Below are 116169 nucleotides of genomic sequence, written 5' to 3' on the forward strand. Positions count from 1 at the left end.
TCACATTACCACCACCCTATACCGAAAACCTACCGACCGCTATGCCTACCTTCATGCCTCCAGCTTCCATCCCGGGCACATCACACGATCCATTGTCTATAGCCAAGCACTGAGGTATAACCGCATCTGCTCTAACCTCTCAGACAGAGACCAACACCTACAAAATCTCCACCAAGCATTCTCAAAACTACAATACCCGCACGAGGAAATAAGGAAACAGATCAACAGAGCCAGATGTGTACCCAGAAGCCTCCTACTGCAAGACAAACCCAAGAAAGAAACCAACAGGACTCCACTGGCCATCACATACAGTCCCCAGCTAAAACCCCTCCAACGCATCATCAGGGATCTACAACCCATCCTGGACAGTGATCCCACACTTTCACAGGCCTTGGGTGGCAGGCCAGTCCTTGCCCACAGACAACCTGCCAACCTGAAACATATTCTCACCAGTAACTGCACACCGCACCGTAATAACTCTAGCTCAGGAACCAATCCATGCAACAAACCTCGATGCCAACTCTGCGCACATATCTACACCAGCAACACCATCACAGGACCTAACCAGATCAGCCACACCATCACCGGTTCATTCACCTGCACGTCCACCAATATAATATATGCCATCATATGCCAGCGATGCCCCTCTGCTATGTACATCGGCCGAACTGGACAGTCGCTATGGAAAAGGATAAACGGACGCAAATCAGATATTAGGAATGGCAATATACAAAAACCTGTAGGAGAACACTTCAACCTCCCTGGCCACACTATAGCAGACCTTAAGGTGGCCATCCTGCAGCAAAAAAACTTCAGGACTCAGACTTCAAAGAGAAACTGCTGAGCTTCAGTTCATCTGCAAATTTGACACCATCAGCTCAGGATTAAACAAAGACTGTGAATGGCTTGCCAACTACAAAACCAGTTTCTCCTCCCTTGGTTTTCACACCTCAACTGCTAGACAGGGCCTCATCCTCCCTAATTGAACTACCTCATTATCTCTAGCTTGCCTGCATATATATATCTGCCCCTGGAAATTTCCACTACATGCATCTGACGAAGTGGGTATTCACCCACGAAAGCTCATGCTCCAAAACGTCTGTGAGTCTATAAGGTGCCACAGGATTCTTTGCTGACTAAACCCAGCTGAATTAAAGCTAGTCAGTGTAAGGAATCTAAGACAAAGCCCAGCTGAAGAAAGATGTGAAGCTGTTGCTTGAGCAGAAGTGGGGCTGGTCTGATGCATTTTCTAGCCCATCTTCCAGTTGGAAGCTGTGAGTTCAAACAGCTAGCCACAGGTTAAAACACTATTTGATTCTGATCAGTCATGTGGCTTTGTTTTAATAAGATAATGGAATTACTCACCTTTATGCAATGAATGTTGTTTTTAAGTTAGCCTGCCCTGCACAGAGCATTCTAATACTTCAGCATTCAAGACTATTTTGAAATAAATGTGCTAACTACCTATACTCTGTCTAAGCGGATCCCCAAGTTGCAAGCCCTCCCACCCGTTCAGGAAGATAGGGCAATGACTAGATATTTATTGTACTTATTTTTTAAATACAATACTTTGTTTTATAAAGAAAGATCAAACATTAACACATACGCCTTTTGCACTGGAAAGTGCAGGATTCCAGTGGAAGTCCTGCATAGCCAGTGGGTGTGCCACAGTTAGGCTAACATGTCATTGGGGATGCATCCTGAAGGTCATTTATGCTATTGCAGTGTTGCTGTAACTATCATATCCCACAAGGTGGCATGACACTATCACCATCTACACCAGGGGTCGGCAACCTTTCTGAAGTTGTGTGCTGAGCATTCATTTATTCACTCTAATTTAAGTTTTGCGTGCCGGTAATAACATTTCAACATTTTTAGATGGTCTCTCTCTCTCTCTATGTCTATAAACTATTGTTGTATGTAAAGTAAACAAGTTTTGTGTAAATGTTTAAGAAGCTTCATTTAAACTTAAAATAAAATGCAGATCTTATCAGTTTAGTGGAGTGGTTCTTGACCTGGGGTGCACGCACCCCCTGGGGCAGGGCAGGTGCAAGGATATTTTGCGCCCTAGGCAAAACTTCCACTTTGCCCCCAACCCCCAGCACATTGAGGGGCAAATCCCAACGAGCCTTTATAGACTCCAGGGACCAGCCTGCACAGGGGCCAGCCATGCCCAGGGGCTGCTCCCCAGACCAGGTTCTCCCCTCCCTGCCCCCTGAACTCCCTTAGAGGGTGTACAGCCCCCTCGCCCCACGAGCCCACTCACTGGCTTTGCCGCCTTCAGCAGCTCAACAGGGAGGAGCCACCTTCTGGAGGCAGTGGCGAACCAGAGTGTCCTGCTTGCGACGGCGGCAAGCCCCAGGCATGGAGAAGCTGGCACGGTGAAGGGGGCAGCAGCCCTGCAAAGGTGGCGGTGCTGCCACTAGCGGGGAACAGCTGCTCTCCCCCCTCCCCGCACCTCCTGCCTAGGCTGTGTCCTGGTGCCCCCGCCCCCCCAGAGGCTCCTGCAGGCTGCAGTGGATGTATGCGGGCACCAGCCCCCATGCGCCCCCCCTGTTCCCCCCTCGCCTAGAGTTACTATATTTCAACAATCAAAAAAGAGGGGAGAGCCCTGCCCTAGCCCCGCCCCCATCCACTCCCTCCCACTTCCCACCCCGATTGCCCCAGTCAGAACCCCCAACCCCCCCACTCCTTGTCCTGACTGCCCCCTCCTGAGACCTCTCCCCACCCTAACTGCCCCCCTAAGACTCTACCCCCTACCTGTCCCCTGACTGCTCCAACCCTTATCCACACCCCCACACCGGGGACTCCCATGCCCCATGCCAACCACTCCTTGCCCCTGACAAGACCCCCAGAACTCCCAACCCATCCAATCCTCTCCCTGACTGCCCCCCAATACTCCCCTTACCATGCCCATACTGGTCAGATGCTGGCTCCACGTCCAGAGCGCTGAGGCAGCCGGAGCGGGGGGAGCTGCGGGAGGGGCAGTGGCGGCTCACACTCCTGGGAGCCACAGAACCTGAGCGCGGTGAGGAGGGATCCGGGGGGCACACCAACAGTGCGCATCTCTCCACTGCTGCATGGCGCCTCCTTGACCATGGCACCCCTGACCTGGGTGACCCACCCCCTAAGGCCAGCCCTGGAGGAGAATATCTGACCTCTATGAACTGGAATTGGCTCAACAGTGCATTTCATAAAAGCAAAAACAGTGCAAAGTCAGTCCAGGTCAGTCTTGCTATTTGATGGCCCTCAGTTTTATATCAAGAGTTTTAAGGCTGCAGGAACCAGCAACCCAAGCCTCTTATTCTCCACGCCAGGAGAATTATCTTTTAGACACAGCACTTGGTGAGATTAATGGATGGTATCTGTTCATTGCACTCCAGCAAAAGGGTCTTCAATCTCCTAAATGAGCCAACCTCCTTTAACTCTTTGCCTCTGCAAACAGTAGAAGTGCCACAAGGCTTTCAATTGTAGCATTATGTACACAGGGCCCAGGGATGGCAGAGACCTCCAGACATGGAGTGAATTTCCATATACTTAGGTGCAACAGCACAAGGGACTGATGCGGTATGGTAGAACCTCAGAGTTACAGCAACCTTGGAAATGGAGGTTGTCTGTCACTCTGAAATGTTTGTAACTACACAAAAGGCAGTTCCGGCTCCAGCAGTTCACACTCTGGGCCAGGTTCCAGAGGCAGCTATGCAGCGGCCTTGCTAGCTGCTTCATTCCCTGCCCCAGGCAAGCCTGTGTTCACTTCCGGCCAGTGTGGAGGGGGTTGGAGGAGTGAAAACAGTTTGTCCCTCCTACCAGCAGAGGTGGGGTGTGTGAAAACAACACCCTCCGCTCCCCCAGCCAGGGGTCGGGTGGGGGTGGTGCAAATAGCACCCACAGCTTACAGGAAAGCAGTGCGGACACCAGTGCTGCTCCTGCTCCTGCTTGAGCTGCCTTGAGCTGGCAGCAGGACACAGCTTTGCCTGGGAATCTCAGCAGCTTCACTTCCTAGCTGTGAGTGGGTGCCCTGTGCGGAGGGGTAGGGCTAGGGGTGGGGACAGGCAGCCCAGCTGTGCCAACTTTCAGATGCAATATAGGCACCGTACAATACAATATTTACGTTTTTTGTCTCTGCTGCTGCCTGATTGGTTACTGCTGGTTTCGCATGGTGTCTGGCTGACCAGTCAATCCGTATCTTTGAGGCTCTATTGCACAGCCACATCTTTCGAGGTGTTTGTCACTCTGTGTCACATTTTCAGGCTGTTGCTGCTAATGTCTTGGGCTATTTATTCAATAACAAAGATGCAAGAAGGCAACTAAAATGGCTTTTAAATAAATTGTATGACAGTGACAAATGTTCAGTATCCATGACTGAAAGTAGCAGGAAAAAGCCCAGCAATACTTGCTAATGTTGTTTTCTTCTGACTATTCAAAAATTCTGGTGTTTCCACTGTCTTCAAACTGTGAAATGTTCCTGGATACCCACTCAATGCATCTGTGTAATGAATCTGTGCCGAACAAAAGCTGTTATGAGAGGTGGTTTCATTTAAAAAAAAAAATCTCTGTAATTCAAACTGCTCAACAGTAGCCAACAGCGTTGGCATTTTAACCATCCTTAACCCATTCACATTTAGGAACGTAGTGATTGCCAATCCGATAGGAAACTGACCTACATGGACCTCCTGGGCTTGTGTCTGATAATGCCAAGGTCAGAGGAAAGCGCAAGAAACTTCATCATGGACAATTAAGGACTAACCTCTTGATTAAGGTGGGTGTGGGGGGGGCATTTCTAACCCGTTAGTGGCTGGCTTGTGCCCTGAAGCGGAAGCAGTGGCTCTCAATCTTTCCAGATTACTGTACCTTTCAGGGGTCTGATTTGTCTTGTGTACCACCCCCACCCCAGTTTCACCTCACTTAAAAACAACTTGCTTAGCATGTAATTATAAAATAAACCAATTGGAATACAAATATTCTACTTACATTTCAGTGTATAGTATATAGAGCGGTATAAATCAGTGGCTCTCAACTTTTCCAGACTACTGTACCGCTTTCAGGAATCTGATACGTTTCACTTTAAAAACTACCTGCTTACAAAAGCAGACATAAAAATATGAAAGCATCCCAGCACGCTATTACTGAAAATTTACTGACTTTCTAATTTTTACCATATAGTTACAAAATAAATCAATTGGAATATAAATATTGTATGTACATTTCAATATATTGTATATAGAGTAGCATAAATAAGTTAGTCTGTATGAAATTTTAGTTTGTACTGACTTTGCTAGTGCTTTTTATGTAACATTGTAAAACTAGGCAAATATCTAGATAAGCTGATGTACCCCTGCGTACCCTGCAGGATGCATGTACCCGATTGCAAACCACTGCCCTGATGTACACATAACATTGCGTCCTTGTAGTCCATAGGCTTAAGGTATAAATAGCCCATGCCCTTTAACCATCTTATAGTTCTTCTCTAGTTCCAAAAGCAGCATTTGGAGCTGGACTCTAACCTAGATGGGTGAAGGGAGGGTCACTGTGGCTTTGTGGCAGTAATACTCTCAGCACACAACAGTTAACTGCTGGTAAGTAACTATATGGTGCCGAAGAGCTGATGGCTCCAGAGAAAATGTGTTGATTTTAATTTCTGCTTTACAATAGTCCAGATCTAGGAGTCTATTCCCATACTACAGTAATGCAGACGCTCTCACCATGAATTTAACTTTCATTCCCGATATTTTATTTACTTTGTCATTTTAAAGTGCTAGTGATGGTCTGGCAATGGCTTTCTTATGGGAAAAACTAAGCTGAAAAACCCAAATGCCTTTTATATTTAAAGTATTAGAGATTTAGTGAAAAAATGAAGGACGAACTATTTGTTGTGCTTCCAATTAATTCCACTGTTAATAAGAAATGCTTCTGCCCTTGCGACCATTTTCAATGGAATAGCAAATTGTATCAAGAATATTCAGTGGCATGAAAGGGGTATATTTGTTAAACATGGCTGATACGCTGTGTTCTGCACAGAGAGATCAAGAGTCTCACTACCCAACCATCTGAGTCTCCATGGTGCTAGATATTGTTTTTTTAAAGGTTACCCAATTTTACATAGAGACTAAGCACATCTGGCTCAGATACACTACTCATGTTTAGCTGATGTTTTAACCAATACTGGCATTATTATTTATGCAGGGAAGTAGCATGACAATAATTTAACCATAAATTCCTTTATTAAATCCGAAGACTGAATGCTATTTATAGAATTACAAATCAGACCCAAACCGGTAAGATGCAGCCTGACTGTCAGTGCTCATATTGATTTTTAGCCTCACTGGCATTCAGTAGTGTTGAGACTCACAGAGCTTGTCACAGGAAGCACAGCATGCTGGACGTGCTTCCCCTCCTTGCAGAAAAATCTCATTTTAAAATGTCAGTTTGACTTGTCTACACTTAGATTATTATTAATGTTTGGATCCCACAAAGATATTTCCCTCCACTGTTGGCCATTAAAAAAAAACTGGATTGGACACTAGCAGGAGTTAGGGTTAAGGACTACCTTCAGCACTGAATGCTGTACATCTCCAGAGAATCTCAACACAGACCCAAAGCTAACCCCTAAGAACAGCAAGTGTGGCCTTGCACAATTGTTAATCATTTGATTCCAGTGCATGCCCCTTACTGCCAAACAGAAACAAAGATAAACATTAAATGAGACACAACTATCTACAAGAATCTGACAGGTGTAAAACACCATAAGGGAGCAAAATTATTTAGGGTAGTGCAATGAGGTATAATTAGAAATAATTGTCCAGTGGTAAGCAAAAGAACAAGCATGTTGAGGCCAAGGAAGTATATGACTGCGCTCTATAACTATCTTGGGGGGTAAAGACATGGGAGAATCTGATCTAGGACTCTTTGTGCACATTGTTCAGAAACATTGCACAAAACATTTCTGACAAATTTTATTTTAACATTTTATTAACAAGTCACTCTGACTGAATAGCACACGTGAAAGGATCATTTAGCTGCAACCTTACAAATATGACAAGTGTAGGAGGTTCTTAGTTAGTTTTGCCATTGCTACTTTCACCAAGAGCAGCAACAAAAAGTGTGGGTTTTCGAGAACACTAGAATTACCATACAAGCATTGATTCTAAAAACCAAACTCTCAGCCTCAGCGAGAGACTTCAGCATTTGTAGAGCCTGCAGCTTTCTTGATTTTACTGAATTTGATCAGGTACATAGTTTGAGCATTAAACAAATATATTCCCTTTCTACTGTACAGAAGTTGTTTGAATTAATTTGTTTCTCATTTAAAAGCAAAAGATTATAAGGCAGACCTCTTTGGGGCAACCATTTCTACACAGCTCTGCCATTACATGTTGGACCTAGGGCCCTATTATGCATTCAGTTATATTAGTGTGTATCAGAAGCAATGTCCCTGGACTCAGGGAGTTACAGGCAGAATCAAGTCCCTAATCTACAAAACTCCTCCCCACACATGCTGTCACCAGGCTATGTGTTGCCACCTAGTTAAGGCAGACATTCAGTTGGGACTAGAACAGTAGCCAGCAAAGGTTTCTGATATAAGGAGGACTGAATCTCGCCAACAGTAGTGCAAGGTCTGAGCATTAACCCCCTTATTTTTATTCCTTTATTAATAAATATGATTTTAGCAGTTGTCACTATAAATGCAGCATTGTGATAAATTGGTCTGCAATAACTTTTTTTGTTTTTATAAAGAAAGTGAAGTCTCGGGCAGATGCAAACAGCATCCTAAACAAGCCACTATCTGAAAGAACTCAGGGATGCCATGAAAGAGAGATATTTCTGATTGTTGGTAGGTAACTGCTGTCTTTTACACATTTAAAAATAAATAAATAATAGTTCACATGGGGCCTGATTTAACTATGACTTCTTTATTTACTCAATATATTGTCAAAAATATAAAAATAAGTGGTGTTTTATTGTAAAAGTGCCCAACATGAGGATAAACAATTTAATCTGGCATTTATCAGGATGTCACAAGAACTGTGACACAAGAAAGATTTCACAAGAATGCCCACATTTCTAGGTTTAAATGTTTATGGAAATTAAGATCACAACATTACTAACCAAACTGGTAAGAGAAATTCTGGCATAGTTTCAAAAACGAAACAAAACACAAGCAGCAATCCACTTTTTAACAGATTTCCTTTCCTTTTTATTTAAGCAAGCAAACAAGCTTCAGAACCAGATGAACAAAAACTATTAAACAGATAACACTATTGTTTACATTCACAGATCTTTCTAGTGCAGAAGTTTCATTAGCTACCAGATCCATTTAAGTCAGCTTCTTTAAGAACAAAACCCATTGGCCTGTGTATTATTCCAGTTCCTAATGTAAGTGTGACTGCTAGTCACATCAATGTTGTGCTAAACGAGTTCACCTCACAGATCTATGTTCTGCATAAAATCTCTTTTTGGTTATTCTTAAGAAGAGAAACAAGAAACTTTCTATCTCAATTTGTGTTCTCCTCCTCTTTCCCTTCATCAAGAGATCTGTACTAATCTTTCAATATAAGAGGAGCCTTCACTTGATCAGCCACTTCCTTCCCCAGCAGTATTTCAACAATAGCCAGGCCAAACTCAAAGCTGGTGCCAGGACCACGGCTGGTGAGAAAGTTCCCATCCTTTTCCACACGGTTTTCAGAGTACTTGTAGTGTTCTTAAAGAGGAAAACAGAACACAGAAAATGTTCAGGTTGATGCAGCTCATGCACAACTCCAGTAGCAATTTGGCAAATTCTTCCAGACCCACTGTACTACTCAGTACTGTTAGCCCCAAGTGTTCAAAAATCAGTCGGGTCCACTAAAATCATGAGATTTTTTAAAAATACATTTTGTGTTCTAACTTCTGACTGTCAAATCTTTAAAGCTTTTCTTTATTATCATGAGGCTTAGGATTTTTTTTAAATAAAAGTTGAGAATCTCTCCCAATCACATGCTTATGGTCAGTGCTTTAAGAAAAAACAACGATAAAAACCTCACAGTAAACCCCTCTCCTTCTCCTCCGAGAGCTGATAACAATTGTACTGCTAATTAAGACAGTATGTGCTTCATTAATTAATGTCTGTGGCTTGCAAACCTATCAGCTTTTTGTAAAAGCTCTGACATATTACACTATGCTTTTAGACAGATTCTTGGAAATTCATCATATTACACAACAGAGTATGCTACAGTGATTTCCATTTAAATCTGCAATCCCTCACAAAGGTTCACGTATCCACTTCATACTGTCTGTGAAGGGAATGGCTTTGATGCTGCAAGACAATGAGGTGAAAGGGATGTATATCTTGTGTTCAAAGTCCATACTGAATGTTGGCAAAAAGCAGGCCATCTTTCCAGCATAAGCCATTATTCTTAAGAGTTTAGGAATTAGTGGCCATTACTGGGTCCAGGTGAAAATGTGCCACTAAGCCTCACCTTGGAAACGAATCCCAGGTTGGAGAAGCCAGCAGCTAGTGCCAAATGGAAGACTATGACCTTACCCGGACCCTATTCTAGGAGGAGGAAGGGACATGGTTCAAATTGACCATGACTGTAACTTACTGTACTTAGACAGGACACCAGGTAATATTTTAATCAGCGCGATAGTGATGTATGGATTTGCAACACTAGTTAATAAGGAAAACAAAACAAAAAAAAGACTATCTCAGAGTAACAAAGTCTAATAAAAGTATCAGAGGGGTAGCCGTATTAGTCTGGATCTGTAAAAAGCGACAAAGGGTCCTGTGGCACCTTATAGACTAACAGACGTATTGGAGCATGAGCTTTCATGGGTGAATACCCACTTCATCAGATGCATGTGACGAAGTGGGTATTCACCCACGAAAGCTCATGCTCCAATACGTCTGTTAGTCTATAAGGTGCCACAGGACTCTGTTGCTTTTTAATGTCTTATAAGTTTATACTTACCCCAAACCAACATATACCCTGATAACAAAAACCATCAACTCTGAGAAAGATTTAGTGTGCCTCTTAATTCTCAGGGTATGTACAGAAATCACAGAATGCCTCTATAAAAAGACGGTTACTCACCTTTGTAACTGTTGTTCTTCGAGATGTGTTGCTCACATCCATTCCAGTTAGGTGTGCGCGCCGCGCGTGCACGTTCGTCGGAAACTTTTTACCCTAGCAACTCCAGTGGGCCGGCAGGTCGCCCCCTGGAGTGGCGCCGCCATGGCGCTCGATATATACCCTTGCCGGCCCACCCGCTCCTCAGTTCCTTCTTGCCGGCTACTCCGACAGTGGGGAAGGAGGGCGGGTGTGGAATGGATGTGAGCAACACATCTCGAAGAACAACAGTTACAAAGGTGAGTAACCGTCTTTTCTTCTTCGAGTGATTGCTCACATCCATTCCAGTTAGGTGAATCCCAAGCCATACCTAGGCGGTGGGGTCGGAGTGAGAAGTAGCGGCATGGAGCGCTGCAGATCCGAAGGCCGCATCCTCTCTTGACTGCTGGACCAGGGCGTAGTGGGAAGCAAAGGTGTGGACCGATGACCAGGTCGCTGCCCGACAGATTTCCTGGATGGGCACACGGGCGAGGAAAGCCAGCGACGACGCCTGCGCCCTGGTAGAATGCGCAGTCACACGGCCCGTAGGGACGTGGGCCAAGTCATAGCAGGTCCTGATACAGGACGTTACCCATGAGGATAACCTCTGCGAGGAGATAGGAAGCCCCTTCATGCGGTCCGCTACTGCCACGAAAAGCTGGGGGGATTTGCGGAACGGTTTGGTCCTCTCCACATAGAACGCGAGAGCCCTACGGACATCAAGCGAGTGGAGCTGTTGCTCCCTGCCTGAAGAGTGAGGTTTCGGGAAAAAAACCGGGAGGAATATCTCTTGGTTGATGTGAAAAGTCGAGACTACCTTGGGGAGAAAGGCAGGGTGTGGCCTCAGCGGCACCTTATCTTTGTGGAAGACTGTATACGGGGGGTCTACCACAAGAGCCCGGAGTTCCGACACCCGCCTAGCTGAGGTGATAGCTACTAGAAAGGCAGTCTTCCAAGAGAGATAGAGTAGGGAGCAAGTAGCTAACGGCTCAAAGGGGGGCCCCATGAGCCGAGACAACACCAGGTTAAGATCCCAGGTTGGAGCAGGGAGTCTGACGTTAGGGTATAAACGTTCCAGCCCCTTCAGGAATCTAGACACCGTCGGGTGAGAAAAAACGGAGCGGCCATCCCCACCGGGGTGAAAGGTGGAGATAGCTGCCAGGTGGACCCGCAACGACGATATCGCCAGACCCTGTTGTTTGAGGGACCAAACATAGTCTAAGATATTGGCCACCGAAACTTTCATAGGGCGGAGACCTTTCTCCACGCACCAACAGGAGAAACGCTTCCACTTGGCCGAGTATGTCGCTCTAGTGGAAGGCTTCCTGCTGCCCAAGAGAACCTCCCGTACCGGGGTGGAGCAGCGCAGTTCAGAACCGGTCAGCCACGCAGGAACCACGCCGCTAGGTGCAGCGACTGCAGGTCCGGGTGACAGAGAGTCCCGTGTTCCTGGGTGATCAGGTCCGGGTGAAGGGGCAGGGGAACTGGGTCGGCTATGGCCAGGTCCAGCAGCATGGGGTACCAATGTTGCCTGGGCCACGCCGGGGCTACCATGATCACGCGAGCCCTGTCCCTGCGCACCTTCAGAAGGACCCTGTGGACCAGTGGGAACGGGGGAAACGCGTAGTACAAGTGGGTCGTCCACGGAATAAGGAAGGCATCCGCTATAGACCCGGGCTCCCTGCCCTGAAAGGAGCAGAACGCCTGGCACTTCTTGTTCCTCCCGGACGCGAAGAGGTCCACACGGGGATAACCCCACCTCTGGAAGATTGAGAGGGCGACGTCCGGGCGAAGGGACCACTCGTGTGATAGGAAGGATCTGCTCAGGCGATCTGCCAGCGTGTTCCGTACTCCAGGGAGGAAGGAAGCCGTGAGGCGAATGGAGTGGGCTACACAAAAGTCCCAGAGTCGCATCGCCTCGTGACATAGGGGAGAGGATCTGGTGCCGCCCTGCTTGTTGATATAGTACATGGTCGTCGTGTTGTCGGTAAACACCGCGACACAACGACCTTGAAGCTGGTGACAGAACGTTTGACAAGCAAGGCGGACCGCTCTCAACTCCCGCATGTTGATGTGCATCTTCACCTCCTGCGGGGACCACAGGCCCTGTGTTCTCAGGGTTCCCAGGTGGGCCCCCCAGCCGAGATCTGAGGCATCCGTTGTCAGGGACACCGAGGGCTGAGGTGGGTGGAAAGGGAGCCCCGCACACACTACGGACTGGTCTAGCCACCAGCTGAGAGAATCTAACACCCCCTGGGGGATTGTAATCAGCATGTCTAGCGGCTGCCTTGCCGGCTGGTAATGTTCGATGAGCCACAACTGGAGGGGCCTCATGCGGAGCCGAGCGTAACCGGTCACAAATGTGCATGCTGCCATGTGGCCTAACAGGGTTAGACATGTCCGTACTGATGTCAAGGGGGCTGCCCGCAATCGCTGAACGATCGCCGACAATGCCTGGAACCTCGGTAACGGCAGAAGAGCCCTGGCCACGGTGGAGTCCAGGACGGCCCCGATGAACTCCACCCTCTGCGTGGGGAGCAGGGTGGACTTGTCCATGTTGATCATGAGGCCCAAGGTAGCAAATAGGCCGGTGATCACGCGGACGTGGCTGCAAACCTGTAGTTCCGACGTGCCCCGAATTAACCAATCGTCTAGGTAAGGGAACACATGGATACGACTGCACCGAAGATGTGCCACAACGACTGCCATGCATTTTGTAAATACCCTCGGGGCCGTAGAAAGGCCAAATGGGAGGACTGCAAATTGGTAGTGAAGGGGGCCCACCACGAATCGAAGGAAACGTCTGTGGTGTGGCCAAATGGCGATGTGAAAATAAGCGTCCTGCATGTCGAGGGCGGCGTACCAGTCTCCCGGATCCAGGGATGGGATAATGGTCCCCAGGGATACCATGCGGAACTTCAACTTCACTAGGTATTTGTTGAGCTCTCGCAGGTCGAGGATAGGCCTGAGGCCTCCCTTGGCCTTGGGGATCAGAAAGTAGCGGGAATAAAACCCCTTGCCTTTCTCGTTTTCCGGAACCGCCTCTATAGCTCCTTTGTTGAGGAGCGTCTGTACCTCCTGTCGAAGGAATTGCTCGTGAGAGGGGTCCCTGAAGAGGGACGAGGAAGGGGGGCGGGAAGGAGGAAACGATATAAACTGCAGGCGGTATCCCGTCTGCACCGTGCACAAGACCCAGCGGTCCGATGTTATTTGGGTCCACGCCGGAAGGAAAAACGAAAGGCGGTTGGAAAACGGGGGGGAAGGATCCGTGGGGGAAACTGTTACTGCGCCCTCGGGCGCACCTTCAAAACGAAGGCTTGGGTCCAGGCGGGGGCTTAGAGGAGCTTTAATTCTGCCCCCCTTGGTTCCCCGAATGCCTACGCCTTCCATTCCTGCCACGGCGCCTATTGAGGTCCTGCCGTTGGCGGAACTGGGGGTATGGCCTGCGCTGCTGCTGCTGCTGTGGCCGGAAGGGTCTGCGCTGCGTTCCCGGCGTGTGCATCCCTAGGGAGCGCATAATGACCCGATTGTCTTTGAGACTCTTAAGTCTGGGGTCTGTCTTTTCCCAAAACAGGCCCTGGCCTTCGAACGGGAGGTCCTGGATGGTATATTGGAGCTCCGGTGGAAGGCCAGAGACCTGCAGCCAGGAGATACGGCGCACCGTTACCCCCGAGGCGAGGGTGCGGGCAGCCGAGTCTGCAGCGTCTAAAGAAGCTTGCAACGAGGTTCGTGCAACCTTCTTGCCCTCGTCCAGAATGGCCGCAAATTCTTGGCGGGCCTCTTGTGGCAGCAGCTCTTTGAATTTGTCCGCTGCCACCCACGAGTTAAACGCGTATCTGCTGAGCAGGGCTTGTTGGTTTGAAACCCTGAGCTGAAGGGCCCCAGCTGAGTAGACCTTGCGTCCAAGGAGGTCCATACGTCTGGCCTCCTTGGATTTGGGGGCTGGAGCTTCCTGCCCATGACGCTCCCTCTCGTTCACCGACTGCACCACCAGGGAACACGGTGTCGGGTGGACATGGAGGTACTCGTAGCCCTTGGAGGGGGCCATGTACTTCCTCTCGACGCCCCTCGCCGTAGGGGGGATGGAGGCCGGTGACTGCCAGATTGTATTGGCGTTGGCCTGGATCGTCCTAATGAAGGGTAGGGCGACCCTGGTGGGAGCATCAGACGAGAGGATGGTGACGATAGGGTCCTCGATCTCAGAGACCTCCTCAGCTTGCAGGCTCAGATTCTGAGCTACTCGCCTAAGGAGGTCTTGGTGCGCCCTGAGATCCAGCAGGGGAGGGCTACTGGAGGAGGTGCCAGCCACCGCTTCATCAGGGGAGGAGGATGAGGAGACCCCCGGCAAGAAAGTGTCCAATGGGGGGTCTCCCTCGGCCCTCGCCTCTGTCTCAGCAGCCAGAGCAGAGTCTTGCTGCTTGGATCCTTCCTCTCAATCCGGGGAGGGAGGGGGGCGAGACAATGAAGCTTCCGGCACCCTGTGCTCCGCCGTCGCAGGCCTAGCAGGAAGCTGTTGGGGGCCCTGGGCTTGATGGTATGCCCAGGGGGTCCAAAACCCCCACTGCTGCGGACCTTGGTCCTGTTGCGGAGGGTCTTGAAATAACGCCGCCTGCCTGTCGGTGCCCAGCGCATACACGCTGTCTGTGTGTGAAGACACCGACGGCTGCCTAGAAGGCCATGGCGGGGCCGACCCCGGCTGGTAAGGGTCTGCGCGGGTCGGCACCGAAGATCTTCTCGGTGCCGGGGATCGGTACCGGGAGTCATAGCGGTGCCGGGATCGGGACCGGGTTCTGTCTCGGTGCCGGGATCTGGACCGGTACCGGCCGCTGCTTCGGTGCCGGGATCGGGACCGGGACCTGCCACTGACGCGGTGCCGGGAGGTCGACCGGGACCGGGACCTGCCACCAGCTCGGTGCCGGGAGGTCGACCGGTGCGGTGAGTGACGGCGGGACTGGCTCCTGGAGTCACGGTGCCGGTATCGGCGTCTGGAGTCAGACCGCGACCGTCTGGAGGTCGATCAGTGCCGCGAGTGCGACCGGTACCGCCGAGGGGAGCGGTGCCGGGACTGCGAGCAGCGGTGGGATCTTGATCGACCGTGGCGTCGGGACCTGGATCGCGAGCGCGAGTCCCGAGACGGTGCCGACATCATGGGCTTGCCTCTAGACGCGACCCGCACCGGAGGTACCGGGGGTGGCAGCTGAGTAGACTCAGTTAAGGCGATAAGGTCCCGTGCCGAGGCGAAGGTCTCCGGCGTGGATGGGACCAATAGCTCAACCCCAGATCTTATGGGGGAGCTTGGCGGCACCGGACTCGATGGACCCACCGGGCCCGGAGTCGACGGTGCCGGTGGCGCCGCGGCCGATGTCGATGCCGGGCGCTCCAATCGGGTCTGCCTGGCTGGAGTAGCAGACGCTGACGGTCTCGCCTCTGCACCCGGTGCCGGAGAAGGTCGGTGCCAGGGAGTCTTCCCGGTGCCGGAGCGATCTGGTGCCGGCGCCGAGATCACGGCCTGTGAAGCTGCCGGGTCAAGTGCCGCCTCCATGAGGAGAGTCCTGAGTCTTTGGTCTCTCTCCTTCTTTGTCCTGGGCTTAAAAGCCTTGCAGATGCGGCACTTGTCCGACCTGTGCGATTCCCCCAGGCACTTCAGACACGCGTCGTGGGGGTCGCTGGTAGGCATAGGCTTCTTACAGGCCGCACACTGCTTAAAGCCCGGCGAACCAGGCATGAGCCCGGTGCCGGGTGCCGGGAAGGGCTACAGCCCCCAGCGAACAACTATCTACAATACTATTTACACCTAATTACTTAACTAACTACACTTAACGATCTAACTAACAACTGTAACAATAACGATAGTTAACAAGGAGAGCTAGGGACGTGGAGGACAGCTATGCCGCGCTCCACAGTTCCAACGACCGACACGGCGGTAAGAAGGAACTGAGGAGCGGGTGGGCCGGCAAGGGTATATATCGAGCGCCATGGCGGCGCCACTCCAGGGGGCGACCTGCCGGCCCACTGGAGTTGCTAGGGTAAAAAGTTTCCGACGAACGTGCACGCACGGCGCGCACACCTAACTGGAATGGATGTGAGCAATCACTTGAAGAAGAACTTGCTGTTAGGAGATTTTCAAGCTCCCTCTGGGAGGGAAGTGGTAGATACTCTTCCCACTTCCATATTTCCCCTTTTCTGCTACACTCTCTTCCACTCCTTCCATATAGTGGTGAGAAAGTGCAATGAGAAACGTGCATGACATGCTTTCCCCAAATCCCAGCACTTTGCTACATGAGAAAAATATCACCCTTTGACAGCTAGGGTTTCTGGAAGGTAAGAAGGGTACCATTTCAGTTTGGTTGCTGGGGTTTTTTTAGGTAAAGAATTCAGAAAGGGGAGAGCTGGCAGGCCTCAAGTAGGAGAGGAAAATGCTCCTAGAAGTATTCTGTCTCCTCCCCCACTGCCCTTCTTTCTGGCCAGCATTAATACTGAAGGGCATGGGTCTGTAGATCCATTTCCTCCACAGTATTCAGGATAGACAAACACTAAGTTTAACACCTTCATTTGCCTTTTAATAGTTATACCTACCTCCTTTCATCATTTTATCTTTGGCCAAAGGGTGTGTTGTAACTTTCCTCCCAAACCCTATTCCATGTGCCATCAGGGCAGTGGGACCTGCAAGTAATACAAAGTGAGCCTGTCACTAGTGTAAACTCAATTGGAGACAAGAACTTTTCAACAAACATTCAAAGAATGAGCCTCACAAAATCCCAGGAGAGGCCTAGCATGGATGCAAACACAGTCCAGGCCCACATGAGAACTACAAAAGAGCAAATGCAAGGCCCCAACAGAGATACAGGTACATGGTGTCCTACATTTCCTTTAAACAAAATCAATCTGCCATGGGAGAGAACCATAAAGTTATTTAGTTCTAAATCTTTGAATAAAAACTACTGTCTTGCAGATGAAGTGATCACTGTATTTGACTCCCATCTTCTACAAGAAGTCAGTCATACTGTTAGGATATCTGCTTAACTTGGGAAAAGAGACAGAATGTGACACTAAAGAGAGAGCTGCTTAATAAGGATTAATTACAAATATTCTGGGGAAAACCTCACAGTTGAGTCATCTGTGTGCCAAGTGTCCAAGGAAGGGTATTAACATACAATATCTTAGCCAAATCATGGGCTAGCAGCTGTAACTTTTTTATTTGTAATAACAGCATTTAGAAGAGGAGATAACACTTCCCATTTGAACTGAATTGAGGAAGGAATGTGGCAGAAAGTTATATAACAAATGACCTGGAAAAAACCATTATGGGAATTCCAGAAAATAATATTTGCCTAATTTACCAGTTTCTGTTTGTTGTTCAAGTTTGACTCATTCATGGGCCAGTTCCAGGAAAGAAACAACTTTTGTGTTATTCAGCTAGAAATTTGCTTTGCAAACAGTTATAATTAAATCAGTGACTCTTTTCAAGTGAACTTCCATTATCATGAAAGGTTTCCTTTAAAGAACTGTTGAAAATTCATATTGATTGTTTGTAGCAAAAGCAGGAGGATAAACAGAAAACCTCTATCCCTCAAGTGTGAGGAAATTCAAAACTCTGCAGATCCCTGGGCTAAGGCATCAGATAAATCTAGTGATAGCAAATTAAATGACATTCTATACTTCCACAGTACTCAAAAGAACAAAGGTGTATCATAAACAAAAGTGAAAGAAGCATTCCAAAAATGCATATGACTACACTAAATACATACATTTTATACATGTCAATGGGCAGAAGGAAATTACTTATCAAAGCCTTCTCCTGACCACCACTTCAGCTAGAGTCCAGCTAGTAGAACTGGCACTTGCTTATATTACTTTTCATACCCCAGACATCTCAAAACACTTTATAAAGCAATGAATAAGATACCTGGTCATGCAATCTGTCTAGGCAGCCATGCCAGGCCAGAATAATTCTCATTACCACTGCCATTGGATGAGGAATGGTGAACCTGTAATCTTATATTAACAATTTTTCTTCCAAAACTAAAGGGCAACAGAGGGCCACATTATTTTGTCTAAGCAATTTTTATTAACTGTGTACAGCCAGCAAATAGCTCCTAGCAGAGAGACTCCCAGCATAAGCACATATTTTATAGAACACCCTAATATATTGCCAGCAACTTACCAAATTCACGGTCCATTTTGGTCAATTTCATGGTCGTAGGATTTTTAAAAATCCTAAATTTCACAATTTCAGATATTTAAATCTGAAAGTTCATGGTGTTGTAAAAGACGGTTACTCACCGTTGTAACTGTTGTTCTTCGAGATGTGTTGCTCATATCCATTCCAGTTACGTGTGTGCGCCGCGCGTGCACATTCGTCGGAAAACTTTTACCCTAGCAACTCCAGTGGGCCGGCAGGTCGCCCCCTAGAGTGGCGCCACTATGGCACTAGATATATACCCCTGCCGGCCCACCCGCTCCTCAGTTCCTTCTTGCCGGCTACTCCGACAGTGGGGAAGAAGGGCGGGTGCGGAATGGATATGAGCAACACATCTCGAAGAACAACAGTTACAATGGTGAGTAACCGTCTTTTCTTCTTCGAGTGATTGCTCATATCCATTCCAGTTAGGTGAATCCCAAGCCTTACGTAGGCGGTGGGGTCGGAGTGAAATGTGGCAGAATGAAAACTGCTGAGCCAGAGGCTACAGCATCTCTTGACTGTTGAACCAGGGCATACTGTGAAGCAAAGGTATGGACCGAGGACCAATGGAGCTGCGCGACAGATCTCGTGGGTAGGAACACGAGCCAGCAAGGCGGCAGATGAAGCCTGAGCCCTGGTAGAATGCACGGTGATGTGGCTTGGGGAAATATGAGCCAAATCATAACAAGTGCGGAGGTACGCCATCACCCAAGATGAGATCCTCAGAGGAAAACAAGCAAGCCCTCTCTTTGGTCTGCTACCGTGACAGAGCTGGGGCACCTTACGAAATGGTTCTGTCAGCGCAATATAAATGCGAGCACTCCACAGATGTCCAGGGAGTGCAATTGTTGCGCCCATTGCGTTGAGCTGTGGGTAACATGAAAGGCTGAAACCATCTTAGGGAGGAAAGTCGGGTGCGGTCATAAATGCACCTTGTCTTTGTGAAACCTAGTGTACGGCGGAACCACCGTAAGAGCTCTGAGCTCGGAGACCTGTCTGGCCAATGTAACAGCTACGAGGAAAGTTGTCGTCCAAGACAGGTATAGCAGAGGGCCGGTCGCGAACGGCTCGAATGGGGGAGACATAAGTCTGATTAAAACTAGGTTGAGGTCCCAGGTTGGGGCTGGGCGGCGCACCCGAGGGTGCAAGCGCTCCAAGCCCTTGAGGGACCTCGAACCCATAGAGTGTGAGAACACGGAACGTCCACCTTAGCCTGGCTGGAAGGTAGAGATGGCTGCCGAGTGTACCCTCAGCGATGATACCGCCAGGTCCTGCCGCTGAAGGCCAGAGGCAGGCCAAATAGAGGGGATCGAGACCTCAGTAGGAGCAAGATCGAGCGTATTGCAGCTGTAGAAGAAACGCTTCCACTCGGCCCGGTACGTTGACCAGGTGGAAGGCTTCCTGTCACCCCGGCTCAGTTACGCAGCAGCTACACCGTGAGGCGAAGAGGCTGCAGGTCCGGGTGACGAAGCCAGTTGTTGCCCTGAGTGATGAGGTCTGGGTGGGGTGGCAGGGTAATTGGGTCGGTTATTGACAGGCCGAGCAACGTGGTATATCAGTGCTGCCTGGACCACTCTGGAGCGATCATGATGATGCGCGCTCCGCCCCTGCGGAGTTTGAGCAGAACCTAATGAACCAGTGGGAACAGTGGGAAAGCATAATGGAGTTGGCCTTTCCACGGCATCAGGAATGCGTCCAAGATCGATCCCGAGGAGAGACCTTGGAAGGAGCAGAACATCTAGCATTTTCTGCTCTCGCGGTGAGCGAACAGGTCTCCGTGAGGAAACATCTCCACTTCTGGAAAGTAGAACGCCTCACATGGGGCAGAGTGATCACTCGTAAGACAGGAAAGACCTGCTGAGTCAAAGCGCCAAGACGTTCCGAACGCCTGGGAGAAAGGACGTCACCAGCTCCATCGAGTGGGCCATGCAAAAGTTCCAGAAATGGATGGCCTCCTGACAAAAGGGGGGAGGACCATGTCCCTCCCTGGTTATTTATGAAGCACATGGCCGTTGTGTTGGCTGTAAACACCGAGATACCACGGCCTCGCAGCTGCCGCTGGAACCCCTGGCACGCCAGGCGGACTACTCTCATTTTTGGGGCATTGATGTGGAATGCTAGCTCCCGAGAAGACCAAAGGCTTCAAGCTCGGAGGTGACCATGAGCACTCGAGCAGAGAGATGACGCGTCCGTCGTCAGGGGCAGTGAGGGCTGGGGCGGATGGAACCGCATCCCTGCCCCCACCAGGGAGGGAGTTAGCCACCACTCTAGGGAGCCTAAGGTGCTCGAGGGAACGGTGACTACCATGACCATTGGCTCCCTGTCCGGGTGGTACGCCAAGGTGAGCCGGACTTGGAGAGGACGGAGGCGGAGCTTGGCGTGTTTGGTTACAAACTTACGGGCAGCCATGGACCCAGGAGACTGAGACAAGTACGAGCCGAGGTCGTTGGGAAAGCCTGCAGACCTCGGATGATTGTTGCCATCGCCTAAAACCGCAGTTGTGATAAGCAGGCTCCGGCTAGGTCGGAGACCAGGATAGCCCCTAGGAAGTCCAACCTCTGTGTGGGAACCAGAGTGGATTGCTCTATAGTAATCATCAGGCCTAGACCTGCGAATAAGACCGTGACGATGCCCACGTGCTGAGTGGTTTGTGTCTCGGAGTCTCCTCGGATAAGCGAATCGTCCAGATACGGAAAAACGCATATCCGACATCAGCGAAAGTAGACGGCGACTATAGCCGTAAACCAGAAGTACTGACGGTTGGCTAGAAAGCGGAGGTATCTCCTGTGCGGAGGGAAGATGGCGTTGCGAAAGTACGCGTCCTTCATATCGAGGGCGGCATAGTAGCCCCCAGGAGGCAAGGATGGAATAATGGTTCCCAGGGATACCATGCGGAACTTCAACCTTATCCTAAACTGGTTGAGTCCATGTAGGACTAGGAAGGTCTGAGACCTCCGTTAAAGTGGGGGACTAGGGCGTAACGGGAGTAAACCCCCTTGCCCCTTTCGTCAGTCGGCGTCTGCACCTCTTGTACGAGGAATTGCTCATGAGAGGGGTCCCTGAAGGGGGACAGGGCTGGAACAAATTAGAGGTGGTACCTATGGCTCCACCGTGCGCAGGACCCAGCGATCTGAAATTAACTGGGGCCACACCAGGAGAAAGCGGGACTGGGATCCCGGCCTGTGACACGGACACCGCCCTCAGGCGCACCTTGGAAGGTTCGTCTTTGGTCCCAGTGGTAATTGCGAGGGACCTTGACCTTGGCTCTTTAGGGGTCCTGACATTCGTCTGCGACCACCTTGGCCTCGCCGTTTGCCAAAGTCCTGTCTCTGGCTAGGCACAGAGTAAGGCGGCTGGGGACAGAAAGGCCTGCGTTTGGTCGCTGGCATATGCATGCTGAGAGAGCGCATTAGGACCCTATTGTCCATCAGGCTTCGCAGCCTGGGGCTGTCTTTGCTGCGAAGAGGCCTTTACCAACAAAGGGTAAATCCTGAATGGCATACTGCAGCTCCGGCCGGAGGTTTGAAACCTGAAGCCATGAGATGCACCTCATGGCGACACCAAAGGCCAGAGTCCTGGCTGCTGAGTCTGCTGCGTCCATCAAGGCCTGGAGGGACGCTCTGGGTACCTTTTTCCCCCGTCCTCCAAGACAGCAGCGAACTCTTGGCAAGAGTTTTGAGGGAGAAACTCCATAAACTAAACTACCTTCTCCCAGGTGCTATAATTATAGCAGCTAAGCAAGGCTTGTTGCTTTGCTACCCAGAGCTGCAGGGCCTCCGCAGAGTACACCTGGCGGCCAAGTAGGTTCATTCGCCAAGCCTCCTTCAGTTTCGGGGCTGGCGCCCGCTGGCCATGCCAATACCTCTCCTTAACCGACTGAGAGACTAGTGAGCAGAGAGGAGAGCGGACAGACGAGTAGTCGTACCCCTTAGAAGGCCCCATATCGGGTCCTCTACCTCTGGGACCTCCTCCACCTCAGGTTGTCAGGGGGCGTATCAGAATCGTAGTCCTGAGCATAAGATCTGCGCATGTGGGATGACACGGATGCGTGTCTGGGTGGCCACGGAGGTACTAAAAGAAGGCACGGGCAGAGTCTATGACTCTATCGGACCTTGCCCAACTCGGCACCGGGGACCGGCACCGGGAGGCATACCGGTACCTGGAACGAGATCCAGACCTGCAACCAGAACGGTGCCGGGAGGTCGACCGAGATCTCGAGGAGAGGCTACAGGAGTCACGGTACCTGTCGCGGTGCTGGGAGTCGAAACGGTGCCGATAGCAGGTCGGCGAACGGGATACTGACCGGTGCGGCGAGTGTGACCAGTACCGATGAGGAAAACAGCACCGGGACTGCAAGTGGTGTCGGGTGTGCCAATGGGACCTGGAGTGTCTGCGGGACCATGATCATGAACGGTGCCGCTCTGCTGTGCTGACAGAGGACGGTCATATGAAGAGACTGTATTACCCGCACCGGCGGTGCCAGGGTCAGGCAGCATCGACTCTGTCATGGCAATGAGATCCCTCGCCATTGGTAATGTCTCCGGCGTGGAAGGAACAGCAGGCTCAACCACAGTGCATACTGGGGAGCTGTCAGGCCCGGATTCGACGGCCCTCGTGGGACCGGGATCGATGGTACCGAGGTCGTCAGAGCATTGGTAGGTGTCGGTGCCGGGCAATCCGACTTAGACGAGCTCTCTGGCTGCGGTGCAGTTGGCACAAAGCAGCAGGAGCAGTAAGCTCAACCACGGCGCGTGCCGGGGAGCCGTCAGGCACCGGATTCGACAGCCCTTGTGAGGCCGGGATCGACGGTGCCGACGTCGTCGGTGCCTCAGCAGGTGTCGGTGCTGGGCGATCCGACTTAGACGAGCTCTCTGGCTGTGGTGCCATCGGCACAGAAGCAGCGGGAGCAGTAAGCTCTACCACGGCGCGTGCCGGGGAGCTGTCAGGCACTGGATTCAATGGCCCTGGGGGACTGGAATCGACGGTGCCGATGTCATCGGTGCCTCTGCAGGTGTCGGTGCCGGGCAATCCGACTTAGACGAGCTCTCTGGCTGCGATGCAGGTGGCACGGAAACAGCAGGAGCAGGGGGCTCAACCACGGCGCGTGCCGGGGAGCCGTCAGGCACCAGCAGGAATCGTAGGCTCTCTCGACCTCGGAGGAAGGGAGCGGTGCCGAGTCGACTTCGGTGCCGGCGATGGCCGGTGCCGAAAGGCCTTGGCAGTGCCAGCGGGGTCCGGTGCCGAGGAGGCGCTTCTGCCAGCCGCTTGATCATCACTTGGTGCCAAAGGTGGAGGGGTAAGTGAAAGTCCCGCTCCTTTTTGTTCTCGGCTTAAAAGCCTTGCAAATGGGGCACTTAGCTGTCAAGTGTGATTCCCGGAGGCACTTCAAACAGGAGTCGTGGATCTCCCTTCGGCATCGGCTTCTGGCAGGCCGAGCCCATTTTAAAACCCGGTGAGCCGTGCATGGGCTCTGGCACCGGGTTCATGGAAGGGGCTACTTCCTGAACCCCGCTAACAATTACTAAACTAACTATGTTAGCAAAGAAAAAACGTATAACTATACAAATATATATATAAAAGGATTATAACTGCATAACTATATACGAGAACTACGAGTAGCTAGGGAAGTGGAGGTCAGCTAAGCCGCGCTCCACTGTTCCAACGACCGACACGGGCGGTAAGAAGGAACTGAGGAGCGGGTGGGCCGGCAGGGGTATATATCTAGTGCCATAGTGGCGCCACTCTAGGGGGCGACCTGCCGGCCCACTGGAGTTGCTAGGGTAAAAGTTTTCCGACGAATGTGCACGCGCGGCGCACACACCTAACTGGAATGGATATGAGCAATCACTCGAAGAAGAACTGTAGAGGTCCCAAAAAGGTCCCAACACCCAAAATGGTGTTGTGGGGGGTTTATAAGGTTATTGTAGGGGGTGTCATGGTATTGCCATCCTTACTTCTGTGCTGCTGCTGGCAGCAGAGCTTTCTTCAGAGCTCGGCAGCTGGACAGCAGCTACTCCTGGCTGGGAGCCCAGCTCCGAAGGCAGAGCCACTGCCAGCAGCAGCGCAGAAGTAAGAATGGCATGGTATGGTATTGCCACCCTTACTTCTGTGCTTCTGCTGGCATGGCACAGCCTTCAGAGCTGGGTGCCTGGTCAAGAGCTGCTGCTCTCTGATAACCCAACTCTGAAGGCAGTGCAAGAGTAAGGCTGACAATACAATGACTGCCCTACAATAACCCTGCGACTCCCCAGTGACCCGCTTTTGGGTTGGGACCCCCAGTTTGGGAAACACTGGTTTCCCCCATGAAATCTGTATAGTATAGGGTAAAAAGTACACAAAGGACCAAAGACCAGATTTCATGGCTGTGATGTGTTTTTCCATGGCCGTGAATTTGGTAGAACCCTATATAGATTCATAGATTCATAGACTCTAGGACTGGAAGGGACCTCGAGAGATCATCGAGTCCAGTCCCCTGCCCTCATGGCAGGACCAAATATTGTCTAGACCATCCCTAATAGACATTTATCTAACCTACTCTTAAATATCTCCAGAGATGGAGATTCCACAACCTCCCTAGGCAATCTATTCCAGTGTTTAACTACCCTGACAGTTAGGAACTTTTTCCTAATGTCCAACCTAAATCTCCCTTGCTGCAGTTTAAGCCCATTGCTTCTTGTTCTATCATTGGAGGCTAAGGTGAACAAGTTTTCTCCCTCCTCCTGATGACACCCTTTTAGATACCTGAAAACTGCTATCATGTCCCCTCTCAGTCTTCTCTTTTCCAAACTAAACAAACCCAATTCCTTCAGCCTTCCTTCATAGGTCATGTTCTCAAGATCTTTAATCATTCTTGTTGCTCTTCTCTGGACCCTCTCCAATTTCTCCACATCTTGCTTGAAATGCAGTGCCCAGAACTGGACACAATGCTCCAGCTGAGGCTTGACCAGCGCAGAGTAAAGCGGAAGAATGACTTCTCGTGTCTTGTTTACAACACACCTGTTAATGCATCCCAGAATCACGTTTGCTTTTTTTGCAACAGTATCGCACTGTTGACTCATATTAAGCTTGTGGTCTACTATGACCCCTAGATCTCTTTCTGCCATACTCCTTCCTAGACAGTCTCTTCCCATTCTGTATGTGTGAAACTGATTGTTCCTTCCTAAGTGGAGCACTTTGCATTTATCTTTATTGAACTTCATCCTGTTTATCTCAGACCATTTCTCCAATTTGTCCAGATCATTTTGAATTTTGACCCTGTCCTCCAAAGCAGTTGCAATCCCTCCCAGTTTGGTATCGTCCGCAAACTTAATAAGCGTACTTTCTATGCCAACATCTAAATCGTTGATGAAGATATTGAACAGAACCGGTCCCAAAACAGACCCTTGCGGAACCCCACTTGTTATACCTTTCTAGCAGGATTGGGAGCCATTAACAACTACTCTCTGAGTACGGTTATCCAGCCAGTTATGCACCCACCTTATAGTAGTCCCATCTAAATTGTACTTTCCCAGTTTATCTATAAGAATATCATGCGAGACCGTATCAAATGCCTTACTAAAGTCTAGGTATATCACATCCACCGCTTCTCCCTTATCCACAAGGCTCGTTATCCTATCAAAGAACGCTATCAGATTAGTTTGACACGATTTGTTCTTTACAAATCCATGCTGGCTATTCCCTATCACCTTACCACCTTCCAAGTTTTTGCAGATGATTTCTTTAATTACCTGCTCCATTATCTTCCCTGGCACAGAAGTTAAACTAACTGGTCTGTAGTTTCCTGGGTTGTTTTTATTTCCCTTTTTATAGATGGGCACTATATTTGCCCCCTTCCAGTCTTCTGGAATATCCCCCGTCTCCCATGATTTCCCAAAGATAATAGCTAGAGTACAGGGCTCACTTTATATTATTACAGAATTTGTGCTGTAAAAAAAATAGTTTTTTTCAATTCGCCTCATACAAGTACTGTAGTGCAATCTCTTTATCATGAAAGTTGAATGTACAAATGTAGAATTATGTACAAAAAATAACTGCATTCAAAAATAAGTGCACTCAGTTCTACTTCTTGTTCAGCCAATCGCTCAGACAAACAAATATATTACATTTCACTTTGTATTTTACAGCAGCTAACCCCACACCAGTAACTTTGACAAGAGGCGGCATCAGGAGTGTTGGCAACTTGCAGTTAAGCTTCACGCTGTTTTACAGAGCGCCTCATGTTAGATTATAGCTCTTCTCCCCCCTCCATTTGAATTTTATGCATGTTACATTTACTCTTGCTACTGAGCTACTGTGACACAACAGCACTGAAAAAGAGTTTGCTAAAGGAGCTAGCTGCCCAGACAGTCCTTGAAAGCAGCCACGTAGGTGACAATACAACATAGTTCATTACTGTACCTGCACAAATAGCAGCAATTAGGCCTTTTCTGTTCTCCTGGTCCACTAAAATGTCTTTCACAGCAGGAGACTGCACAAAGAAATAATGTAACATTCAGTAATTATTTAAAAACAAAAAAGCCCACCCACAAATCATGCTGCAGTGTCTGTAATAAATACAGAAAATAGTTAATTATGTAGAGGAAGTAGATCAGGAATTTTTATTTTAGTGTTATGAGACAAGGAACAGTCAATCAAAAGGTGAAAAATCCAAAACCAATAAAAGGAAATACTTTTTCCCACAACATGTGATTGAACTTTTGCCACAGGAAGTAGCTGAAGCCAAGAACTCAACATGATTCAAAATGAGACTGGATATTAAGAGTTATCAACATAAGTAACATTTTGGAAGTTCTATTAAACTTCATGCTTCAGGGCTTAAGCCAATTGTTAACTATAAGAGACAACGAGATCAATTTGCTAGGTTAAATTATTCCACATCTACTTAATGAGGGTTTTTTATTAGGGCTGTCAAGTGATTAAAAAAATTAATTGCTATTAATTGTACTGTTAAACAATAATAGAATACCATGTAAATATTTTTGCATGTTTTCTACATGTTCAAATATATTGATTTCAATTACAACACAGAACACAAGAGTACAGGGCTCACTTTATATTTATTACAGATATTTGTGCTGTAAAAAAAAAATAGTGTTTTTCAATTCACCTCATACAAGTACTGTAGTGCAATCTCTTTATCATGAAAGTTGAATGTACAAATGTAGAATTATGTACAAAAAATAACTGCATTCAAAAATAAAACAATGTAGAACTTTAGAGCCTACAAGTGCACTCAGTTCTACTTCTTGTTCAGCCAATCGCTCAGACAAACAATAATGCTGCCTGCTTCTAGTTTACAATGTCACCTGAAAGTGAGAACAGGCATTCGCATGGCAGTGTTGTAGCCAGTGTTGCAAGACAGTTACATGCCAGATGCACTAAAGATTCATATGTCCCTTCATGCTTCAACCACCATTCCAGAGGACGTGTCCATGCTGACGATGAGTTCTGCTCAATAACGATCCAAAGCAGTGCAGATTGACACGTTCACTTTCATCATCTGATTCAGATACAAGTATTTGTAATAAAAATAATAATAGAAAGTGAGCACTCTACACTTTGTATTCTGTGTTGTAACTGAAATCAATATATTTGGAAACGTAGAAAAACATCCAACATATTTCAATTGGTATTCTATTATTTAACAGTGCAATTAAAACGATGATTAATCACAATTTTTTTTAAGTTAAATCGTGCAAGTTAACTGTGATTAATCAATAGCCCTAGTTTTTATACCTTCCACTAAAGGAGATGCTACTGGCCACTGCTAGACAGGATACCAGACTAGATGAACCTTAAATTGGATCCAGTATGACAATTCCTAACTTCTTATGGCATCAAAATACTTTATATCCTGTTCAATAATCATTTACAACAACACATTGCATCTCCGTACTACAAATGTATATAACAGAGTACTTCCCCATTCTTACACAGGATAACTCCGGTTAAGACTGCAGCTGCACCGCTTACCATGTTTTTGTTTGTTTTAAATGTTGGATTGAATTTGCTGCAGTAGCAGAATATAAGCAACACTGATAGATATATGGGCAGGCCTTTGAATTATCTTCAGGTTTTATGATTTTACCTCTGACAAATTTTGAGCTCCTAGGTTACCACCTGGCAGGACCACCACATCATAAGGCCCCTAAACAAAGAAAGAAATGCTTACTTAGCAGAATTCTACAGGAGAAGAGCATGCAAGTTCACACAGGAGTTTGTCTTTATGACTGTTAAAACATACTAAAATGAGAAGCAGAAGAATTCTAACTTTTCTGCTTCTGAAAGGCTCTTTACACAAAAGGAAATCTGATGAGCGACCAAAATATTTCACCTAATGGAGCTACTAGAAAAACACTGTTTCATTTTCTATACACCAGGCCAAGAATTGCTGGAGAAACTTGTTTTGAAGCAAACTTTGCCTACACAAATAAGTCTTTGTGGATGGGGGAGTTTAAGTGCTCCAGAGTGTGACTGGCAGCTCTACAATGTGATGATAGGTGCTATGCTGCAAAGCTCCCTAAGCAGCACTTCCTTCCTGAACAGAAACTTTCTGTTGTTCCAAATTATGCTATTTTGTCAGAGAGTCTGGATAACATTTACAGTAATTTTGGAGTTAAACATTTTACCAAGTCAAATACCTGGACAGAATGTTAAAAATTATGCAAAACTAAGATGCTGTGTTGGAGGACAACACTAGAAGGGAGAGAATTAAATTATGTGTCCCTGGGTTTGTGCAATGCTGCTGCAATCAGTCAAACTGGGCGTTACTAATAACCTTCCAACTCCACTGTGAACCTGTGAAGAAGGTCCTGTAAAGCGTTATGCTAAGTCAGTATGACAAACCTCTTTTCTGGCATCTTCTAGACTGGCATCAGGACAAATGAAGACATCTCGGCTACACTGCACTGGATCTTTTCCTGTTAAACCTGCAATAGTCACCTTGATCTGACAGAAAAACAGACACCATTACAACAGGAAAATGCACTGCTTTAAGGGGATGCAGATGACAATTCTGAAGTTGTATGCAGAGGTGTATTTTGTTTAAAAGATTATTTAAATCAAGCAATAGCAGAAGCTGTACAGAATCAGACTAAAACCAAAAGTTTCCTACCTCAAAAGTAAAATTAAATGAGAAGTACTTGCAGTAAGATTAGTTATTTGAATCTGGAAGGTCAACAGATGTATCACATAATCCAGCATTCCACAAATTTCTAGATTAAAGTAGTGTCCGATTAAGGAGGCTGCTAAATGATCCATTATCTCTTTGGTCCTGGTGCCCAGGACACTCTCTAAATCTGTTTATTCAGCTCCAGACTCCTTACTCTCAGCTACTTGGTCACAGTTCCATAGATGTGCACAGAAATCTGTAGGTATAAAATAAGGAAAGATCTGTGCCCAAGGAGCACCAGGACAAGGGAGTGAACAAATTAATGGGATGAAAAAGAAGGGGAAAGGTAGAATTTTATTTTGGCTGTTTCATGTGCACAGATTTGGGGTTCTGGTCATTAAAAACTGCAAAGTGAGAATTTAAATCTTATTTATCACTCTTGCACCTGATCAAGATCAGATTATTGCCTATACTTGCAGGTGCACAGGTGATAAATCGGGAGCACTCTATAAGTGACAGACTGCTAGATGAAAGCAGAGCTTCAAGGAGAGATTTGAGTGAGATGATCAAGGTCATTAGCTTGACGTGTAAAGGGGTCTAGTCTTCCCCCCAAAAGAGAAAACTCTCTCCACTAACACATGAGTTGCACATATTTTGAGGGGATGATAGACACCTAAATACCTGCCCTAGTCACTGCTAGGTTCACAACTTAAATGTCTTTATATTGTTTGGAACACATTCATTTTAATATGGCTAAATGTAAATGAACACATCTAGGAACAAAGAATGTGGCCATACTTACACAATGGGAGACTCCAACCTGGGAAGCAGCAACTCTGAAAAAGATATTGGGGCTGTAGTGGATAATCCCACCTAGTGCAACACTGTGGTCAAAAGGGTTAATGCAATCTTTGGATGCATAAACAGAGGAATCTTGAGCAAGAGTAGAGAGGTTATTTTACATCTGTATTTGGCACTGCTGTGACTATTGCTGGAATACTGTGTCCAGTTCTAGTGTCCACAAGTCAAGAGAATGTTGATAAATTGGAGAGGGCTCAGAGTAGACCCACAAGAACAATTAAAGGATTAGAAAAGATGCTTTATAGCGAAAAATAGATTGAGCTACTTGAATCTATCTTAACAAAGAGAAGGTTAAGGTGTGATTTGACTGCAATCTGAAAGTACGTACTTGGGGAAAAATATCTGATAATGGGCTCCTCAATCTATCAGAAAAAGATGTAACACAATCCAATATCTGGAAGGTGGAGCTAACCAGATTCAGATCGATATAAATTTATGCCTTACTTCCAATGAGAGTAATTCACCACAACCCTTGGTAAATTGTTCCAATGGTTGAATCTGCATCACTGATAATTTCTAAATCAAGATTGGATGCTTCTTCTAAAAGGTACATTTTATGGCCTATTGAATCTATGAACTCATATTCTGCAGCAATGAGTACTTGTGGATGAGTGAGCATTTGTCTTTCACGCCACAAATAAAAAGAGCCCAGATGCATGTTCATCCAGGAGGCCACTGAATAAAACAAACAATCTCTCCATCACTGAGGACTGATTCAAGGTGAGAATACTTTTGGTTTCAATAAATGGTCATAAAAAGTTCTAGTGGTTTTCATACTCACTCCAGCCCTTCTCATAACATCAGTGGGGATAACCGTTTCCATCTCCTCTGCTCCTTTAGCAAGAATCACTAAGGCTCTTTTTGAGGCCATGTTTTAACAGCTTTAAGGTGTACTTCTGATTTTCACTGGGCCCCACCGCTGCACTGAAGCTTCTAGAGTCCAAAGAGCAAATAGTCTGCTCAAGGAACAAAGAGAGACTGTTAGAGGGTGAATTCCCTAGACCAGAGGTTCTCAACCTTTTTCTCTCTGAGCCCTCCCGCATGCATAACACGCTATAAAAACTCCACAGCACATCTATGCCACAATAACTGATTTTCTGCATGTAAAAGCCAGGGCCAGTGTTAGGGGGTAACAAGCAGGGCACTTGCCTGAGCCCCATGTCACAGGGCCCCCCACAAAGCTACACCGTTCAGCTCCCACTCTGGGTGGCGGGGATCAGGGTCCTGGGCTTCAGCCTCATGCAGTGGGGCTTTGGCTTTCTCCCCTGGGTCCCAGCGAGTCTAATGCTGGCCCTGCTTGGAGGCCCCCTTGACACCTGCTCAAGGCCCTCCAGGGGGTCCCGGATCCCTGGTTGAGAACCACTGCCATAGATTTCATCACGAGGTGGTGATTGAGTTTTGTAAGAAGCCATTATTTCTACCATACTGCATAAGAAATTTATGAAGGACCTAGATCATTTTGTTTCAAACAGATTATTTACAATAAAAGCCTCTTCTTAGAGAGGCAATTCTTGTGCCTTATTCAAATGTTGCCCAATAGCAAAATGCCCCACAGAATAATACTGTTTTGCACTTCTGTACCATGTTTAATTGAAAGGATCTCAAGACAGTCACAATTCTGTGAATTATGCCACCATTATTTTACACAGAGAAACTACGGCACAAAGGGTTAAACAACTTGTCCAACAGGATACAGTGCATCAGTCCAGAGTTGGAAAGAGAAGCCTGGTCTAATCAAGAATGTTACATAATATATATTTGCCAGTATTAATGTTTAAAGTGAACATCAGATTTGCTTTCAGAGTGCACACCCACAGAGATGGGGAGAGAGATTATTGACTCCCACCTGAGGTCTTGTTTACAACTCTTATTAGAAGGGTTTAACCAAATTTTAAACCCATATTTGGTATTTAGTTTCTGGACAGCATGCTGCAGGAGGAGTTTCCTGTGATTTGTAACGATTCTACCCATGTCTTCACATGTCTGATTAATATGTTTTCTGGCATTTCCCAATCTCTGTGGGGAGGAGGGTGGGGAAACTGCCCTGAAGTGACTGAACATAACAAAGGAAGATTCTTTTAAAAAATTATGCTCCAAAATAGATATTTAAGACTAAATGGGCAGCCAGATTTTCAAGAGAATCTAAATGAAGAATATTAAGTGGCACATAAACATAAATTTAATATGTAGTTTATGGGACAAATCTTTTGTTAAACACAACTTTCTGATGACCCAAAAGTCACTTGTAAGATGGCAACACTGATGACCACTGGGAATGGAGGCATTTCACAACTCACCCACTCTGTTTAGTAAGGATTTTTTTCCAGTAAGGGGGTTTCCACCCAAAAAATGTACATATAGTCTGGGCATTCTTTATAAGAAAAAAGTGTTACTCACAGTCACCTAGACAAATATGGAGGCTAGGGGAATAGGATTTGCTAAATGTAATTTTATTGTTCTCTGCTTTACTCGGTTTCTTCAGCAGTAGCAGCAATTAGTGAGCAACAAGCCATATTCTGTACACATTCACAAAAATCGTGGCCAAAGAATTGTCTCTCTCTCTACTCTGTACTTAACTACCATTACCTCTTTTCACAGGAGCCTATAAAAATACTTTTAAAAATACACATTGAATACTTCTGCTACGGAATTCACTATCACAAGATACCACTGAGGCCAACAGTTTAGTATAATATTTTTAAGATTTGTTTATATGCATAAGAATGGTCAAAAAAAGACAGGTTTTATATCCCTCATATTCCTTCTGTTTCAGGGCATAAACCAGCCACCAGTTAATGGGATTAAGAAAAAGCTTCCCCTATAGGGAGATTTAGGGAATAACTGTCTACTGCACCTTCCTCTGAAGTACAGTATGGGGTATCCACCCATCAAGAGACACGATGCTAAATTACAGTAAATGGACCTCTGGTCTAATCTAGTATAGTAACTCCTAATTTGTTATGGAGTTTTATTTTCTGCCAATTAAGTACCAAATCCACTGAGCAAGTAAACTGACTCATGTAGTCATAGCAAGAACTTCCAGGCACTGCGTCAATAAGGGAGTACTAAAATAAAAGAGTTGATACTTTTCTTCAAGAGTCATAAGAATCTGCAAAACTCATTTTCATGAGAAATTGGCTAACTACTAACAAATAGGCTGAAGAGTTGTCAAGCATGGTTCATGTATACACACACACACACACACACGACAAATATAGAAGCTGTACACATTTTGTTTGTATTCCTCCTCCCTGCCACTTATAAATTTCTTATCTTCAGAGACCGCAAATGCTCTGGAGTAACCTCTATGCCCTCCTCTGAGGGCATTTGTGTACAGTGCCTAGCACATTGTGGGTGCTACCAGAATAAAAATAAATAAATATTCATGGAGATTGCAGAGCCAAGTTACTCAGAACAGGATGACTACGCATGGCAAATAAATCTATTATCCTGCTCCCTCTGTAGTCTCATGGTGCCAATTTTGTGCAGGCACATCCTACTATTCCAGTGGCAGCCAGTACATTAAGATCATCCTCCCTATATGGGTAAATGCACGTTTCTGGGACCAATGGCTGCTGACTGAAGCAAACAGGAAAGGCAGCCCCTGGAAATATGGGAACAAGATGGTGTCCTTTTAAGACACGAACCCAAATGCAGATGGGAAAAATACTATATGTGAGCCAGAAAATAAATACATTTTAGTGGCTTATGAACTCAGCCAAGCTAGACAGAATATTTCTGTCTCAACTGCTATTTTAAAATGTAGGGGATGAGGCATTTGAATGCACAAGATTATTTTTCAGAATGTATAAACAAAAAATAGGAAGAGGAATAGCACAAAATTATACTGCAGAGTGATCGAGACCACAGTGCCAGCAAGAGCAGATATTAAAGAGATTTGTAGCCACAGGCGTGCGGGTGAAACTACAGAGGGTCAGACCGGAAGGTACATGGTCTCGGCAGGCAGCCAGCCGACACTCTCACGGGCCCCCGACACACGCACTGCTGGGTCAGGCTGCAGGGCCCTTAGCAGCCGGGATTCCGGCTCACCCCCTGGCGTCCCACGGGCCCTGGGCCGCCTGCCTCACTCCCGGCCTGCAGCGGCGCGGGGTCAGTAGCTGCGGCAATAACGCGGGGAAGGAAACCAAGGGAAAGCTCCGGCCCGAGAGCGCGCAACCCCCAGGCAGCTCCTTACCTACGGGGCAGGCAGGCGGAACCCGCTTCCCTCCGGAGGGGCCCTTTATTGGCCGCCGGAAGGGCGCTGCTGTCGCAGGGTTTGCGGGCTGACGCTGCTAGTGCGCATCCCCCAGACCGTCCCCTCGCTTGTCGTGCGCTGACAGATGCGTTTGGTAATTTAGCATTTTGTTTTAAAATAGTACAATATAGATAATGTCTGCTCGAAGTTCTCTGTCCTCCCTCCGGGATAAATGGAACAGCCCTACGCCACCCCCTAAAGGACATGCTCTTCTTCTTAACCCATTTCTTGCCAAAACACAGCAGACAGGAAAGTAATAAGGAAACCTGACTTTTAAGTACTAAACGTTTCCAAATCACCAATATTTCCATGTACAGGAATCAAAACGAATGCCTGAATATAAACAGAAGATTACATCTAGGGATAAAACACTGCGAGGAGGAGAAAGGACAAATTAAGACACATTTGGCACAAGGAATGAAAATATTTCACCCCTTTGCTCAGAAGTGAGGACGTATTTTACTGATGCTTATATCAGTCGTAATTATGTCAGGGTTTGAAAATCCTCTTTCCCTAATGACGATAACATTTATTTTATTTACTAAAATGTAAAGGTACCTATGAACAGACAGCACAGCACAATAAAATAAATGCAAAGAATAAAGAACTTACCAGACTCAATATTAACTATGACTATTATTATTATATTTCATGTATATGTACACAGAAATTAGGGGAAATGAGAAACAACATATAGTATTTTCCCTTTTTAACTTAATATGCTTGTCAACATACAGCTAACCTTTATCAGAGAATGTGCCAAAAAGACAAACCCCTCAGCCATCAAGCAAATCACACAAAATAACTCTTTTCCCAGTTAGAACTAAAAATGAGAGACCCAATGAGACAGTAAACACAAGGTGCACAAAGAACAACCAAGGATAAGCCTATCTAAATAAATAGAACTCTATCTGACAATGCCCACCTTTCCTAATATGAATTTCCTCAGGGAATTGATGGGTGGAATCCCCTGGGAGAATAACATGACGGGGAAAGGAGCCCAGGAGAACTGGCTATATTTTAAAGAATCCTTATTGAGGTTGCAGGAACAAACCATCCCGATATGTAGAAAGAATAGTAAATATGGCAGGCAACCAGCTTGGCTTAACAGTAAAATCCTTGCTGATCTTAAACACAAAAGAAGCTTACAAGAAGTGGAAGATTGGACAAATGACCAGGGAGGAGTATAAAAATATTGCTCAGGCACGCAGGAGTGAAATCAGGAAGGCCAAATCACACTTGGAGTTGCAGCTACCAAGGGATGTTACAAGTAACAAGAAGGGTTTCTTCAGGTATGTTAGCAACAAGAAGAAAGTCAAGGAAAGTTTGGGGCCCTTAGTGAATGAGGGAGGCAACCTAGTGACAGAGAATGTGGGAAAAGCTAATGTACTCAATGTTTTTTTTGTTTTCACGAACAAGGTCAGCTTCCAGACTACTGCACTGGGCAGCACAGCATGGGGAGGAGGTGACCAGCCCTCTGTAGAGAAAGAAGTGGTTTAGGACTATTTAGAAAAGCTGGACGAGCACAAGTCCATGGAGCCAGATGTGCTGCATCCGAGAGTGCTAAGGAAGTGGGCGGATGTGATTGTAGAGCCATTGGTCATTATCTTTGAAAATTCATGGCGATTGGGGGAGGTCCCGGATGACTGGAAAAAGGCTAATGTAGTGCTCATCTTTAAAAAAGGGAAGGAGAAGGATCCAGGGAACTACAGGCCAGTCAGCCTCACCTCAGTCCCTGGAAAAATCATGGAGCAGGTCCTCAAGGAATCAATTCTGAAGCATTTAGAGGAGAGGAAAGTGATCAGGAACAGTCAGCATGGATTCACCAAGGACAAGTCATGCCTGACTAACCTAATTGCCTTCTATGATGAGATAAATGCTCTGTGGATGAGTGGAAAGAAGTGGACATGTTATTCCTTGACTTTAGCAAAGCTTTTGATATGGTCTCCCACAGTTTCTTTCCAGCAAGTTAAAGAAGTATGGGCTGGATGAATGAACTGTAAAGTGGATAGAAAACTGGCTAGATCACCGGGCTCAATGGGTAGTGATCAATGGCTCCATGTCTAGTTGGCAGCTGCTACCAAGCAGAGTGCCCCAAGGGTTGGTCCTGGGGCTGGTATTGTTCAATATCTTTATTAATGATCTGGAGGATGGCATGGACTGCAGTCTCAGCAAGTTTGCAGATGACACTAAACTGGGAGGAGTGGTAGATATGCTGAAGGGTAGGGATAGGATACAGAGGGACCTAGATAAATTAGAGGATTGGGCCAAAAGAAAGAGTGCCGTAACAAGGGCGAGTGAGTGAGGCACTTGCCTTGGGCGTACAAAGCAGAGGGGTGCAGGGACCTGCTGCTGAATTGCCACCGAAGAATGAATGAAGCAGCGGCAGCAATTTGGCGGCAGGTCCTTCCCTCCGACTCAGGGACCCGCCACCGAATTGCCACCAAATAGCCTGGAGTTCGCCCTTGCCTTGGGCGCAAAAATTCCTTGTTACAGCTCTGAAAAGAAATCTAATGAGGTTCAACAAGGACAAGTGCAGAGTCCTGCACTTAGGATGGAAGAATCCCATGCACTGCTACAGACTAAGGACTGAATGGCTAGGAAGCAGTTCTGCAGAAAAGGACCTAGGGGTACAATGGAGAAGAAGCTGGATATGAGTTGACAGTGTGCCCTTGTTGCCAAGAAGGCTAATGGCATTTTGGGTATGTAAGTAGAGGCGTTGCCAGCAGATGGAGGGACATGATGATTCCCCTCTATTCGACATTGGTGAGGCCTCATCTGGAGTACTGTGTCCAGTTTGGGGCCCCACACTACAAGAAGGATGTGGAAAAATTGGAAAGAGTCCAGTGGAGGGCAACAAAAATGATAAGGGGACTAGAGCACATGACTTATGAGGACAGGCTGAGGGAAGTGGGATTGTTTAGTCTGCAGAAGAGAAGAATGAAGGGGGATTTGATAGCTGCTTTCAACTACCTGAAAGGGGGTTCCAAAGAGGATAGATCTAGACTGTTCTCAGTGGTAGCAGATGACAGAACAAGTAGTAATGGTCTCAAGTTGCAGTGGGGGAAGTTTAGGTTGGATATTAAGAAAAACTTTTTCACTAGGATGGTGGTGAAGCACTGGAATGGTTTACCTAGGGAGGTGGTGGAATCTCCTTCCTAAGAGTTTTTTAAGGTCAGGCTTGACAAAGCCCTGGCTGGGATGATTTAGTTGGGGTTGGTCTTGCTTTGAGCAGGGGGTTGGACTAGATGACCTCCTGAGGTCCCTTCCTACCCTGATATTTTATGATTCTATGAACTGTATCTGGTATATAAATATTGATTTTAATATTTCATAGTTATGCTTTGTGAGTGATGTATTTCTAATAGGCTTCCTGAAAAGGGGCTATTTCTATTTGCATGGTAATGAAACAGTCTTCAAAAGTTGTGGAAGGCCTTCAAAGAGACTGAGACATTACATAAAACACCTAAAACACTAAGCTCCTCAAACCCATATCAAAAGTATTCCATGAAAACAGTGAAAACCTTGTATTAAATGCATACCAGCATTCATGCCAACATTAAAAGAAAAGAAATGAGAATTTAACATAAACTGGTATAAGGGGGAGAAATGTTACTGGATGTTGTTAGGTGGTTACCCTGGCAAAGGAGGGTGACACCTTTGCAAGCCAAGCATGGCTCTTACCAGCACTATTCGGATTGCCAACCAGGGCCTAGCATAGGGGTAAAATCCTGATTTATTGCTCCACACGCTGGGCTGTAGCGTCACTTTCCACAGGCACCCAACGCCTGTGCACTGACGCCTCCAGCCAAGAGAGCTGCCTCAGCGAGAGGTGTAAGCCCGGCACGGGCAGCGCTGCCAGGGAGGGGCCTACACAGACGGCACGGGGGGAGCAGCGGGTCGCCCCTGGCCTGGGCCTCACACTCAGCTGGCGCGGGGGGGAGGGGCAGACTGAGGGGGCTTTGAGACGCCCCAGGCGGACGCCTGAGCCCGGGCACCACGCGTGACGCGGCCCTGCAGGCTCGTGACCTTTACCGATGCGGGCGATAACGGCGGCTCCTGTGAGAGAAGGTCGCGGCCTTTAGCCGGCGAGGTCGCTGACAAGCTGCACTTCGAGCCTCTCCGGCGTCTGAGGGGGAGGGGGCGTCGGTGACGTCACGCTCGGCAGGCGTCACACCGCCTCTGCTGCTGGTCAGCGCTGAGTCAGGGCGGGCTCTGCAAAGGCGGGGGGGGGGGGGGGCTGCTCGGCCCCGCCCACGGCCCAGTGACCCAATGGGGGCCGCAGTAGGCGGGCCGCCTCGCGAGGGGATGCCGCAAGCCCCAGAGAGCGGCTCCGCTGAGGGGCGGGGACGTCACCCCTCCCCTCCCGCTGGGGGAGAGGACGCGGCCCTAATCCCACCCTCGGCCCCGCCAGGATCCATAGAAGAGCGGTCCGAACGGCCCCCGCGTTGGCATCAATAGTGTACTATACCCCCCCAAGCCATAAGGGCCCAGCACACACCGCCCCCGCGTTGGCATCAATAGTGTACTATACCCCCCCAAGCCATAGGGGCCCAGCACACACCACCCCCGCGTTGGCATCAATAGTGTACTATACCCCCCCAAGCCATAGGGGCCCGGTACACACCGCCCCCGCGTTGGCATCAGTAGTGTACTATACCCCCCCAAGCCATAGGGGCCCGGTACACACCGCCCCCGCGTTGGCATCAATAGTGTACTATACCCCCCCAAGCCATAGGGGCCCGGTACACACCACCCCTGAGTTGGCATCATTATGGGTCAGCACTACCTCTGCCCCCAATCCATAAAGGATCAGTATGCACTGCCCCCAAGTTGGCATCAATGAGCACCAACCCCTCCAGGATCCATAGGGGATCAGTCCACAGTGCCCACCAGCTGGCATCAGTATCAGCACTACCCCCCAATCCATAGGGGATCAGTATGTACTGCCTCCAAGTTGGCATCATTATCAGTCAGCACCACCATCCCAATCCGTAGGGGATCGGTATGCACAGCCCTGGAGTTGGCATCAATAGGATCGGTATTAACCCATCCCTCCAAACACACTCCAGCAAGGGATTAATAAGGGACAGTACTAATCTCCCTACAGGGGAATTAATATAAGGGTAGTGCTAATCCTCCCTTCCAGAGAAGGTATCAATATAGCATTATCCACCCCCCTCCAGGATGCTAATATTTCTTCTGTTCTGAAGCAGACTTTCTCCTCTCTTCAGTTAAAGTATTTCTGTAAGTATTCCATTATTACCCTGTGGCATCCCTTTCATCTTCCAGTTGATCAATAGTCTAAAAACCATTAGTTGAAAACAAACAACATGATGGATCTAAATTGTTGTTTGTGTAATCAGGTGCTTGTTTTATGAGAGAGAAGACTTGCTAAATAAACTTTTTTACTTTAGCTCAGGAATTCTAAGGAGCATCCCCTTTCTCAGTTCCTTAAAAGAAGAGTGAACTTGCTAAAAAGCTTCCCACAAAATCAATGACTTGAAAAATTTGTAGTTAGTTAATATTTATACAGCACTTTGAAGTTTTCTTTTCAGTTGGCTAATGCTTAGGATTGTCAAGATATAGGACCAAGTTCCGCACAGACTTACACCACATTGATTGAGGCAAGATAGGTGACAGATCTTTTATTGGACCAACCCCATTGAAAATAAGGGCAGAATTTAACTTAAAGAGCACTATGTAATTGGAAAGTATTATTGCTCAGAATAAATTCTGACATAGAGCACTAGTAAGTGTAAATTATGATTAGTATTCATATTAAGCTATACAAAATCTGTAAATCTAAACATGATGAACAGTGATGGTTCTGTAATAACTATCTTTAGTTAATATGTAAATATAATTAATACAATCAATCTTATTAGATTTTCTTCTGCTGTCACAGTGCACGTAAGTCTGCCATACTGCTGCCTTGCATAGAAAAATGTGCTAAATCTAGTGATGGGAAGTCAGCTGCTTCACTTCTGCATGAAGGGTCACATTGCAGCCCACAAAATGTCATTCAGAAATTGAGATTAGGTTTAGTTAAATTCAACATAGTTCTGACGTATTCACTTTTTTTCATTTGAGGACAGATTAGAATTCATGGTGATAATTTTAATGTTATGGGGGTTGTTAGCAACCTGTACAGTGATTAACACTCCCACAGCTGAATTTCTGTGATGCAGTTCATGGGATTTCCCAGTCTGCACAATCTGTTAAACACTCATAGCAAAACACTCCATGTATTAACTATAAGCGACATGTAGCATATCGTACCTTGTTCTTCCCTGGAGCTACTTTATTTTGGCAGTACCCTATAAATAATACTGATAGGCAGGTTATACATGCATCTGGTTACTAAAAATGTATATTTTCAAAGCCACCTAATGAATTTGGATGCCCAATTACTATTAATGGGAACTGATTATCCAAATGCCTTGAGTCTTTGAAAAATCTCAGGCATGAAGTTTACTAATGTTATACCTTTGTTCCTGATTTGTCACTATAAATGACGTAGTAGGAAGGGCATTTGCAAACAGGTTCAAATTACAGAAAATATTTTAAAATTAAGCTTGGATAAAGGTCCTTCACATCCTCAGCACAATAGCATGCTTCACTGGACAGAGGAATGATTGACATTTCACTATCAAAAGTATCATACACTTGGATAATTTAATTAAGAAAGAATAGCTAATTCTTTTTGGGTCACATCAAGTAGTGCCTGGAAATGAATAATAATAAAAAAGTCCCCCGTTATATTTATATTGATATTTAAGAGCATGTAAAGTACAGAGAATATGAAGCAACAGAAATCCACTGTGAAAATTAGAGAAAACCCCATTTGACTTTATCACAAAATCAAGAGATGGAAGGTAGATTTATACCATGAAACACTTCAACATCATTAAAGTGCTATTTAATCTATGATCATTTATTACTTCTTCCTATTTCCTGCAAATATTTCGAGGAGGGGTATACTTCTGGTTAAGATACCGAGCTGATACTCGAGAGAGAGAGAGAGATTCTATTCTTGGCTGTTCTACAACTATAATTTGCTATTTAATATTGGGCAAACCACATAAACCTGGATTCAGCAAAGCACTTATCCTTAACTGTAACCAGGGGTGGCTCCGGGCACCAGCGCAGCAAGTGCGTGCCTGGGGCGGCAAGCCATGGGGGGTGGCGTGCCAGTTGTTCTCAGGGCGGCTGTCAGGCTGCCTTCAGCAGCATGCCTGCGGGAGGTTCAGCGGTAATTCAGCGGCGGGTACATTGCAGGCACAGGCTGGCGGACCTCCTGCAGGCATGCCGCCGAATCCACTTTACCAGTGGACCTCCCGCTGGCATGCCACCGAAAGCTGCCTGATTGCCGTACTTGGGGCGGCAAAATACATAGAGCCACTCCTGACTATAACTATGGGATTTAAGGATGTGCTTAAGGACTTTTTTCTGGTTAACAGGTGACTTCTAAGTGCTCTAAAATCCACATTTTCCTCAGATATCCTTAAAAGTTGCTGTGACTCCTGTGGGATATGGGGTAAGGTTAGTATAAAAACATAAGAATGGCCATACTGGGTCAGACCAATGGTCCATCTAGCCCAGTATCCTGTCTTCTAAAAGTGGCCAGTGCTTCAGAGGGAGTGAACAGAACAGGGCACTTTATTGAGAGAGCCAAACTCTGTCATTCCGTCACAATTACTAGCACTCAGAGGTTTAGGGACACCCAGAGCTTGGGGTTTCGTTGCTGACCATTTTAGCAAATAGCCATTGATGGACCTATCCTCCGTGAACTTATCTAATTCACTTTTAAACACTGTTATAGTCTTGGCCTTCACAACATCCTTTGGTGAGGAATTCCACAGGTTGACTATGTGTTGTATGAAGAAATACTTCTTTGTTTTAAAACTGCTGCCTATTCATTTAATTGGATGACCCCTGGTTTTCATGTTATGTGAAGAGGTGATTAACACTTCCTTATTCACTTTCTTCACACCATTCATGATTTTATAGACCTTTATCATATTTCTCCCCCCCCCCCCATCATCTCTCTTCTAAAATAAAAATTCCCAGTCTTATTAATCTCTCCTCATATGAAAGCTGTTCCATACCCCTAATAATTTCTGTTGCCCTTCTCTGTAATGTTTCTAATTCTAGGACATCTTTTTTGAGTTGAAGTGACCAAAACCAGGGCTGGCCTTAGGAAAAATGGTGCCCTGGGCGAATTTGTATTTTGGCACCCTTTCTTTGAGTTTGCGAACTACAGTGTGGGGTCCAGGGTGTGAGGACCAGCTCCTGGCCCCAGAGCCAGACAGGCTGCACAATGAGGTGTTGCTGAGCCCGGGGACTCCTCTGGTCATACATCCCCAAACACCAAGCAGGACAGCAGGTGTGCAGCCACTACCTATGCCCGCAAGAAGGAGCAAGCCCTGCTGGCTGTACATCCCCACCAGGCTGGCAGCTCCAAGTGGCATTACCCACCCCCAGCCCTTGGTTCGCCTGCACTCACCCTCCACTCTGGCAGCCCAGGCCCAACAGCTTACTGCACTCACATGGCACCTCCCTGACCACGGCGCCCACCTGTAAGGCCATCCCTGACCAGAACTGCATGCAGTACTTAAGTCATGGGCATACCATGGATTGATATAGTGACATTAGGAAAGGAACAGATAATAAGATAGAAAATATCATAATGGTTCCTAACATTGTTAGCTTTTTTGACTGCCGCTCCACATTGAGCAGATGTTTTCAGAGAACTATCCATAATGACTCCAAGATCTCTTTATGGAGCAAAAACAACAAGGAGTCTGGTGGCACCTTAAAGACTAACGGATTATTTATTGAGCAGTAATAGCTAATTTAGGCCCCATCATTTTGTATGTTTAGTTGCGATTATGTTTTCTCAGCGTGCATTACTTTGCTTTTATCAACGATGAATTTCATTGGCCCATTCTTGGTCAGTCATCCACTTTTGGGAGATCCCTTTGTAACTCTTGCCAGTCATCTTTAGACTGAACAATCTGTTCAACCTCATATTTAGCTGTTACACTTTAAGTACCTATCCCAAACCTGAGGTTGAGCTCTGGGTAGCTCAAAAGCTCGTCTCTCTCACCAACAGAAGTTGGTCCAATAAAAAGTTTTACCTCCCCAACCTTGCCTCTTAACTATTTTGAGTAATTTTGTATTGTCTGCTAACTTTGTCACCTCACTGTTTACCCCTTTGAGAGATCATTTTTTAATATGCTGAACAGCATTGGTCCCAGTACAAATCTTTGGAGACCCCGCTATTTACCTCCCTCCATTCTGAAAACTGACTGTTAATTCCTACCATTTGTTTCCTATCTTTTAACCAGTTACTAGTCCATGAAAGGAGATTCTCTCTTATCCCATGACTGCATAATCTGCTTAAGAGCCTTTGGTGAGGGACCTTGTCAAAGGCTTTCCCGAAAGTCCAAGTGTACTATATCCAATGGATCATCCTTATCCACATTATCCCTTTACAAAAGCCATTTTGGCTCTTCCTCAACATAGTGATCCAAATTTGGGATTGGGGGCTCTTGTCAGAGGAAGTGGGAGGGTAGAGGTGGGACACTGGGAGGAGTGGACATGAAGGTGAGTGGCAGGAAGAAACGAAGGGTTTGGGGCAAAGGGTGCCTGTCAGCCTCACATTCTCGCCTCCTGTATGTGTGCTGGGATCTTGGGGAACCTTGCCACCATGCAATAGTAAGTATCTGGGGGGCTCCGTCCCACTTAGGGTCAGAGCCCCTTTCCCTAGTCCTTCATGTGATAATCAGGAGCTGGGGGCCCTTTTTGCTCTAAAGGGCTCTGAGCCCCTCTTCCTGTCCCCTTATGTGAGCTAGTATCTGGGGAAGCTCTGCCTCCTAGTAAGAACAGGCATGCTGGGAGCATGCACCAAAAACACATTGCTGAGACGGGGGTCAGTAGTTGAGAATGGGCATGCCTGATGCATTCACAGGTTCTCAAGCACTGGCATGGGGGAGTAGATATGAGAACACCACTGAGATAAGTGGAAGCAACAAAGAATCCTGTGGCACCTTATAGACTAACAGACGTTTTGGAGCATGAGCTTTCGTGGGTGAATACCCACTTCGTCAGATGCATGTAGTGGAAATTTCCAGGGGCAGGTGTATATATATATGCAGGCAAGCTACAGATAATGAGGTAGTTCAATCAGGGAGGATGAGGCCCTGTTCTAGCAGTTGAGGTGTGAAAACCAAGGGAGGAGAAACTGGTTTTGTAATTGGCAAGCCATTCATTAATCAGGATTAAACAAAGACTGTGAATGGCTTGCCAATTACAAAACCAGTTTCTCCTCCCTTGGTTTTCACACCTCAACTGCTAGAACAGGGCCTCATCCTCGCTGATTGAACTAGCTTATTATCTCTAGCTTGCCTGCATATCTCTCTCTCTCTCTCTCTCTCTCTGCCCCTGGAAATTTCCACTACATGCATCTGACGAAGTGGGTATTCACCCATGAAAGCTCATGCTCCAAAACGTCTGTTAGTCTATAAGGTGCAACAGGATTCTTTGTTGCTTTTACAGATCCAGACTAACACGGCTACCCCTCTGATACTTGAGATAAGTGGAACAGCTTACATATTTCAGAGCTATTGTTTCAGGCTGCATTTATCTACCTGGAACAGCAGCAAAGAGTCCTGTGGCACCTTATAGACTAACAGACGTTTGGAGCATGAGCTTTCGTGGATGAATACCCACTTCGGATCTGACGAAGTGGGTATTCACCCACGAAAGCTCATGCTCCAAAACGTCTGTTAGTCTATAAGGTGCCACAGGACTCTTTGCTGCTTTTACAGATCCAGACTAACATGGCTACCCCTCTGATACTTGTCAACTGGAACATTCTCATTCAGCTGAGAACATCACATTGAGATGAATGAGCAACTTCATATCTCTATGAGCTTCCTATGCTGCAGATGGCTATGTAGAGCCCTTTCATCTCTCTGTACCTCAGTTTTTCCATCTGTACAATGGTGATAATGATGTTTCCCTCCTTGGTAAAATGCTTTGAGACCTACTGATGAAAGAGCTAGGTATTATTATTATTACTACTACTACTGTTACCTGGCCACAGTAGTGTCTGAACTGCACACTTACATAATTACAACTGCCTAAATGACCACGAACTCTTAGGGTTAGGGTTAGGGGTTCTCTTTCTGTTAAAAAAAAAAAAAACGAACACTAGAAACTCATTGACAAAAAATGTAACTAATGCTGAGTTAAAGTTGCCTGGTGTCTCATGCCCTTCCAGATTGTCGAGTTCAGCAGAACTCTTTCTTAAGGTTTTGAAAACCAGACAACGCAAAGTTTAACACCCATGCAACTTTATCTCTGCCATCTCTGAGCGATGCTACGCGATATCGATAATACACATACTCACAGGCTTGCCTGTACATTGTACAGGAGCTATCTACACCTGCCCTACCCTCAAACACTTAACCTACTTCATTGAAAGATCACCACATCTGGTGCATTTTACAACACTTTCACCCTTACCTACAATGCCATCTAACACTATATGCACTTACCCTTCATTAAAATCACAGACCACACTCATCTCTCATCCAACTGCTGACAGTTCCTGGCACAGAGACCCCTGGGCCCTTCTACTAACAACCTGCACAGCACAGCTGAAGTAACGCATACTGAGTCTCTCAAGGTACACATGTAGTTCTTTCCATTGATCACACAGACATAGATTAGGAAAGGGGCTCAAACACACACCCTCCCAGATCACTTCATATAACATTCACAACTAATCCTTTCACTAGTCAATACAACTATACCTAATACAGCAAATGCACCTGTCATGTACACAGATGATTTCCAGGAGCTATTGCCAGCTCCAGGGAGGCAGAGATAAGGTTAGTGGGCACATACCTTCGCTCTGCATTTCCTTGTCTTCAGAAGTTTTGAGTTTTGCTGAACTTGATATTGTAGAAGGCACAGGATACCACCAGGCACCCTTAAAGCTGAGTTAATGAATGTTTACATCAATGAATTATTGAATATGTATTTAGGAACCTATCTTTAGGAACAGATTTTTAAAAATATTGGCTGATATATGTAAATGCATCTGGGCAAGTACTTCAGAGTGTGGCAAGGTTGTAGCTTTTAGTTAACCCAGGATACCTCCTGTTCTCACGTTTAGGGAAGCGTCCTAGGGGCACAGAGTATGGGAGAGCCAGTTTGTCAACAGCAGAGATTACAAAACAAAATAAAAAAGGCCCAGTACCTAGCACAATGGGGACTTGGTGTACGACTGGGACTCCCATGTGCTCTGATAGTACAAGTAATAGTAAGGTGAGGTGTGGTGAGCTGAAGCCAGAGGACATAGTGTCTGAGTCTCCTGCCATTGGGCCCTTCCTCTGTATAGATGGGCCACTCTAGGGAGTTTTACAAAAACCCCATTGGCGCTGGGGCGGGTTCATGTGAAAATCCCCCGGGAGGTCAGACTTGCCCGCGCCGCAGTGCCAGGAAGGCGAGCGGAGCTCTGAGATCCGCGGCTGGCCCGGGCGGCGGGCGCAGACGGGTGCCGCACAAGACCCTCACTAGACCCGGGAGCGCGCGGCCTCGCGTGTGGGCGGGGTGCGACCCCGGCCTCGCGCTCTAGGGGCTTCCCGCCAGCCGCCCCCGGCGGCCGGTGACTCAGCGCGCTGGGGGCGGTCAGACAAGGGCCGCTCCGAGCCCGGCGCAGGCACAGTCCGGGAGGCGCTCGGCCGGGAAGGAGGCGCGGCCGTTTCGCAGGTAAGGCCCGGCTCGGAGGGCGGCGGGCTCCCTCCGGAGTCACTCCGGGCTCTCCCGGCGGGTTGCCTGGGGCGGGGCGGGGCCGGGCCGGGCCGGGCCGGGCCGGCGTGCGGCCCGGCTCAGGCCGGTGTGTTGCCTTTCAGACGCAGGGAGACGCCCCGCCCCGCCGCGGAGCCCATGGGACGCGACCACTCTCCTCTGGTGACGGCGGCGGCGCTGCTGCTGCTGAGCCTGGCTTCGGCGGCCCTGACGCCCGCGCTCCCCCAGCTCTGCCCGCCCGGTAAGTGCTCCGGGCCGGGGAGGGGACCGGGCCGGGGGGCAGCGGGCCGCTTCTCGCGGCTGCAGCTAGACACTCTCTCTGGCTCCTTCGCAGGCAAGTTCCTCGGCTGCGCGGACTGTGGGAAGAGCCCGGACGAAGTGTGTCTCGCCTGCCCCAGGGGCACTTTCTCCGCCGCTGTCAGTGCCCGGGAGAGCTGCACCAGGTGCCGCAGGTGTGAAGGTAGGTGCTGCCCCGCCCGCCCCTTTCCATAGCCCCGGCTGCCTGAATTACTGCCCAGACGGTCTCTCTGGGGCCGGGGGGACCTCTTTCTTTGGCCCTCAGGCCACGTCTGGGTATGGAAATTGTATGGCGGGCAATGAATGCTCACAAAACTGGGGTTGAGGGTCTGCAGGGTGGGGCCAGAAATGAGGAGTTCAGGGTGCGGGAGGGGGCTCTGCGCGGGGACCGAGGGGTTTGGAGGGCAGGAGGGGGGATCAGGGTTGGGGCAGAGGCCTGGGGAAGGTGAGGGTTCCAGCTTGGGTGCAGGCTCTGGGGTGGGGCTGGGGCTGAGGGGTTTTGGGTGCAGGAGGATGCTCCGGACTGGGCTTGGGGCATGCAGAGAGCAGGAGGGGGATCAGGGCTGGGGCAGGGGGGTGGTTCAGGAGGTGCAGGCTCTGGGTGGCACTTACAGGGCCATCCCTAGCTATTCAGGGGTCCTACATAGCCATGGGGGTGGGCTGGTGGGGGAACCACCCCCAGCACTCACTCATGATGCAGCTGGGGCTGGGTCCCTGCACTTCCCCCTGATGGTGAGTGCAAGCCTGGCCCTGCTGCAGTCCTAAGAGGTGGAGCAGGGTAGGGGCTTTGGGGAAGGGGTGGAGTGGGGGCTGGGCTGGGGCAGAGCAGGAGTGTGAAGAGGGGGGCAGGGGCTGGAGCAGTATGAAGCTGTGCAGGGCACCAGGAAATTTGGTGCCCTACGCAACTGCGTACTTTGCGTATGAGTAAGGACGGCCCGGGGTGCTTACCTCAAGCAGCTCCATGAAGCAGTGGCGTGTTCCCCTTCCACCTCCTACACAGAGGTGGAGCCAGGAGGCTCTGCTGCATGCTGTCCCATTTGCAGGTGCTGCCCCTGCAACTCCCATTGGCCGCAGTTCCTGGCCAATGGGGGCTGCGAGATGGTGCTTGGGGCGAGGTCAGTGTGTGGAGGAGAGTACCCTAGCTGCCCTTACACATTGAAGCTGGAGCGGGGAAGACGTCGCTGCTTCCAGGAGCCATGTGGAGCGCCCCTGACCCTGCTTCCCCTCCCCCCGAGAGGGGCAAACACCAGACCCCGCTCCCCAGCAGGAGTTTGAGGGCCGGATTAAAATGACTGGCAGGCCGGATGCGACCCATAGGCTGTAGTTTGCCCATCCCTGATCTAGTAGGTGTGTGAGCATAGCATTGTGTAGTATGCATAGACGTTGAACTGTAAATGGAATTGTTCAGCCTTGGAAGCTAAGCTAAGCGCACTGTTGGTACATGATTAATAATCTCTAGATCCATGGGCCTTTTAAATCGCATATCTCTGTATGCTGTTCCCCCCCCTCCCCCCATGCAAAGTTTCACTTGGAAATAAAATTGTGGAAAGGTAGATATGTTAATATACCCCAGCTCTTGTTTTTTGTGTGAGTCAGAAGTGCATGGCTGTATTTTTGTGACTGTAATAAGTATGTAAGCAAAAATTTGGTCCCTAGCTGTCATAAGGGCTTTTGTAATAAAGCCCTCAACTGGGCTCAGTTTGGATACCCTTGTATTACTAAAAAGGAAAAAAAAATATACTGGCACTAGAAAAGGTTCAGAAAAGGGCAAGTAAAATGATTAGGGGTTTGGAGAGGGTCCCATATGAGGAAAGATTAAAGAGGCTCATACTCTTCAGCTTGGGAAAGAGGAGACTAAGGGGGGATATGATAGAGGTATATAAAAGCATGTGTGATGTGGAGAAAGTGGATAAGGAAAAGTTAATTTACTTATTCCCATAATACAAGAACTAGAGGTCACCAAATGAAATTCATAAGCAGCAGGTTTAAAACAAATAAAAGGAAGTTCTTCTTCATGTAGGGTACAGTCAGCTTTTGGAACTCATTACCTGAGGAGGTTGTGAAGGCTAGGACTATAACAGTGTTTTAAAGAGAACTGGATAAATTTATGGACTTCACCACCATGAATGGCTATTAGCCAGGATGGGTAAGGAATGGTGTCCGTAGCCTCTGTTTGTCAGAGGATGGAGATGGATGGCAGGAGAGAGATCACTTGATCATTTTCTGTTAGGTTCACTCCCTCTGGGGCACCTGGCATTGGCCACTGTCGGTAGACAGATACTGAGCTAGATGGACCTTTGGTCTGACCCGGTACGGCTGTTCTTAAGTTAACTTTTTTTTAAAAAGTGAAAATCAGTTTGGTGCATCCATTTTACTTTTCTGGCCTGCACTCTCAGCTTGAATCCTCTGAAGAAAATCATGCAGGAGGTCCCTCTGCTCATCACAGCCCTGTTACAATGTTTTAGGATGAGCTCATTTCTGTCCCAGATTCTTAGCGGAATGGGTGTCAATATGGGATATCTGTTTTTGCTCTACAGGGAAATTCAAATATAAAAGGGAGTGTTCTCCAACAATGGATGCAGAATGTGCATGTAAGGATGGGCATCGCTGTATTGGAAAAGACTGTTCTAAATGTGTAGAAAACTGTGGCGTAGGTCAGGAACCTCTTGAAGAAGGTATGGCGGCCTTTGTCCTGTTACTCTATGTAAAACTCTTAAGGTGCCAATAATAGTAGAAAAGTCCAAGTGACTGTTTGCAGAATTGGGGCCTTATTGTATTATTTGCTGGTTCATTAGCTCAGTAAAACTCCGTTAACATAGGTAGGGCCCTACCAAATTCAGTCCAAGTTGTTCAATTTCATGGTCATAGCTGAAATCACAAAATTTTTAAAATCCTATTTAAATCTGAAATTTCAGGGTGCTGTAACTGTAGGGGTCCTGACCGAAAATGGAGTTGGGGTGATGGGGTCACAAGGTTATTGTAGCTGGGGGTGGGGTTTGGTACTGCTACCCTTACTTATGTGCTGCTGCTGGAGAACGGCGCTGTCTTCTGCACTGCTGCTGGCAGGTGCGCTGCCCTCAGAGCTGCGTGCCTGGCCAACAGCAGCTGCTCTCCAGCTGTCTAGCTCTGAGGGCAGCCGAAGTGAAGGTGGCAATACCACGACCCCCCTGTAAATCCCTTTTTGGTTAGGATCCCCAGTTTGAGAGAGCCTGGTCTCCCCTGTGAAATCTGTATAGTATAGGGTAAAAGTACACAAAAGACCAGATTTCATGGTGGGAGATCAGATTTCACGGTCCATGACGCATTTTTCATGGCTGTGAATTTAGTAGGACCTTATCCTAAACGACCAAGGCCTATGTTTACCAGTGACAAAGAAAAGATACTTGCAGAACTCTGGAATAACAAGAATAGAGACAATTTGGTCTTGGGGCACAGCTCATAGTTGGATAGTTGACTGGAAATATATTAACAGAATTAGTCCTGTCAGCTCAAGTTCAGGGGCCTCGAGCAACTTGTTTACAGAGAAAGCCACTTATTAAAATATTGACTTAGTTAATGTAAGACCTTTACCAATCCTTACATTTGTGTTTATACAAGCCATTGATGATGAACATTGATAAAGAAATGCTAAATTACTTTTGCTCAGCTGTACAATAATGTGTCTTGCACCATGTTAAACTTCAGTTTATATAAATGGTAACTCTTTGTATTTTTTCAAAGCTTGCCAAACTTGTCCCAGTGGGACATTTAACAATCAGACCAATGGTCCCTGCAGACAATGGACAAAGTAAGTACTTTTTTAAAAAACAAGAGATATAGCTTTTGGGTTGGAGTTTAATTCATTTTCATACTTTTTTTTTTTTAACATGTTTAAGATGCCTTCCAGATAAGGTCCTGGTGAATGGGACTAATAGGAGTGATGTGGTTTGCGAACAAGCTTCAGAAACTAGGACTCCATCCCCCATTTCCATCATAGTCCCTATCCATGTACAAGGTGAGTTATTACATAATAATTCCTCACTAGAGTGAAATAGTTATAGCTTGCCTTGGAATTAAATAAACTATAACTCTCATGTTTATAACTGAACTTAAGGGTCCTTTTATTTGTCTCCTGTCTCACAGTAGCAGCAACTCTGAGCAGTAAAAGCAAAAACAAAAGTAACTCTTGTTGTTTAGGGACAAATAATCCAGCTGCTTCCATTGCAGGGGAGCTTTGCTCTGCAATCATTTTTTAAGGAATATTTTTGCTTCTTAGGGAAGGATCTTCAGGTGGTCACCATTGGGATCGCTGTTACTGTGGCCGTGGTGGTATGCATAATGTTTCTGCTGCCTTTGTATGTGTGCTTCAGCATCTGCGACAAAAAGAAACTACCTGCTATGTTCAAGAAAAGTAAGACATGCTACCTACAAACTTCCTTTTCCTAGTGGTGGGCAAGCAGGCAAGAATCCAGATTTCAGAGTTTCGTTGAAAGCTAGCAGCATAGTTGAACTTAAAAATGTGTTCTTTGAACATCAGTCACTATACTGTGAAAAGAAAATCAGATTTTAGTTTTTTATTATTATTTAAAAAAAAAATCAGGCTATTGGGAGGAAATTAGCTTTAGAAATGTTACAAAGGATGGCCCTTTGGATTTGGTAGTGACTGGAGCTCGGTGAGTAATTTATTTTTTTGGAGTCAGCCAGCAAATTAAAAATCAAAACAAAAAATTGGTTCCGTTCAGAAAACATTCAGACTTTGTATGCAAATTGGAAGAGTCTATTTTGGATCATCTGTTTCATTTCAGTCAGAAAAAGTGTGTGTCTCCATCCATGTCTGTCCCCTTTTAACCTTTATCCCAGTGATTTAGTGCACTTGCCTGGGATGGAGGAGAACCACATTTGAATCCACACTGTGGAGCAGGGACTCAGACTCACATCTCCTCCCTCCCAAATGAGCATCTGAAGCACCAGGCTATAGGCTATTCTGTGTGGGTTGCTCTCAGTCTCTTCTGTTGAAATTGTTTCACTTCATATTAACTACTTAAATATTCATTGGGCCAAAGAGAAAATGCAAATAACTTTATAGCCTGGTGATTAAGGCACTCACTTGGGAGGTAGGCTATGAAAACTTGAATCATCTCTCTGCATAATCAAAGTGGTGTGTCAAGTCCCCTGACCACTGGGCAAAAGTTTAGGAGGACGACATACAGACACACATGCGTTTCTGACGCTGGTGCTGAAAAAGTTTTTGACCCAATTAGTTTTAGCTAGGAAATTCATGAATAGTTGCAGGTTCATCGAAACAGCATTTTTTGGAAACTAAACTATTTGGCCAAAAAGTGTGACCCAGCTCTAGAGGTGACACAATTTTGTAAAGATACAATATTTGACAGGTTCCTACCTGCCTAAGACCGACAACAAATGAAACCACAGGAAGCTCCCAGGAAATGACACTCTTAGGTGTACCAGTGGGACATCACCACCTGCACAATGGTAGAGAAACCTCCTATCTTCCTCAGTATCTCTGCTTCTGTATGGGGAAGGACATGTTTACTTAGACAGGCATGAGCTAAGAACACAGTATGTTACATGCCACCTCAATCTGGGTTTTGAACTCCCAACAGAATGCCAGTCACAACATGCTAAGACTACTCCCTCCATGGTTTAATTAGTATCTCATGGTTCTATGTATTTATGCACCTTGGAGGTATTGTGGAGTGTGTCTTGGCTAATCTTTTAATGTGTCTCACAAGTGACATGGAAGGAAGAAAAGGGAAGGAAACCCATCCTTTAGTCCACACCCTTTCCTGTGAAGCTTCCTGCAGCTGGAACTCCGTCCTTGACTTGATCTGGCAAGTTTCAGTCCTCCCCTTCATGTCCTTCCTGAAAATGGATTTCCTCCAAAAAGCTTATAAACCCTCCCTGCAGAGAGAGGAGTTAACATGTTAGCTGAAAATCCAAAACATAAAATTTAAACAGATTGAAGGGTGACACTCTTCTGCTTCCTCTTGATTCCACAATCTCCCTGTGTTCTGCTACCTATTCCTTTGTTTATATTGTTTGTCCATTCAAATTGTAAGGTCTTTGGAGTACAGAACCTGTGTACACTATTTTACCATGTTGGCACTAAACTGTGTGTGTTTATACATATACACATACACACGCACACACTTTGAACTATCAGCTGAAAATAAAATCAGATATTTCAACCATGAGATGTTCATGGGATGGGTAAGAAAAGTAGAATTAACCACGTACATGTTCTGTTGTAGTCAAACAGCAGTTGACTCTGTATATTTGTGTATATAACTTGCCGGCAAGTTAGAGAAATATGGGCTGGATGAATGGACTATAAGGTGGCTAGATTGTCAGGCTCAATGGGTAGTGATCAAGGTCTCTATGTCTAGTTGGCAGCTGGTATCAAGCAGAGTGCCCCAAGGGTCAGTCCTGGGGCCGGTTTTGTTCAATATCTTCATTAACGATCTGGAGAATGGCATGGACTACACTCTCAGCAAGTTTGCAGATGACACTAAATTGTGAGGAGTGGTAGATACGCTGGAGGGTAGGGATAGGATGCAGAAGGACCTAGACAAATTAGAGGATTGGGCCAAAAGAAACCTGATGAGGTTCAACAAGGACAAGTGCAGAGTCCTGCACTTAGGACGAAAGAATTCCATGCACTGCTACAGACTAGGGACCAAATGGCTAGGAAGCAGTTCTGCAGAAAAGGACCTAGGGGTTACAGTGGATGAGAAACTGGATATGAGTCAACAGTGTGCCCTTGTTGCCAAGAAGGCTAATGGCATTTTGGGTATGTAAGTAGAGGCGTTGCCAGCAGATGGAGGGACATGATGATTCCCCTTTATTTGACATTGGTGAGGCCTCATCTGGAGTACTCTGTCCAGTTTTGGGCCCCACACTACAAGAAGGATGTGGAAAAATTGGAAAGAGTCCAGTGGAGGGCAACAAAAATGATTAGGGGCTGGAACACATGACTTATGAGGAGAGGCTGAGGGAAGTGGGATTGTTTAGTCTGCAGAAGAGAAGAATGAGGGGGGATTTGAAAGCTGCTTTCAACTACCTGAAAGGGGGTTCTAAAGAGGATGGATCTAGACTGTTCTCAGTGGTAGCAGATGACAGAACAAGGAGTCATGGTCTCAAGTTGCAGTGGGGGAGGTTTAGGTTGGATATTGGATAAAAACTTTTTCACTCGGAGAGTGGTGAAGCACTGGAATGGTTTACCTAGGGAGGTGGTGGAATCTCCTTCCTAAGAGATTTTTAAGGTCAGGCTTGACAAAGCCTTGGCTGGGATGATTTAACTGGGAATTAATCCTGCTTGAGCAGGGGGTTGGACTAGATGACCTTCTGAGGTTCCGTCCAACCCTGATTTTCTATTATTCTAAATCTCTGCTGGTTATCTCCATTAGTAGAAATTTCGTTAAAGAAACTGGTTTACGAGCAGGAATTTGGAGCTGTGCTCTGGCTCCGCTCCAGCTCCAGGCAAAAACCTGCAGCTTCACAGCTGCTCTGCGCTCCAGCTCCAGGCTCCACTCCAAAGCCCTGTTTATGAGCAAAATCAACCTTGCCACTGATATATGGATTAGAATAAATCCACGTATGAAACCTATTTGGTGCCAATAGTGGTGTTTCAATCTACAGAGGAAAGCAGTATTGTTCTCTGAAGTCTGGAGATTCCATGCTGCCAGCTCTCCTCACAATGAGAGCCTCCTGTGCACTGGGGAAAGCAAAGCACAATAGACTAACTTACTAGGAAATATCTTTGGAGAAAAAGGCAATTTCAGGTCAAATAACCTGAACAATTCTGAATAACTTGTTAACACCATGCAGTCATTGCTGAGGGAAAATGACATATGAATAATAAAAATGCAATTCAAGTTAATCATCTCTTTCTGTTTAGTGAAGGTAAGGCCTGAGCAAGCGACTCAGGAGGAAGACGCCTGCAGCTGCCGCTTTCCAGAGGAAGAACAAGGAGACTGTGATGACTGTAGCAAATCCAAACTATTCAGGGATTCCTTGGTGCATTAGAAACGGGACTTTCTAAGAGAGCCAATTGTGGTTTCCTTTCCTTTCCTTTCAGCGCACAGGACCAGAGCCCAGTTACATAATTGGGTGGGGAGGAGGGGGAGTAGAAGTAGGTTAAGTGAATTTTAAAACTTATGGACTGAACAATGCAGTCAGTGGTGGAAGAACCAGGTCTTTCTCACTACATCACTGTCCTACAGACAGAAGAGTTGGTCTTTTTTTTTTTTTTTTTTAAATAAACTCTTTTTAAAAATTAGCCCTTGTCAACATCTCAAATTCTAACTAAACTCTCTGGGCAGCATCTTTAAAATGAAAGCAAACTTGCTAACTTTTTTTCATATGCTGGGACTAATATTTCTAATATATTATGATTTGCCCTAGAGACTAAAAAGTATCAATAGTACAGGAGCCACAAACCAAACTGATCTTCTGTTACCTCTAGTAGAAGATGCCTATGCTATAGCTTACTTATTAAAGTTTGGGAGTGAGATTAATGTTCCTGAGCTACAGACTAAACACTGACTACAGCTAGGTACAGTGCAGGCAGTCAGCGTACAAGCTCTTTTTATGTCTGGAACTATAGCCCCTCCTAATTTGTGCTCAGCTATCACACTAATGGGTGTGGTATAAAAACCTAGACCGATACTATTTCAACTCCCAGAATGAACTTCTATATCCTGCCCTACAGAATGCTTTCCTAATTCAGTTTAGTTAGAAGTTAAAAGGAATATGGTAAGTCAGGGTTGTCAAATACCTCAGAACACCTTTTCTGTGCTTTCCAAATAGCTGTTACATTGATTGGCTTTGTAGGTGGAGTGGCCACACTGGGGTGGGCAAACTACAGCCCAGGGGCTGCATCTGGCCCTTCAGACATTTTAATCCAACCCGGGGAGCAGGATCCAGGACTTGCCCCGTTCGAGCGCTCCTGTTGGGGAGCAGGGCCAGGGACTTGCCACTGCTTCCAGAGCTGCGTGGCGTGGGGCCTGTCCCCCTTCCCCTTGCTACACATAGGGGAAACTAAAGGGCTCCATATGTTGCCCCCCTACCCTGAGTACCACCCCTGCAACTCCCATTGGCTGTGGTTCCCAGCCAATGGGAGCTTCAGGGGTGGCACCTGTGGATGGGGCAGCATGCAGAGCTGCCTGTCTGCATGTCCGTGTAGAATCCAGAGGGGGGGACATGCTGCTGCTTCTGGGAGCTGCTTGAGGTAAGCACTGCCTGGAGCTTGTACCCCTGACCCCCTCCCATGCCCAACCCCCTGCCCCAGCCCTGGTCCCCCCTCCTGCCCTCTAAACCCCTTGGTCTAAGCCTGGAGCACCCTCCTGCACCCAAAACCCTCATCCCCAGCCCCACCCTAAAGCCCTCCCGGCACCCCAATCCCCTACCCCAGCCCAGAGCCCTTCCCACACACTGAACTCCTCTTTGCTGGACCCACCACAGACCTGCACTCCCAGCCAGAGCCCTCATCCCCTCCCACACCCCAACCCCCAATTTCATGAGCATTCATGGTCCGCCATACAATTTCCATACCCAGATGTGGCCCTTGGGTCTAAAAGTTTGCCCCACCCCTTGGATACACTGTGACAAGTTAATTTGGTCTGAGACCATGTGATTAGTGCAACTGGACTATATCATCCTTTTGATCTTAGAATATTATCCTCTGATTTTTGGATATGTTAAATACGGTACATGCAAAATATAACTTACTATGTTGCTAATTTCATAGGTAGAACTATGAGGTTGGAAATACACTTTCTGACATGAAAATATCTGTCTTGATCAGATGTATTGGAGCATGAGCTTTCGTGGGTGAATACCCACTTCGTCAGACGCATCCAACGAAGTGGGTATTCACCCTCGAAAGCTCATGCTCCAATACGTCTGGTAGTCTATAAGTTGCCACAGGACTCTTTGCCATTTTTACAGATCCAGACTAACACAGCTACCCCTCTGATACTTGTCTTGATCAGTCACTATTGCTTTTCATTTGAATAAGAATAGGAATTGTGTATGTTTTAGTCATGGCGTTGGCAGTGATAGTTGTACCCTTTTACAGCACCATAAATGTATATTATATTTTTTCATTGTGTTATTCAAAAATATAATGGAAGTCAACATGTCATGTAAAGACTGGTGTTGGTGGGTGTGTTTTTTAAACTAGGCAAGGTGCATTTCTTCTGGCAGATGAATGAGAGCCCAGTCACTCCCTCCATGCAACAGAAGCCTTACATGGCAGTAATTTTTCACCAAACCCATGCTCAGTGGTTTTGATCAAATTTGTATATAATTGATTACAAAGCAAAATGTAAGAAAAGAAGGGTCTGGAACTGAAGCCCTGCCTGTAAAGTTACATATTTACATTGCTTTAAATAAGACTTTTTTAAAAATAAATAACTTTTCCTACATTTTTTTCTCCTCAATTATTGTGTTTTCAAACAGGAGAATAAGTGACCCTTACATAAAGTAATAGTTGCAGGTTTTAAGATGTAATGACCAAGGAATGAAAAAATCTACCACCCTATTTATAAATGAACGTTTGGCTCTTGTAAGAAGTTCAAATGTCACAGATTACCCTGTGGTCAGTTTCTAATCTAGAACCTCAGCAGTGGTATTTTCCCTGGAAACACTTGCATCAGTTGGAGTTTCACTCTGACGGAATCTGCATATCTTGAGGAACTTGACATTCTTATTCCCTTTTCCTTTCTTTTCCTGCACACACACACCAGTACTTTTTCCGATCTGTTTGATGGATTGATTTTTGGAGACAAGGTGGATGAGGTAATATCTTTTATTGGACCCACTTCTGTTGGTGAGAGAGATACGCTTTTGGGCTCACAGAGCTCATTTCCACGTATGATTGATTTGGCATTAATGACATTTACTTCTCACACCTAATTTGTGTCTTGTATGTTATGCTGAGCATTTAAGCTCCATATAAAATTCCAATGAACTGAAATGTAAAGTCCATGGGGCACATGCTCAGCTAGTAAATTGACTGACCAGGGCTAGGACAGCTTAGGGGGCAGATTCTAGTAGAAAGTATTTCTAGGAATAAACATTCATAGAAATTACTTATGTGTACTTTATGTGACATAAGTATCCTTCCAATAAATTAAAGGCTAGTATGTGGGGCATTTAGTCAGTCAATTCTGGTGCTATGGAAAAGAATGAAAGCCAGAGCCAGTAAAAGAAACAAGTGGCCAAGGAGTTCAGCTGTGAGCCTTTTTTGGCTAACTTCTATTTTAAAAACTGCTGTTTTATTTAACTTGGAATATGAAGGGCATAATGCATACATCTACAGGTAGGTTTATAAAAAGAGCTTGAAATACACTGAAATTAACATATGGTACAAATGCAAAGGAAGGTTCAGAACGCTACATGGGTCACAGTTCTTATTTGCCAACAGAACTGCTGAACAGCAGCCTGTGCTACTGCCTTTTATGAAAGGTGCAAGAAGCAGAAAATTAACACACACGAAAATGTAAAACTAAAAACATTAGCACCAATTTTGTGGATCTAAAGGCGGAGGAGGCCTGGAATTACTTCAAGGCAAAGTTGCAGAAACTATCAGAAGCCTGCATCCCAAGAAAGGGGAAAAAAATCATAGGCAGGAGTTTTAGACCAAGCTGGATGAGCAAGCATCTCAGAGAGGTGATTAAGAAAAAGCAGTAAGCCAACAAGGAGTGGAAGATGGGAGTGATCAGCAAGGAAAGCTGCCTTATTGAGGTCAGAACATGTAGGAATAAAGTGAGAAAGGCCAAAAGCCATGTAGAGTTGGACCTTGCAAAGGGAATTAAAACCAATAGTAAAACGTTCTATAGCCATATAAATAAGAAAACAAAGAAAGAAGAAGTGGGACTGTTAAACACTGAGGATGGAGTGGAGGTTAAGGATAATCTAGGCATGGCCCAATATCTAAACAAATACAGTCAAACCTCGCAATAACGCGCCCCGCTATAACGCAAAATCGCATATAACATGATCATAGTTTGGCTCCCCTTTAAGGCATAATACAGTACTGTACCAGTGGTCCCCAACACCATGGCAGGGGAGAGAAGCTGCAGCCCCGTGCCTGCCGGGGACAGAGAGCACCGTCACCTGCAGCCTCGGAGTTCTCTGTCCCTGGCAGGTGGGCGGGCCTCGGCTCTTCTCCCCGCTGGGCACTAGGAGCACTAGGCAGTGCACATCAATGCACTGCGTTGGGGACCACTGACAAACTGACTGGTTTGAAACCCAGCTATACCGTGACCCCGCATTTAGCGCGATGGAAGTTTTTGGACCCCAAACATCGCATTATAGCGGGGTTTCACTGTACTTTGCCTCAGTTTTTAATGAAGCTAATGAAGAGCTTAGGGATAATAGTAGGATGATAAATGGGAATGAGGATATGGAGGTAGATATTACCACATCCAAAGTAGAAGCCAAGCTCAAACAGCTTAATGGGATAAAATCGGAGGGCCCAGATAATCTTCATCCAAGAATATTAAAGGAACTGGCACATGAAATTGCAAGCCCATTAGCAAGAATTTTTAATGAATCAGTAAACTCAGGGGATGTACCGTACGACTGGAGAATTGCTAACATAGTTCCTATTTTTAAGAAAGGGAAAAAAAGTGATCTGAGTAACTATAGGCCTGTTAGTTTGACATCTGTAGTATGCAAAGTCTTGGAAAAAATTTTGAAGGAGAAAGTAGTTAAGGACATCAGTGGTAATTGGGACAAAATACAACATAGTTTTACAAAAGGTAGATCATGCCAAACCAACCTGATCTCCTTCTTTGAGAAGGTAACAGATTTTTTTAGACAGAAAACAGAGTGGATCTAATTTACCTCAATTTCAGTAAGGTATTTGATACAGTTCCACATGGGAAATTATTAGTTAAATTGGAAAAGATGGGGATCAATATGAAAATTGAAAGGTGGATAAGGAACTGGTTAAATGGGGGACTACAACGGGTCGTACTGAAAGGTGAACTGTCAGGCTGGAAGGAGGTTACTAGTGGAGTTTCTCAGGGATTGGTTTTGGGACCAATTTTATTTAATCTTTTTATTACTGACCTTGGCACAAAAAGTGGGAATGTGCTAATAAAGTTTGCGGATGACACAAAGCTGGGAAGTATTGCTAAGACAGAGAAGGACCGGGATAGCATACAGGAAGATCTGAATGACCTTGCAAACTGGAGCAATAGTAATAGGATGAAATTTAATAGTGAAAAGTGCAAGGTCATGCATTTAGGGATTAATAACAAGAATTTTGATTATAAATTGGGGACGCATCAGTTGAAAGTAACAGAGGAGGAGAAGGACCTCGGAGTATCGGTTGATCACAGGATAACTATGAGCCCCGCAATGTGATATGGCCATTAAAAAAGCTAATGTGGTTTTAGGATACATTAGGCGAGGTATTTCCAGTAAAAATAAGAAGGTGTTAATACCATTATACAAGGCACTGGTGAGACCTCATCTGGAATACTGTGTGCAGTTCTGGTCTCCCATGTTTAAGAAGGATGACTTCAAACTGGAACAGGTTCAGAGACGGGCTACTAGGATGATCTGAGGAATGGAAAACCTGTCTTATGAAAGGAGACTTAAAGAGCTTGGCTTGTTTAGCCTAACCAAAAGAAGGCTGAGGGGGCATATGATTGCTCTCTACAAATATATCCGAGGCAGGGCCGGCTCCAGGCACCAGCCGAGCAAGCTCGTGCTTGGGGCGGCAGATTCCAAAGGGTGGCTTCTGCCCAATCCTTTTGTTTGTTTGTTTGTTTTGCTTCATCGCTTTTGCTGCCCCCGCAGGTTTTTTTTTTTTGTTCGCTGCTCCAGCCACCCTGTAGGGGGCGGGGTGCAGAGCAGGGGAGTGCCCTGCAGCAAACTCGGCAGGGCAGCCCCGTCCTTCCCTCCCCGCCAACCGGAGCAGCGCGGAGCCCTCCCGGCAGAGGCCCTGGAGGTTTTTTGCCTTCCTCTGCAGCGTGGGGCACTGGTCACTTGCTGGAGGATTCTCTGCACCTTGAGGTCTTTAAATGACTATTTGAGGACTTCAGTAACTCAGACATAGGTTACGGGTTTGTTACAGGAGTGGGTGGGTGAGATTCTGTGGCCTGCATTGTGCAAGAGGTCAGACTAGATGATCATAATGGTCCCTTCTGACCTTAAAGTCTATGAGTCTATAAAGAATGTGCTTTGCACTTCAATATGCTCCATATCAAAAACAACTCTATAGGAAATAAGGTTATCTCAAGTGAATAATGTCTGTAGCAAATCTATTTAACATATTTCAAAACTTTTACAGTATTTGAATAATCAATAGTGATCTGTGAAGTGTCTTTATAAAATATTAAAGTCTTAGCCATGGGCTCATGTACTTCCTAGAACTTATTCCAGTAATACCTGCCTTTAATATGTTCACAATGAATGGCCTATTCCCACTCTAGATCCCAGAGAAGCACATGTTCTTGTGAAATAATCGTGCTTTTGAACAACTCCCATTTATCATCATGTATACAGTAGACACAGCTGAAAAGCTCCATTCCCTTGCAGCATGTCAGAGAAGTTTGCAGTTCCTCAACTTACATAACAGTCTTCAAGAGAAATGTGAAGCTATTGTTCACATTTTTTCAAGTTTAGTTTCTTCAATACTTTCTGGAAAATATTTTCAAGCCATTATTTTCTCCTCTTCTGAAAAAAATGAGATAAGTTTATCCACGCGGTATTGAGGAAAAGCAATTAGTTTGCACACTTCTAGTCTCACTGCAGCTGTGCTGGAGTCTTAATTCTAACAAGATGAAATAAGGAATTCAGATCTAATCCCATCGGCAGGTAAACAAGTAATATCCTGTACAGTTGAATTTCAACCGCAATAGTATCATCACAGTTTGACTTGGTAATTCATGATGGCACATCTAATTGTTTGAAACTATTTGCTCCCTAAAGTTCCTGGAAAAAAGTGACATGCAGACTTGGGTTCATCCCTGATTGTATTTACAACAACATGACAAATTACTTCTCTCAGAGTTAAACTTTCATCTAAAACTGAATTTTAATATACAGCAACTATGTTGATAAACTGTCCATTCATTAACACAGAGGAATAGCAACCTCACTGTGCATCCACCTGAGTTCAGTAAAATGCTCCACCAAAGTAATAAAGCAAACCTTGAACAGGGCAGGAATTGCATTATGTAAATCTAGCCATTGGTAATTAAGCCAGAAAGAAGGAGTCGTCATTCAACTCACAGTTATGGGGAAGAAATATATTTTGTTGTTGCTAGAAGAAGTAGGCTGTAGGTGAAGGCTCTAGGATTCACTGCTGCTTACAACCTTCCTCCTTGTCCCTGGATTTTTGGTGTCCTAGCTTTTCAGGCTGACGTTTGGTCAGTGAATAAAGGCAGGTCCAATGGCCATCAACTGGGACAATGTGTGACTGGGCAGCTGCAAAAAGAAGGAATAGAATGAATAACTCCAGCTGTAATAGAAATGGCTGGAGGACTAAGCTGAGTCACTAGGTGTCGGGTTACAGGTGTAAATTCCTCATTTTAAAAGTGTTATTGGAAAGAATGGGAGAGATTCCAAGACCAGAAGGGGACCACGATGATCATCTAGTCTGAGCTCCTGTACAACACAGAACTAACCCAAAATCATTTCTACAGCAAATCTTTTAGAAAAACATCCAAGCTTGATTTAAAAATTGACGGTGATAGAGTATCCACCATGACCCTTCAAAAATTGTTCCAGTGGTTAATAATGCTGTTAAAATTTATACTTTATTTTTCAATCTGAATTTTTTCTAGCTTCAACTTTCATTGACACATATGATAATACCTTTCTCTGGTAGACCAGAAAGCCCATTATTAAATATTTGTTCCCCTTGTAGGGACCTATAGATTGTAATTAAGTCGCACCTTAACCTTCTCTTTGTTAAGCTAAATAGAATTGAGCTCTTTGCGTCTGTCGTGATAAGGCAGGTTTTCTAACCACTGAAATCATTCTTGTGGCTCTTCTCTGATCCCTCTCCAAATTTATCAACATCCTTCTTGAATCAATGGCAATAGAACTGAATATAGTATTCCTGCAGTGGTCACACCCAATACAGAGGTAAAATAACCTCTCAACTCCTACTCAAGAGTCCCCTGTTTATACATCTCAGGATTGCATTAGCTCTTTTAGCCACAGCATTGAATTCATTTTCAGCTGATTATCCACCACAGCCCACACATCATTTTCAAAGTCACTGCTTCTCAGGGTAGCATTCCCCCCCATTCTGTAAGTATGGCCTACATTCTTTATTCCTAAATATATACATTTACCTTTAATCATATTAAAGCAGATATTTTGTTTGCTTGCACAGTTACCAAGTGGTCCAGATTGCGCTGTATCAGTCATCTATCCTCATCATCACTCCTCCAATTTTTGTCAAGTCATTGTTTACAGGCAGAGTTCCTGTTTCCCCATATATAATTTCTTCAAATTTGCAAAATGTACATTAGCAATCCAGGGCTGATGAGGAACCCTATCATAAGAGATCTGTGAGCATGGACTTTATACATAAGTGGACCTACCACAAACTATGGCACATGTGGGATATTGGGAATATTAGATTAATGAGGGCTCAGATTTCACTTTATATAGGTAATGGAGTCTCTCTCTGATATTTTCAATTTTTTTTCCAACACCACGGCTGCATGGACTGGAATGTGAGAGGACAGATGGTTTTATTAAGCATTAGCTTGTGGAGCTAAGCATGGCTAGGTATTGTTACCTTGGGAGCAGAATGCAAACACTTCAGCAGGTGGTTCTTTGTTCACTTAAAAGTTGGTTCCAAATCTTCAGCAGTATTTTGAGAAACTGTTGCCTGTTAAAACATTGAAAGTTACAGCAGATTTACATACTTTTGCCTTTTTATTTGGATATTTAGGATTTCATATTTGTAAGTTTTCTTCTTCAAATGTCTGAAGACAGTTTCTGAGCTTACATGTTTACAGAACTAAGACAGCTAGTCATTTCTTATCTGGGCAACCTTGATCTGAAACTTGTACTGTTCCATTTCAGTCCTCTCTTACAGCGAGAGTAACTCTTACTCCCACCTCATACCTCCTAGAAGAACATTCAGGGGTATCTTATTACCATGTCCTATGTATGTCCCTATTAGTGCATTCAGGTTGTTTTGTGGTGGGTTATAATATAGATTATTTTATTTAAGGTGAATTTTGCTGATTCAGAATTCCGAAGTGTCTCCTGAAATTGGAATGCTGGTATACCAAGATTTGGATTTGTCCCCTAACAACATTCAGATGGAGTTTACAAGGACACATTTCAGTTGCAACTTTAAGTATTGGACACATAGTAGCATGTATTTCTTTGTCTTTTATCTACATTGAGTGACTCATACATCAACATTGTACATTAGCTTAACTAGGGAAAGTACTGGGAAAATCGTTGAATATCTTGGTCTTTATTTCCTCAAACTGCCCTTTGAACTGTTATGAACCTGAGATCCCACTGAATGAAAAGAGACTGTGGTAGGGAGAGAGCATTTAACTAGCTGGAAAATAATTCTTCTGCACAAGGCTCTAAAACTTTACTCCCTCACAAGTATACAAAGCCTTAAAATAGTCCAGAATATATATGTATAAGAGATTACTAATCTGAAAAAAAACCACCTACTTTGTTCTGTCTATTCTGCCTCCTTGGGCTGGCAAGTCTGACCTTTCCAGGGTCTGACCTCTGACTGGGGATCCAAGTACCTCAGCATCTAACCATACCTCTTTATATTAAGACAATAACAAGAGTTTATGCTAACTTGATCTATAAGACAGAAGACAGGCAGCTCTGTGGTGTACATTGACCAAGGAGGAAGGTTATACGATCTATAGTGAGACCAAGTTTGAATAATTTGGTTCTTACAATTCTGTGTGGATTCATGAAATCCCCCCACTGGTATTAGGAACACACCATTATATTTGAATTGTAACCTGCCCACACTTTGAAGGTAAGCTTTTGACCCTATGTTACTTATACTGTGTTTTATAAATGTTAGCTAATTAATTGTCATGACATCCCAGTGAGAGATGGATTATTATCCCCACTTTATAGCTAGTGGAACGGATACTAAGAGGTTCAAGACTTGTCTCACACCACACATCAAGTCAGGAGTTAAACTAGAGTAAGAATGCAGCCCGTGCTGCCTCCCTGATGAGCTGAAGGCTGAGAGCTAGCAAAGAATTTCATTTCAGCCACATCTGTTATTTCTTATGTACTGGAAAAAAAGTCAGCGTTATTGAGTCCCTCGGGATACACCAAACAGCAGCACAGTACAATAAGCAGAGGCACTGGGCGCAGACTGACTTTTGTGCTAACGATACTCCTTCCCTTCTGCCACACAGTTGTATGACTTGGCTTCCTGTTATTAAAAAGGCAAAGGATCATAAGCACATGCTACCCCAGATCCAAAAGTGCATCATTCCCAGGAACAAACCATGGTCATCACTGGCATGTGTCATATGTTCTGTCTGTTCATTTTAGATCACATGGCTACTAACAACATTGCCCTGGACAATCCCCTGGATGCTCAGAGTAGACACTCCTTGTCCTGTGCCGCATTTGGCTATCAGCATTATAGTTTCATTTTTTATACAGACACAAGGTGGGTGAGGTAATATCTTTTATTGGACCAACTTCATTTGTTATTTATTCATTTAAGGAAGTTGTAATTCAGCAGCTGAAATTCACGTCGTCTGATCTCATCTCAAACAAAGCAAGGAATAGGGAAAGATCCCCTACCATTCCCAAGTAATGATACAACAAAGAATAGTTTTTCCTTACAAGGTAAATACTTTATGGGACTTTTCTTGAAACTAACCTTAATGTAATTCAGAGGAATTACTCAACTCTAATAATGTTAGCAACTTTGCCAGAGACTAAAGAGGTCTGAAAATTGGGAGCTGATTCTGAATTAAGGCCTCTAAGTTAATTCAAATAAATAGAGTTTACCATTCTTTCATCCCACAGCTAATATTAGAATTCATTTCAGCCACTGACTGCATAATGGAAATTGCTGCAGGCTGCTTTACACCGCTGCTACCTCAATGTGGGTGTTTTGATCCTCTGGTAGGTGTCTGCCCAATAGCACTATGTGATGAAATCTTTCCTTTCCGGGGGTGGTATCACTCAGACCAGCGAGCTTGTTAGCTAACCACCACAGCTAGAGAGCAAGTGTGTGCAAGAGGCTACAAGCACACTCAGCCTTATGATCTCAGCTGCAATCACCTCTCTGTCTACTACCATGACATCCACATTAGACCTTTAAATGTTATGGGTGTTAAACAGCCCTCCCTCTAACCTGAAGGTTATTAGGGTGGCATAGTTCAATGGCTGGCATCAATTTAAGGTTTTAATTTGAAACAGAATTTTTCAGGAATAGGAGAATTTGAGTTATCAAAATAAATTTGTAGCCATTAACCAGGCTGACCAATTAAACTCCTATTCTCTCCTCCAGATCCATGTAAGAAGTGTCCAGTGTCTACTTATTGAACCAGACAATTAGATGCATGCCACAGCTCAAAGAAACACTCACCATTCTTTGCTGCTTCAGTACATCTGGAGAACTTTGAACAGAGGTCAGCTGCTTGGATTCCTCACTAGACCTCAGAGAGAAAAGGGTCAGCAGTAAGCATTACCAGCTCCTCATTTGGCTGAAGTTTCTCTTAATTCCTCATTTTTTCCTACCCCACTCTCCTGCTGGGTCCCTTCTGCCCGAGTCTTTGGTTCCATCAGCTGATAATATATTCACATGAGCTCCTTTAGAACAGAACATCACCAATTCTTCCAATGCATAAAGCACTGAAGCTCAACTCCACTTGGCATGGACAGCACTAGATTATGTGAATTACGTCTTTGTGATTACTGTGAACAGCTGTGCTGGTAATTGTGTCAACTGTGCACTGGAACTGCAAAACGAAAACTAGGGCTTGCCAGAATATGGAGATTGCTTTGTAGGAAATGAAGGGGATTGGTTATTTTATTTTTGAACTGGTGAGGAGCAGAGAAACTTTCAAGCATTTTGCTTATTTTTAATTTATATTTTTCCTATACCAACCTCCACAGCTTGTTTTGATGCCCTGATCTGTCAGGCGTCTCCTTTTCTCTGGTCAGTAAGCCCTTAGGGGAATTTTGTTTCCAGCACCTACCTTCCAAAAATATTTTTGGGACAGATAGGATAGAACCCTTGGGACAGATTTCCAAGTTACTTGGTTTGCTGTAATTATAAAAGCACAGAGGACTCTATGTACTGTCTTCAGTCTCATTAGCTAGGTCTTCTTGCGACCTGGAGTATTTTGTCCAAGTGGTAGATACTTAACATGTTACCTTCTTGTCCTTGCTTCTCCTTGGCTCAGATAAGTTGCTTCCCTCATCACTGTTCTCTGTCTCCAGGTTTGTCTCATGGGATCTCCACTAGGCTTTCAGTTCCTGGTTCTGCATATATCTAGCAATCTCCTGGAGTGTCATGAGACAGGATGTAAGAGAATGTTAGTTCTCACTGAGCACATAAACATGGTTTTAAAGGCCCAGTAGCATCATGGACAGAGATGCAGACATGCAAACACTAGCGGATTGTCTTTAACTACTGCCTACAACAGATAGGCAGTCCTGCATCTACCCAGGTCAAGGTGCATTACACAGGATTTCATGGACAGCTATAAAACAAACAAACTTCTGAAAACCTCACCCCAACAGGAACATGACTTTTGGCATAAAGTCACCAAACTCAGGCTTTGGTGACCCAAGGTGCGAAGTGAGTTATAGAGTCAAGGACTTCTCACTGAGAAACACCCTGCCACTAGTTTGATCCCATTTACACCAGGAGGCTGTTAGCCTGGATGTCTTGGGCAACCGCAACTACTGGTTCATCACATGAGGAGGGCTCAGGCAGGTAGGATCCAAACCATTTAGGACTTTTTAGATCGAAGCCAATAGCATCAAATCGGAAGTCACCTGGCAGCCAGTGCACCTGACAGAGCTAACATGTGATGTGCTCTTAGCAGGAAACACATTGCTTGATAAGTGGGGAGCTGATTCTTCACTAGCTACTACTTCCAACTAGTTTAAGTGTGAAGCCCCATCCAGGCAGCACTGCACCCAACTAACCTTGAGATGACAATACATAAGTAACCATAGTGAGCTCTGGATCTGAAAGGAAAGGACATAACCTGCTTCCCAAGGGAAAATAATCTTTTCTACAAACATAAATTCAACTACCATCTCTATGGAGATGACTCACAGATCTACCTCTCTAGCCCAGACTTATGTCCTTCTCTCCAAACTAAAATGTCAGCCTCTCTGACATCTCCCTGTGGATGTGTAGCCATCAACTCAACTAAGCACACTAAAACAGAGCTCTTAATTTTCCTCCCCGCTTTCTGAATCACTGTGGATAACACCACCATTCCACCAGACACTCAAGCCTGTAACCTCAGTGACATCTTTGACTCAGAGCTCTCGCTAGGTCCTCGCACTCAGGCTGTGTGTAAATCTTGCAGATTCTTTCTGTGTGATCTCTCTAAGATACAGCCTTTTCTATCCATCCACACATCTAAAAACCTCTTGTCTAGGCTTTCATCATCTTGTGTCTCAACTACTGCAACATACTTTAATCCTTTTCTCTAGCCTTGACAAATGCAGTCTTGCCCCCACTGATATCCATTTGGAATATTGATGCAATGATCATTTTCCTAGCCTGTCACTTTGACCATGTCACCCCTATCTCTGCATCCCTGTACTGGCTCCCTCGTCTCTACTGCATCAAACGTAAGCTGTTTGTCCTCACTTTCCAGACCTTTCACAATCTATCCCCTTCCTAGCTATCATCTCTCAGAGTCAGCTCCTGCCTCCAATTGGCCACTATCGCTTACTTGATAAACTTTTCAAATAAGTGTCTTTGTTATCTCCCATACTGATTTGTACACTTGGGAGAAGCTCTTGGTAAACACTTGTAAAACTAACTCATCCAACCTTCTTCAGAATCCTCCCTTAACACTCTACTTTGTTGTGTGAGGCCTACAAAAACTTGACAATGGTTAGGCTCCTGGTGTGCTGAGAACACTGCTTATCATGCTGACCAATCCTGTCTCTCTGTTTCTTGTAGTCTCCAGTCAGTCGGTGTCTGTCTATTGCCTTGGACTGTAAGCTGCCTGGAGCAGGACCATCTTCTTATTCTGTGTTTGTACAACATATAGCACTGCAGCAGGGGTGGCCAGCCTGAGCCTGAGCAGGAGCCAGAATTTACCAATGTACATTGCCAAAGAGCCACAGTAATACATCAGCAGCCTCCCCTGAGCTCCCCCTTCTGATCCCAGCATCTCCCACCCACTGGCTGCCCAGCCTCCCCCTCCATCCCTGCACCTCCTGATCAGCTGTTTTGTGGCGTGCAGGAGGCTGGGGGGGGAGGGGAGAGGAGCGAGGGCATGGCAGGCTGAGGGGAGGGGGCGGGAAGGGGTGGAGTGGGGGCAGGGCCTGTGGCAGAGCCAGGGGTTGAGCAGTGAGCACCCCTGGCACATTGGAAAGTTGGCGCCTGTTGCTCCAGCCCCGGAGTCGGTGCCTGTACAAGGAGCCGCATATTGACTTCTGAAGAGCTGCGCGTGGCTCCGGAGCCACAGGTTGGCCACCCCTGCACTATGGGATCCTGGTCTAGAACTAGGACTCCTGGTTCTACAATAATACAAATAATAGAGAACAATAAGATAGATACTTGGCAACTGCTGCTGCCAGGACAGCCAGGAACGAGTTGCATATCAAGCCAGCCCCAGATTTGGGCAACCATTACAAGATTTCACATCTTATTGCAACACCATTTTACAGTCATATTGTGCTGTGTGTTTTGCCCTATTACTGCAGTTACCACGGGGTCTGGATGTGTGGCTTTCACTTTCCTAATCTCCTGCCTGACTCATCCAGGAAGTGACAGCATGTTACAGGGGCAACAAATACGTCTTCAAGAGCTTGGTGCTTACTTGTTCTGATGCCAGCAACTGGGCCATGAAGTTGCATTGGCTTTGGAAGCTAAAGAAAGGAGTGAGTTTCCCCTTTTTTGAAGTATTTTTAAGGACAAGCCACCTCCTTCTTCCACAGTCCTGGAATTTTGCCCTGATATCTGCCACATTATACACACACACTTGGGCCAGGAAGACATTTTCTAACTGCTAAGAAAAACAAATGAGGGAAATGTGAACAGCCTGCATCTAGCCTGTTACCTCATCCTGAGCCACCTGGGCTGGTCAATGGTTGTCATTGCATTGCTGGTTCCTCCTTCCTCTCTGCAGAATAGATTACAAAGTTTGTTGAGAATCAATAGTAAGAGATACTAATGGAAAGCAGGCAGCAGCAACAGTTCTAAGGCACAAAGAGCGCAATCTATGCTATTTCTATGCAAAGTGACTTTTTTTGGTTTTATTAAAAACAGATCTTAATATTCTGAGATACTGAAGTTGTTTTAACCAGTTGCCTGTCAAGGTGGCCTGTATATGGACTCAGGGGCATGTGTACTTTAGATAATGGAGATAGGATTGTGTGTAGTACACAATCCCCTAGAAAAATATAATCAAATTAGAACTTCCAATTCGAGAAAAACCTCTGCTGGGGTCTAATGTGCTCCCTTTCTGCTTAAGGTTCACCTATGGCATGAGTCTACTCCTCCTCCTTCAGGCTCCAAGCCACTTCTTCTTCTTGTAGGAACTGCTCCTGATTCCCAAGTTCTAGTTCTGCCATCTGCCATTTCAGGGGGTTAGTGCTGCAAGGCTGCTGGGGATTCTCATCTGAACAGAACTGCAAAATCACAAGTATCAAACATGATTGAAAGAGACCTGAGGTGGGTCCATCAGAAAAGCAGAGTTGGCCAAAAAGGAAGCTATTGCTAATGGGAATCCCAAGACTTCCCAATCTCAGCATGCTGGATCAAAGAATAATCAGCAATGACAAAACTGGGGAAAGGTGCCAAAGAGAAGAAACACAAGTCAACCAGCCTTCGGAAAAATTCTCCCTTCCAAAACAAACACTGTATATGGCTTTCCAAATTTAGCATCCATTGACTCCCTCAAAAGCTTTTATAAACACAGCGAAACAGGACTGGCCCTCCATCAATCAAGAAGAGCAGAGAGAGAAGCGCTGATGATTTTCTTGTTCCTCTAATTAAAGAAAAGGAATTTTTTTACTTGATTTTCTTCCTTCACTCTCCACTGAACTCAGTTCCTCAAGACACTCTGCTTCACTATAGGGTTCTCAAAGCCCAATACACTCCCCCGCTACTGAACATGTGATGACTAAAAGGAAAATCCTGCCACCGAGATCTATTATGCTGTGGAGTTGTCTATTGTAGTAAGTGGCAAAAGCATCATCACTTGGTACATTTTAAACAGGACTAGACAAAGAATATACATAGGGAATAATCCTAACATGGCTGAAGGGGAATAGTCTACAAGAGTGTATTAAATGGCATTTTCCGTTTCTAATTCTGATGATTTGTTGGTGCTGCTGTAATACAAATATATGAATAATAATAAACAGTAAAATTATTATTCCCATTGGGATACACTATTTGCTGGTCAAACTCTTTTACCATTGTGTCTTCGTATGCGTAGCATTAGTTATACTTGTAGGCTGCATTTTCTAATAAGCAAGCCCATATAAAGTTAAACTCCAATTCGTCTAATTACTAGTACCTAATCTTAGACCAGAGTTTCCTTTCCTAAAGGGGAGACGTGAGTGACAGACCCAATTTTGGCTCTACTGTGAACATGGCCATCCCTCGGGGAGCACAGGGCCCAGGGCAGAAGTGACAGATTCATCTCTTCTGGGACCAACCATGCTGGCCTATCGCCCCGGCCCGCTGGGACCCCCAAAGCACAGATCCCGGAGCAGGAGGGCCAGGGAAGAAGTGATGGATTAATCTCTTCTGGGACCAATAGCACTGGCCAATTGCACTGGCCCGCAGGGACCCCCCCAAAGTGTGGGGCCCAGAGTGATCGCCCCGATTCACCCTACCCAAGGGACGGCTCTGAGTGTGAGATCTACCTTCTGTCCCTGGAGCTGTGTTCAGGACAGTCCTCAATGTCTGAGCTGGCTTTCCCCAGGACATTTAGAGAAATGTCTCCTAGGTACCTTTTCTCCTTGTGTTCTCTGATTCCTTGTCCTACTGCAGTTGAACCCAATCTCCCCGTCTCCGCCGCAAGGAGAGTTTCTGGAGCCTCTCCACAGAGCTGTTTCACAGGCTCTAGTCCTCTTCAGAAAGGCTTTCCTGAATGGTGCTTGGTGTCTAGTGTAACGGCAGCTTTCCCTAAGCATGTTTCAGGTGTCATTTCTAGCCCAGTCTCAATTAATGTTACTTAGAAGCTCTTTTGAATATTTCCAGCTATGGTATTGTTTTGGTTTGCACCATCCTCCCCTGCCATCAGCTGCATTTGGGCTGTTTCTATTAGTGCTAGGATTGAAGCAATAATCCTTCTTTTCCTCACTGTCGATTGCTCTTTGGTTGCACCAATGACATGAAAGTTTGGCATGCCCTTGAATATACATGCAAATATAAAGTGGAGAATAGTAAGGGTTACACAGCAGATATAAACAAATGTTCACAACAGCCTTGTTCTTCACAAAGACAGACAACCGTTGGGATTGGCATGATTTTCTACATGGCTCTCCTCCTCCTAACTTGAAGAAGCTGCTTGATTAAGGCCAAGAGAGCACATCCAGATCAACCCGCTCTTATGTTTCTATGCCACCAGTCCAGTCTATATAGGATTCTACAATTTGCTGTGCGTAAGCGAGGAAATCATTTTCTTAGAGCAAGGAGAGGAGGAAATATTTTATTTATTTTGTATTTTTAAGAGGGACAAAAACTAGCAAACAAGCAAGCAAATTAGGCAGGTTAAAGTTAAAGGCATTCGCGGAACAGCTCAAATGCAGAGAATGGCAGCAGCTACAGTGAAAATATCAAAAGAACCAAGAAAATTTCTGCAATTTCAGCATGCTAGAATAAAAGAGCAAATAATTCAAAAAATAATTCTCCTTGAATGTACTGTGGTCTTTACTTCATTCCTTTCATAGCAACTAAACTATGGATATTGGACACATTATTTTACACAATATTTTTCTATGTATGCAGCCATTGCCATAAAGGCTTGTACTTATTCACCAAGAGCAAGTCATGCCTGACTAACCTAATTGCCTTCTACGACGAGATAACTGGCTCTGTGTATGAGGGGAAAGCAGTGGACGTGTTATTCCTTGACTTTAGCAAAGCTTTTGATATGGACTCCCACAGTATTCTTGCCAGCAAGTTAAAGACGTATGGGCTGGGTGAATGAACTATAAGGTGGATAGAAAACTGGCTAGATCATTGGGCTCAACGGGTAGTGATCAATGGCTCCATGTCTAGTTGGCAGCTGGTTTCAAGCAGAGTGCCCCAAGGGTCGGTCCTGGGACTACCAAATGGCTAGGAAGCAGTTCTGCAGAAAAGGACGTAGGGGTACAGTGGACAAGAAGCTGGATATGAGTTGACAGTGTGCCCTTGTTGCCAAGAAGGCTAATGGCATTTTGGGTATGTAAGTAGAGGCGTTGCCAGCAGATGGAGGGACATGATGATTCCCTTCTATTCGACATTGGTGAGGCCTCATCTGGAGTACTCTGTCCAGTTTTGGGCCCCACACTACAAGAAGGATGTGGAAAAATTGGAAAGAGTCCAGTGGAGGGCAACAAAAATGATTAGGGGGCTGGAGCACATGACTTATGAGGAGAGGCTGAGGGAAGAGGGATTATTTAGTCTGCAGAAGAGAAGAATGAGAGGGGATTTGATAGCTGCTTTCAATTATCTGAAAGATGGTTCCAAAGAGAATGGATCTAGACTGTTCTCAGTGGTAGCAGATGACAGAACAAGGAGTCATGGTCTCAAGTTGCAGTGGGGAAGATTTAGGTGGGATATTAGGTAAAACTTTTTCACTCGGAGAGTGGTGAAGCACTGGAATGGGTTACCTAGGGAGGTGGTGGAATGTCCTTCCTTAGAGGTTTTTAAGGTCAGGCTTTACAAAGCCCTGGCTGATACGATTTACTTGGGAATTGGTCCTGCTTTGAGCGGGGGGTTGGACTAGATGACCTCCTGAGGTCCCTTCCAACCCTGATATTCTATGATTCTATAGTAATAACAGTCTTAAATATATGAATAGTCACCCAAGAGAGTTACTCACGTGGAAGGAACATACTCAAGAAAAAGACTGATTCATAAGCAAACCACAAAATCTATTAATAACTTCTACTGTCCTCATCCCCCACACATCCTCCACCCACCTAAACAAGCTGCAGAGTAAATCTTTGAATACACTAATGTATTCCACACATGACAGGGTGGTGTGAGGTTTAGTTAATGTCTGTACAGTGCTCTGAACGTGCAGCGCACTTAGTGTGACCAGATGTCCCGATCAAATTGGGAGTGTCCTGATATTTAACCGTTTGTTCCGATCAATGTACGATTGGGACACCATTTGTCCCAATATTCAGGTAAGGAGGCGAGCGGGAGGGAGGTGCCAACTTCATGAGTGCTCCATGGGAGCACCCACGGGGACAAATTGCAGCCGAGCTCCCACCTCCTTGCCTCCTCCCCTCCCGCGTCCCCCAGTGTGCCACATCCCTGCTCCTCCCCTGTCCCTCCTGGAAAGTGCTAAGCACTGTTAAATGGCAGGAAGCACTGGGAGGGGGGGAAGGAGCGGGGACATGGCTCACAAGGAGGAAGAGAGGCAGGACAGGGGTGGGGACTTGGGGGAAGGGGGTGGAATGGGGGCGGATGCTTGAGTGTGAAGTGAGCGAGCACCCACCTGGCAGAGGAGAAGTCGGTGCCGTAGGGGTGAGTGGTTGGTGAGCGGGGGGGTGAAGTGGCGAGAATATAACTGAAATGTTGCCAATACTGATCTCTCAAGATAAAAGGTAAAATTTTCAAAAGCAGTTAAGTCTCAGTTTTGAAAGTGACGGACATTTGGATGCCAGATTCACTCTTAATCTCTGGCGAGCCTGCATGGTGTACAGAACGAACAATAGATGTATAATGAAATACAAACATGGTATTCCATAAATTAGACCAAAAAAATTTCTAAAAAATTTTCAAAAGTGCTTAAGTGACTAAGGAGCTAAGAACTTTTAAAAATTTTACTTAGATTCCTAAGTAGTTTAAGCACTTTTAAACACTAAGTTTTTAGGATCATTTACAAGATTGTTGTTCCAAACCCAGAGCCACCTGAACTGGAGTTGAAAAAAAACAAGTTCACTCTGAAGAAAATATACACAAATCTCTAAAGCCCAACTTCACTTTCTTAAATCAGAGTGTGAAACAGACAGTGATCCTAAAAAAAGAAGGGAATATACAAGAGGCGGGGGGTAGGGTGAGTCCTTCATCACACAGGGGCAGAAGCATTTCAGTTCAATACCAGATGTCTTGAATTCTGTTGTCTCATAAGTTACAATCCCACCAAAAAGCCAAATACAATTGCCTTCTGAGTCACAATATGAAATATGAAGAGTGGAGGAAAAGAAGCTTCTTATATTGAATCATATAAGAACCATCCCATGTATATACAAGTCAAGAAAAGGAAAAATCATACATAATCACAGTGGCCACAATTAACACATGCAACTCCTGTCACCCAACTCCCTCTGGAAAAAAATCACTCACTTCTTGCGAAAAAATAAATACATCTCACTAAAAACAAACTAACTATTGTTAGATCTTGTCTTTTTAAACATAACAAGCTGATTGAGCATGTTCAAGGAGGTTCCATGGAATTTAAGACAGGAATTTTAGTCTTCACTATTGTCAGGAGAACAGACCCCTCAGCTAGACACTTGAGATTGATTTTCTTCTCTGTCTTTCAGTTTCTTGGCTTAAACTAATAGTTTAAGAGAGATTTCTAACCTTTCTTCCAGGCTAACCTTATCTGCCCTTAAACTATTCACTTTATGTTTTTAAATATATTCCTTATAGCAGAACATCATTTGCTGCCCTGCATTTTTCCTCCAAGCTGTGGTCTACCACTAACTGTAGGGATATTCAAGTGAAAGCTGGTTTTTGGACAGTGGTTTCACAGTGCTAAAACTGAAAGTCACTTTCCTAGATAGGCTCAGGGAACACTCATTACTTTCCATTGACAAGTGGTTAAGGAAGCAAAAGTTTGACATAATGAGCCAACTTCCAAATCTAGATTTAGATAAGAACACCAACAACTATGATGATTTTGTATTACCGTAGCACCTGCAAGCCCTAGTCATGGATCACAACACCAGTGTGCTAGATGATAATAATAATAATGGGTGGGGACAACGGGGGGCTTAGTGGCTGCTTTGGCTCCTGCCCCGTCTCCGCACACACAATTAGGGATTGCATTAATAATAAAGGAAACACTGAGTTTGGAACAGAAATCCATTTATTTCACCTTATTAAATGTGGACAAAACTCTACCACCCCCAAATAAAAATATGTTGCTTATGCCTCTGTGACACAAGACTAAAAGTTAATATTCCCTGAAGCCAACCACATGTCCCTCCTAATTTCTAGATCAACCTACACATCTTGTGTCCTAGCTGCCTTAGAGACAACGCTCTCCCTGTGCATCATCCCAGCTGGGTTTTTATATAATGACTATGCACAGAGCTCACCCTGTAGCCTGTTTATAAAAATCTAAAAGTAAAGAAAGGTAAAACTTAGTTCCATTATTACAAAACTAAAAGAAAAAGACTGGCCAGTCACAACCCAATATCTGCCATTGCTGCTCAGACTAGGCCCCAGCAGGATAATACATCCTTCTAGCTACAGTACTGTTCTTACTCATTCTCCCCACACCTGAGCCGTGGGAAGCCTCCCACACCTCATTTCTGTGGGCCTTCCCCTGTTAACATTTTCCAGCCCCATTTTAATAGCCTCCATTTGGTGTTGTCTATGTTAAAAGCTTTAGTTAAAAAAAACACATATTTATTAAAGGGACAAGGATAGGAGGCCAAACACTGACTTCTTGGGGAGTGACCCTGTCCTGTAACTCTCCCCTTCAAAATTCCAGGAGTGGATGTATCCCTGTCCTTCTAATCCAAATTCACTCCTGCTAATGCTTGCATCCTTGATACAGCAGGTAAAGTTCAGTTTGCTGTGTGCCCCATGATAAATAAACTGATGTACTTCACCCTGGTTCAGTCCCTACTCTTGTTTATCTTCTCCCTTTCAAGGAGGCAGGGTTTCCACTCCAGTCACTATCGGCCCTGCAGTAAATCAGACATCATAGGGAGGACTTATTAGTATTTGTTGTAGTACTAAGAATTATTTGATAAATAAGAATCCACTTCCGGAATGGCGAAGGGAAGCTTCTGCATGAATGGCTGCCAGGAAAGGCCAATTCATCTTTGCAATAACCTTGGAAGTCTCCCTTTAAATGTCATGTTGCCTGAGAAGACCTGGGCCAGCCTGCCTCTCGTTAAGAGCACAGATTTGTCCTAAAATTTGAGTCACTGAGGCTGTATAGACTCCATTTAATTAACAGCAACAAAAAACATCATCCATGGAGTGAAGGATTAAAGGGATTATGTACTTGGATAGTGAAATGCAAAATTAAAATCAGCCTCTATGTGCCATTCATCTGCTGCCTAGGGTACATAGGACAGATACATTCCAGTGACCATCAGGAGGCCTCTTTAATCAGTCAGTGGCTCTTGTCCAAGGTCTGGGATGCTACAGACTGCCTCACATTCGTCCTCTAAAATCAACTGTGGGAGGGTTAACAAACTGCTTTATTCTGCAGCAACTAGCTGGATTGGAGGAAATGCACACTAGAGCAGCTTCACCCTTCCACTGCTCTTCAGAGTCTGTCGAAAAAGCAGGCAGGAAAAACATACGAAACCTGGAAATAGGCAGGGGTGAAAGTAAAATGGAGCTCTTTCTGGTACAGGGATGCTCTGTCCCCCATTCCCCCGCCCCCAAAGGGGCAGGGCCTAGGGTGGAAGGGGCAGGGTTGGGGGGAGTCACCATCCTCTAGCCAGTCCATCTGAGCTCCCTGGCCCACACTGCCTGGGGCTCCAGCAGCAATTAAAGGGCCCAGGGCTCTGGCCAGCTCTGCTGAAGTAGCAGCAGCAGCAGCCAAATCCCTGGGCCCTTTTAAATCGCAGCCTCAGGGCAGCTACTTCTTTCCCCCCCCCCTCCCCCGTTGGAGGGGGGGGTGGGGGGAAGGGGCAGCGACTTTAACGTCAGCGGTACGGGCTGGTACAGGCGGCTGCCTTTTACCGGTATGCCGTACTGGGCCTTACTGCCTTACTTTCACCCCTGGAAATAGGTCAGAGGGGGACAGAAGGGATAAGGATTGCAATGGCAGAACTGCTTCTGCTCCGTTCCCTACCGTGGATTCCAGCTCTTACTCTCTTGTGCCTGCAGACAGTGACCCAGTGCACCGTCTTCAAGGAGAGCAAAACCTCGACAACCTGCAGATCAAAAAGGTTAAAACAAAAAATTAATGAGGAACATAGTCCAATTTAGTGAGTAAAGCATGCATCCCCACCCAGCTTGCTGTCAAAAGAGGAGGCACTCTCTCCCTTTGCTTCACTAAGCTACTTGTAATTGGAAATTCTTCATTTTTACTAATCCTCATTTAGGAAGAACACTGCCAGCCCTCCCTGTTATGGGGCAGAGGCTGCAAGAAGCTACCATGACCATTTTTCTTTATTAGAACCGAACAATCCCTTTCTCACTGACTCTTGGCAACCGCACATCTCGACAAACACCCAAAGCCTGGTGAGTGTTGGCTAGGGGAGGGTGCGCTCTACATGGGGAAAAGAGCACTCTGCAAGGGTTGTGGTGCAGCCAACTAGGGAAAAAAATTCTAAAATTCTCTCACACTTTTCCATAGGCAGAGATCATTGTAGCAGATATCTCACTGCTGAGAGTAAGCAGGGAAGCGAGGGTACATCTAGTACATGCTTGTGGCTTCTGCCCTGGTCCCTATGCTGCTCGCGTGTGTGCCACTTTGGTCCTTGCACAAATGATTGCCAAATGGTGCAGGAAAGTTTCCTACCATGGGGAAGGAACAGAGCAGCTCTGCAAAGGAACCTTTGGGAGAGGAATGCTGAGTACCTCCAGGAAACTTTCCTAGAGCTCTCTCTGGAGATTCCCATGAGATCTTGGTGTGCAGCAACACCCTGTTCCACCGAACTGATTAGCTGCACAGGGAAATATCCAGCACACAGAAACACAACCAGACATGTATAGTTCTATACCCTGAACCCACCTCTGTGCCACACAAACCACAGCCACTTACCAGGCGTCGCCTCTCCTGCTTCTTATTGCCAAAAAGCAACTGCTGAGACTGGCTAGATACCTGCCAGGAGCTCCACATCATCTAACTCCACCTCTTCATCAATGACTTCATCCTCTGGGTTAGGTCCTCTTTCCGCCACCTCCAGGCCTGTCGAAATATCCATGGGGCTCTTGGCGGTTGTGGTGAGGTTGTCACTGAGAATAGTGGCCAGCTCCTTATAGAAGTGGCAGGTCTTAGGTGCAGCACTGGAATGACGATTTGCTTCCCTCGCCTTATGGTGTACCTGCCTCAGCTCCTTTATCGTCACTCTGCACTGCAGCGTGTCCCAGTCACAGCTCTTTTCACACAAACCTAGAGAAATCTGCCTGTAGGTATCAAAATTCCTAAGGCTCACGCACAGCTGGGATTGCACAGTCTCCTCTCCCCAAATACTGAGCAGTTCCAGCAGCTCCACAGTGGTCCAAGCAGAAGAGCGTTTCCTGCTATAACCCGCCATGGTCACCTGGGAAGATGCAATGAGACCTCTCCACGCCGAGCCAACAAAAAATGGAACTTCAAAATTTTCCAGGGCTTCTAAGGGGGTGGGGCAGATGGTTGTTTACCTGGCTGTAGAGCAGTGGAGTTCAAACTGGTGACCAGAGTGGTCACGATGGGCATTGTGGGACACCTCCTGGAGGCCAATTAAAGCAATAAAATCAAGCCTCCTGTCTACACTAGCACTCTGTTGACAAAAATTTTGTGCAAAAACCCTTGCATCTCTCATCAAGGTGGTTTTATTTTGTCATCCAAATGGTATTTTTGCTGGCAAAAGTCGAATCGCAGTATGTACACATCCACTGTTTTGTCGACAAAAGCTGCCTTTTGTCGACAAAACTCAGTAGTATAGAAAAGGACTTAGAGTTTTCAGAAGTTCATCCAGTAACAGCCTCTCTAAAAATGCAGTCTGTCAGCCACAGCTAACACCATCTCAATCAGAAATGAGGTATGTTTGAAAACCCAGGTAATAGCACTCCCCAGCTTTACTCTTAACTATGTGTTTGATTAGCTGTACTTAGGGTTACCTGCACTGTTTACGTAACACCAAGTGAAAGACTAGAGAAGAAGTTAATGAACTCCAAGGATTTCACTAGACTTTGATAGTTTTTAAGGCATATATAAGGTTTCTATGATTACCTGGCACAGTAAGGGGAGAGCTGTTAGCTTCCCTTTATCACCCTGGCATAAATAAAGCTCAACACTCGCTAATGAGCAGGCGAATAAGAAGGCAGCTGCAATTAAGTCAGGTGTCTCTGTTCATGGAAAATCTGTGCTGCAGAAGGCGACATTATACATTGCACTGACTTTTTGTTTGTACTTAAAGATCATCTCACTCCATATAATTCAAGTGCTGTGGCTGATGTTAGGGCCTTCTGACTAGGGCTACGTGGTACAGCTTTCTGATCTGCTTTATAAGCAATTCTGGCAAATTGCCTCTAGGAGAATGGAAAAGACACCTGTTCAAATGAGTACTTCAAAACATATTTTAACTGTATTTACTCAAATGTACGTACTGAAAAGTAGGAGAATTGGAATTTTGTATGGTCGTTTCTACTTGCAGGATCACACAAAAGCAGCTATTTGTATAGACATAGGAGAGCCTCTCTGCTGAGTTACAGAGAAAGTATGTCTACATAATGAGGTGGATAGTTAAAAAATAGCATGTAATTTGTATTTATACTGACAAAGTGAGGGCCAATTGCAGTACAGGAGAAGGGTACCTGGACATGAAGGAGAGGTACTTAATTAAGGAGAATTTGAACCCTGCAAAACAACAGCTTCAAAGGCACTTGTTTGGCTCCTTCATTTTATAATTTGTTATGAATGTCGTCAGAATCCATGCTACCCCATTCCCCCACAGATGAAACAATTACATTCAAGGAATAGTTCTGCATACTGCTCTGTGGGTTTAGAGTGACATCTCATCAAAACAGGAATGAGCACAGACAGGGCTGGTGCAACCATTTAGGTGACCTAGGTGGTCACCTAGGGCACTAGGATTTGGGGGGGGCGGCATTTTCTTTGGCAGCGACCACGGTGGCCAGATCTTCGACCGCGCTGGTTGCTGCCAGCATTTAGGCGGAGGGAGCTGGGGCAGGGGAGCGCGAGGAGGGCTGCCTGCAGCAAGTAAGGGGAGGGCCGGCACCCAGGGGAACTCCCTGCCCCAGGTCACCCCGCCCCGCCTTCTCCCCAAGCACGACATGGCTGCTTCACTTCTCCCGCCTCTCAGGCTTGCAGCGCTTAAGCTGATTGGCACCGCAAGCCTGGGAGGCGGGAGAAATGAAGCAGCCACGGCGTGCTCGGGATGGAGGTGGAGCACGGGTGAGCTGGGGGGCCTCAGGGCAGAGGGTAGGGAGCTGCCGGGGGAGGCGCGGCAGGGCGGGGGCTCAGGGATGGGGGAGGGCGCAAGGTAGAAGTTTCACCTAGAGCACGAAATTTCCTTGCACTGGCCCTGAGCACAGAACAGACAGGCAAAGAACAACTGGAAGCAGTTTGGAGAGACAATCTTTCAGACAGCTACACTGCTCAAAGAGAAGAAGACATAAAAGCCAGGATATTCCAAATAGTCAGCCAGGTATAGATGCCTCTAACATGAAATGTAACTTCTTTTCATCAAAATCACTATTTCGGACCCCCTATACTTTCATGGAAACAGCTGTACTTCAAACAAGACGGCCTATGTGCAACTTGCTACAACAAGCTCTTGCTTCACCACAAGACCTAAGCTGGAGAAATCCCAGGTCTGGTGCTCAAACCTGGTATCCCAGACACATCAACATTTGACAGTCAAGCTCAGGGGCTCTGTGCACTGCCCCCTTGCTGGAAACAGAGCACTCCAGTCCCCTTGCTCCAGGGAGAGTAGATCCAAATACTGACAGATTTCCAGGTGCTCTTTGTGTGCATTTGTCTAAGGTTTGAAGGATGGGCAATAATTCAATTTTCTATTGACAAATATGGCAAAAGAATATCTATCAAGTTGGGCAACCTTTACTTGCCCAGTCAAGATACAACCTAACATTTTTGTATGTGCCTTGTGCTAAACAAAGGCTCCTGCTGCATATTCCTCACATGAACTCAGACTCCTCAGACTTTTCAGAATTCTTTCTATAACAAACAATTGGGACATCATAAATGGGATTCTCACATTAAGGGGAATGAGCAGGAGATGCTCTAGAGTTTAAGGAAACAAGGATCCTGTCGGTAGGCAAATAACCCTCAAAATAAGAGGATGGGGAAATGCAAAAAGTAGATGCATTCAAAGCAGAATATTTCCAAGATAGCACAGGTGGCGTTTCAAGAATAAATGGTGCAATTTTAGGAGATTTGTTTTAAGTGAAGTAGAAAACAATCAATCCTTATCTGTCCTGTGGGACAGCAGGGGAAGTGGCCAGTCAGCCAGAAAATAGTAATAAAACATCATCTAAGCAAACCTTATGACTGCTACTGCAATTTACTGGCTTTAAGTCCTCATTACAAACGGAGTTTAGAACAGGAAGTAACAGATGGACTGCTGGACCAGGTGAAGGAGAAGAAGAAAGGGCCATCTGAACACCAACTCCACTAGGACTTCAAGACTGATGATATACAGGAGAGAAGAGACTGCTAGAGAGCTGACAATGAAAAGAATTATACATAGTTACTTGACTATATAGCATATGTATGTCATCCAGGGCCACGTGAGTTTATGAAGTCTTGGAAATCAATTAATTTCTGTTGTGCCCCAGATTATTTGCTGGAATGAGGCCCAACCATAGATGATAGCTACAAAACTGTAACATAAGGTTACTCACCACAAAGGAAATGATCAGGGAGATGTGCAGAAATGCTACAACTTAGCTTATAAACAAACTTAAGCTGTCACCTTTCAACATTTTTCCCCTAGAGAAAGGTCACCCATAGGCAATGGATTGGAGGGGGACAAAAACAGTGAAAATTACTGCATATGGGAGATGTAAACCATAATGTAAGCGAGCACCTTTAATACCTTGCATGTCATCCTTCCCCCACAAGATCTGTGGGCCCTGGGGCAAATTGTCCCACTGCCCCCCCCCCCCCCCCCGCCTCTGGGTGGCCCTGGGAACAAATTGATAAACTAATACATCTCCAGGACCTGATGGGATTCACCCAAGAGTTCTGAAGAAACTCAAATGTGAAATTGCCAGACTACCAACTGTCATCTGTAACCTATCATTTAAATCAGCTTCTATATCAAATGACTGGAGGATAGCTAATGTGAAGCCAATTTTTAAAAAAGCTCCAGAGGTGACTGTGGCAACCACAGGCCAGTAAGCCTCTCTTCAGTATTGGGCAAATTGGTTGACACTATTGTAAAAACCAAAATTGTCAGACACACAGATGAACATAATTTGTTGGGAATCATGGAAGATTAAGGTTGGAAGGAACCTCAGAAGGTCATCTAGTCTAACCCCCTGCTCAAAGCAGGACTGATCCCCAGACAGATTTTTACCCCAGTTCCTTAAATGACCCCCTTAAGGATTGAACTCACAATCCTGGGTTTAGCAGTCCAATTGTCAAACCACTGTGCTATCCTTTCCCCCGTAGTCAACATGGTTTTTGTAAAGGGAAATCATGCCTCACCAATCTACTAGACTTCTTTGAGGGGGGTCAACAAGCATGTGGACAAGAGGGATCCAGTGGACATAGTATATTTAGATTTTCAGAAAGCCTCTGACAAGGTCCCTCACCAAAGGCTCTTAAGCAAAATAAGCTGTCATGGGATAAGAGGGAAGGTTCTCTCATGGACTGATAACTGGTTAAAAGATAGGAAACAAAGGGTAGGAATAAATGGTCAGTTTTCAGAATGGAGAGAGGTAAATAGTGGTGTCCTCCAAGTATCTGTACTGGGCCCAGGCCTATGTAACATATTCATAAATGAGCTGGAAAAGGGGTAAACAGTGAGGAGGCAAAATTTGCAGATGATACAAAACTACTCAAGATAGTTAAGACCCAGGCAGACTGTGAAGAGCTACAAAAGGATCTCACAAAACTGAGTGACTGAGCAACAAAATGGAAGATGAAATTTAATGTTGATAAATGCAAAGTTATGCACATTGGAAAACATAATTCCAATTATACATATACAATGATGGGGTCTAAATTAGCTGTTACCACTCAAGAAACAGATCTTGGAGTCATTGTGGACAGTTCTCTGAAATAATCCACTCAATGTGCAGGAGCAGTCAAAAAAGCAAACAGAATGTTGGGAATCATCAAGAAAGGGATAGATAACAAGACAGAAAATATCATATTGCCTCTATATAAATCCATGGTATGCCCATACCTTGAATAATGTGTGCAGATGTGGTCACCCCATCTCAAAAAAGATACATCGGAATTGGAAAAGGTTCAGAAAAGGGCAAAAAAAATGATTAGGAGTGTAGAATGGCTTCCACATGAGGAGAGAATAATAAGACTGGGACTTTTCAGCTTCGAAAAGAGGTGATTAAGGGGGGGGATATGCTAGAGATCTGTAAAATCATGAGTGGTATAGAGAAAGTAAATAGGGAAGTGTTATTTACTCCTTCTCATAATACAAGAACAAGGGGCCACCAAATGAAATTAATAGGTAGCAGGTTTAAAACAAACACATACTATCAACCTCTGGAACTCCTTGCCAGAGCGTGTTGTGAAGTCCAATACTATAATGGGGTTCAAAAGGGAGCTAGAAAGATTCATGCAGGATAGGTCCACTAATGGCTATTAGCCAGGATGGGCAGGAATGGTGTCCCTAGCCTCTGTTTGGCAGAAGCTGGGAAAGGGCAACGGGGGATGGATCACTTGATGATTACCTGTTCTGTTCATTCCCTTTGCGGCACCTGCCATTGGCCACTGTCAGAGGACAGGCTACTGGGCTTGATGGACCTTTGGTCTGACCCAGTCTGGCCGTTCTTATGACTTCTCGGTCCTCATCCGCAAAAGAAAACTGTACAACGCTATCAAAAGATGAACCGCAGAGCTTAAATTCAAATTTTTGAGAGACACTAAAAATCATAGACTTAATCACAACACTGGATTTATGGTTTAGTACAGTGGATTTCAACCTTTCCAGACTACTGTACCCCTTTCAGGAATCTAATTTGTCTTATGTGTACCCAAGTTACACCTCACTTAAAAACTACTTGCTTACAAAATCAGACATAAAAATATTATTATCACAGAACATTCTTTCTGAAAAATTGCTTACTTTTTACCATATAATTATAAACGAAATCAATTGGAATATAAATATTGCACTAACATTTCAGTGTATATTATATAGAGCAGTATAAACAAGTCACTGTCTGTATGAAATTTTAGTTTGTACTGATTTCACCAGTTCTTTTTACTTAGCCTGTTGTAAAACTAGGCAAATATTTAGATGAGATGATGTGCCCTCTAGAAGACTTCTGTGTACCCCCAGGGGTGCATGTACCCCTGGTTAAGAAACACTGGTTTAGTACATCAATCTGAAACCCACTAACCTCACTTTTTTGTCCTATATCTGAGAGATGTTAACTGACCACTTCACCTTGAATGCTCTCTTACAAAATATGTTACTACTTATCCTAAACAATCTTTTCCACCTTGTGTATTTAGCTATGATGCTGGGAGTACCTTTCCCAGACCTGAAGAAGAGCTCTGCATGGCTCTTGTTGGCAAGAGAGACATGCTCTTGGTCCAATAAAAGATATTACCTCATCCACCTCATCTCTCTAATATCCTGGGACCAACACAGCTATAACAACTTTGCAAACAATAACAGAAGGTATTCCTCTGTGTGTGTTTGTGTGTCTGTACTTATGTCTATTTATGCACCTGTCTCCATGTATCTGTGGTTGCATTTGAGTGTCTCCGTATCTCTCTGCGTCTGTATGTACCTGTGTGTATTTATCTTGCATGTCTGTAGGTACCTGTGCGTCTGTTTGTCTGCGTGTCTGTAGGTACCAGTGTGTGTCTGTCCTGGGTGTCTATAGGTGCCTGAGCATCTGTTTGTCCTGCATGTCTGTAGGTACTTCTGTGTGTCTGCCCTGGGTGTCTGTAGGTTCCTGTGTGTCTGTCAGTATCTGTGTGTGTGTGTCTGTCCTGCATGTCTGTAGGTACCCGTAGCTCTCAGTGTGTGTGACTCTCTGTCCACAGGGGAGCTGGCGCCTGCAGCTTGCAGCTTGGCTCCGGCCCACGAGGGCTTCTGTTACTGGGCAGGCGGGCTACAGTGAGCACTGCCCCACCTGGGGCCCCTCAGCCACGCTCCCGCCATCACAGCTGCAGCTCCGGCTTGCTCTGTGGGGGCCGCCCAGCACCTCCTCCATGCGGTGGCTAGGGGCCAGTCCTGGCTGGGAGATGCACTTCCTGCTCTGGCCAGTGCCGAGTGGGCAGGGGCAGGGGAGAGCTCTGCGGGGACCCAGTTGTCTGAGGGAAGGGAGCCTGGCAGTGCTCAGCGGATGTCCTGGAGGTAGGGTTGCCAACCCTCCAGGATTGGCCTGGAATCTCCCAGAATCAGCATCAATCTCCTGGTGACTAGTAAAAGCAATCTGGGGCATTTTAATAGGATATTTTAAGAAAATGACATTATGTCATGTTGGGAAAAAAAAAATCTCCTGGAATAGCTTCAGTCAGAATTGGCAACCTTACCTGGGGCAGACATGAAGAAATGCTGCTGGGGCCTGGGGGAGGCTCATAGGCAGAAGGGCCTTTGCTCCTTCCCAGCCTCTAGTGACCAAAATCATTAACTTCGGGTTATAGAAAATTTTTAAATAATCCCCATAATTTTCAACGTCTGGCATGATCACTTTTCTGGTGTGCCCTTTGGGCTATGGGTTAGAGAGGGGTTGGGATAAAGCACTTGATATAATAGGGTGGTTTTCACAGTGCTGGTAACCAGACTATGCAGAGTTTTGTAGATATGTTTTATAAGAAACACTTTTTTGCCCTGTTTGCATGGAAAACATGTAACAAAATTAACAAGTGCATTTTACTGAAAAGAACATCCCAGCTACTGGAATTATAAAGGCAAAACACTAGTTCAGCTAAACTGTGGCAGAAATTGTGCAACCAAACACTTTTTCCTATATCAGTTCACTCAGCATGTAGGTAACCTCTGTGAATCAGGGGGTCAGGGCTTTAACAGCTGGATAGTTTAGCCAAAAACAATGCATAGATCTGTAGGCTAAAGAGACAATAATGCTATTTCATCCTTCAGATTTTGAGTTGGTTGCCACATGGGCCAGAGAGGAATTTCCCTTCCTTTCACACCCACACCAATCAGCTATGAGTGAATGTCAGATGTCATTTATTTATGACATATTTTACATAAGGATAACTGCATGTAACAAATGAACAAAATCTATTCCCACAAAATTGTACACACTAAAGGCAGAAGTGAATATCGAACAGCTGACACAAGTAGCAGAAAGAAGAGTTGTGTGTCAATATTATTCTTAGGTCAAATGGGGTGATTTAAGGAAGGAAAAGTGAGGGCATTTAGTGGGTGTTGCCGTTCCAAATGTGGAGGAAGGAAAAGAGGCTAAAGTGAATGAAGGAGACAAAAAGAAGGGTTTGGCAAGAAGCCAGGGCAGAACTTTGACAACAGGATGTGATGTAGAAGAGACTGGATATTCATATGAGTAACAAGAAATATCTAGAGTTATAATAGTTAATGATAATAAAGATCCCTGGCTTTGATCTCCCACGACCCTCATGGGCAACCCTAAACCATATCTGCACAAACTATGGCAGATGCAGATACTTGCTTGCAACTGTGGTCACCCAGAACAGACCAGGGAACATATAACAATTCAATGATCACTTCACAAATATGAAGGAGGCATCACAGCAACACGCTCTGCTACTCCAGACACAATTATCTGGCTTAACCATCTAACTGTAAAATTATAATTGTTGCTCTACATTTACATCAGCCACATGAAGAAGGTGACAATACAAATGTTGGAAAGGATACTAAACCTCCAATCTCTATTAGGGATACAAAGTACAAGAAAGACTTAGCTAAAAACAGGACAAGAGAGGGAAGGGAAGAGATTTTGTTTTCTTTGAATTTATACACTAATTGTATAAAGTGCCCTTTCACAGCTCCAGGCACCTTAGCCATATGTTAAAAAAGTCAATCACACTACTACAAACAGAAGTAAATCCAGCAGCTCCCACACAACCAACAGAGGTAAAAGCCATCTACCACTACCAGCAGTCCCTGCAAACTCCTCCCCCTCCTAAATCTTAGGGATAAAGAAGGACTTCACAGTGTGCCCAGAAGGGCAACAGATTTGGGCAATTTTGGATAGTAGCAGGAATGAACTCCAGAGTTCAGTGCGCCTCCAAGACAGCACCCTGCTAAGTGCTTGTTTTCCATACTAGAGGAACACCAGTGTAAGAACCCCGGCTTCTCACAATTGCGCTGTGTGGCACAGGAGAGAGGCAGCAGGCCAAAACAACAACTTAAATTCTAGCTAGAAATCCTCAGGCAGCCGGTGTGGAGCCTGTATACCAGGTGCTGTACTCCCAACCAGAAACTCCCTTGAATAAACGAGCTTCAGTGCTTTGCATCATGTTCGGTTTACAGGTTGATCTAAGGTGTTGGGAGCATTGCAGACATGCTGAGCATAGATCACAGTAACAAGGTTTGCATCGGAGAGACATGGTTATAGCTATTTGGCTAGCTGGAAGTGGAAGTGAGTTGTCCTTGTCAAGGCTTCTATATGAGCCAACGAATAGCAGTTGGGGATCCAACAGCACCTCCAGATTATAAAGCTAGTGACAGGCAAACACTCAACAAAGGAAGTGATGTAAGTGCTTCCCCAAATCCCCCAGACTGAACTTCATCCAAATACCTCTCATCTGTGACTCACTCTCTACCAAACAGTGGGTAAAGCACTTGATAGCTCTGGCCGGGTCAGATGAAATACAAGTATATAGGTGGGTTTACTGACAGCACTGCAGCCCATGCCTCTTTACTAACCTTCCTAGGAGCTCCATATGCTCACCAAATGACAAGGACATGAGATGGAGCCCTGCAGAAGAACAGCTTTGGGACAGAACTGACCAAAACTACACTCAGAGATCTCTCTAAGAGATAGGAATGAAGTAACCAAATGGCAACGTTTCCTCTCCTGAATGGGTGGGTTTGCAGATGAAGCAACACTACCAATTAGATTGTAAACTCTTTGGGCAGGGAGCATCTTTTCATTGTATATATTTGAGTAGTGCCTAGCACAATGAGGCCCTGATTCCGAATGAGTGCCACCAAGTGATACGGCAATCCAGATAACAACAACTGTAATTAGAAGAATAAAAGGCAGGCAATAGATTCAACATGATCAATATGGACTCCTGATCTTTATCCACCACCTGTAGATCAAGGGTCAGAGTACAGGTACCCAGGTATGTCCATTCAGTCTGAATGCACTTGATTTTTCTCTGCAGCATAACATAACATTTCCTCATAACAAAAGAGATTGGTATCAGCACTCAGTTCTGTGGTAAAAATGCCAGTGGCCTGTCTACACTAGCACTTGCACTGTTGCTAGCACCCCCCAAAATTGTTAACATATAGACAAAGGCACCTGGTACAAAACCCATCCATCTGCAGAAACAGAGATGACTAAACTGGTCTAAATTCTTCTGGTGCTCAGACACTGCAGTGATGAAAATGCACTGAGTGTAGCATGTATGATTACCTGCCTTGTGGGCGGGTGGCATATGTGTGCAGTCGGTGCAAGGAGCTCCTGGCCCTCAGAGACCAGGTACGGACTTTGGAGACCAGGGTGGCAGAACTGGGGGAGCTAAGAAAGGCAGAGAGATATGTTGATGAGGCTTTCCGGGACACTGTAGAATTGTCCTACCTCCACTCAGACAGTCTGTGTGCTGTTGAGGAGGAAGAAAGGCCCAGGAAAGCAGAGCAGTCAATGGGAGCAGAGGGAAACCTTCCCATAGTTGGGACCCTCCTTCCAGATGGTGCTGGGGTTGCCTCTCGCACTGAGGTTACCTCTCCGGGGGAGGGAACTCCAGTTGCTAGGAAAAGGCAGGTGTTAGTAATGGGAGATTCGAGCATTAGAAACATAGATAGCTGGGTTTGTGATGACCAGGAGAACCGTATGGTGACTTGCCTGCCTGGTGCAAAGATTGCGGATCTCTCGAGGCGTCTAGACAGACTTATGTGTAGTGCTGGGGAGGAGCCGGTGGTCATGGTACATGTAGGTACCAGTGACATAGGGAAGGGTAGGAGAGATGTCCTGGCAGCCAAATTTAGGCTGCTAGGGAAGAGACTGAAATCCAGGACCTCTATGGTGGCATTCTCAGAAATGCTCCCAGTTCCAGGCACAGGGCCAGGTTGTCAGGCAGAGCTTCAGAGTCTCAATGTGTGGATGAGACGATGGTGTAGAGAGGAGGGGTTTACGTTCATTAGGAACTGGGGAAACTTTTGGGATGGGAGGAGCCTATACAGGAGAGATGGGCTCCACCTAAACCAAAGTGGAACCAGACTGCTGGCACTAAACATTAAAAAGGTTGTAGAGCAGTTTTTAAACTAGGAGATAGAGGAAAGCCGACTGCTGCAGAAGAGCATGTGGATCGGACACAGACTTCTCTTAGGGGAGAGTCTGATGATAGGGAATCTCCAGGTTATAGTCAGGAACGGAGGACGGAAGAGGATAATGAAAGGGCCGGATCAGATGATAAACAGTCACATAAAAAAGAATCTGGCACATCAGAAAAGGGCAGACAAATAAACAGGTACAAGTTTTTAAAGTGCTTGTACACAAATGCTAGAAGTCTAAATAATAAGATGGATGAACTAGAGTGCCTTGTGATAAAGGAGGATATTGATATAATAGGCATCACAGAAACCTGGTGGACTGAGAGCAATCAATGGGACACAATCATTCTAGGGTACAAAATATATCGGAAGGACAGAACAGGTCGTGCAGAAGGAGAAGTGGCACTATATGTGAAAGAAAATGTAGATTCAAATGAAGTAAAAATCTTTTAAGCGAATCCACATGTTCCATAGAATCGCTATGGATAGAAATTTCATGCTCTAATAAAAATATAACATTAAGGATCTATTATCGACTATCTGACCAGGACAGTAATAGTGATATGAAATGCTAAATGAAATTAGAGATGCTATCAAAATTAAGAACCCAATAATAGTGGGGGATTTCAATTACCTCCATATTGACTGGGAACATTTCACTTCAGGATGAAATGCAGAGATAAAATTTCTCGATACTTTAAATGACTGCTTCATGGAGCAGCTGGTACGGGAACCCACAAGGGGAGAGGCAACTCTAGATTTAATCCTGAGTGGAGCGCAGGAGCTGGTCCAAGAGGTAACTATAGCAGGACCGCTTGGAAATAGTGACCATAATACAATAGCATTCAACATCTCTGTGGGGAGAAGAACACCTCAATAGCCCAACACTGTGACATTTAATTTCAAAAGAGGGAACTATACAGAAATGAGGGGGTTAGTTAAACAAAAGTTAAAAGGTACAGTGATTAAAGTGAAATCCCTGCAAGTTGCATGGGCCCTTTTTAAAGACACCATAATAGAGGCCCAACTTCAATGTATACCCCAAATTAAGAAACACAGTAAAAGAACTAAAAAAGAGCCGCCGTGGCTTAACAACCATGTAAAAGAAGCAGTGAGAGATAAAAAGACTTCCTTTAAAAAGTGGAAGTCAAATCCTAGTGAGGCAAATAGAAAGAAGCACAAACACTGCCAGCTTAAGTGCAAGAGTGTAATAAAAAAAGCCAAAGAGGAGTTTGAAGAATGGCTAGCCAAAAACACCAAAGGTAATAACAAAATGTTTTTTAAGTACATCAGAAGCAGGAAGCCTGCTAAACAGCCAGTGGGGCCCCTTGACGATCAAAATACAAAAGGAGCGCTTAAAGACGATAAAGTCATTGCAGGGAAACTAAATGGATTCTTTGCTTCAGTCTTCACGGCTGAGGATGTAAGGGAGATTCCCAAACCTGAGCTGGCTTTTGTAGGTGACAAATCTGAGGAACTGTCACAGATTGAAGTGTCACTAGAGGAGGTTTTGGAATTAATTGATAAACTCAACATTAACAAGTCACCGGGACCAGATGGCATTCACCCAAGAGTTCTGAAAGAACTCAAATGTGAAGTTGCAGAACTATTAACTAAGGTTTGTAACCTGTCCCTTAAATCGGTTTCGGTACCCAATGACTGGAAGTTAGCTAATATAATGCCAATATTTAAAAAGGGCTCTAGAGGTGATCCCGGCAATTACAGACTGGTAAGTCTAACGTCAGTACCGGGCAAATCAGTCGAAACAATAGTTAAGGATAAAATTGTCAGACACATAGAAAAACAAACTGTTGAGCAGTAGTCAACATGGTTTCTGTAAAGGGAAATCGTGTCTTACTAATCTATTGGAGTTCTTTGAAGGGGTCAACAAACATGTGGACAAGGGGGATCCAGTGGACATAGTGTACTTAGATTTCCAGAAAGCCTTTGACAAGTTTCCTCACCAAACACTCTTATGTAAATTAAGCTGTCATGGGATAAAAGGGAAGATCCTTTCATGGATTGAGAACTGGCTAAAAAACAGGGAACAAAGGGTAGGAATTAATGGTAAATTCTCAGAATGGAGAGAGGTAGCTAGTGGTGTTCCCCAAGGGTCAGTCCTAGGACCAATCCTATTCAATTTATTCATAAATGATCTGGAGGAAAGGGTAAAGAGTGAGGTGACAAAGTTTGCAGATGATACTAAACTACTCAAGATAGTTAAGACCAAAGCAGATTGTGAAGAACTTCAAAAAGATCTCACAAAACTAAGTGATTGGGTAACAAAATGGCAAATGAAATTTAATGTGGGTAAATGTAAAGTAATGCACATTGGAAAAAATAACCCCAACTATACATACAATATGATGGGGGCTAATTTAGCTACAATGAGTCAGGAAAAAGATCTTGGCGTCATCGTGGATAGTTCTCTGAAGATGTCCACGCAGTGCGCAGAGGCGGTCAAAAAAGCAAACAGGATGTTAGGAATCATTAAAAAGGGGATAGAGAATAAGACTGAGAATATATTATTGCACTTATATAAATCCATGGTACACCCACATCTCGAATACTGTGTACAGATATGGTGTCCTCACCTCAAAAAAGATATTCTAGCACTAGAAAAGGTTCAAAAAAGGGCAACTAAAATGATTAGGGGTTTGGAGAGGGTCCCATATGAGGAAAGATTAAAGAGGCTAGGCCTCTTCAGCTTGGAAAAGAGGAGACTAAGGGGGGGATATGATAGAGGTATATAAAATCATGAGTGATGTGGAGAAAGCGGATAAGGAAAAGTTATTTACTTATTCCCATAATACAAGAACTAGAGGTCACCAAATGAAATTAATAGGTAGCAGGTTTAAAACAAATAAAAGGAAGTTCTTCTTCACACAGCGCACAGTCAACTTGTGGAACTCCTTACCTGAGGAGGTTGTGAAGGCTGGGACTATAACAATGATTAAAAGGGAACTGGATAAATTCACGGTGGCTAAGTCCATAAATGGCTATTAGCCAGGAAGGGTAAAGAATAGTGTCCCTAGCCTCTGTTCATCAGAGAATGAAGATGGATGGCAGGAGAGAGATCACTTGATCATTGCCTGTTAGCTTCACTCCCTCTGGGGCACCTGGCATGGCCACTGTTGGTAGACAGATACTGGGCTAGATGGACCTTTGGTCTGACCTGGTACGGCCGTTCTTATGTTCTTATGCTATAATTGCAGCAGTCATTCAGCACAGAACATGATGAGTAACATGACAGAAAGGAAAATTCTTAGGAATTGTCTATGTTTTTGCAGCTATAGAGAGACCCAGGTGTAGGCAAGAGAAGTTACTTCAGTAAGATATTATGTTTTTCTTAGTTTCCTATGAGTAATTCTGACCATTCACTTTTTTGCTGCTGGGGAATTTGCTGTTGGTCTTTTGGTTTGGTTCAAGACTCTTTCGTCAGGCCAGACTCTCTCTCCTGGGTTAAAGCAGATAATCTGAGGGCACTTGGGGAATGAAAGGGATTCCCTTTGCTTATCCCTTCTGCCAATTGTATTGTTTCTCCATTTTACTTTTCAAAAATAAACTATAATTTCCCAGTTGGCTCCATGATATTTTGTGTGGAACAAGTTTAATTCCCATGGGACAAAAATAGCCTTATTCTGAGCCTGAGGACTGTATTCCAGTAGATGCATAATATAGAATCTGAATCCCATAGGTGGCTGATGTGTAACATTTCCAAGCTCCAGTCATGCCAGATTTAATGTCCTTCATGTTGAACATGTGAAGGTTTAGTTGTTAATTCTCTAGTGTTGGGCAGACAAGGAAAAAAAGGGCCAGTTTGTGAGGCTTCACTTGGAGAGAATAAACCCAGAATACTGTGTGCCAGCCCAGCAGGGCTTGCTTCAAAGAGGATATTCTCAGAATGGGTAGAAACTACCCTACAAAGGAGCAGTGTTTGGCAGGTGGGATCTGGTACTAGCCCAGGTCCTGGGGACAGTTTCCCATTTATCTGCCAAAAAAAAAAAATCTGCAGAAGCATTTAATTCCTTGCCATCTTCACTCACATAAACATGCACTCATATGCATGCACACATGCATGCCTTTCAGCAACCCAGCTAAGAGACAAGCCTACTTTCATCTCTTACAACTTTTCTCTCAGATTCAAAGAGTAGAAAAACTATTTGGTTATAAACAGGACACGCCACACATGCCATATTACTGTTACTGCCTATGCAATGGGCTAACAAGCAGCTAAGAAAAAGGAAAGTTAACAGGAAGTGTCCATGTTATGGTTAGGTTTTTTTTTAATCTTGTAAGTTTCAGTATCTCAGTTCCTTTACTACTTCTTTTTGTATGCTCAGGTTTACAACATTATATGGATACTGTATATGGATGGAAATATAATTGACAGGAAATACAATTTAGTGTTCGTGACTTGAACAAGTGAAAGGGTGACCAGACAGCAAGTGTGAAAAATCGGGACAGGGTAGGGGGGCAACAGAAGCCTATATAAGAAAAAGACCCAAAAATCAGGACTGTCCCTATAAAATCGGGACATCTGGTAACAAGGGACCATCCCAGATCAGCGACTTATAAAAGGATTTAATAATCCTAGAAATGTAGGATTGGAAGGGACCTTGAGAAGTCATCTAGTCCAGTCCCCTGCACTGAGGTAGGGCTAAGTATTTCCTAGACCATCCCTAACAGGTGTTTGTCTTACCTGCTCTTTAAAACCTCCAGACATAGAGAGTCCACATCTCCTTAGTAATTCATAGTTTGAATCAAAACTGGTCAACAGTATAAATTAACTCATTTACAATGGTTCCTCCTGGTCAGTAAAGATTATTATTAAATATTGAAAGTACAGTAATGTGGTTACTCTTCCTTGTAATTCCACAAGAAGTTCAATAATCAAACTGTAATCAAATAACAACAACAACAACAACCAAAGTGCCTTGTTATCTCACAGGCAAGTATTGCCCCTGGAAGCTAACTCTACCAACATAGTAAGGATTCAGAGAATATTTTTGTTTTGAATAATGGTTTTGGAAAAGCTTAAAAACTCTCCTATAAAGAATCCCCCAAATTTTCAAACTGACATTTCACATCCACTTTTGCCAGCCACATGCTTGGGTTTTTGTACCCTCATTAGAGGAGTTGCTTTGCATGATGACGTGCACCCTGCTCTTGAATGCCTTTGGTACCCCAGCAAAGGAGAGTTTATAGGTGACAAATGCAAGACCTGAGTAGAAAGCAATAAGATATGGGCAAGATGCCCGATTTCTACATGACGCACTTCATGATTGCTGTAAGAGGCTGCACTCTTCCTGGTGGGAAGACAAAGGACAAAAATTGCTTATGTAGAGTGCTTCCTTCATTAGCTTTCCTTAGAGGATGTGTTGAGTGAATGTTGATGATGCCTTTGTCATTGATAGCTCACTGAAGGAGAAGTGTTTGTACTGAGCAGTCAGCACCATCTTAAACAATGAGGTCATGCAGCAAAAATCAGACCTAATTGCTGTTTGCAATCTTGGAATGAAAAGGTGCATGAGTCACAAATGGAGGGAAGAGTTCCCTCAGCCACTTGCATTCCCTGTAGAGGGGGAGAAGAGTACATGAATTTGTTAATTTAGTTTTGTCAAACTCTTTTCTATCTCACTCACCCACCCAAACAAACAAAGACAAGTCCAGGAAGTACAAAAGGGTCACACAGTTGAGGCATCTACATCAGATGTTTTACAAATTGATTATCAGAGGGGTAGCCATGTTAGTCTGGATCTGTAAAAGCAGCAAGGAATCCTGTGGCACCTTATAGACTAACAGACGTTTTGGAGCATGAGCTTTCGTGGGTGAATACCCACTTCGTCAGATGCATGTAGTGGAAATTTCCAGGGGCAGGTATATATATGCAAGCAAGCTAGAGATAATGAGGTTAGTTCAATCAGGGAGGATGAGACCCTGTTCTAGCAGTTGAGGTGTGAAAACCAAGGGAGGAGAAACTGGTTCTGTAGTTGGCAAGCCATTCACAGTCTTTGTTTAATCCTGAGCTGATGGTGTCAAATTTGCAGATGAACTGAAGCTCAGCAGTTTCTCTTTGAAGTCTGGTCCTGAAGTTTTTTTCACTGCAGGATGGCCACCTTAAGGTCTGCTATAGTGTGGCCAGGGAGGTTGACGTGTTCTCCTACAGGTTTTTGTATATTGCCATTCCTAATATCTGATTTGTGTCCATTTACCCTTTTCCGTAGAGACTGTCCAGTTTGGCCGATGTACATAGCAGAGGGGCATTGCTGGCATATGATGGTATATATTACATTGGTGGAGGTGCAGGTGAATGAACCAGTGATGGTGTGGCTGATCTGGTTAGGTCCTGTGATGGTGTCGCTGGTGTAGATATGTGGGCAGAGTTGGCATCGAGGTTTGTTGCATGGATTGGTTCCTGAGCTAGAATTCCTATGGTGCAGTGTGCAGTTACTGGTGAGAATATGTTTCAGGTTGGCAGGTTGTCTGTGGGCGAGGACTGGCCTGCCACCCAAGGCCTGTGAAAGTGAGGGATCATTGTCCAGGATGGGTTGTAGTGTTAAGATAAGTTCCTGTCTGCATCCTAAAAGACTTGCCCATACCGGTATTGCCCTGGCCTCTTCCTTTGTCAGTCAGTGTTAAAGGCATTCTGAACTATATGCATTTCCTCACCTTTTGGGGGCGAAGCCAGACTTTCAGGCACCTGCTCCCCTACTTGGTGTAAACTTTGGTTGTACCAATCAGAAACGAACACACACAGTTTTTGGGCCCTGTCCCCTATGACACTTCTATGATGTCATAGTGGGTATTTTAGGCTGATCTGCCATGTGCAGGCAGAAGAGGAGAAAGAAAAATGAATCCTGTGTACCTTGTGCACACCCGTAACCGAGCCTGATCACCTCGAAGCCTCTCTCAGCTCACGTGTTTTAAGCAGAGTTTCTACGTTTGCCGGTCGTTATGAGTTGGTTTGTATTCGTAAGTATTGATTATTACTAAATGCTGCATCCGTGTTTATAAATATTGCTTACTGCATCTTTGTTTATAAATATTGTTTAATAGTAAATACTTTAGCCTTGTATGTTTTAAGTTCCATTAACCCTATTAGCTAATCATATGCTGCTCCCTTACCCCTTGTAACTATCCCCTATAAAACTTTTAATTAATTAATTTTAGTTGTGTGCGTGCCTGCAGTTTGCATCGTGACCCAGACCCTCCTTGCATCCCTTACCTATACAGTCTATTGCCACGTGCAGCCTGGTAAATAACAGGTCTGCATTTTTCTTTTGCCCCTAAAAGTACGTGGCAATCTACATGGCGTCACGAACAGGATGCACAGAGGTTGGGCCATGCCCGTGGCACACTGCAGATCGCGCAGATAATGAAACTGAACAGTTCCAACATTTGCAGTTTCACCTTCTTACTAGCCAAAATTCGACTAATCCAAAAATAGAATGGATCTGTTCTCTTGGCTCGGGCAAAACTCAAAAAGGCTATACTGTACCATTAACCCTGGCAGATATGGGATGCCTCCTTCGGTGCCACCCGAGCTTTAGGAGTCAGCCAGCTGATTGTTCCCTGCAGCCTCAGTGCACGGAGACTGTGGAAAACCTCGGTGCTGCAGATCCCTCTCAACTTTGGAGAGAATGTAGCCGCATTGTTAAAAAATCTGGAGGCACCGTTTCCAAATTAATTCCCCCACCTCGGGTAATACCTGCTGATCCGGCACATAAATTATTATGCCAAATGATAAAAGAATTAAATTTGATTAAGAAAACCAAAAAATTGCGACCCGATGAATATAAATCTGAGGACGTTTCCACCGTCCTGTTTAGCATGATATGCAAGACCCTCGGTCTGTGTTCTGTCCTCCATGGAGGCACAATGTCTGCAGCTAAACAGGCAGCCCCAGGCTCTCCTAAAGGTAATAATGAGAAGAAGACAGAAAAGGTAGAGCCCATCACTACCCCCCCCCACAAGTCCCTCTCGGAAAATTTTGCCACCCCCATATGAAGCTCCTAAAACTCCTCTGTATCCAGCTCTGCCAACAGCCCCAGAATGTGCAGAGTCTGAAACCGTAGCAGAAGCTTTGCCTATTGCAATAACTAAAACTAAAACAGACACACAAACAGGCAACACCATGCAGGTTTCTGAACTGTGAACACGTACTAAGGCCGAACGTGAAGAGTTTTTAAAGGAAACGCAACGAAAAGCCGACGAGGCACCCATGGTTTGGGTCGGGCGGCTAGCCTTAGAACATGGAGCAGAATTGGTGGACCGCGAGGAGGCCGGCACCTTAGCCAAAACGGCCAATTGGGCACGAGGCTTCCCGGGTCACCCTTTATTAAGCAATCACATTTGGCCACTTACCACCCCGGCAGCTGCCATTTTAGCAATGAAAGGCAGTTTTAAAGGATTATATATCCCTCCGGGAACTTTAGTTACTCCACACGATCTAATATGGGCAATTGCAGGAGCTTCCATAGCCCTGTGGGATCCAATACAAAATCCACTTAATTTAACTATTCAACAGCAATTGGTGGCCACACCCTTTATATACGTTACTGATCCCACCTAAATTCCTGTCTCAGCAGAGGCGGTTAATTTGGCATTAGAAGCTGCCCCTGGAGCTGACACCGGTGCCATGCTGCACTTGCATGCGGCCGTTCGCAGACCCATCTTAACGTTATTTGAAGTGGTTAGTAAAATTAAGTTGTTACTGCCACCCCCGTCTGTTGTTCTCCCAGTTGATTCACCACCAAAAAACCCTCCAAAAAGTCAGTTTAATCCCCAAAAATATCCTGAGTGAACTAAAGCTGAACGGGCACTATTTGGCTTCCTTCTTAACAAAGGGATCCCCAAAGAAGCCCTGCGTAAAATGTCAAACCAAGAGCAGCAAAATGTAGCCGAACAGCTAGGCTGGAAAAATTGGGAGGACTATGCTAGGACAAAAAACGAATAGGGGCCGGATGCTGCCCGGCCCAAATTAAAGATCCCACCGATGAACGCCCATACGCCACCCTGTTAGTTAACGGTGACACCCCCACTTCCTTTTTATTAGCCACTAGAGCTCAAATTAGCGTTATTGAGCCCAACGTTCCCCACTGTCCTACTGGCTCCTTTATGTTTGTTCAAGGTCTCAATGCAGTACAAGAAAAATCCGTGGTTTGGGTTAAAATTGCCCACGGAAAATACCTAAGAAAAATAAAAGCCTTGTTGGGATCAAAAAATCTGCTACATGTCTCAGATATTAAAAAATTTAAACTGCATGATCAAATTCTGCAAGCCCTCCCTATAACCGTAGGCGATCATTCCCCCTATACCCCCGAAGTAGTTAACTCCCAGCCATGGAAATTTTCCCCTATTCCCACAAAATCCGAAGGGCTTCCCCTTATTGAAGCTTTGCTCACTCAGCTTCTAGAAGAAAAAAAAATAGAAAGGGTCACTGCATCCACCTTTCTGTCCGCGGGTTGGGGTATTCCCAAGCCCGGCGATCCCTCTAAATATCGCCTTGTCATTGATTACAGACAAGCTAACAGCCGTGTAAAGCCTATCGCATTTTCCAGCTCTGCCACCATTCCCGAAATACAGCGGCAACTAAGCGATGCAAGTAATCAGTGGGCATGTACTCTTGATTTAAAGGATATGTTTTACCAAATCCCACTCCAGGACACACAAGGAATCTTAAACTTTGCTTTTAAGGGCGTCCAATATAAATGGAAAGTTTGCCCACAGGGGTTCTGTAATTCTCCTGCACTTGCATCATCCCATCTCAATATCACATTACAAAAGGTAAAACCCCTACAGGATGTGTACGTGCTAACCTATGTAGATGACATTGTCATTTGTGGGCCCAATCCACAAGCAGTTCAAAGTACCACCCAAATGATAATTGATGCATTAGAAGCAGATGGGTGGCAAATTAACAAAACAAAGAGCCACCTGCAGGCCAGCCAGCAATTCTCATTCTTGGGACTCCAATTCACTCCCACCACTAACACCCAAGCCCCAGCCAGTGTATTAGGCCCTTGGACAGAAGCCCCTCCACAAAATAAACGAGAGCTTCAGCAGCTACTAGGTCTCCTTAATTATCACCGCCAATATGTCCCGGCACAGCTAATTTTTAACCTAGAAATCCTACAAAGCTCTCTCTCTTCTAAACGCTCCCGAGAAGTATGGAACGCATCAGCACAACAAACCTTAGAGAAACTAGCTGGCTGGTTCGCCTCTAACCCCCACCTCGCCCGTTTTAATTCCCAAGAACCCCTCAACATCAATTTGTTTATTACAAAACACCATGTAGGGTTCACTGTACTGCAACATGGTAATGCTATTTACAATTGGGCCCATCGCCTGTCTGGACCCCAGTACAACTATGGTCTAGTGGGAAATATGCTACTGGCTGCATCCAGTGCACGTCACTGGTCCCAACTCTCTATCCCAGGTACCCTGTCTGGACCATGTGTTTATTTAATCCCATGGCTTACAAGTACCCCTCCACCCGAGTTTCATGGCACTACTCGCACCTGGCAGCTTCTATGTTTTCAGGTTGAGGTAGTTTGGCAGGCATGGACCCTAACTCCCAGCTAGATCCCTGATGATGCGTTGGAGGGGTTTTAGCTGGGGACTGTATGTGATGGCCAATGGAGTCCTGTTGGTTTCTTTCTTGGGTTTGTCTTGCAGAAGGACCTCCACCTCCACCAATGTACCTCCACCAATGTAATATACGCCATCATATGCCAGCAATGCCCCTCTATGTACATCGGCCAAACTGGACAGTCTCTACGGAAAAGGGTAAATGGACACAAATCAGATATTAGGAATGGCAATATACAAAAACCTGTAGGAGAACACGTCAACCTCCCTGGCCACACTATAGCAGACCTTAAGGTGGCCATCCTGCAGTGAAAAAAACTTCAGGACCAGACTTCAAAGAGAAACTGCTGAGCTTCAGTTCATCTGCAAATTTGACACCATCAGCTCAGGATTAAACAAAGACTGTGAATGGCTTGCCAACTACAGAACCAGTTTCTCCTCCCTTGGTTTTCACATCTCAACTGCTAGAACAGGGTCTCATCCTCCCTGATTGAACTAACCTCATTATCTCTAGCTTGCTTGCATATATATACCTGCCCCTGGAAATTTCCACTACATGCATCTGAAGAAGTGGGTATTCACCCATGAAAGCTCATGCTCCAAAACATCTGTTAGTCTATAAAGTGCCACAGGATTCCTTACAAATTGATATATGGCTCCTATATGCACCTACTCACAGGCTACTACAGATGTAGCTCAATGTATGTAAGATATGCCTTACATGGAATGTCCCCATCCTTCTTGTGCCAGTGTTGGTGCATAGGATGGAAACTCTCTTCCATCCATCTCTGCAGTTAGCTACCGCTTCCATCTGCTCTATGGTGTTGAGATCAATTCTTCTGTCCTCCCTGCAAAGGATTCTTCTTAAGGTTTCTCTTGGGTGCTCATGTTTCCTCACACCAGTTGATTTGCACTTGGCAGCTTCATGTGGGAGTCTGTATGTTGGCACCTGGTGTATATGCACCAAATCTGTCCATTGCTTTCTTCTATTATAGGGGAGATGAACTGCTGGTTAGTGATTTATCAGATCTCGTTGCTGGTGATGAAATCTGTCCAACCAGTGTACAGAAATTTTCTCAAGCACTTATTTTCAAAGGCTTCTAGTTTGCTATCTAACATAGATCTCCAGTTCTTGCTGCCATAACTTAGCATTGAGATCAATAACATCTGAGTTGAACATTCACAGTTTTGTTTTGGTATTTATAGCTTTGATTTCTGTACACTGTTAATTTTAGAGAACGGTGTGGATGGCTTTCCAATCCATGAGGTCACTTTTTCTTGAGGCCACTGTTGGCTAGTACAGTGCTGCACAGGTAAACGAACGCTTATACTTCCTTAATGTGTTTGCCTTCTAATATGATCTCTGGGCTGCTCAATACGTCCTTGCATCGTGGACAGATGACCTGTATCTCAAGCTGATGCAGATGTGATTGATCTGTTTTTTATTTTGTCATCTGGTGAATTCCAGTTACAGATAATTTTCAGATAACTCCAGAAGCTACAGTATGAAAGATCAACCTCATTACTAAAGACAAAAGGAAACTGAAAAGTCCAAGTATCAACTGATCAGAGCTCACTTTGTTTTTCTAGAGCGTTGGAAGGCAGGAAAACTATGTTCAGGGACAGTGTTCCTGAACTGGGATGGCCATTTTTGTAGACCTGAATGCAAGCTCATGTTCTCAACATCACCCAAACCAAAGGTTCACAGCATAAATATATGTCAGTTTATGACATTAATATCTGTATACGGGGTGTGTGATGCTTGACTGAACACCTGACCCCGCCCCAGAGGAGTTCATAGTCTAGAAGGAAAAGACAGGTGTGATTGCAAGGAGAGGTGAGGTGAGACAAGGTAGATGAATGGATGCAGAAACACCAAGAATAATGTCACAAGGCTGCTTGTTTTGCATGGTACCCACAATGTTAGCTTTAAAAAGATAGCCAGCTAGAGAGTAGTGCATTATCTAACACACGATCAAGTAAATTTCTTTAGAGGAGGTAAATAGGTGGTAGGTAAGCTAGAAAGGAGGTCAGTGCTGCTCACATGCTAGTAAAAGAGCTACATTTAACACTTCCCAAACTAGTTTATATGTATTGAGTGAGTCTCCACTTAACCGTAAAGAAAGATCAAAGTTATGCTCCTGCTGCCAAGGCAATTCTCTAGGGCAATATTGGAAAAGGCCTTTGCAAATGGGAAAAATTAAACAAACATGAAATCTATGGGAAAAACACCAGCATCTTGAACTCAGCTCAGCTTTTCTTTGTAAATTAAACAACTGGATGGAAGTTTTAATCTCCTCTCTTCTCACTCTCCTGGCACGAGAACCCCTAACACAACATGACAACTCATCCATCCAACTCACAAAAGGCAAAAAACCAAAACATTTCATATCAGATGCTCTGCGTCAAGCTTGCTAAGGTTCATAAATCAGCCATCTCACTGCCATGGTCATTTCAACCAATGTCTGACCCTTTCATTAACTCATGATTTATAACTGGAAGTTATTTCTATGCCAGATTTATAAACTTACTGTGCCTGGTTTGATATAATATCCACTTTGTACACCATGCAATGAGACAGTAAATTTATTGGCTATGAACTGTTACCTTGAAAAATGACATCAATGCAAAGTGGTTTCCATTTAGAATCAATGGGCAATAAATTCACTGGATTTTTTTTTTTGGATGATGATATTGATGAGGTCATGCGTGGCTATATAATGGGTGAAATTGGGAGGAGATGCGCCAGTCAGATAGCGGCTCTGCACGACGGGGTCAACAAAGACGAATTATATTCACGCAGCAACAATGCATAGGCTGGTATTCTGCTGTCTCTTTATTATCAGCCTCTCATGTCCTCTCTTGTCTCTCCCCATTATCGACTCCAGGGAGGTGTCCTATCAGCTCTCAGGTAAGACTTTTTTTGCTTTTGCAGGTCAGGAGCTCAGTAGGGCACTGGACAGTAATGTTGAATGAGTAACCAAGAAATTCTTTCAGAAAGGACCTTTTCTCATCTGTGTTCTTCAGCTGCGGCAAAAAGCAGGTGTTTCTTCATGATGCTAGAGGCACAATTGGAATCAACAGTTCCGTGTAAGTCCTCAGAAAATGGAGAGGTTGGGTGCCCTAAATATCCCTTGCTATTGCCTTCAGATCCTGAATGCAAGCTCTCTGAACCCTGCAACATGAAATGTGAGCTAGCTGACATTTGATTCTCCATTTAGAGTCGCCTGGCTGCATGGCCAGTTCCTCTGGCTGTACTTTAAGATGGCTTACTCATTATTTTTATAATTAAAAAATATCTAGAAGAAGTGGGAGCGGTACTGCAGAAATTAATGCAGTAACCATTCCCAGCTTGGAGTTGAGAACAGTCCAATTTTGGCTTAAGTCAGCAATGAAAATGAGTTTAGCCATTTCACATTTAGTATCCTGGTAGAGAGTTGCTCATATTAAGGAGACTTCATTCAGTTTACAAAGAGAAGAAGTTTCTGCTTGGGGAATCCAAGGTTTAGAAAAGTAGAGGTACAGTAGGTCAGGACTGAGGGGCATAGGTAAAACAGGATAAGTGGTCCAAAAATGGAATAGAGAGGATACCATATAGTCAGGATTGAAGTGTATGAACCGAACTTTGAGCCAGGGCTCAGGACTGGAAAATCAGGGAGTGCTGCAGGTCAGAAAGCTGTGCACGAAGAAGGGACTGTGCCCACCTGCCCTCTACTTAAGTAATTCATGGTCTTTTGTTGGAGACACTGCTGCTATATTCGTTTACAAAGTCTGATAAACACTAAAGTGTTTTTCTAAATATTCGTAAGTCCAAAATTTAAACAAGTGTCTTTACAAACCTTCTACTGTGTAATTGCAGTCAGTTTACAGCCAGCTGTCATTCAATCCAGACATCATTCACTGTATGATGAGATGGACGAGCTGGCAGTAACCAGTAATATCAACTGCATTTGTTTGGAGGCATGCATTAAGCTTATTAAATCTTCTCTATTAATTAAAAAGCACCCTCTAGAGAACAAAAGACAAAAATTAGGAATCTATATTTTTAATCTCAAATCAAATGTGTATATCAGCATTGCTAGGGAGAGGCAAAGTATATTAGAATAACCGTGTGAAATGTCTCAGCATAATGCACATGGAGGTAACAGCTTGTCATGCAAAGACATTTCTGAAACTTCCCAGTGACCTCTGCAACTGTTTCTCTGCATAGTTACTAGGCAAACTACAGTATTCACTTATGGCCAAGGATTTTTAAAAAATCTCCCCTCCCTCGGATATTTTGTTTTCATTACAATGTTTTAAATTTAATTTAAATAAAAGAAGGGGTTTGTGGGGAAATCAAAAGCAGATAAGTAATACCTATGATCCATTATATTGTCTCTAAATCAGCCAACTATTTCAGGGTGGTAAAAGACCCCAGCTTGTATTCATGTAGGTTCTCCTGAAATGGTGTCACAAAGTTCTAGAAATCATTATCTTGTTAAATCTCACCTCTCTTTCCTTTCAGACGGTCAGATCTTGTTTTGGTAGCCTGTCCAGTTCATCTGAGCAGTAGCCACATGCTGCTCCATGTAATCATTTGGCAGACTGCCACTTTCACATTGTGTTTCTTTTAGCATTGCAGACATCCCGAACAGCAGTAGTTTCTGTGCTTGGGGCTGTAGATACCCAGGGCCCCAAACCAATGGGTGACTTCCTGGGCCGAATTGGGCAGATCTGTTAGATCAGTGAGAACAGAGACTGTACAGATGTAACATCAGGAGGGTGACTCAGGTGCCCAAAGAGGCAATCACCACCTTTTTCTCATTCATTAAATAAAGGTCAGTGATTAACTGCTGGTGCCTTCTGACATCTTCAAAACGTGGGGCCCACAGGCCTGTTCAGGAGCCAGCTGACTGAATGGTTGTTACCCAAAAGGAAACAGGGAGGTGTCATCCCATACAGACTCTGATGTCTTCTTCTACCAACAGCAGATGAAGATACACGATTAAATGTGGAGCGATTGGACAGCTTGGGGAAAGCTTCTCTGCTTCAGACTCTGCCAAGGCTCCTGGGGGCACAAACTGAGGACACTCCCAGCAAAGAAGGTAAAGCTCTCCCACGCACTTTACACATAGAATTTTTCCAAGGTACAGAATACCAAGGGTCCCTTCTGAAAATTCACTTGCTTTGAGCAGCAAGAAATAAGAAACATCTTGCAATATGAATCTGCCTGGACGGTGCACATTGTCAAAGCAGCTGAAGTTCACTGTCTGCAGAGAACCCAAAGCCCACCAGCAGGAACATTTTAAGTCGGGGGGAGAATCAAAGAACCATCAGGTACAATTACATTAAGAACTCATTAACAGTGAAAGGAAGTTGCAGCCCTCTAAGTCAGTGTGAGTCTGAAAAAAAGTCTGCTGAACTTCATATTGATGTTGAGTGGCTGTCGATGACTAAAAGGCAAGGAACTCCTCTAGGCAAGACAGGGACTTGGTCTGGGAGTGAGTAACTGAGCCATGCAAATATCACAATCTGTTGAAATGCAGCAGCATTTTCAGAAAATGCAGAATCTACAGCCATAAATGTCATGATACAATGACTTATGCAGGAGAGAGGTTCCTTACAGGTAAGATTAAGTAAGTGCTGCAGCCCCACTATCATACATCCATCAGGAATAATGTGCTATGACAAGGACTGACCCTACATCAGAAGGAACAGTTGGTATTTGATCTTCTTAACGTCTGTTTTACCTCTGTGGGTTCTATTTTGGCAATCAGAAATGACATGCATAGTCTCTCCATTTCTAAACTAAGAAGCATTTCATACTTGTTTTTCCAGGTCTCAGCCCTAGCAGCTACAATCCAGGGGAAAATGTGAAAGAGGTAAATGAATGACTAGCTATTGTCAAAATAAGAAACTGGAAACCCACATTTTAGATTAAGGAGAAGTGGATAATAAGACACCCTTTAAAGTCCCATTTAACTTAAAGATAGTTTAGATCAAAGTATGACCCATCTTTCTGTAGCAGAAAAAGGATATTGAAAGATGATGACAGAAAACTGCTAATTTGCATAATTTTAAAAGTATTTTCAAGGCTATAGTAACACAGATTTGGCAGAAATTGAAGCATTTCAGCATAACTTTAAAATTCCAGCCCTCTCCTGAAAAACTGCCTTCCAATTAAAAGGCCAGTTCCAGCCTCTACAGGACTGGCTAAAGAGTGTGTATGGATATGGGTGAGAGTCAATAAGTATATCACTTTTCCCACTGCAACATGTGCAACATTAGCACAATGATAATGGGCTAATTGATTATACAAAATCATTACTATTTACCATATATTGATCCTTTAAAGATTAAGACAGGGAGTTTGATTAGCATTTTGGATCACAGATGCATATTGGGCTTTCTGTCTTCCCAGGGTAGTCAGAATATGGGGCTACAGGGCCTGGTCAGAGATGACAGAGGGACTGCATCTCATTGTAAGCATTTTTCAGAGGATTAATTTGATTTCCCACTCACTAACCTGCAGCTGTTGCTTGATTTTAGGCTTTCTATGGAAGTCACCCTCGAATTGCTTTGCTGAGCCGCCTGCTGGCCAAAGACAGGAAACAGAATAAAAGACGTGGGAACCTCTCTGAGTGCTTCTGGAAATACTGTGTGTAGCCGGGGGCGGTGGGGTGGGGAACAAACTCTTTCCTGGTCCTGGCTGCTTAATTTATAAAGATCTTAATAACTGTCTTGGAAAAATGTACATAGATTTGCTTGTTTTGACATAAGGAGAATAAAGAAATGTGAAGCTGACTCTTAACTCTACATTCCACGCTGTTTGGAGATTAATAAATCCTCTATGTTTTGCAAATAACCCGTGAGCAATGAGTTATTTTCCTTCAGAGATTCCATTTCTCTTGGGTACTAAGTGATGGGGCAAGAGGGGGAAAACGGATGGATGGTGAGGGACCAGTCTGGGAAATTAGGAATTCTATAGGATCGTCTCTCTAAGCAGAGAGATGGATGAACCAGCACTATGCCACACTAATTTGCATAGTCTTTCATACAAATTGTATCTCCAAATGTGTTAATATAGTAACAGATCAGTAATAGCAAAGAGAGGCAATAATTATATGGATCACCCCCAACAGGAATAATCTGAGGGGGAACAGACTACCCGAAGTGGTGAGGATGGGAGCGAGCTGAGGAGAACTGATGAAAAGGTGGGGGACAAGGGAGCCTGAGCTAATGCATGTTAGAAAACAGAGCAATTTCTTACAGCAGGTAATTTCTTTGCCTTCCAGGCCTCTCTCCTTTCATTCACCCAGCACAAGCTCTAACCCCTGCCCAGCACACTGGGGATGTAAGGGGCATTCACTGGCGAGAGGCATTAGGATGGTGCTTCATTTCAGGTCTGACTCTGCAGGATTTTGTATAACACAATAGCTGACTTGCATGAGAGCCCCCCGTCCCCAGCTCACCCCCATGCTGCTGATTACAAAAGGGCTGGAGAGGCTTTGTCTGGGGACACAACCAGCCTTGTCAGTGGCAGGATTCACTGAATTACATGGGTGGTTCTCCAATTGTCACAGCAGGGAAGCCTGTTAGCGAAAGATCTTCTAGAGAACTGCTCCCATGTGTTTGTCTTCTTACAAGGCTTGTCACCTGTACCAGGTGTTATATAGAGAAAAGTACTGTGCAAACCCTAAGGTGAGAAGAAGTTACTCACCTCGTGCAATAACAATGGTTCTTTGCGATGTCTCTCTCTATGGGTGCTCCACTGCAGGTGTGCTTGCGTCTCTGCCCTGCTGATCAGCGAACTTTGGTAGCAGTGTCTGTTATGCCTGCACAGGCACTTTCTCTCCTCGTGCCCTGCCACAAGGCTAGCCAGAGCACACAGGCTACACCCCCCCCACCCCGTTTCTTCTCTACTGCAGAGTCATTGACAACAACTCGGACGTAGAGAGTTGTGGAACACCCATAGAGGGAAACATCTCAAAGAACAATTGTTACTGCACAAGGTGATTAACAACTACTATGTCTTCAAGTAGCAGCCTCATGGGTGCTCCATTGTGGGTGACTCCCAAGCAGTATCCCTAATGGAGGAGATAGGGAGATAAAATGGATAGAATAGCTATTGTGAACAACTTCCAGGACCTCTTGTTCCAATGTTCTGCGTTTCCAGCTGCTGTAGAACTTTGCAAGGCAGTAACCAAATGCGTAGGAAGCAGTGGTCAGCTATAGTGGTTGGGGGTAGTGGTTTCTCAATGCTTCGACCAACATGTCAAAATTGGTGTTTAGAGATGGGCCAGATGATTTTTGGCTAGGAAATTTAGATTTCTTCCTCTGAAGTTTGCATTAGTGCTCCATCAGGTGTCAGGTGAGTGGCTTGTGATGGGGCTGCAGACCAAATTTTCTCTTTTGTCCAGGTGTATAGATCCCAATGAGCGGCAAGCAGCCCAACAGTCTTTTAGGATATGAAGAAAGGCATCCAACTTTGCTACAAAGAGCTTGGTGCCTTCACAGGGAAGGTCATCGACAGTCAACTGCACCTCTTTAGGGAAGCCTGAAAGGTGTAACCATGATGCATATCACATAACCATCGCTATGGAGATGGACCAGGTCACTGTGTTGGCTGCATTGAGGACAGACTGTAGCGCTGTCTTGGCTAATAGCTGTCCCTTCTGGCTGACAGCTTTGAACTGTTCACTCTGTAACTCAGGAAGCTGAGCAATATAGTTGCTAAGTTTTGAATAGCTGACAGTCATATTTCAAAGTTAAGGCTTGATATTTAGTGATTTGAAACTGTAGCGTAACCAAGGAATAAGCTTTCCTACCAAATAGGTCCAAATGTTTCCAATCCCTGTCATAGGGAGTGAACCTCATTTGAAGCTGATGGCCCCAAGTGTTCACAGTTCCCATGACACTGGAGTTTGGGGGCAGGTGGGAGAAGAGGAATTCTCTCTCCGTAGCTGGGACTTTTTTTTTTAATTGGTTTGCTTGTAGGTAGGTGCCAGTAAAAACAATGAGTGTCCTTGTGGCACCTTAGAAACAAATGTATTTGGGCATAAACTTTCGTGGGATATAACCCACTTCATCAGATGCAAGGTAGGTGCCACTGATGCTGAGGTCTGCCGTGTGGTTTTTGCAGGATCCAAGGGAGTGTCATTAATAGGGAGGGCTATTTTAGAGGACGAGGAGGAGTGTAATAAGTCAAGGAGCTTGTGATGGGTGTCCTTGACTTCTTCCAACGGTATCTGCAACTTGCTTTGCTAGGTCCTGAAAAAGCTGTAAGTTATAGGCCAGCGCTAGTGTTGGAGGCCTGACAACCTCATCTAGGTAGGAGGAGGAGGTGTTGGTTCTCAGAGTCACCTCTTCCTCAGTGCCACACTCCGCTTCCTCCACAATCTCCTCTGGAGGTTCTAGATGCTGCGGCCGAGGGGGAATGTCTTGGGTGTTCACAGGGAAAGCTAGAAGCTCCTGGTTCTCCATTGCCCTGCATATAAAATGTGAACAGACACTGGTCCCATCTCCCACCTGAGCTCATTTCACATCCATTCCTCAGGCTGATGATACACGTTTCAATAGATCTTTGGGCTTTTCCTGTCATCATAATTGCCATGCCTGAGTCCAGGCGACCATCTGGTTGAAATGACTTTCGTGACGTTATTTTGTCCATCTGTCCTCTACCTTTGCCTCATTTAATTCACTCCCTTGGGAGCACTGTTCAAAAACCACATTAAAATAACTCCTGGGGCTAAGAAAACAGGTCCCTGCCACCCTCCAGATCACTATATTTATGTATTATATCTGTTCCCCTTCATCTCACTAAGCTCTTTGGGAAGAGTCTGGCTCTAGTCTGGAGCATGTCTAAGATTTCGATATGTCTGCAATACAAACAATACATAATTCTATTGATGCACTGCACAGGTCCAGGGCCGCCCAGAGGGGCAAAGCAATTTCGGGGGCCCCTTCCATAAAAAAAAGTTGCAATACTATAGAATACTATAATCTCGGGGTGGGCCCTGTGAGGCCCGGGGCAAATTGCCCCACTTGTTCCCCCCGCCCTCTCCCGCCCAGGGCGGCCCTGCACAGGGCTGCATTTCAGCAGCCCTCATGGGCAGTGTGTATGAAGTGCCCTGAAGTGAACCTTGAGGATGAAAAGTGCTATGTAATCTTATTAGTAAACAGGACGAGCACTCCAAAAATCAGGCCCTTCCTTAAGGCAGGAATTATCCCACAGAAAAACCCTACTGGAACTTTGCTATGGTTTTCCCTGTAGTATCCAAACTGAGCCCACTAGGATGAAAGTTAGCTTTGACCTTCAGCCCCTTGATGCTAGTGATTCAATGTGCAGGTTTTGGGCATTAAGGCATGTCTTGACACCTTCGACTGAGTTAGGAAGAAGGGGCCACTGTTCAGAACACTTAGGACCCAAGCTATGGTAGTGTCCCACAGCCACATCTTGTTCCATTATAGCCAGTGAGGTTTCTTGTACAATTTATTTGCATGTTAGTACCCAGAATGTTTTTTTCAGCTGAAAGCTATTTCTTGGCTGTGCTTTTGTCTAACTGTGTCTTCAGAGCACAAAGTCCAAGTTGCCTTTGGGTGTGGGCACTGTGGGTGTTGCCTGAGAGTCCAGTGGAAAGATTTCAGGGAGCCCTGCCTTCTTTAGTAGATGCTTCGTATAAAAGGCGCAACTAAAGCTCCAGTAAATCTTGGGTTAAAGCTACAGCTAGTAGGGATACATGTTACATTGATCTCATTGATGTACCTCATAAATCTCTGACTAGGTTGCTTAAAATGCAGCCTACAGGTCAAATAAATCTTGTTCACTTTTCATGATGCTTATGACAGATGGAACCAGCTACAGCAATGAAAAATGTACTTACAAATGTTGAGCAGTTGGATGTACAATGCAGTCATCTTAAATCTTCTGGACAGAGTAAAAATTAGTCCTCATCTGACAGTTTGGCAAGGCAGAGTTCATTCATGAACTCTCTCATTTCCTGCCACTTCATAAGTCAAATATTGTGTCCTTCAAAGGATGCAGGATAAGAGAAGCGACAGGATTTTAACGCTAGTGATATTGGCACAAACATCCAGTGCTTCACTCTCAGGACCCTGGCCCTTGCAGTAGGAAATTATATCCTTCTCTATTCAGTTCTGTAGACTAGTCCTGCCCTTGGGGATTTCCCCACTGCACAGATTATTAGGATAGGAATTAAAAGCCTCATGGTTGTATTCCAACACTTTCCTGCCAAAGCAATAGGAGAGAGTTTCAGCTGTGAGCTGGAGCATGGACCTACTGGAGAAAGGCTGCTATTGAAAGCAGGCATATAATATTGTCAGACTGATAATGAAGGAGTAGCAGCAATTTACCAGCAAACACAAACATATATTATCATAACATGTATCTTCCCAGCTTGGGCACCATTAATAACTAATAATTGATCATTAATAATTTGTCAATAATCAACCGATTGATAATCAGTTATAATTTGAATCAATTATTGGTTATATGTTGTGTGAGGGGTTCTCTTGAGTCTGGATTAGTTTAATAACAACAAACCTTGGAGAAGTGAGTTTTGGTTGGATTTACTGATTAACAGTTAGTTAATTCTGATAGGCATGCAGTTACCAACAGCTGCAGCTGGATGGTATTACAGCCAGGATCCAGTCTGCAAATGGTATTACTTCCCTTACAATTTAGGGGCAATTACACTTTTATGTTCCTTACTGAGTATAATTCTGGTCCTTATCTTAGACTATTTGCAAGGTTCCCTGTTCCACTGGAATTCATTTCATATCTTGCAGTTAGTACACTGCTAAAATATCTCCTACAACAGTTTTTAAAATAGGCTGTGTGTTACTTCTCAGTAAAATTCCACTCTAAAGCTAGTTCTATCTTAACTGCAAAGCATCATGGGAGTCTTGCTCCCAGGCAAGCCTTTAAGTCTTTCTCAGCCTATCTTTAGTGACAGAGGGCTGTGACAAGTGCTCCAGTGTGTGGTTTGCACACAGCTAGTATACTGGCTCCATCAGGAAGAGCTGTAGACAGTCCTGGATGAACCACATAGTGAAGGACTTACAGTCTGTTGCTTATGGAACAGATTTCAACTAGATGAAACAGAGTGGTGGCATGACTGTGCTCACAGAAGAACATGCTCCTTTTAGATGTGTGTTCAAAACCTCCATTGAATAGGCAGGCAAGAAAAAACTTATTATAGCTAAAACAAGATCTCTACATTTAGTGGAACTGCAGCAGCTGCAGCACCAGGAGCCTATTCAGTTGAATGTTTAACAAGAATTGTTTTTTCCACTTCTGATTTTAATGAAATTGCAATAAAAACATTTGTCTTGTCATTGAAGGAAGTGTAATAGATTTTGCCTTTTTCCTTTAGACTTCTCTAGCTACTACTGATGTCACTGATTCCCTTTGGATGAGAGGTTTTGTCTAAAGATCCAGAACTAGGAAAAGATCAATTCACTTAGAAAACGTTTCTCAATGGAGTGTATAGAAATTGTTGTATTCTATTCGAGGCTCCTGTCAGTAATCACTTTCTATGATATTATGAAGAATGAAATCCCTGCTCCACCCTGAAGATGGGGTTCCTTCCAGATACAGGGCCCACTTGAGGAAGCCGCACAAACTGTTCTTTCTCTAGAGATAGGGAACTTGGACACTTTGGGCCTGGGGAGTTCTCAGGCTGCTTTCCACACTTACCTGTCTTTCTGACTCATCCAATACACACACAAGTTTGAAATTCTGCATGCTGAACCCAAAAAGCTTTTATACTTGGCAAATATGATTCCATCCTGCCACTTTGTAATTGTGTTAAATGGCAAACAACATTCATTGGAATTGGTGAAAAGTGCAAAGTGAGGTAGAAAAATATAACAGCTTGATGCTATGTGACCATCTTTACTGTAGTCACTCCCTCCAGTTAAGTGTGTAATAACATTTACAAAGAATAGAGTAAGGGGCTACTTTTCTAAAAACCCCACAAAAACAATAAAAACAAGAACACACGTCTAGAAGTTCTTCACAGGATGTTTTCCAGTTTATTTATAAAAAACAGAACACCTATTTAAAATTGTATGCATAAATTCAGCCACAGCTGATCACAGATTCAATTCAAGTAAAAGTTAGTCAAACGGTGATTTGTAATAAAGTTTAATGCAAGGGTGGAGTTACCCCACAGGCAAAGCACCTTCCTCTTTTTGATGAATTCTCACCACGTCATAGAAACACCACTGGGGTACTTTCCATTTATAGCAATGTTGGGCAAACATTAGCATAAACACAAGAGTTTGTTTTAACATCCAGTTTTGCATGTAATAAAGATCAAATCCCATAAGTCATGTTTCCTACAGGGCTCCTTGTCTGCATTTAATACCTGGTATTACCTACACATTTCATTCCACATGTGCTTCGGCTCCAGCTCCACTGGGAGGTTCCAAAGGTTTGGCAGCTCCTCTTGAAGCAGGTTCAGCTGAAGCTACTGAACAGTGGTGACTGGTCACTCTGGGTCTCTTGCTGCTCTTCAACAGACATGGGTGTAGCTATTGGAGAGGGTTGTGCCACAGGGTTTGATGGTATACTGAAGAGAGGACCTGGGGGCATTGTAGAGCATGGATTTAAAGAGAAGGAGCAAGCATACTGAGCAAGAAAGAAAGGCTAAGGTATCTGAGTATACATGGGGAAACTGTGGCAGAACATGGCCATAAATGTGCCCTTGTATGGAAAAGGGAAGGCTGGAAGGAGTTGCATGTTGTAGGGCAGATGTGATGATATGGACTCAGGTCTTACTGACTGGGTGGCACAATCACCTCCTATAGGGGTCATGAAGGGGATAGGAAAACCAGACACAGGGTAAGAATGGATGAGAAGGGACAAGGAATGAGAGAAGGTCCCACTGGAGGGTTTCAGATGTGATGCTTTAGAGCAGTGGTTCCCAAACTTGGGTCGCTGCTTGTTCATGGAAAGCCTCTGCTCGGCCGGGCTGGTTTGTTTACCTGCCGTGTCTGCAGGTTAGGCTGATCTTGGCTCCTAGTGGCCACGGTTCGCTGC

At 45.1% G+C, this 116169-nt stretch overlaps 3 protein-coding genes across 9 annotated transcripts; 2 read left to right on the top strand and 1 right to left on the bottom strand.

Annotated features, from left to right (window-relative positions):
• Nucleotides 1-8165: 8165 nt before the first annotated feature.
• Nucleotides 8166-46731, bottom strand: PARK7 (Parkinsonism associated deglycase). Of its 2 annotated transcripts, none has more exons than XM_050931835.1 (7): nucleotides 46413-46731; nucleotides 31020-31194; nucleotides 29113-29214; nucleotides 28355-28414; nucleotides 26665-26734; nucleotides 16662-16748; nucleotides 8166-8698 (listed from the first exon to the last, which is right to left on the bottom strand). In XM_050931835.1, exons 2-7 carry the CDS (start codon nucleotides 31107-31109, stop codon nucleotides 8538-8540), a joined length of 570 nt encoding a protein of 189 aa, XP_050787792.1. In that variant the 5' UTR covers nucleotides 31110-31194; nucleotides 46413-46731; the 3' UTR covers nucleotides 8166-8537. The 2 variants fall into 2 exon arrangements, with proteins under 2 accessions (XP_050787792.1, XP_050787793.1); XM_050931836.1 differs by lacking the exon at nucleotides 46413-46731 and adding an exon at nucleotides 34434-34529.
• Nucleotides 46732-47152: 421 nt separating this feature from the next.
• TNFRSF9 (TNF receptor superfamily member 9) lies at nucleotides 47153-72174 on the top strand. Of its 6 annotated transcripts, XR_007770810.1 has the most exons (11): nucleotides 47204-47279; nucleotides 47423-47559; nucleotides 47653-47778; nucleotides 50153-50290; nucleotides 51336-51402; nucleotides 51491-51609; nucleotides 51871-52005; nucleotides 64831-65619; nucleotides 66153-66273; nucleotides 67126-67246; nucleotides 70521-72173. XR_007770810.1 is itself a non-coding variant. In XM_050931834.1 (8 exons), the coding sequence occupies exons 2-8, from the start codon at nucleotides 47457-47459 to the stop codon at nucleotides 55638-55640; spliced, it is 816 nt and encodes a 271-aa protein (XP_050787791.1). In that variant the 5' UTR covers nucleotides 47153-47279; nucleotides 47423-47456; the 3' UTR covers nucleotides 55641-55859. The 6 variants fall into 6 exon arrangements, 2 of the variants coding, with proteins under 2 accessions (XP_050787791.1, XP_050787789.1); XR_007770808.1 differs by having other exon boundaries at nucleotides 64831-66273; nucleotides 70521-72174; XR_007770809.1 differs by having other exon boundaries at nucleotides 64831-66273; nucleotides 71291-72173.
• A 32756-nt stretch (nucleotides 72175-104930) lies between these two features.
• Nucleotides 104931-108770, top strand: UTS2 (urotensin 2). The gene is made up of 4 exons (XM_050931838.1): nucleotides 104931-105033; nucleotides 107093-107209; nucleotides 107943-107986; nucleotides 108654-108770. The coding sequence occupies exons 1-4, from the start codon at nucleotides 104931-104933 to the stop codon at nucleotides 108768-108770; spliced, it is 381 nt and encodes a 126-aa protein (XP_050787795.1).
• Nucleotides 108771-116169: the final 7399 nt, after the last annotated feature.

Source organism: Gopherus flavomarginatus, chromosome 21 (genome assembly GCF_025201925.1).
Source record: "Gopherus flavomarginatus isolate rGopFla2 chromosome 21, rGopFla2.mat.asm, whole genome shotgun sequence".
In the NCBI taxonomy this organism is placed as follows: domain Eukaryota; kingdom Metazoa; phylum Chordata; order Testudines; family Testudinidae; genus Gopherus; species Gopherus flavomarginatus.

Coding starts and splice junctions, on each gene's coding strand:
- PARK7 (XM_050931835.1), bottom strand. CDS start 31,109: ATGGCCTCAAAAAGAGCCTTAGTGATTCTTGCTAAAGGAGCAGAGGAG. Junction 26,735..28,354: donor GAGCTCAAAATTTGTCAGAG/GTAAAATCATAA, acceptor TTCTTTGTGCAG/TCTCCTGCTGTGAAAGACAT. Junction 8,699..16,661: donor AGATAAAATGATGAAAGGAG/GTAGGTATAACT, acceptor TTCCTCTTTAAG/AACACTACAAGTACTCTGAA.
- TNFRSF9 (XM_050931834.1), top strand. CDS start 47,457: ATGGGACGCGACCACTCTCCTCTGGTGACGGCGGCGGCGCTGCTGCTG. Junction 47,560..47,652: donor CCCCCAGCTCTGCCCGCCCG/GTAAGTGCTCCG, acceptor GCTCCTTCGCAG/GCAAGTTCCTCGGCTGCGCG. Junction 47,779..50,152: donor CAGGTGCCGCAGGTGTGAAG/GTAGGTGCTGCC, acceptor TTTGCTCTACAG/GGAAATTCAAATATAAAAGG.
- UTS2 (XM_050931838.1), top strand. CDS start 104,931: ATGCATAGGCTGGTATTCTGCTGTCTCTTTATTATCAGCCTCTCATGT. Junction 107,210..107,942: donor GGACACTCCCAGCAAAGAAG/GTAAAGCTCTCC, acceptor TTGTTTTTCCAG/GTCTCAGCCCTAGCAGCTAC. Junction 107,987..108,653: donor CAGGGGAAAATGTGAAAGAG/GTAAATGAATGA, acceptor GCTTGATTTTAG/GCTTTCTATGGAAGTCACCC.